Source organism: Lathyrus oleraceus, chromosome 4 (assembly GCF_024323335.1).
Source record: "Lathyrus oleraceus cultivar Zhongwan6 chromosome 4, CAAS_Psat_ZW6_1.0, whole genome shotgun sequence".
Classification (NCBI taxonomy): domain Eukaryota; kingdom Viridiplantae; phylum Streptophyta; class Magnoliopsida; order Fabales; family Fabaceae; genus Lathyrus; species Lathyrus oleraceus.
The window spans coordinates 494,287,794-494,413,539 of NC_066582.1; the positions used below are offsets into that span (position 1 = coordinate 494,287,794).

The 125,746-nt window shown below is 36.3% G+C and overlaps 5 protein-coding genes across 6 annotated transcripts; all 5 read left to right on the top strand.

The window, feature by feature from the left end:
* Nucleotides 1-60,087: 60,087 nt before the first annotated feature.
* LOC127076682 (eukaryotic translation initiation factor 4G) lies at nt 60,088-68,618 on the top strand. 2 transcript variants are annotated; one of them, XM_051018396.1, is made up of 11 exons: nt 60,088-60,340; nt 60,464-60,730; nt 61,323-61,459; nt 61,655-61,789; nt 61,972-62,039; nt 62,133-62,189; nt 62,431-63,813; nt 63,901-64,081; nt 64,377-66,813; nt 67,816-68,010; nt 68,095-68,618. In XM_051018396.1, exons 2-11 carry the CDS (start codon nt 60,564-60,566, stop codon nt 68,426-68,428), a joined length of 5,094 nt encoding a protein of 1,697 aa, XP_050874353.1. In that variant the 5' UTR covers nt 60,088-60,340; nt 60,464-60,563; the 3' UTR covers nt 68,429-68,618. The 2 variants fall into 2 exon arrangements, with proteins under 2 accessions (XP_050874353.1, XP_050874354.1); XM_051018397.1 differs by lacking the exons at nt 60,088-60,340; nt 60,464-60,730 and having other exon boundaries at nt 61,650-61,789.
* Nucleotides 68,619-75,021: 6,403 nt separating this feature from the next.
* Nucleotides 75,022-75,819, top strand: LOC127138188 (uncharacterized). The gene is made up of 2 exons (XM_051064580.1): nt 75,022-75,373; nt 75,422-75,819. Exons 1-2 carry the CDS (start codon nt 75,022-75,024, stop codon nt 75,817-75,819), a joined length of 750 nt encoding a protein of 249 aa, XP_050920537.1.
* A 5,224-nt stretch (nt 75,820-81,043) lies between these two features.
* Nucleotides 81,044-86,529, top strand: LOC127076684 (methyl jasmonate esterase 1). The gene is made up of 3 exons (XM_051018399.1): nt 81,044-81,498; nt 85,918-86,061; nt 86,157-86,529. Exons 1-3 carry the CDS (start codon nt 81,139-81,141, stop codon nt 86,442-86,444), a joined length of 792 nt encoding a protein of 263 aa, XP_050874356.1. The 5' UTR covers nt 81,044-81,138; the 3' UTR covers nt 86,445-86,529.
* A 10,389-nt stretch (nt 86,530-96,918) lies between these two features.
* Nucleotides 96,919-98,287, top strand: LOC127076683 (methyl jasmonate esterase 1). Its single transcript, XM_051018398.1, has 3 exons — nt 96,919-97,464; nt 97,541-97,672; nt 97,751-98,287. Exons 1-3 carry the CDS (start codon nt 97,039-97,041, stop codon nt 98,036-98,038), a joined length of 846 nt encoding a protein of 281 aa, XP_050874355.1. The 5' UTR covers nt 96,919-97,038; the 3' UTR covers nt 98,039-98,287.
* A 21,795-nt stretch (nt 98,288-120,082) lies between these two features.
* Nucleotides 120,083-121,325, top strand: LOC127076685 (methyl jasmonate esterase 1). Its single transcript, XM_051018400.1, has 3 exons — nt 120,083-120,647; nt 120,716-120,847; nt 120,932-121,325. The coding sequence occupies exons 1-3, from the start codon at nt 120,219-120,221 to the stop codon at nt 121,217-121,219; spliced, it is 849 nt and encodes a 282-aa protein (XP_050874357.1). The 5' UTR covers nt 120,083-120,218; the 3' UTR covers nt 121,220-121,325.
* Nucleotides 121,326-125,746: the final 4,421 nt, after the last annotated feature.

The window sequence follows — 125,746 nt, forward strand, 5'->3', positions numbered from 1 at the left end:
AATAACATTTTGTTTGTTACAAGTTGCTTCTATACAAGCATATTTTACACAAATGATAAATAATTACTTAAAGAAAAACCGTGTATAAAGATTGATAGCTTTTTTCAAGTTTAGCATCGCTTCAACATTCTTGTGTGTCTCGTTGTTTTTCTTCAAGTCTCCGAGTCCTACTTATATAGCATACGAAGAAGATCGTTGGAGGGAAAAATGGGAAATCCATATAGATTGTTTATGCACTGTTGAATGGTGAAAGGAGTGATATTGCATGTTGTCATTCTCCCACATATTAAGTGACATGTGTGATGTATATTACTGTCCTTGCCCACGAAATCATGTAGTGGGAAAGATATTTGATTTGCACTATGTACTATTTGATCACGTGCCCATTTGATCTTATCTTCAAGTTCATTAGCTTCTGATGAAAGTTGATGAATCATGAAATGAAGAAACATAAAGCTAGATTCATAAACTTAAGAATCTTCGGTCAAAATCTTGACAGCGTCAGTAGACTGGCTTGAGATCTTCAGTATCTTCAGAATCTTCATAGTCTTAAGAATCTACAGTCAGAACCTTGATAATCTCAACACCTGGCTTGAGATCTTCAAAATCTTCAGCTAAGTAACATAACTTCAGAAGATTGCCATTCTTCAGAAGTTTGGTGATCATTGTCAGGTCCAAAAGCATGAACTGAGAGAATGTTGTAGTAGCAACATAGCGTCTCCTGAGAAGCTTCTCAAGAGTGAATCAACACAGAAGCAGAAAGATCATTGCAACAACAACTTTGAACATCTTTCAGAACTTCATATGACTGACGTAGAAGCGAAATTGGAACTCATCGTTCAAAAACTGATGATGTTGCACGTCATACACTCAGAATCAGAATTGGTTGCTAAAGATACACAATAACAAACCATTAGGGTACCAAAATTATTCTCACACAAATACAACATTGTTATCATCAAAACTCAAGGTTTAGATGCAATACCAAAACTTGTTCTAACAATCCCCCCTTTTCGATGATGACAAAACATGTATTTTGATGAATAGTTTTGTACAGGGTAATCACAAAAGAGTACATCTTACAGAAGCACAAAGTCCCCCCTGAGATGTATAATCCTAAAAATATAAAATTAGAATGAAATAGCACATTCATGATTAACCTTTTTGAAGTACCAGAATGATCTTCCATTAGAATCTAGTTTGTCTTCAGAAGTTGCTTGATGTTGTCTAGAGCACTGGTTTGTTAACATCAACATTCTGATGAGCTTCACTTAAGAAGCTTGTTTGAATTGTTTTGAAGAGGCTCTAGAGCTGGTTATCTTCAGAAGCTTGAATTTAGATTCTCTTTGAAATTCTCTTTTAGAGTTAGATTACCTTTGAAGAACAAGTTTCTTTGAAAATAAATTTCAGAACCTGGTTAAGAATTCTTCTTAAAATCTTGATTGCCAAGTCTGATTACTATGAAAGTTACACTTCTTCATAGCTTGATGCCGAATTTTTCAATTCTTCAAGACTTGATGCTAAGTACCCAATGTTCCAAGTTTAGAGCATGGTTATTAATTCCTAGAAGACTCGCATGCTTATATCTGATTCTTAATCATCAACATGAAAGTTTTTGGACTCAGATAGTAGACTATTTCAGCAGAAACTGGTAACTTACATTCTGATCTTTGAAACTTCACTAGACTTATGATGTTTGAACTTAACCATTATGACCTTTGAACTTAACCCTGCAAAACAGTTAACAAACTATTCTTTGAAGTAGTTGTTAGTAGAAAATATTAAACAATGTTTGGGTTCTTATTCAGGAATATAGGTATGTCAAAATTAATTACGATTCTTCCCATTAGATATGTTTCTCCCCCTTTGTCGTCAATCAAAAAGACATAAACAAAAGAAATAAGATAAAAACAAATGGAACTAAACAAACGTGATCTTCATTAAACATGCCAAAAGCCATAAATGATACAATCAAACAGAAAAGTACTTAAAGAAAAATATATATTTTTTAAAATACTAAGGGTTTTGAGAATGAGGTGGAGGAAGTCTAGATAGTATCAGCTAAAACATCATATCTTGTTTGTCCAACTGCTCTTTGACCATAGCATTATCAACTTTGATTTCCTCAATGGTCTTCCAGAGCGCATCATGAATTTCTCCAGAAGAAGTTTCAGCAGACTCTTGATGAAGAGAAACATCAATTTGTTGGTCTTCAGACTGTTGGTCCTCATAAGCAACTAGATGAGAAACATCTCTTCCATAACATATTTTGAATGCCCATAATCTACCTCAGGTTCTTGAAAAACTTCCTTGATCTCCGAAGCAGGAAGACATAGTGGAGCATTTTTTAACTTCCAGAGTTCCATTAAGGGAACAAACCCAAAATAGAAGTTTATTTCATATAAGTCATGCCCAAAATGCTTTAGCTTGGAGATTTTGGAGTTAATATATCTTCTGTAGGCTTCCCAAGCATAATCACTTTCATCCGGGTTAATTGAAAAACGACTAGTCGTCATAGCTTCTTGGAGACGACTTATAGAATCTGACTCAAACTTCCTCATAATCTTACCAATATTGGGATTGGGTTTTGGTGGTTTGAGGATTCTGATAGAAAGATCTATTATGGTTTTATCATGATCAGGACCATAAAGAGTTGGAAGAGTGGGGAAAATGGTCGGGGATGTTTCTGGATTAGATACTTCTAGTTCAGGTTCAAAGTTGAACATGCCTTCAGAAGTACCCTCAGACATTTGGTTTCCAGAATCTCTTGAGGGAGATGCTATAGGGTTGTTATCTTTGGATTTTCAAATTGGGAAGTGGAAACATATAGAGTTGGAATGGATGAAGAAAATAATTGTGAAGGAGTTGGTGTTGGTGGTATTTGATGTTGTTGTTGTTGTAACTGAATTTCGAAATATTTAGGAGTTTTTGTAATAGGTTATAATATAGGAGTTTTTGTGGGAGGTGAAAGTAGAATAGGTTCAGAGATTGGTTGGGAAGAAATTGGTTGAGAGATAGATGAAATTGGTTGAGAAGTGGGAGGTGGTGGAATTGGTAATATTCTTTCAGAAATAGTAGAATTAGAAACAACAAGATTACTAAATTCAGGAAGCTTACCCAAAATGTAGTGTCATAAGCTTTAGAATAATACTGGACAACACCAGACGTGTCTCTTAGAAGCATTGCTTTCTGGCGCTCACTAAGAGGCACCTTATCTTCATCCAGAAGGGTAACCATCTTCTTCTTCTTCTTTTGAGGTCTTGAAGATCCTTCTTCTCTAAACTCTTTCTTCCTCTTCCCGTGCACATCTGGATAGGTTTCTTACAGGTTGAAAGGATCAACCAGTGGATCAATTTTACCCTTAATACAACTTTCAAGGTAATACTTCATAAATTCTGAAGGATCAATCGTGGTAAAGATTGGAAAGTTTTCAACTGGAATCCTCATTCCACATATACCATCCTTTGAGGGAATGAAATTTGGCCTTACTACCTTAGAGATGAGACCCATGCTCTTGAGATTCTTCCCCAAAAAGATCTTTCCAGCATCCTTCATTAACTCATCGGTTAAACCACTAACCAGAAGGACGTCCACCAGACCATTCTCAACAAGAATATCATAAATTAGTCATCCATTAGGAATGAACCTACTTTTTCTTTTCTTTTAAGAACTACCAATTCTGGATTCTCTGATTGAATCCCTCCGAAATTTGAACAAAATAGAAGGGAGTGCCAGCTTTAGACCCTTTTCCAGAAAGAACAACATAAACTTTTGACGAGTGTTGACGTAATCAGAACTATTGGTGTTAGGTCTATGGTGAAATGTAACCCATAATGATCTTGAACCAAACTCTTAGGTTGTTTGTCAAGTCCTTGGCACTAGGACCTTTATCATCATCAATATTTATCCCAGCCTTGAAGATGACAAAAGTTATTGTTGCTTCTCTTTTAGCATTGATTTTGGCATTGTGGATTCTTTTTCATCTTCCATGGTGCGAGATTAAATCAACAATGGATTTCTCAATGATTACAATCTTCCTGTTCATAACATAGGAGGTTATCGTTTCCTTGTACGTAGTGCGTGCATCCAAAACTTTAACAAGCACTAGATAAACATGACCAATTAACCTTTCAAAGAAACCCTTAATCCTTGGATTTCTAAGGTTTCAGAGATATTAAATACATTATCCTTCAGATTTTTGAAGTCCACGATAGTCTCACAAAGTAACATTAACTAATCAACATGAGTATTGAGAGTTAACTCAGAAATCCCTTCCATAACGAGATGATTTTCATCATCCGTGAGCGATTGGGAGAATGTTGTTGTTGAATCTGTTGTTGAGGGGCAACCATTATTAAAGTTGAAGGAGAGGATGAACAGTTGCAGAGAGGTGTTTTAGGTTTGAAAGAAGAAAGTGTGGGAATAATGTGAGCATAGTGTGAAAATGTGAGCGAAATGCGTTTATATAGATTTTTTTTGCAATTATGATAAGGTAAAAATTACGCAGTCATAGAGGGAAGCGTAAGAGATTCTAACCTAATTCCAAGAATTGTGAAACCCAATGTGTCACGGTATTATCATGCATGCTATGAAAGTGGGACAATTGTCACCACTTAGAACCACATGATATCAAACGATATGACGACCATTTAGTGCAATGATTGTTCAGAATCAGGAAGACAAATTGATAAGATTGCTTATAATCAGAACCTTTCTGATTCATGAAACTTCCTTACTTCAGAAATCTCATGTCTCAGGGTCAACAAATAAATTCTCATAATCTAATCTAGAGTTCTGAAGACTTAAATATTCTGAAATTCATCTTTTCGTTCTGGACATAAATCCATAAATAAGTTTATCAGAATGAAAATGAATCTATCTTCAGCAATGGGTTTTGTAAAGATATCAACCTATTGATGGTTTGTATCAAAAAAATTAGGTGAAAAATACCCTTCTGAACATAGTCACATAAAAAATGATGTTTAATTTCAATATGCTTAGCCCCATAATGCAAGATAGGATTCTTAGATAAACAAATAACATAAGTATTATCATAGAGATTAAGAATGTTACTCTCAGATATATGATAATCTTCTAGCTGACTCTTCATCCATAGTATTTGAATGTTGCATCTAGAAGCTATAATATATTCAGCTTCGGTTGTTGAAAGTGCAATTGTTGATTGTCTCTTGCTGGACCATGAGATCAGATTGTCTCCCAGAAATCGAAAACTTCCAGAAGTACTTTTTATTTTTATTTTGTCTTTAGCATAGTCAGCGTCACAATATCCTACTAATTTGTATTCACTTGATTTTTTATAAAACAAACCAAGGTTAGTAGTACCTTTCAGATACCTAAAGATTCTCTTAACAACAGTTAAATGAGTCTCTATAGGATCTGATTGGAAGCGATCACATAAGTAGGCACTGAATAAAATATCAGGTCTAAAAGAGGTTAGATAAAAGAGAGAGCATATCATACCTCTGAGTAGCTTCTAATTTACCTTACTGCTTACCTCTTCTCTCTCTAGAATACATGTAGAATACATTGGAGTCTTTGCTTGCTTGCATTTTGACAAGTTGAACTTCTACAAAAGTTCCCTTGTATATTTGCTATGATGAATGTACGTTCTTTACGAATGTTGATCAATCTGGATTCCCAAAAAGAACTTGAGTTCTCCCATCAGACTCATTTCAAATTCTGCTTGCATTGACTTAGCAAAACCCTTGCACAACGAAGCATTAGTAGAACTAAAAATAATATCATCAACATATATTGCACAACTAGAATATCATTCTTAAAGGTTTTGTAAAAGATAGTTTTTTGTCCACTTTCCCTTTGGTAAAATTATTTTCCAAAAGGAAGTTACTTAGTCTAACATACCAAGCTCTGGGAGCTTGTTTCAGACCAAGCTATGGGAGCTTGTTTTAGACCATATAACGACTTTTTCAGTTTAAAAACAAAATCAGGATTTTGAGAGCTTTCAAAATAAGAAGGTTGGTGCACATATACTTCTTAAGGAATATATCCATTTAAGAATGCACTATTGACATCCATTTGATAAAAGATGATGTTATAATTGACTGTGAATGAAATTAGAAGACGAATAGACTCTAATTTGGAAACTGGAGCAAAGGTTTATGTATAGTTTATACCTTATTGCTGACTATAACCTTGTGCTTCCACTCGAGCCTTGTTTCTTACAACTTCACCATTCTCATTGAGCTTGTTTCTAAAAACCCATATGGTTCCAATGACATGGAAACCCTTTGGTTTCTGAGCAAGATCTCAAACGTCATTCCTGGTGAATTGATTCAGTTCTTCTTGCATAGCCAGAATCCATTCATTATCCATAAGAGCTTCATCAATAGATGTGGGCTATACTAGAGATACCATACTCAGAAGAGTCTTTTCAGAAGGTTTGAATGAAGATTTAGTTCTGATTGGAGCGTCTTAATCTCCCATAATCAATTCTTCAGAATGATAAGTTCTTGGCTACTCTTCTTATGATGAGTTGGACCAACGAAAACTTCTGTTTGAGTCGCTTCTGAGTCATTTACTTCAGTTTCCTTATCTTTTCCTTCTGAGTCTTTTTCTCAAGAATCATTATCCTTGGATTTTGAAAGATTGATTAAATCTGCAAATTTCTCAACTAGCTTTGACTTTCTAGGGTCAAGCTTATCTTTGAATCTAACATGAATTGATTCTTCAACAATTCGTGTTTCAGTGTTAAAGATTTTGTAGCCTTTAGAGTATTCAGAATATCCTAACAATAAACACTTATGTGCTTTAGAATCAAACTTTCCAAGATTCTCTTTACTGTTAAACATAAAAAACTCACAACCAAAAGGGTGAAAGTACGAAATGTTAGGCTTTATGTTCTTCCATAATTCACAGGGAGTCTTACCCATAATAGGTCTAATTGAAATCATATTCTGAATATAACAAGTTGTGTTAACTGCTTTTGCCCATAAATGCTTATCCATATCAGTTTCTTGGATCATGGTGCAGGCCATTTCTTGCAAAGTCATATTCTTCCTTTCTACAACTCCATTTTGTTGTGGAGTTTTAGGACAGGAGAAATAATGGGAAATACCATTTGAACCAAAAAGATTTTTAAAATGTTGTTTTCAAATTCGCCACCGTGATTACTTCTGACTTTAACTATTTTACAATTCATTTTTGTTTGCACTTGTGAGTAGAAAGTAGAGAACACAGAATGTGACTCATCCTTGTGTTTCAAGAACTTTTCCCATGTTCATTGACTATAGTCATCAAAGATGACCAATCCATACTTCTTTCCATTGATAGAGGCAATTTTCAAGGGTCTAAACAAATCAATGTCGAGAAGTTCTAACGGTCTAGAGGTAGAAACAACAGTTTTCACTTTGAAAGATGTTTTAAAAAACTTGCCTTTCTAACATGCTTCACAAAGAGCATTTGGAGTGAACTTCAGGTTGAGTAAGCCTCTGACTAATCCAAGCTTATTTAGATGAGAAATCCTTCTCATGCTAACATGGCCCAAACGTCTGTGCCATACCCATTTCTCCTCATTAACAAACATTAGACATTTTACATTTTGATCCTTAAGATCAGAAAGTCTGATTTTATAAATGTTGTTCTTTATCTTCCCGTTAAAAAAGACTGTACCATTTTTCTAACTAATAACCTTATAATACTTTTGATTAAAAATGATATCATAACCATTTCCAATAAGTTGACTAATATACAATAAGTTATTCATCAAACCAGTAACTAAAAGAACAATAGTAATAGAAGGAAGTTTACTATTACCAATAGTTCTAGAGCCAATGATCTTTCCTTTCTGGTTTCCTATGAATCCAACGAAGCCTTCAAGCTTAAGTTTCAAATCTTGGAACATAGACCTTCTTCCTATCATATGTCGCAAGCATCCATTGTCCATGTACCATGACTAGTGTTTCAGTTGAGTTGCTAAGGATGTCTGCAACATAAATTATTGTATCCTTAGATACCCACTTTATGGGTCCCCTCTTGTTAGTTTTCCCAGAGTTTCTTACAACTTTGGGTATTTGGGTAGAAGGATAATCATGGGGAATTTGTGCATGATACTTAGGTTCCAGAACTGAGTTCTTACCCTTTATATGTTTATGTGTTTGTGCAAAAATATGAAGCTCAGTGCCAGTAGGCACGAAATGCTCATAGAGTTTTTGCTTTTACCTTTTGACTTTCATCAATTTTTATAGTTTACGTACAACCTAAACCTTTCTTGCCATTTCTGCTAACTCCATAGATCAAAGAAGCCATTTTTCTTATATTTATGCTTTTAGCTAGAAATTACTGGTATGCTCTGTCATATCTAATGACGCAATCAATACCAGAAACTTTTGAGACTATTTCCTCCTCTAGTTTTGAAATTTTGCTTTTCAAGGTAGAGTTGTTACTTTCTAAAGAAAATAATTTTTCATTTATAAAGGAAATATCTTTATCAAGCTCAGTGTGAGTTTCAGAAGCAACTATTTGGACTTGTTTAAGGTCCTTGTATTTACTCTGAAGACTCTAATACTTTTCCATATTTCAGAGAGACATGATTCAAGATCAAAATGGGATAGGTTAGAAAATACCTCTTCAGAATCAAAGTCGGATTCTGATTCTGATAATACCCTATCTTTTGGTTCTTCAGAACCTTCGAGATCATCTATAGTTGCCATCAATGCAACATTGGCTTTTTCTTTGTCAGAATCTTCTTCTTCGGGTTCTAAGTCATCCCATGTAGTCATCGTCCCCTTCTTGCCTTTAGAAAAAAAATTCTTAAGCCTTTTGTCTTTTTTCAACTTAGGACAATCATTTTTGCAGCGTCCCGACTCCTTGCACTCAAAGAAGATAACTTATTTTCCAGAACCTTGCTTCTTTTGTCCAGACGAAGAATCAAAATGAACAGCAGTCCTTCTGGCTCCTATGAACTTCCCTTGACCATTATGCATGTGCTTCTAGAGTCTGTTGACTCTCTTTGAAACTAGAGACAACTCATCATCATCATCTCAGTCTTCATCAGATCCTTCCTCAGTTTGATAAGTTTTTGTCTTCTCAAGCTTAGACTTTAAAGCAACAGATTTAGCTCGCTTCTGAGGTTCATCTTCCTCGAGCTCAATCTTGTGACTTCATAAAGAACTTACAAGTTCTTCAAGACTTATATTTTTAAGATCCTTTGCCATCTTTAAAGCAATTACCATAGGCCTCCAATTTTTAGGAAGACTTCTGATAATCTTCTTGACGTGATCAGTTGTAGAGTATCCTTTGTCCAGAACTTTCAGTCCTGCAACAAGCATCCGAAAACTTGAGAACATAGTCTCAATTGTTTCATCATCTTCCATTTTGAATGCCTCATACTTCTGGATTAAGGCCAAGCTAAGGCCTTTATCTCCTTTACTTGAGCATTCCCCTCATGAGTTATCCTCAGAGAGTCAAATATGGGTTTGTCAGAATCTATGTTTGTTATCTTCTCATACTCAGTATAAGAGATAACATTTAGCAATATAGTTATGGCCTAATGATGATTTTTGAAATCTTTCTTATGTTGATCAGTCATAGCACTTCTTGCTATATTATTTCCTTCAGCATTAACTGGGTAAACGTAGCCATCGACTACAAGATCCCAGAGATCAACATCGTAACCAAGAAAGAAACTTTATATTCTATCTTTTCAATAATCAAATTTCTCACCATTAAATGTTGGTGGTTTTGCACTGTAGTGATCTCTCTAGTTGTTGTTAACAATGTTAGCAGCGTTAACAATAACCATTGTTTCTCACACAAAATTGGATCGGTACTGAACACGATGAAGTGTTGGTAAATCTTTTATCACAATTAGAACTGAAGCTCTAATGCCAATTGAAGGTGTGAAAAAACATAAGAAATAGGGGTTTGAGTTGTGTTTTACAAAACAAAAGCTTTTTACCAACTCAAGAACACCACTTAAATGTTAATAACAAAGAGATAAAAACATAAGTATTTTTATTCGGGTTCGGTTGAAACTCAAAGCTACTTCAGCCCACCCACTAACGTGATTTTACCTTATACATAATGAATTAATCCACTATAACCAACTAATTACAATAATCACAAAAAATAACTTTCTTTATCTTCTCAAGGATCCAACTATACCCTAGTCTCCTTAAGGAATCACAAAGAATACCCTTTTTTGTCTTCTCAAGGATCCAACTATATTCTAGTTTCCTTAAGGAATCAAACAAATAGTTTGAATAATATTTTGTGTGTTACAAGTTGCTCCTATACAATCATATTTTACACAAATGATAAATAATTACTTAAAGAAAAACCGCGTATAAAGAATGATAGTTTTTTTAAAGTTTAGCAGCGCTTCAGCATTCTTGTGTGTCTCGTTGTTTTTCTTCAAGTCTCCAAGTCCTACTTATATAGCATAAGAAGAATACCGTTGGAGGGAAAATGGGAAAGCCAAATAAGGCAGTTGTCGATTGTTGGATGGTGAAAGGAGTGATATTGTGTATTGTTCTTCGCCCATAAATTTAGTGATAGGTGTGATGCATAGTATTATCCTTACCTATGAAATCAAGTAGTGCAAAGGATATTTGATTTGTATTATGTACTATTTGATCACGTGCCCATTTGATCTTATCTTGAAGTTCATTGTCTTATGATGAAAGTTGATAAAGCATGAAATAAAGAAACATAAAGCGGGATTCAGAATCATCGGTCAGAACCTTGACAGTGTCAGTAGTCTGGCTTGAGATCTTCAATATCTTCAAAATCTTCAGAGTCTTTAGAATCTAAAGTTAGAACCTTGATAACTTCAACGTCTGGCTTGAGATCTTCATAATCTTCAACTAAGTAACGTAACTTCAGAAGCTTGCCATTCTTCAAAAGCTTAGTGATCAAAGTCATGTCCAGAAGCACGAACTAAGAGAACGTTGCAGCAGCAACATAACGTGTCCTTAGAAGTTTCTCAGGAGTGAATCAACACAGAAGCAGAAAGATCATTGGAGCAATAACTTTGAACATCTTTAAGAACTTCTTATGATTGGCGCAGAAGCGGAATTAGAACTCATTGTTCAGAAACTGATGACGTTGCACGTCATACACTCAGAATCAAAACTAGTTGTTAAAGCTACACAATTACAAACCATTAGGGTGCCAAAAAATTTCTCACACAAATACAACATTGTTATCATCAAAACTCAAGGTATAAATGCTGAACAAAATCTTATTCTAACACAAGGTTCATGAAGAAGTATGGAGTGGAAAATAACCATCCGTGATGAAGGAAGCTTGATGATAAGAGTGAACCTACGATTCTAGTAGGATATCATAAGATTGGAGCATACAGACTATTTAATCCAATGAATGATAAGATCATGATGAGTCAAGACATTATGATTGAACATAACTTTTCTTGAGATTTGAATTCAGGTTATGCAACTAAAAATCCATTAATGAGTTAAGACATTGATGAAGAAAGTATTGAGCACAAAGAAATTCCATTTGTTGACATTCTAGTCACAGTTAAAGTCAAAGCAGACAACAGAGAGACTGTGGCCAACATAAGCCAAATACCTCAAAGAACTAGAGTTCTCCCAACAAGGCTTCAAGATTGTAAAGTGGTTAGTGATGAAAAAGTCACATCAGATGGAGAATTGGTTCAGTTTGCTTTACTTACAAGTGATTAACCAATCAACTATAGTGATGCCTTAAAGGATAAACAATGGAAGGCATCTATGGTCGAAGAGTTACAAGCAATCGAAAGAAACAATACATGGGAGTTAGTCGAACTGCCAACACACACAAAAGCTATCAAAGTAAAGTGTGTGTTCAAGTTGAAGCATAATCCCGATGGGTCGATTACAAGACATCAGGCAAGGCTAATAGTTCGAGGTTTTCTAGAGAGGGCAAGACTCGACTACTCTGAATTTTATGCACCAGTAGCAAAATTAGAAACTGTCATATTGGTGGTTGCCTTACCATACAAGCAAGGTTGGTCGACATTTCACTTAGATGTGGAATCAACATTTTTGAATGGTCCTTGTAGCACCTCAAATTTGCACCTATCATTGTACATACATTCTCATATTAGGTCATAGCATAACATGGTCCACTGCATAGCATTGCATTGTCCCATTTGCCTCAAGTGCAAGCCAATCAAGAAATTAGGTCAAACTGGTCAGGAGATCAGTCAGTCAAGCAAGCAAGCACAATTCTCAAGGAGCCAAGGCCCTAGGGTTGGTCCAACATGTTCACATGACTTGGAAGTCCATTTGAAGTGTTTAGGTCAAGGATTGGATGTTCAGAAGTCATCAGTCAATGCACAATCAGTCAGAAACCCTAAAAGTCAACTGTTGGTCAACTGTCCATTTAATCAGTGATTTGATAGTGGGATTTGGTTTGAGAGAGCTTATTCATGTCCAAATAGGCCTCATATATCATGTCAAACACCATCATGGAAGAATTTGAAGCCAGATCAGAAATTTCCAAAAATGGAAACTGGACCTGTAACTGAAACCTGCCCAAAATGGAAAGTCTTGATCCTCAAACTTACATCATGATACAAGCTTCAAATGAATTTTTGCCCAACATGAAAGTTGAAGATCTTGTTCTCCCATTTCCAAAAAGTCCAAGAACTCTCAATTCCCATGTATGGTTGGCAAGTTATGATCGAATCGTTTTCAGAAATTCTTGAACTTCAAAAGGCCATATCTCTCAAACCATTTGGCCAATTTGGGTGGGGTTTTTTCCTACAAGTCACATTTGATCCCCTCTTTCCAAAAATGTAACTTTCATGTACCAAAACCTTATGGATCAAAATGGCACTTTTGAACCTATCATGTTTAAATTTCAAGTGAAGTGAAAATTTGAAGTTTTGAATTAAGCAATTTCTAACATTTTGGCCAATTGGAACTTGCTTGGAATGTTATTTGCAGCTTGTTTGAGGACAAATTCGTGCAAGTACATACACCCATGCTAACTTGCTTGAAAATTGGAGAAAAGTACACTTTTTTACCAAATCTATCCCACCATTTCATGGACCATGCTTGGTACTATCAAACAGAGTACTTAGAGATTATTTTCTGCAAGAAGCAACCCTAGTTGCAGCCACACAAACCAACAAAAAAAACTCACTCTCTAAAAATCTCATTTTCTTGCCACTTTCAAAATCTGTCAACATTGGCCAAAGAACTGAACCTTGCCTTGCTTAATACAACATCCATTCATCATTTTGAACCTGTTTTCACCACCATTCCCCACCTGGAAGCTCACTTACACGACTGTTTTTCTTCACACATCATCAATGGCAGAAGTTGTTTGCATCCAAACCAAGCCATTTCAAACCAAACCTTCTTCATCATTCATCATTTGAAGACCTTTGGGACATCTGTTTTAGGCCAAAAACACGAGATAGCAACTGAATCCACACTGCCCTTCCACTTTGGTAAAATTTCGACCTCCTTGTTTCTTAAAATAAATACATGCTTTAGAAAGGTCTATCCATGCTGAGCTTCATGATGTTTTTGTTTTCGAAAATGGTTGAGTATTTGTGAAGTTATGAGGTTTTAAAGTTTGGCATATGAATGTGTTCTTTGCTTGGTTCTCTCTTGTTAGCATAAATTAATGAAAATGGATGTTGTAATGTTGATGTACTCAGTTAGATGAACACGATGATACCTTGTTTGTGGATTTTGGTTACACTTCGTTCTTGCTGGAAAAATCTGGAAAAATAATGAAGAACACGGCCAAACCCTAATTTTTTCATACCAAGATCGTGTTTGATCTTCCAAACCGTGCCCTGCATGTTTTTCCACGTTTCTGGGCCATGTGGCCAATGGTAGCTCGCCACGCATGTAAACGCGACGCAGCGTTTCATTAAAGCTGCCCCATATTTACAAAAATGCCACCGGTCGTGGCACATGACCTATTAAATTCATGTTGTTTTTCATTTTATTCCATTTTTGATCACCAACTTACAAAAATCATTGCGCATCCAATTTTAATCCAAAATTCATGGGATTTTTTGCATCATGTTCATCACAATCTCTAGTTTTTTATCATATTTTTTCCAGATTTTTTTGATGAGTGGATTTTAATTGGTATTAGGGTTTGTGACATGTGCTCATTTTTTGTACACTTTGCCAAAACATTTGTGAAATGGTGATACTTTATCCAATGGCTCCCAATTTTTTTGTGCTTAAACTAGACACACTCATGGTGATTTTGGTGTAGAGTTTGTGAATTTATCATTGCTGGTTTGTGAGATATGATTTTTTGAATTAGGGTGTGACAATTTGTGTCACACCATTGATGTACAACTTGCTGATTTTTGTATCCATGCTTCTTGACCTCCAATTGATTTGATTTTTTGCATGAACCTACTCTTGTATGTCTAGTTTACATGTGAATTTTCTTGGAATTATTTGTGGCATTTCCTAATTGTTTGAGATTTTCTCCCCTGCTTGGTCAAATGTTGACCTCATGTGACACTTGTTCCCATTTCATTTGTGAAATTCTCATACTTTATTAGATGGACATGAAATTTTACATGAGATAACTAGACATCCTCATCTTTGCCATGGTTTTAGTCCCATTCATTTATCATACACCATCCCTGATTTATGATTTTTCTAAGTTGATGCATGTTTGGTTGACTTCATTGAGCATGTTCAAAATTGCTTTGACTTTCTGATTTTCATTGACTGCCTTCCGCTTGTCCAAATGAGATGAAATTTGACATGCTTACCATGCTGTGGGTTGTGATTGGTCATGATTTATTTGGTGATTTTTGGAAATGTTTAAGATTGCTTTTGATTCAAGTCTTGCTGTTGACTTCTTTGAGCTTCTAAATGCCATGTTTTGACCTAAATTGTTCATGAAATGATGATAGTGATTGATATGAATGTGAACCCAATTGGTATTGATTCTTGATTGTTTGAAAATGATTTTGGACACTTGTCATTTGCTGTTTTGACTTTCTCATTCTCTTTTGACCCTAGGCTTGTCCTAGTGGTCCTGTTACTCACCTTTGAGCTCATGTTTTCAGGTTGACCCACAAATGACCAATGAGACCATTTCTTTTGATTGAGTTTGCTGGAATATCTTTGTCTAACTTGTTTGTTTTGTAGGTGGCTTGGCTCACATGCCTTGAGCCTTGTGCCTTGCACATTCACTTGCTTGTGTTGACTGGTTGACATCTGTTTCATTTTGATTTAACTTTGACTTGTATACTAACTGTGCTTGACTGATTTCAGGTACTTTAGTTGCTTTTAGTTCCTTGTGAACTTTGCTTTGCTTTGCTTGATAAGCAATTTGCATTGAGGTATACCTTTCTATCTTCATGTAGTCTGGAAGACCTGGTCTGTTACTCGGCCAGGCAACTGTCTGAAGTCCTCCTTAAGAGGCAATGTTTGTGTATGTTTAATTTGTCCTTGTACAGAGTCAAAGACCTCCTAAGTGAAGAGGCAATTGGCAGAACCCAAGGGATATGCAACCTATCCCCTGCTATTCAGTGTGTCATCTGTTTTGCTCACACCACTGTGTTGATGCATTGCAGATACAAACCCAAGATCTTGTACAATTGTACAGTTGAGTCAGTTTTAAATGTGTAGAAGGGTTCCCACTTTCTGAACCCACACATTCTTGTCTTAAGCTCTCCCAGGCCAGGGATAAGAGCTGTGAGGTCTTATCTTCACTCACCTTTCATCTGTTTCACCTTAGCCCCTCAATGGCAAGGTTAAGAGCTAACACTACCCATTCCAGAGGTTTGTTTGTTGAGGTTGATATGACCCCTCGACTAAAACCTAACCCTTGTTTGAGCCACTTGCTTGTGTATAGTGTGTGCTATCTGTGCTTGTATGTTTGTTTGACTTGCTTCCTGTGCAAGTTAGGGTTAGTTTAGACTTGCTTCCTGTGCAAGATAGGTTGTGCTTGACTTGCTTCCTGTGCAAGTTAAGTGTGTGTGTGGCTTGCTTCCTGTGCAAGTCATGACTAGGATAGGTTGGCTCCCAGTGCCAGTTAGCTAGAAACCTTAACTTAGGGATGATTTTGCATGATAACATCTAGGCTCGAGTCGTAGTCTCCCTAGTTGTGTCTCCCTCTGTTATCTGGTTAGGCTAGTCCTTTTTCCCTCTGTAGGGGAACTACGTCGCCCTGATCCTCATACCAGATGAGGTACGTAGGCAGGAGATGAGCTGATCTCTCCGGGCGCCTGTGTCTTTGTTTTGTCTTGTTGTATGCTTGGAAGCTGATGTAAGTCCATCGAGTGGCATTTGGGTTCCAGTGTGGTTTTGTTGGTTCGAATGCTGATATAAGTCCAGTGATTGGCATTCGGGCTCCACGTTTGCCTTTTCCCGTGTTTGTTTGTGTGCGTGTCAGCCGAGCTACGAATGCTCTGATTCTTCTCTCGTCTGAGAAGATACGTATGCATGGGATGCGATATCCTAGCGAGCATGTGTCGTTTCCCCAGTCCGAACTACTTCGACTCTGATGTCTATGCCTGATAGACTAAGTAGGCCCAGGATGCGACATCCTGCCGAGTCAGTTTCAGTCAGTTTCTTGTGTCTCTTTCAGCCAGTTTGTGTGTGTTTGAGCAGCGTTTTAGCAACCATTTTCCTTTCTATTGTGCGTGGATCCCGTAGAGTACTACGGATGCGTAGGGGTGCTAATACCTTCCCTTCGCATAACCGACTCCCGAACCCATTCTCTTTGGTCGCGAGACCATGTTCTTTCCCAGGTTTACTTCGAGCGTTTCCTTTCCCTCTTTTGGGATAAATAACGCACGGTGGCGGCTCTGTTGTTCTTGTTTTCCCGCCGGTTTTTCGCGTGATGCGACAGCTGGCGACTCTGCTGGGGAACATAGAGAAGTTGACCTGTGCTGGTCCATCTTCCCTAAGCGAGTCTCTCCTAGCGCTCTCTAGGTTAGGGTTTTGGTTGCTGTTTGCTGTTATTTATTGCATTCATTTATTTATTGTTTGCATTTATGTTTGCATTGATGTTTGCATTCATATTCATCTGTTCACCTGGCTGGTTGTCTGTTTCTCTCTGTTGGGGTGGGAGTTACATGAGGTAAAAGGCCCAATACCCAGGCCATGAGTGAAATCTAGGATACTTAGGAATAGAGTGATTCATGGGAAGCGGGTGGTATTGCGCCACTTAGCGGAACATTGATATCACGAGCAGTTCAGACCCTGGTGGGACATTATCGTTACATACTTCGGGTGTGTATATGATGATGTTCTGCGAAAGGTTATTTATGCTGCGTTTCTCTCGACCTTACCCTGGCCTAGATGACACCCGTGAGTGGGGAGGGAATGATCATTATTACAGGTACAGTTGGTGACTTGTTGGTGACTTGTTGGTGACTTGTGATCCTGTTGGTGACTATTGGTTCAGAATTTTGGGGTCTCAGATGACTTTGGGTTTCAGATGAATTTGTGGTTCCGAGTTCAAGCCGAAGCTTTGATCCTGTGTTCTGAGAGACACAGCCAACCAGTCGCGTCTGCATCATTTGCATCATAGCATATTTATTTTTCAAAAGAAACGCAATAAAAAAAAAGATAAAAAAAAAAAAAGAAAAGAAAAGAAAAAGAAAAAAGAAAAAAAACTAATCCCTGCATGCATATCATTTCTCAGGTACATTCCAGAGCTTGTTCACTGATAGAGATGGCAACAGTCCCAGAGTTGAAGCGGAAGACTTGTTCCTACAGCTTTCACCGTGAACCTTTGACGTCTCTGATTGAGTTGAGCAACCTTATGACCAGTGGTAACCAGAAGGGGTTTGTTGACCAGTATGGAGATATTCTGACACTGTTGAAGATGGTAGTCGATCTGGTGCCGTTGCAGACTCTTCTACAGTTCTACGACCCAGAGCTTCATTGTTTCACCTTTCAGGATTATCAGTTGGCACCTACTCTTGAGGAGTACTCCATTCTGCTGAGTGTCCCGGTCCGGTATCAGGTTCCTTTCTTGGATGTGCCCAAGGAGGTTGATTTCAGAGCTGTTGCCAGAGCTCTCCATTTGGGTATCAAGGAAGTCAGTGATAGTTGGAAGTCCAGTGGGGATGTTGTAGGATTGCCTTTGAAGTTTCTGTTAAGGGTAGCTAGAGAAGAAGCAGAGAAGGGAAGTTGGGAAGCCTTTCATGCTCAGTTGGCCGTCATGATCTATGGGATCGTCCTGTTTCCGAGTATGCCCAATTTTGTTGACTATGCTGCAGTTAGTATTTTCATTGGAGGAAATCCAGTTCCTACTCTGTTGGCTGACACTTACTATGCTATTCACAGTAGGCATGGTAAGGGTGGAGCTATCAGGTGTTGTCTCCCGCTTTTGCTCAGATGGTTCTTGTCTCTCTTACCAGTCAGTGGACCTTTTGTGGATGCTCAGAGCACGCGTAAGTGGACTCAGAGGGTTATGTCTCTTACCTCCTATGATATCAGGTGGCAATCTTACCGGATGGATGTGCGTAACGTCATTATGAGCTGTGGAGGATTCCGTAATATGCCACTCGTAGGGACTAGGGGTTGCATCAATTACAACCCGGTTCTTTCTCTTCGCCAGTTGGGGTTTGTGATGAAGGGAAGACCACTTGAGTCTGAGGTAGCTGAAAGTGTGTATTTTGAGAAGCAGAGTGACCCGGCCAGATTGGAGCAGATAGGGAGAGCTTGGAAGTCTATTGGTGTGAAGGATGGATCTGTCTTAGGGAAGAAGTTCGCCGTTGCTATGCCCGATTACACTGATTGGGTCAAGGAGAGAGTAGAAACTTTGTTGTTACCCTATGATAGGATGGAGCCGTTGCACGAGCAACCACCTTTGATCCTTGCTGAGAGTGTGCCTGCGGAGCACTACAAGCAAGCCCTGATGGAGAATCGCCGTTTGAGAGAGAAGGAGCAAGATACCCAGATGGAGCTGTACAAAGCCAAAGCTGATAGTTTGAACTTGGTTCATCAACTCAGAGGAGTGCGAGAAGAAGATGCTAGCAGACTGAGAAGCAAGAAGAGATCCTACGAGGAGGTGGAGAGCATGTTAGATGCAGAACACCGGGAGTGCTTGAGGCTGCAGAGAGCTGAGGCCAGCTATCAGAAGAAGATCAGAGACTTGGAGAAGCAACTCAGAGATAAAGACATCCAGTTGAAGAAGGAAGTAGACTTGAGACAGGCATCAGAGAACCACCTTGGAGGAGAAGTGGTAGAGCTTAGACGACAACTGAAGGAGAAGATCACTCTTTTGCCAGAATGTTCAGAATGTGACCTGTTGATAGACCAGTGTCGGTACTTGAAGACTCTCATTCCGGGAGGCCGTTTGTCTTAGCTTGTATCTTTGATATGTATGTTGAGAATCACCTCCAGGCTTGTTGGATGGGATTCATTGTTGTACTCCGATTGTTTGGATTTTCTTTGTCGACTTTGTTGTATGATCCTGTTACTCATATAGATGAGGTTGTTGGTTTCACCTTGTACTCATCACTCCTGTGTATGTTGTTTCTGTGCTTCTATGTTGTTCTTGCTGCAGGTTGCCATCTTTTGAGGATGACTTAGGCTCTTTGAATGCCTGAGGAATGAACATATCATGTGCATCATACGCATCATTAGCACCATACTCATATCATTTTGCATAACAGGTGTTCTTGGTCGTGACTTCTCACTCTTGGTTCCTGTTCAGGCAGGATAGCTGATCAACGTCCGCACCGCTACTCAACAAGACTGAATCAACAGAGAGGTATGGATCAAGTTCAAGCAGAGTTGGCTGAGATGAAGGCTAACATGGCCCAATTTATGAATATGATGCAAGGGGTTGCGCAAGGTCAAGAAGAGCTTCGAGCCATGGTTCAGAGACAAGAGGCTGCAATTCCACCGGTCAACCATGCTCCGCCAGAGGGAGGCCCGGTCAATGATAACAATGTTGCTGCTGCTGTACCCATCAACAACTATGCTGTAGGTGATGAGTTGGGGGGAATTCGAATCAACGGTCAACCTATTGCTCCAGATGCCGCTAACGACAGAGCAGTCCGTGCCCCGGCCCGTAATCCTGTTCCGATTGTTGACAGACAAGAGGATATGTTTTCTCTGCTCAGTGAAGACGAAGACGTTCTGGGAAGGGTTAATGAGAGGGATCGTAAAGTTGATGCCCTTGCTGAGAAAATTAGAGCTATGGAATGTCAGAATTCTCTCGGTTTTGATGTTACCAATATGGGGTTGGTGGAAGGTTTGAGAATCCCTTACAAGTTCAAAGCGCCGTCCTTCGATAAATACAACGGTACTTCTTGCCCTCGCACCCATGTGCAGGCTTATTATCGAAAAATCTCTGCGTATACAGATGATGAAAAGATGTGGATGTATTTTTTCCAAGATAGTCTATCTGGGGCTTCTTTGGACTGGTACATGGAATTGAAGAGAGATTCGATCCGATGCTGGAGGGATCTGGGTGAGGCCTTCTTGAGGTAATATAAACATAACATGGACATGGCGCCGAGCCGGACTCAGCTGCAGAGTCTTTGTCAGAAATCCAATGAAAGCTTCAAGGAGTACGCCCAGAGGTGGCGTGAACTGGCTGCTAGAGTTCAACCCCCTATGCTGGAGAGGGAGTTGACAGATATGTTTATCGGCACTCTTCAGGGTGTGTTTATGGACCGGATGGGGAGCTGCCCATTCGGTAGTTTTTCTGATGTTGTCATTTGTGGAGAGAGGACTGAGAGCTTGATTAAAACTGGGAAGATCCAAGATGCTGGTTCCTCTTCTTCTAAGAAGCCATTTGCTGGGGCACCTCGTCGAAGAGAGGGTGAAACTAATGTTGTTCAACACCGTAGAGATCAGAACAGAATTGAATACCGTCAAGCTGCTGCAGTAACCATTCTGGCACCTCAACCTCGCCAACAACAACAACAAAGAGTTCAACAACCGCAACAACAACAACAACAACAACGTCCGTATCAGCCCAGACAAAGGATGCCTGATCGACGTTTTGATTCGCTACCCATGTCGTACGCCGAACTGCTGCCTGAACTACTCAGGTTGGGGATGGTTGAGTTGCGTACAATGGCTCCGCCTACAGTATTGCCTCCTGGGTACGACGCCAACGTCCGTTGTGACTTTCACTCTGGGGCACCAGGGCATCATACTGAGAAGTGTCGGGCTCTCCAGCACAAAGTCCAAGATTTGATCGATGCCAAGGCGATCAACTTCGCTCCAGTGCCTAACATCGTAAACAACCCTATGCCTCAGCATGGTGGGCATAGAGTGAACAATATTGAGGGGAAAGAAGCTGAAGATCTGGTTGTTAGTGTTGATGATGTTCAGACTTCTCTGCTAGTTGTGAAGGGCCGTCTGCTGAATGGGGGTGTCTATCTACTGGCTGTGATGAGGATTGTTTGGGCTGTGCAGAATCTGAGAATGGTTGCGACCAGTTAAGGGCCGGTATCCAGGGTATGATGGATGAGGGTTGTTTGCAATTTAGTAGGGCTGTAAAAGATCGTGGAACAGTGTCAACTATCACCATTTACTTTAAACCGTCTGAAGGACGTGGACAAAGGGTCGTTAGTGCACCTGCAACAAATGGTACCCCAGTTACCATTTCCGTGCCTGTAACCATCAGTGCTCCAACTACTATCGCCGCGTCTGGAAGGAGGGCTGTTGAGAATAGTAGAGCTGTGCCGTGGAAGTATGATAATGCTTATCGCAGTAACAGAAGGGCTGAAAGTCAGACGAGACCAGTGAATCAAACTCCAGTGACAATTGGTTTACCGAATAGAGTTCCTGCAACTGTTGGTCCGGCTGTGGATAATGTAGGGGGTCCAGGAGGTTTTACCAGAAGCGGTCGTCTGTTCGCACCGCAACCTTTGAGGGACAATAATGCTGAGGCTCTCGCCAAAGCAAAGGGTAAGCAAGCTGTGGTTGAGGAAGAACCTGTCCAGAAGGAAGCGCCCGAGGGGACATTTGAGAAGGACGTGGAGGAGTTTATGAAGATAATCAAGAAGAGTGACTACAAGATTGTAGATCAGTTGAATTAAACTCCGTCCAAGATCTCTATACTTTCACTGTTGTTGTGCTCTGAGGCACACCGTAATGCCTTGCTGAAGATGTTGAATCTGGCTTACGTGCCTCAGGAGATTTCTGTCAATCAACTGGAGGGTGTGATGGCCAATGTGAGCACCAGGCATGGTGTAGGATTCACCAACCTGGACTTACCGCCTGAAGGGCGGAACCATAACAAAGCCTTGCACATCACCATGGAGTGCAAGGGGGCAGTGTTGTCTCACGTATTGGTAGACACCGGGTCGTCGCTGAATGTGTTGCCTAAGCAGATTCTGAAGAAGATTGATGTGGAAGGGTTTGTGCTTACTCCCAGTGACCTGATCGTTCGTGCTTTCGACGGATCCAAACGTTCTGTGTGTGGGAAGTTACCTTGCCTGTGAAGATAGGTCCTGAGGTATTCGATATCATCTTCTATGTTATGGACATCCAGCCCGCCTATAGTTGTTTATTGGGGCGTCCATGGATTCATGCAGCAGGGGCAGTCTCGTCGACTCTCCATCAAAAGCTCAAGTATGTCTGGAACGGTCAGATTGTGACTGTGTGCGGTGAAGAAGAGATTCTGGTGAGTCATCTATCCTCGTTCAAATATGTTGAGGTGGATGGCGAGATCCACGAAACCTTATGTCAGGCGTTTGAGACTGTGGCTCTTGAGAAAGTAGCGTACGCTGAGCAGAGGAAGCCAGGTGCTTCAATTACTTCTTACAAGCAGACTAAGGAGGTTGTTGATTCTGGCAGGAGCTGAAGGCTGGGGCAAAATGGTGGATTTGCCTATCAAAGAAGACAAATTTGGCGTTGGTTACGAGCCTCTTCAAGCAGAGCAGAATGGTCAAGCGGGTCCGAGTACCTTTACCAGCGCTGGGCTGATGAATCATGGCGACGTCTCTGCAACCGGTAGTGAAGACTGTGACAATGATTGTGATCTGGACAACTGGGTTCGCCCGTGTGCACCAGGGGGGTCTATCAACAACTGGACGGCTGAAGAAGTGGTTCAAGTTACTCTTTTGACAGAGTAATTTTCTGTTGTTTTGTCATTTTGCATGGAAATCCTACGTTCTGCCCAAGGCGTAGTGGTTCATTGTAGGGCCTCATCATGTTTTAATGATTATCATTAATGAAGGACATTTTTTGAAATCAAACTTTGTGATCCTTGTCTTTCTATTTTTTGTTTTCATTTTTTTCAAAACAATAAAAATGGCAATGTTTTTGTTTTTTTGTGACTTTATTGAACTCTTTTTCTAAAACAAAGCATTAAACATGCAGAAGCGATCTTATGGCATTCACTATGAACAGTTCTGTTATGGCTCAGTATGATTTCGACAATCCCATCTACCAAGCTGAAGAGGAGAGTGAGGAAGACTGCGAACTTCCTGCAGAATTGGTCAGATTGCTGAAGCAGGAGGAAAGGGTCATCCAACCTCATCAGGAGGAGTTGGAGGTTGTTAATTGGGTACTGAGGACGCCAAAAGAGAAATCAAGATTGGGGCTGCTTTAGAGGACTCTGTCAAGAGGAGGCTGATTGAGATGCTGAGAGAATATGTGGAGATATTCGCCTGGTCATATCAAGATATGCCTGGGTTAGATACAGACATTGTGGTGCATCGATTACCTCTTAGAGAAGGATGTCCTTCGGTCAAGCAGAAGCTTCGTAGAACGAGTCCTGACATGGCAACTAAGATCAAGGAAGAGGTTCAGAAGCAGTGGGATGCAGGTTTTTTGGCTGTTACCAGTTATCCACCGTGGGTAGCCAACATTGTTCCTGTGCCGAAGAAGGATGGCAAAGTCAGAATGTGTGTCGATTATCGGGATTTGAATAGAGCGAGTCCGAAAGATGATTTCCCATTACCTCACATTGACGTATTGGTGGATAATACGGCTCAATCCTCGGTATTCTCTTTCATGGATGGTTTCTCTGGATATAATCAGATCAAGATGGCGCCAGAGGACATGGAAAAGACGACATTCATTACACCTTGGGGCACGTTCTGCTATAAGGTGATGCCATTTGGGCTAAAGAATGCTGGTGCTACCTATCAGAGGGCAATGACGACTCTCTTTCATGACATGATACACAAAGAAATTGAAGTATACGTAGATGATATGATTGCGAAGTCGCAGACAGAAGAGGAGCACCTGGTTAATTTGCAGAAGCTGTTTGACCGGTTGAGAAAGTTCAAGCTGAGGTTGAATCCGAACAAGTGTACGTTTGGGGTGAGATCAGGGAAGCTTTTAGGCTTCGTTGTCAGTGAGAAAGGGATTGAGGTTGATCCAGCGAAAGTCAAAGCTATTCAAGAGATGCCTGAACCAAAAACGGAGAAGCAAGTCCGTGGGTTTTTAGGGAGATTGAACTACATTGCAAGGTTCATATCTCATCTAACAGCCACGTGTGAACCAATTTTCAAACTGCTCAGAAAGAATCAAGCAATCAGGTGGAATGATGACTGTCAGAAAGCTTTTGACAAGATAAGGGAGTATTTACATAAACCTCCAATCCTTATACCTCCAGTTCCAGGGAGACCTCTGATAATGTATCTGTCAGTGACTGAGAACTCGATGGGGTGTGTATTGGGACAGCATGACGAGTATGGTCGAAAAGAGCATGCCATATACTACCTTAGCAAAAAGTTTACCGACTGTGAAACAAGATATTCACTGCTCGAGAAAACTTGCTGTGCTTTGGCCTGGGCTGCTCGCCGACTGAGGCAGTATATGTTGAACCATACTACCTTATTGATTTCTAAGATGGATCCAGTAAAGTACATCTTTGAGAAACCAGCTCTCACCGGACGCGTTGCTCGTTGGCAGATGATTCTAACAGAATATGATATTCAGTACACGTCACAAAAGGCCATCAAAGGTAGTATTCTGTCAGACTACCTCGCCGAGCAACCGATTGAAGATTATCAGCCTATGATGTTTGAATTCCCTGATGAAGACATCATGTATCTTAAGATGAAAGATTGCGAAGAGCCTCTTGTCGAGGAAGGACCGGATCCGGATGACAAATGGACACTGATGTTTGATGGGGCTGTGAATATGAACGGTAACGGTGTTGGGGCAGTATTGATCAATCCTAAAGGTGCTCATATACCTTTTTCTGCCAGATTGACGTTTGACGTCACCAACAACGAAGCTGAGTATGAGGCTTGTATCATGGGGATAGAAGAAGCCATTGATCTGAGGATCAAAACTCTTGATATATTTGGAGATTCAGCTCTAGTGGTCAATCAAGTCAATGGAGATTGGAATACGAATCAGCCGCATTTGATTCCGTATAGAGATTACACCAGAAGAATACTGACGTTCTTCAAGAAGGTGAAGTTGTATCATGTCCCCCGGGATGAGAATCAAATGGCTGATGCCTTGGCTACTTTGTCGTCTATGATCAAAGTTCATTGGTGGAATCATGTGCCACATGTTGCGGTGAATCGACTTGAGAGGCCTGCGTATGTGTTTGCAGCCGAGTCTGTTGTGATTGATGAGAAGCCGTGGTATTATGACATCAAGAACTTCCTCAAGACTCAGGAGTATCCTGAAGGTGCGTCGAAGAATGACAAGAAAACCCTGAGAAGGCTAGCTGGAAGCTTCTATTTGAATCAGGATGATGTGCTGTATAAGAGAAACTTTGACATGGTCTTGCTCAGATGCGTGGACAGACCCGAGGCGGACATGTTAATGCAGGAAGTTCATGAAGGTTCCTTCGGTACTCATGCCGGCGGACATGCAATGGCTAAGAAATTGTTGAGAGCGGGTTATTACTGGATGACTATGGAATCCGATTGTTTCAAGTATGCTCGGAAGTGCCATAAGTGTCAAATCTATGCTGATAAGGTGCATGTACCACCAAGCCCTCTGAATGTCATGAATTCGCCTTGGCCGTTTGCCATGTGGGGCATTGATATGATTGGGAAGATTGAGCCTACTGCTTCGAATGGACATCGCTTCATCTTGGTTGCGATTGACTATTTCACCAAATGGGTGGAAGCAGCTTCCTATGCTAACGTTACCAAACAAGTGGTTACCCGGTTCATCAAGAAAGAAATCATATGTCGTTATGGAGTTCCTGAGAGAATCATCACTGACAATGGTTCGAATCTCAACAACAAGATGATGAAAGAGCTTTGTAAAGATTTCAAGATTGAACATCACAATTCTTCTCCTTACAGACCGAAGATGAATGGTGCTGTAGAAGCGGCAAACAAGAATATCAAGAAGATTGTGCAGAAGATGGTCGTTACGTACAAGGATTGGCATGAGATGCTGCCTTTCGCTTTGCATGGGTACCGTACCTCAGTACGTACGTCGACCGGGGCAACCCCTTACTCCCTTGTGTATGGTATGGAAGCTGTCCTACCTGTTGAAGTGGAGATTCCTTCTCTGAGAGTTTTATTGGATGTCAAGCTGGACGAAGCCGAGTGGATTCGAACAAGGTTTAACGAGTTGAGCCTTATCGAGGAGAGACGGCTAGCAGCTGTATGTCATGGACAGTTGTATCAGAGAAGGATGAAGCGAGCCTTTGATCAGAAAGTGCGTCCTCGAAGCTATCAGATCGGTGATCTAGTTTTGAAGAGGATCCTCCCTCCCGGTACAGATAACAGGGGCAAGTGGACTCCTAATTATGAAGGTCCGTATGTTGTGAAGAAGGTCTTCTCCGGTGGAGCCTTGATGCTTACAACTATGGATGGTGAAGATTTTCCGTCTCCTGTTAACTCAGATGTAGTCAAAAAATACTTCGCATAAATTGACCCGCTGGACAAAAAGAAAAAAAAGAGTCCAGGCAAAAAAAAAGGCATCCCGGCGAACCAAAAAACAGAAAGAAAAGGTTCGGGCAAAAATTAGGGATAAAATGAAAAGAATTTGTACACCCGGTAAGTCGAAAACCCGCAAGGGCGGCTTAGGCAAAAATGGGTATCCCGGTGGATTGAAAACCCGAAAGGGCGATCCAGCCAAAAGAGGGATTAAAGCGAAGACTACAGTCTGAGTTGTCTGTACTTCATCAAGCTTTGTCGTCTGCCATCTCGAAAGATGTGATCCGTCCAGTCATTCTTCTCAGAAAGCAAGGAGTTGGGAGGAAAACTGATGATCTGTGAGTTATAACAGAATTGGGAAATAGTGGATGCCGTGTTCACATTGCCATTAGGATAGATTTTTCCTTTTGTGCGCAATTACCTCTTTCTAGGAATTGCTTCCCAATGTATTTGCCTTTTCAGGCACATTTTCAATCAATAAAAGTCGTTATTCAGATAAATGGCTCTTGTTTTTATTTTTACTGTTTTGTTTGCAAAAATGTCCGAATTTTTGATAAGCATTGCATATAAGAACATGAAGGCTACACAATAACGTGCAAAAGATGAAACATTTGAAAATCATTTTGAATGTTGAGGACACTTGAGCGTATCTTGTCCATGTATCCCCTGGGGGCATTTTGTTGTGCTGTTTTTCAGGTTGGCATCTGTGAGGACGTTTCCTCAGCAGATATTTTTCCCCAAGCAAGATTGGAAGCTATCAGAGCTAGATTCCCTGCGGAGACGTCTGTGGATAGTGCCTTCTATTCCCCAACAGGTCTAAGGATTGCCTATCCCCAGCAGGCCTGTATTTGCCGATTTCCTCCCCGAGTAAGGCAGGTTCAGTGAAATTTATCTCCAACATTTATCCTATCTGTGGACTGAAGGATATCCCCAGCAGCAGTGCTATTCTCCAACATGAGTGAGAAGTCGTTGCTCTCCTTGCAGAGTCTCCCCGCAGAGTTGGAGTGTCCGATCAGTTTTGGCTCCCCAGCTGGAGTTCTCATCATTTTGCATTTTGCATGTAGTGATCATTGCATCCTCAAACTGCGTAGCATTTCCATTCCATATGGATCGTTACGCCATAGAAAATTCAAACATATGCATTCATGTGTTCGATATCCCATCAGACCGTATCCCCGACAGAGGCGGATCGTTTCATTCAACATCAGCACAGCAAGTCTGCTACAGTTGCTCTTGACAGCATTCAGGATGGATATCCCCACAGAGGTTTATTACCTCACCCGTTGGTGACAGAAAGTTTGTTTCTCCCCAGTGAGACCCCCAGCAAGTGGTCAACCTTGCCTTGACATATCTAAGAAGTCGTTCTTGTGATACCGGTAAGTGTCATACTAGCACTCGCGTGTGTTTGGTGTCGGTAAACACCATTGTTTCGGTGTCTGTAAACATCGGGGATACTCTCCAGTCATCAGTAAATGTCTGGTCATCATTTTTGGTGTCAGTTAACACCATTGTTTCGGTGTCTGTAAACATCGGGTATTCTCTCCAGTCATCGGTAAATGTCTGGTCATCATTGTTTTGATGTCAGTAAACATCGAGTCTCACCCCAGTCATCGGTAAATGTCTGGTCATTTTTTTATGTCGGTAAACATCATCTTTCGATGTCGGTAAACATCGAGTCTTTTCTGCAGTCATCGGTAAATGTCTGATAATCCCCAGCTAGAAATCCCCAGTAGAGTCATCGGTAAATGTCCTATCTGGTTTCCAGTTGCAAATATTTGTTTTTTCCCTTAGTAAAGTGTTCCCCGGTCATCGGTAAATGTCTGGTCGTTTTTGGATGTCGGTAAACATCATCTTTCGATGTCGGTAAACGTCGAGTCTCATCCCAGTCATCGGTAAATGTCTGGTCATGCTTTGTTTCCTTGTTGATAAAATCAAGATCCCCAGAAGTCGTCGGTAAACGTCTTGTCTGATTACACCACAAAGATTTTGTTCCTCCTCGAGTGGAGACGCCATCAGTAAATGGCCCTGTATGCTTCGATATCGGTAAATATTGAATGCCCAGTTTTATCCGCCATCAGTAAATGGCCCCGTTTTCTTCGATATCGGTAAATATCAGATCCCCAGTTGCAGTAGCCATCGGTAAATGGTCGGGTTGAAGTTGATATCGGTAAATGTCAAGTTTCTTTGAAGCCACCATCGGTAAATGGTCTTGCTTCCTTTTACATCAGAGTTGTTTCCCAGCAGCCATCGGTAAATGGTCTTGCTGAAGTTGATGTCGGTAAATATCAAGCTACCAGTTTCTAACCATCGGTAAATGGTTTCGCCTTTCTGAAGTTGTCAATTGCAGGCGTCATCGGTAAATGACGTGGTTCTTTTTGTATTATATCCAGTCGGTGCAAATTTCTACGGTTCTTTGGTATTCAATCCCTGTTTACCCTGAAAGTCTGACAGCAGTCGCTCTCATCCATTCGGGTTCCCAGCTGATTGAATAGGGGCAGCTGTAGCACCTCAAATTTGCACCTATCATTGTACATACATTCTCATATTAGGTCATAGCATAACATGGTCCACTGCATAGCATTGCATTGTCCCATTTGCCTCAAGTGCAAGCCAATCAAGAAATTAGGTCAAACTGGTCAGGAGATCAGTCAGTCAAGCAAGCAAGCACAATTCTCAAGGAGCCAAGGCCCTAGGGTTGGTCCAACATGTTCACATGACTTGGGGTCCATTTGAAGTGTTTTGGTCAAGGATTGGATGTTCAGAAGTCATCAGTCAATGCACAATCAGTCAGAAACCCTAAAAGTCAACTGTTGGTCAACTGTCCATTTAATCAGTGATTTGATAGTGGGATTTGGTTTGAGAGAGCTTATTCATGTCCAAATAGGCCTCATATATCATGTCAAACACCATCATGGAAGAATTTGAAGCCAGATCAGAAATTTCCAAAAATGGAAACTGGACCTGTAACTGAAACCTGCCCAAAATGGAAAGTCTTGATCCTCAAACTTACATCATGATACAAGCTTCAAATGAATTTTTGCCCAACATGAAAGTTGAAGATCTTGTTCTCCCATTTCCAAAAAGTCCAAGAACTCTCAATTCCCATGTATGGTTGGCAAGTTATGATCGAATCGTTTTCAGAAATTCTTGAACTTCAAAAGGCCATATCTCTCAAACCATTTGGCCAATTTGGGTGGGGTTTTTTCCTACAAGTCACATTTGATCCCCTCTTTCCAAAAATGTAACTTTCATGTACCAAAACCTTATGGATCAAAATGGCACTTTTGAACCTATCATGTTTAAATTTCAAGTGAAGTGAAAATTTGAAGTTTTGAATTAAGCAATTTCTAACATTTTGGCCAATTGGAACTTGCTTGGAATGTTATTTGCAGCTTGTTTGAGGCCAAATTCGTGCAAGTACATACACCCATGCTAACTTGCTTGAAAATTGGAGAAAAGTACACTTTTTTACCAAATCTATCCCACCATTTCATGGACCATGCTTGGTACTATCAAACAGAGTACTTAGAGATTATTTTCTGCAAGAAGCAACCCTAGTTGCAGCCACACAAACCAACAAAAAAAAACTCACTCTCTAAAAATCTCATTTTCTTGCCACTTTCAAAATCTGTCAACATTGGCCAAAGAACTGAACCTTGCCTTGCTTAATACAACATCCATTCATCATTTTGAACCTGTTTTCACCACCATTCCCCACCTGGAAGCTCACTTACACGACTGTTTTTCTTCACACATCATCAATGGCAGAAGTTGTTTGCATCCAAACCAAGCCATTTCAAACCAAACCTTCTTCATCATTCATCATTTGAAGACCTTTGGGACATCTGTTTTAGGCCAAAAACACGAGATAGCAACTGAATCCACACTGCCCTTCCACTTTGGTAAAATTTCGACCTCCTTGTTTCTTAAAATAAATACATGCTTTAGAAAGGTCTATCCATGCTGAGCTTCATGATGTTTTTGTTTTCGAAAATGGTTGAGTATTTGTGAAGTTATGAGGTTTTAAAGTTTGGCATATGAATGTGTTCTTTGCTTGGTTCTCTCTTGTTAGCATAAATTAATGAAAATGGATGTTGTAATGTTGATGTACTCAGTTAGATGAACACGATGATACCTTGTTTGTGGATTTTGGTTACACTTCGTTCTTGCTGGAAAAATCTGGAAAAATAATGAAGAACACGGCCAAAACCCTAATTTTTTCATACCAAGATCGTGTTTGATCTTCCAAACCGTGCCCTGCATGTTTTTCCACGTTTCTGGGCCATGTGGCCAATGGTAGCTCGCCACGCATGTAAACGCGACGCAGCGTTTCATTAAAGCTGCCCCATATTTACAAAAATGCCACCGGTCGTGGCACATGACCTATTAAATTCATGTTGTTTTTCATTTTATTCCATTTTTGATCACCAACTTACAAAATCATTGCGCATCCATTTTAATCCAAATTCATGGGATTTTTTGCATCATGTTCATCACAATCTCTAGTTTTTTATCATATTTTTTCCAGATTTTTTTGATGAGTGGATTTTAATTGGTATTAGGGTTTGTGACATGTGCTCATTTTTGTACACTTTGCCAAAACATTTGTGAAATGGTGATACTTTATCCAATGGCTCCCAATTTTTTGTGCTTAAACTAGACACACTCATGGTGATTTTGGTGTAGAGTTTGTGAATTTATCATTGCTGGTTTGTGAGATATGATTTTTTGAATTAGGGTGTGACAATTTGTGTCACACCATTGATGTACAACTTGCTGATTTTTGTATCCATGCTTCTTGACCTCCAATTGATTTGATTTTTTGCATGAACCTACTCTTGTATGTCTAGTTTACATGTGAATTTTCTTGGAATTATTTGTGGCATTTCCTAATTGTTTGAGATTTTCTCCCCTGCTTGGTCAAATGTTGACCTCATGTGACACTTGTTCCCATTTCATTTGTGAAATTCTCATACTTTATTAGATGGACATGAAATTTTACATGAGATAACTAGACATCCTCATCTTTGCCATGGTTTTAGTCCCATTCATTTATCATACACCATCCCTGATTTATGATTTTTCTAAGTTGATGCATGTTTGGTTGACTTCATTGAGCATGTTCAAAATTGCTTTGACTTTCTGATTTTCATTGACTGCCTTCCACTTGTCCAAATGAGATGAAATTTGACATGCTTACCATGCTGTGGGTTGTGATTGGTCATGATTTATTTGGTGATTTTTGGAAATGTTTAAGATTGCTTTTGATTCAAGTCTTGCTGTTGACTTCTTTGAGCTTCTAAATGCCATGTTTTGACCTAAATTGTTCATGAAATGATGATAGTGATTGATATGAATGTGAACCCAATTGGTATTGATTCTTGATTGTTTGAACATGATTTTGGACACTTGTCATTTGCTGTTTTGACTTTCTCATTCTCTTTTGACCCTAGGCTTGTCCTAGTGGTCCTGTTACTCACCTTTGAGCTCATGTTTTCAGGTTGACCCACAAATGACCAATGAGACCATTTCTTTTGATTGAGTTTGCTGGAATATCTTTGTCTAACTTGTTTGTTTTGTAGGTGGCTTGGCTCACATGCCTTGAGCCTTGTGCCTTGCACATTCACTTGCTTGTGTTGACTGGTTGACATCTGTTTCATTTTGATTTAACTTTGACTTGTATACTAACTGTGCTTGACTGATTTCAGGTACTTTAGTTGCTTTTAGTTCCTTGTGAACTTTGCTTTGCTTTGCTTGATAAGCAATTTGCATTGAGGTATACCTTTCTATCTTCATGTAGTCTGGAAGACCTGGCCTGTTACTCGGCCAGGCAACTGTCTGAAGTCCTCCTTAAGAGGCAATGTTTGTGTATGTTTAATTTGTCCTTGTACAGAGTCAAAGACCTCCTAAGTGAAGAGGCAATTGGCAGAACCCAAGGGATATGCAACCTATCCCCTGCTATTCAGTGTGTCATCTGTTTTGCTCACACCACTGTGTTGATGCATTGCAGATACAAACCCAAGATCTTGTACAATTGTACAGTTGAGTCAGTTTTAAATGTGTAGAAGGGTTCCCACTTTCTGAACCCACACATTCTTGTCTTAAGCTCTCCCAGGCCAGGGATAAGAGCTGTGAGGTCTTATCTTCACTCACCTTTCATCTGTTTCACCTTAGCCCCTCAATGGCAAGGTTAAGAGCTAACACTACCCATTCCAGAGGTTTGTTTGTTGAGGTTGATATGACCCCTCGACTAAAACCTAACCCTTGTTTGAGCCACTTGCTTGTGTATAGTGTGTGCTATCTGTGCTTGTATGTTTGTTTGACTTGCTTCCTGTGCAAGTTAGGGTTAGTTTAGACTTGCTTCCTGTGCAAGATAGGTTGTGCTTGACTTGCTTCCTGTGCAAGTTAAGTGTGTGTGTGGCTTGCTTCCTGTGCAAGTCATGACTAGGATAGGTTGGCTCCCAGTGCCAGTTAGCTAGAAACCTTAACTTAGGGATGATTTTGCATGATAACATCTAGGCTCGAGTCGTAGTCTCCCTAGTTGTGTCTCCCTCTGTTATCTGGTTAGGCTAGTCCTTTTTCCCTCTGTAGGGGAACTACGTCGCCCTGATCCTCATACCAGATGAGGTACGTAGGCAGGAGATGAGCTGATCTCTCCGGGCGCCTGTGTCTTTGTTTTGTCTTGTTGTGTGCTTGGAAGCTGATGTAAGTCCATCGAGTGGCATTTGGGTTCCAGTGTGGTTTTGTTGGTTCGGATGCTGATATAAGTCCAGTGATTGGCATTCGGGCTCCACGTTTGCCTTTTCCCGTGTTTGTTTGTGTGCGTGTCAGCCGAGCTACGAATGCTCTGATTCTTCTCTCGTCCGAGAAGATACGTATGCATGGGATGCGATATCCTAGCGAGCATGTGTCGTTTCCCCAGTCCGAACTACTTCGACTCTGATGTCTATGCCTGATAGACTAAGTAGGCCCAGGATGCGACATCCTGCCGAGTCAGTTTCAGTCAGTTTCTTGTGTCTCTTTCAGCCAGTTTGTGTGTGTTTGAGCAGCGTTTTAGCAACCATTTTCCTTTCTATTGTGCGTGGATCCCGTAGAGTACTACGGATGCGTAGGGGTGCTAATACCTTCCCTTCGCATAACCGACTCCCGAACCCATTCTCTTTGGTCGCGAGACCATGTTCTTTCCCAGGTTTACTTCGAGCGTTTCCTTTCCCTCTTTTGGGATAAATAACGCACGGTGGCGGCTCTGTTGTTCTTGTTATCCCGCCGGTTTTTCGCGTGATGCGACAGTCCTCTAGATAAAGTCGTGTATGTCACACAATCTCATGGGTTTGTGATTTAGGAGGAAGCGGGGAAAGTGTACAAGCACTACGCCAAAAACTGGAATAGACAGCGCACCTTAGAGGGCGCTTTATAACAAAAGCGCACTCTAAAGTGAAGAGAAAAAATAAGGAGCAATAGACAGTGCACTTTAGAGGGCGCTTTTGTAATAAAGCGCCCTCTAAGGTGAAGCGAAAAAATAAGGAGGAGATAGAGGGACAACAATACATGGCGCTTTTTAGAAAGCGCCCTCTAAGGTTATCCTTAGAGGGCGCTTTTACTAAAGCGCTGTTATAAGTCCATGTGCATTTCCAGCTTATAAAGCGCTTCTGGAAAGCCTTAGAGAGCGCTTCCACAAGCGCCCTCTTAGGCCCCCTTTAGAGGGCGCTTTTTTTCCACAAGCGCCCTCTAAGGTGAAACGAAAAAATAAGGAGGAGATATAGGGACCACAATACATGGCGCTTTTTAGAAAGCACCCTCTAAGGTTACCCTTAGAGGGCGCTTTTAATAAAGCGCTGTTATAAGTCCATGTGCATTTCCAGCTTATAAAGCGCTTCTGGAAAGCCTTAGAGAGCGCTTTCATAAGCGCCCTCTTAGGCCCCCTTTAGAGGGCGCTTTTTTTCCACAAGCGCCCTCTAATGTCCCCTTTAGTAAACATTAAAATTATAACATACTGCGCGTTTTGTTATTTCACTATCTGTTATTTTCGTTCTTTTTCACGTTAGGGTTCTAAGGCGTTTTCCTTCCACCTCTGTTAGATCTACATTATTACTCGCGCGTTTCCTCCTTCTACCAATCAAAGGTACACGCTTTGCCCAATTTCTGTTTTATGTTATTGCTTTGTTTTAGCTTTGCCCAATTTCTGTTTTATGTTATTGTTGTCTATGCTACGTTTGTTTCGACCATGATAGCGCATGCAATAGGAAATTGACGGTTGGTTTTTAGTGACCATGATAGCGCATGCAATGGGACTACATTACCCAGTAGTTAGGGTTATACGACCTATGAACATATGATTTTGTGTCAACACCAGTATCATTAGAAACCTAGGTCCGAATGTGTTTGAACTCTTCTGAAATTGTTTTTTGTTTATTCTAATTAGTAATGGATAATACATGGATGTCTTCCAATCGATTGTCGAGAGAGTACGAGAATGGGGTATCAGAATTTGTTAAGTTTGCCGTTGCGCACGCCGAAGACCCCAGTAGAATGATATGTCCTTGCTTGGGTTGTTGTTATGGGAAACAGGTTGACGCAGTTCAGTTGACATCGCATCTAATGAGACATGGAATTGATCGAAGTTATACATGTTGGAATTTGCATGGTGAGAAAAGTAACGAGAATGTTGAACCGGGGATAGTACGACCTATGCCTCAAACTATAGTGGCGCAGATACATACGATTGTGATCGAGTTGAAGAGATTGCAGAAGCACTTGAAGGAGATCTTAAGGATTGTCCCGAAATGTTTGAGAGGTTGGTAAGTGATGCAGAGAAACCTTTGTATGATGGTTGCACTAAATTCACAAGATTGTCTGCGGTATTAAAGTTGTACAACTTAAAGGCGGGCAATGGATGGTCGGATAAAAGTTTCACAGAGTTATTAGCCCTTTGAAAGATATGCTTCCTGAGGATAATGTTCTTCCCAATCGAACATATGAGACCAAAAAGATGTTGTGCTCTATTGGCATGAGCTATGATAAGATACATGCATGTCCAAACGATTGCGTTTTGTTTCGAAATGAGTATGCATCGTTAAATGAGTGTCCTAAATGCGGTGTCTCGCGATATAAGAACAAGTTGTCTCCAGCAAAAGTCTTGTGGTATTTTCCTGTTATTCCGAGATTTAGACGCATGTTTCGTAGTGAAACCGATTCAAGACACTTGACTTGGCATGCAGATGAAAGAATTATAGATGGAAAGTATCGACATCCGGCAGATTCACCACAGTGGTTGAAAATTGATAATGATTATCCTGAATTTGGAGAAGAATCAAGAAACCTTCGCTTGGCATTATCTACTGATGGAATGAACCCACACGGTATCCAGAGTATCTCACACAGTACATGGCCTGTGATTATTATGATTTATAACCTACCTCCATGGCTATGTATGAAGCGTAAGTACATGATGTTGTCTATGTTGATTTCTGGACCTAAACAACCAGGGAATGACATAGACGTGTACTTGAAGCCCTTAATCGAAGATTTAAAGATTTTGTGGGAGACCGGTGTGGAGGTTTATGATGGATATAGGAAAGAAAGTTTCAACTTGAGGGCGATGTTGTTTGGCACAAATAATGATTTTCCAGCATACGGAAATCTATCAGGGTATAGCATAAAAGGTCAATGTGCGTGTCCTATTTGTGAAGATAAAACAGATTGGAAGCGCTTGGAGTTTGGTCAGAAGAATGTCTTTCTCGGTCATCGGAGATTCTTAAATTCAAATCATCACTACCGTGGATGGAGAAAGGCGTTCAATGGAGAGACAGAACAAGGCAGAGCTCCACCTATATTGACGGGTGATCAAATTTTTGAAAAGGTGAAAGATTTGGATACTCAGTTTGGCAAGCCTTTTGCCCACACACTTGTCAAAAGTGGGTGGAAGAAGAGGTCAGTTTTTTTTGAATTGCCGTATTGGAAGTCCTTGTATGTGAGACATTTTCTTGATGTTATGCATATTGAAAAAAATGTATTTGAAAGTGTTATTGGCACGTTACTCAATATACAAGGAAAGTCTAAGGATGGCCTTAAGGCAAGAAAGGACTTGATAACGATGGGAATAAGAACTGAATTAGGACCCTTGAAGAAAGGAAAACGAACATATCTACCTCCTGCTGCATATACTCTATCTAGAAAGGAGAAAAAAACATTGTGTAAGTTTCTAAGTGAAGTTAAAGTTCCAGAAGAGTACTCTTCAGATATTAGAAGACTTGTGTCTATGAAAGATCTCAAGTTAAAGAGTTTAAAGACCCATGATTGCCATGTTATAATGGAACATTTTCTCCCAATAGGTATACGTTCTATTCTTCCAGAAAAAGTAAGAAGCTCTATAACTAAGTTGTGTTCTTTCTTCAAGTCAATTTGCAGTAAGGTGATCAATCCTGCGATCTTACCAATGTTGCAAAAAGAAATCGTTATTACTTTGTGTGAGCTTGAAATGTTTTTTCCTCCATCATTTTTTGACATAATGGTACATCTAGTTGTTCATCTTGTGAAAGAGACACAATTGTGTGGACCAGCTTATATGAGATGGATGTACCCTGTTGAACGTTTTATGAAAATATTAAAAGGGTACGTGAAGAACCGAAGTCGACCAGAAGGTTGTATGGTTGAAAGATACATTGTTGAAGAAGCGATTGAGTTTTGTACTGAATATTTGTCTAATGTTCAGTCAATCGGACTCCCCAAGTCTCAGCTTGTCGAAAAGAAAGAAGGAAAAAATCTAATTGGAAATAAAATTGTGGCAGTATCAAGGGTCGAACGGGATCAAGTGCATTTGTATGTTCTGCACAATGAGAATGAGGTTGAGCCGTATGTTGAAATTCACAAGGATGTTCTCCGAGGTTTAAATCCCAATAGAAATGAAAATTGGATAGTACGAGAGCACAATCGATGTTTTATACCTTGGTTTAAGGATCATATTTATTCAAAGTATTATTCAGATCCCGCTTCAATAACAGAAAGGTTGAGATGCTTAGCATATGGTCCAAGTTTCCATGTTTTTTCTTATAGCGCATACGCGATTAATGGATACACATTTTATACCAAAGAACAAGATGATAAAAGTACTATGCAGAATAGTGGTGTCACCGTGGTAGCTGAAGCAATGCACATATCAAGTGTGAAGGACTTAAACCCCAAATTTGCAAATCTGTCGTATTTTGGTGTTATCGAGCGCATTTGGGTGTTTGATTATGAGAAGTTTCAGATTCCTATATTTGGTTGTAAGTGGGTTGAAAATAATAACGGCATTCGAATGGATAAGTCAGGATTTTTGCAAGTGGATCTTAATAGGGTGGGATACAAAGATGAGTCTTTTATTCTAGCCTCTCAAGCTAGACAAGTGTTCTATGTCAATGATCCGAAAAGTACGAAATGGTCTATAGTTCTTTTTTCCAACAAAGTAATTGATGAAAACACTGGAGATCAAGGTGATATTGATGTTGAGATTGAATCGTTTACCAGAAATGATCAAGATGAGAATATTATATCAAATGATTCATATATTAGAAATGATCATAATGAGGGTATTTGGATCAATCCAACCGTCCGTGTTGTTAAGAGACATGTAGAACATATTCCAACCAAGAAAAGAAAGAGAACTTAGTGAAAAAGGTACAGGTCAAATGATTTTAATTGTTTTCTTTATTACAGGTAATATGACTTTTATGATTTTAATTGTTTTTACATTTGTCATCTGATTTTAATTGTTTTCTTTATTACAGGTAAAATGGCTATTATGAAGTCAATCATTCGTGCAAGGGGCAAGGGATACTCGAAAGTATCAATTGATATTTGTTTAGATGGAGATGTTCCATTATCGTCAAGCCTCATTCGCGTAGATGATGATGCTGGATATTTGAAAGTATCCCTCTACGACAATGGAACATGTCCATCTAAATAAATATCAATTCTATCTTCAAAAGATAAGAGACCAAAAACATAAGGGGATTACGCAGCAAATCGAGTCAGTTGCATCAAAAAAAAAAGGTATAAACACAATTATATGATATTTATGCATAGAAAATGTTAATTCTTGATCTTATACATCACCTAACTAATTTTATAATATTTTAGGTTCATGCTATTGATATTGAACAAAAAGAGGTTGTTGCTAAGAAGACTGTTGCTAACAAAAAAAACATACATCTCAGAGATGCTTTTGCTACTTAGTTTTATTTCTTTTTAAGTTATGAATTGGTTGTATATTTAGAATCTTTAGAAGTTAAACAATTATATATCAGTGGATTGTTGTATATGTATGGATTGTTGTATATATATAAGGCTTATTGAATGCAATGTGTGAAAAAGGGCTTCAAATTATACAGTTTTGGGTGTACTGCTTCAATATACAGGTTGTCTAAAATAAATAAAAAAATATAGCGCTTTTTTAAAAAAAATATTTAAATAACCACCCACTTTAGAGGGCGCTTCCCAAAATAAACGCCCTCTAAACCCTTTAAATTTCCACTTTAGAGGGCGCTTTCCAGTAAAAGCGCCCTCTAAACCCTTAAAAGTTTCCACTTTAGAGGGTGTTTTCCAGTAAAAGCGCCCTCTAAACCCTTAAATGTTTCCACTTTAGAGGGCGCTTTCTTTAAAAAGCGCCCTCTAAAGTGGCCCTTAAAGGGCTTAAAGAGCCACTTTAGACAGCGCTTTCTCCAGGAAAACAAAGCGCTGTCTTTACCTATGCCAGCGCCAGAGTAGAGGGCGCTTTAAAGCGCTGTTATAGGCCAAAAAAAGCGCCCTCTTTTCCCTCTTTTGGCGTAGTGAAGTTTCATAAATCTTTTTATGGTCTCAAACAGGCGTCTAAGGCATGGAATAAGAATATTGACTTATACTTAGTCGAATTGGATTTCATCAAATCCAGGTATAAGTATGGTGTCTATGTACATTTCATGTCATAAGACATAACCATCATCTGCTTATATGTCGATGACTTCTTAATAACTAGAAATAGCATGGAGAACTTGTCAAAGTCAAGGAGTTGATGAAAAGGGAATTTGAAATGCCAAATCTGGGAAAATTATCTTATTTCCTAGGCATGGAATTTCAAATGTCGAAGCAAGGTATGATGCAACATCAAATAAATTATATCAAAGAAATACTCAAGAGATTCAAAATGGAAGACTCGAATCTTACATCCTCACATGTCGAACCAAATCTAAAACTGGAAAAACATGGAGAGGAGGACAAGGTCGACGCTACTTTGTTCAAACAAATTGTAGAATCTGTGAGGTGTATGCAACATATACCTGATATAGGTTTCTCATTCAGTTTGGTAAGCAAATACATGGATGAACTACAAGTGTCACACATGAAGGTTGTAAAAAGATTCTTGAGATACCTAAAAGGATCAATAAATTGTGGAATTTCGTTTCCATGGGATTCTGAAAGCAAAAAAGTTGTGATTAATTGTTATTTAGATGTTAATTGATGTGGAGATAAGGAAGATTGAATGAGCATAACTGGTTATTTATTTCAAGTTTTTGGTGCCCCAATCTCATGGTGCTCGAGAAAGCAAACCGTGGTGGCATTATCATCCAGTGAGGTTGAGTATATAGCAGGATCTTATGTTGCTTGTTAAGCAATCTGGATCATATTTATGCTGGATGAGATGAAGGTCAAAGTGAAAAAACGTCATATGCTACATACCGACAATAAGTCAGCCATTAATCTTGCAAAGAATCAAATTCTGCACAAAAAGAGTAGGCACATTGAAACAAGATTTCATTTCCTAGTGGAAAAGGTAAAATCAATATGAACTTAAAGTGAGGCATTGCTCAAGTGAAACACAGTTGGCCGACATTTTCACCAAAGGATTCAAGATCAACATGTTCTTGACTTTGAGAAAGAAATTAAGAATAGTTTAGATCGATTATGATTAGCTTGTGTTTAGTGACTTGGATTATAAGGGGGTATGTTCTGATATAATACAAGCTAAAGCCCAAGCCCAAGTTAGTGACTTGGGTTTGAAGTTTGTTACTTGTAATTTAGATTTAACCAGCAATAATAACATTTACTTTTCATTCTCTATGAATCTTTCTCTCTCATTCCTTCCCCACCCAAAAACGCTTCCGCACTAACATGCAATGTTAATGTATTACAAACTAACAAAATGGTATATTTGTTAAAGCCTTTAACCTAATAAGCATTTCCTCTTCTTCCATGTATAGCCAAATGACAAACCCAAATCTACCAAATCAAAATATTCTCACTTTATCACTTTCACCATCACCACCACCAGTTCTTTGTATCAAAACTTTGTTCCTGAAATTAAAAATGAATTTAGTATTTATTATAAAATACTTATACTATGAAAGATGTATATTAATATATTTTGTTGTTATTACATTTATGTTTAATATTTTTTTTATAAACTCCAAAATTTCATTTATTTATATTAAAAATATGTATTTTAATAAATTTTATTCTCACCTCATCATTATTGTAACACCCTTCTAAACTCACGTATAATTAACAGAATTAATTAAACAATCACCAACACAAGGGTGTCACACTTCACAAAAGATAAGCTATTTTATTCCGTAACATGGGTTACAACAAACATATTAACATGTCATCGCATGCTCACCTTCACTTAGGTATAATTGCAGAGGAATTCAACATCAACATTCAAAGAAGGTAGAAGAGCATACATCGTCTAGTCTTAAACTTCTATTTTAATAACATCATAAAGAGTCGTAAACAGTTCAACTCAACAACTTAAAATATTTAACATATTATGATTCATCATCAAACATTATAATTTAATCCAAATATTCAACCTCAACCCGATGTTACATGATCAGAGAAGAATTCACTACATAACTACAACTAATGGAAGTCACTATAAAGCTGCCTTCCACTAACTTCAACGAGGTCTACTCCTGGGTATCTGCATGATGCCCACATAGAGGCAACATTCAAGTAGAAGGGGTGAGAAATCACAACTAATTATAAAAGGCATAACATGAAAGATAGATTGCACTTAACATAATCATTCATAACAATATATCGTAATTCTCACACCCAAATCATCATCAATATCATACACAACAACATCTAAATTATCATCAATATCATACACAACCAATATAAATGCACAACTTATGAAATTTACTAAACATCGACTCGACATGCATGTGTTACCAAATATGAATACTCAGGTTCATTTCACTTCAATATCCCCATCATAGGCTTGTTTCCCTCTTGGAATTGGAGCACACCAAAATCGCTACCATCACCATAAGTAACTCTTCAATAATCCCCCATAATAGTAATTAACTACTCACACTCGATCCATCACCATAGGATCGAGGCTCACTAAATAAATAGAATTGAAGTTCCAACAACATGGATGCATGACTCCCAACATGCAACAATAATAATATCGTAAACACATACACGTCGGTCGATTCTTGATTGTGTATTCCAACATCAACACCACATCATCAACATAATCTCATCATGTTCATACCGTCATCATAAAAACACCAACACAATCATTTTAATAACATCATTATAGCAACACCGATATAACAACACTATTGTCACACAACAATTATTCATGGTTAATCAATCATTTATCATTGGCATATATTCATAATTCATCAATCACTACATCATACCGATTAAAATCATGATAAATCAGCAACTGACATCAAAACATCATCACATAACAGCTAATAGTAGCCAACAACCAACAAAATGCGGGAAATCGACAATTGAAACTTTCACATAAACAACTTCCATATAACAACTAAGGCATCTACAACAACAATGCACTACCAATTTATTCAATGTTAAATACATCATATTCAACCTCTTAAGGCATCACCATGAGATATTACTATGTGTTAGCTTTCCAACGCTTTGAACCATGCGTCAAACGGAGTTACGGAGCTCAAGTTACATCATTTTCAATTTCCCAAATTTTTCACGTAACAGTGCTAACCGGTTACGCTCAAACCCGTAACTAGTTACGAGCTCGAAAACAGCCCAGAAACCTATTTTTCAAGTGGTAACCAGTTACAATCAGTTCGGTAATCAGTTACAGGTTCAAAGAATATCCTATAAACTTATTTTTCGTTGTTGAAGGCCTTTCAAACCTCCGATTTTGATTCTCTAAAAAGTTTTAATCTCAGAATTCGAAACCCAATACTTATACAATGATTAAAACATAAAATTTATGATTTATCACATATTAGCATCAATTAAATCATATAATTCATAACCTTATAAATTTCATAAACCTTTTAAACTCTCAACAATGGTGAAATCATCCCAACACTTAAAACAGAAAATACAGCCACACATAGTGCACGAAAATCATTAATAATCACAACATATAACATCAAGATATCATAAAAATTCAGAATTTAGTAAAATCCCAAATGCTCTATTGGAGTTTAAGGACTCTTCTATCCTATCCTTCATGTATATACCCTCATTATTGAAGCAATTCTCCACCCTTACCTGAATTCCTAGCAAGTGATGCAATTCTCTCTTGAATTCTTCTTCTTCTACCTCTAGCCAACCTTGCATTTTCCTATTTTGCTCTCCAATTCTACTTAATGTCAAATGGTTTTTCTAAAAACCTAATTTTCCTAATTTTTAGAATATATAGTAACATCCATACATTTCCCTAATTATTATTATTGCCCAAATTAATTATAGCTCTTCTCCTCTTACCACAAAATTTCCTCAATTCACACAATTGACTCAATTCTTATTTTTATCGATTTCTCTATTTATTTCTAATAATAATTAAAATGCTAACTTTTCTAATATATATTCACCTGATTAAATAAATACCCTTGTTATTTAATCAATAAAAAAACTCTAAATACTTCCACTAATTTATACACCACTTAACTATTTTAATTGACCCAATCCATCAATACATCAAAACACACAATACACACATAATTCACAAATAATTCAATAAAAATGAATAACTAAAAATGAGGTGTTACAACTCTTCCCTACTTGAAAAATTTCCACCCTAAAAAATTACTTGAGGAAAACAGAGTCAGACACGACTCCCTCATCTGCTTCTCACGCTCATAATTCATGCTCCCACCAGCTGATCCACCCCAAACTACATTCACTAAGGAAATCTTTACCATACAATTGCTTCACTTCCCGGTCCTATATCTGCATGCATGATGCCTTAACATTCAGGTTATCTCTCACGTGCACATTATCCACCTGAATCACATGAGACGGATCCGGATTGTATCTCATCAACTGAGAAACATGAAACACATCATAAAGATTAGCAAGCGACGATGGCAAAGAAATCCAATAGGTCACATCTCCTATCCTCTGTAAAATCTAGTACAGACCAACAAAATGCTGAAGGAGAATTTGCGGTCCAAAACGCAGCGGAAATAAAATTTTCTCCTTTAGAGATCCTTACGAATGATCATGATCAGTGATAGAATATTTACCTCTTATGACGATTGAAACCTTTGGTGCAGATCTCTTGTGACAATCAAAACCTTTGATGCAGATCCACGGAGCGATCACGAACGTTGAACGATGACAACGTCTCTACTCAGTCCACACGAACGAATTCCTTCAATCTCAGTGCTAGCTGGTACGAATGAAGGCGTTGAGTGAGAGAGAGAGAGAGAGAGAGAGAGAGAGAGAGAGAGAGAGAGAGAGAGAGAGAGAGAGAGAACGAAAATAATGCAACCGCCATCAATGCTTCTGCACAAGGGTTCTATTTATAGAACCACTTGTGTGGGCTTCAAGCTAAAAAACCCACTTAAGTGTATTTTGGCCCATATCTTATAATATGCCCAAAATCACTTAAGCCCATGGTACCTTACCATATTTCGTATTCTACTCAAGTACACCGTACCTTACGATGTTCTATAATTCACTTAAGGGCACCGTACCTTACGGTATTCCTTAGTTACTCTATCTCTCATCAATCCGTCCTTTGTGTGTGACCCTGTAGGTTTTCGTGACGTTGACAATTATATTAAATCACGCATTTAACATAATAAACAGTGAGCGGTATCTAGCAACACATCACTGCTACCCAAGACACGAAAAGGTCATGTGATCTGACAATTCCTTCTGTGATAATACTTATGTGTATAATTACCCTTTTGCCCTTATGTCTATATTGAACACAAGGCATAGACCGTGTCATCCTTGTCCAGTTCAATATTGGGCCCATAGACATTTATCCTATTATGCAGGATGGGCAAATTCCATCTAGGTCACTCATGTCCCTCAGCATGCTTCGTGGAGTACCCATCAACTGTCTTTATGGTTATCCAGTTACGGACAACGTTGGATCAGCAATAAAGCACTCGACTCTACATCTAGGGTCCATAGTGGTTTCAGGTCGAAGAGTGGTATACACCATTATCACCATGAGAATAACTTATGACACTTTGCATAACTTTCTATATAGTATTCTCATAGCGGGTCAATCCGGTATAAATATTACTCCTAATATTCATACCTATGTTTAAGACTTGATAACTCTTTATCCATGATCCATGAGATGTGATCATCAGTCTACAAACATAATAGTCTTAATGCTTTAATGTTATCCCACTTCACACTAAAGCTCGACTACGGATACTTTAAGAATAATGTCCTTGTGTTTAATGTGTTCTCATGATTAAGTCACACTTAATACATTAAACGGACTATTTACTCCAGGGACTTTATTAATCAACCATAATAAAGAAAATGCCTTTTATTATTAATAAATAATTCGATACAAGTACCAAAAGTATTGGCCTCTAAGGCTTACACCAACAAATGCAACGTGAGATTTCGAGACTTTAAAGCTCGACCAAGACTAGTTACCGACGTAACTCTCAAAAACATGTGGTTTCCCTCCTAGAACTCAAGTGCATTCCTCCTCTTGTCTAGGTAAATTTTCTGATGACTATGTAATGCTTTCATCTTTTATTGTATCATCTTGATCTTTTGAGTCGTATAGTGAACAATCTCAGGTCCGAGCACAACACTCTCGCCTGACTTATACCAACACAAAGGTGTTTTACACCTCATACTGTACAACATTCATATGGTGTCATTCTGATACTAGAATGGAAATTATTATTGTAGGTAAACTCAATTAATGTCAAATAGTTATCCCAAACACCTCCTTGTTATAACACACAATCCCTTAACAAATCCTCAAAAGACTGGATAGTCCTCTCTGTTTGACCGTTTGTCTGTGAATGATAAATAGAACTCAACTTCAGCTTAGTACCCAAAGCAGCCTGCAAAGTCTCTCATAACCTCTATGTAAATCTAATATCTCTATCTGACACAGTACTTGAAGGAATACTATGCAACTTCATAATCTCATCAATATGCAATCCAGCCAGCTTCTGCAAAGGATGATTGATCCTCATTGGTATAAAATGAGTGACTTGGTCAATCTATCAATAATCACCCAAATAAAATTGCACCCCTTTGAAGTCTTCGACAAACTTGTTACAAAATCCATGGAGCTACTATCCCATTTCCATTTAGGAATATTCAATGGCGTCATCATACCCAACGACTTTTGATGTTCAATCTTTTACTTTTGGCAAGTCAAACAAGCATATACGAATTCAACGATCTCTTTCTTCATCCCTGGCCACCAAAACATATTCTTCAAGTCTTGATACATTTTGGTCACACCTGGATGGATACTCAGCTTACCACGGTGTCCTTCATCGAGAATAGTCTTCTTAAGTTCAAACACATCTAGAACACAAATTATGTCTCTGAATCTCATCACACAATTCTCGTCAATCTTGAAGTTACCGCCTTCACCTCGATTGATCAACGCTAACCGATCAATTAATCCCAAGTTGATCTTCTATCCTTCTTTGATCTCGTCAAGAATACTACTGGTTAGTTTCAACATACCCAACTTCACACTATTAGGAGTTTCTTCACATACTAATCTCATGTCTCTAAATTGCTCAATCAATCCCAACTCTCAAACCATAAGCATTTACATGTGCAAAGACTTTATAATTAATGCATCAACTATGACATTAGCCTTACCAGGATGGTAACTTAAACCAAAATCATAATCCTTCAGAAGTTCAAGCCATCTTCTCTGCCTCATGTTCAATTCTTTCTGATCAAATAGGTACTTCAGGCTCTTGTGATCACTGAACACCTCAAATCTAGAACCAAAAAGATAATGTCTCCAAATTTGCTACACAAAAACCACAACTGCTAACTCTAGACCATGCATAGGATAATTCCTCGCATGAACTTTCAACTACCTCAAAGCATAAGCAACAACCTGACCATTTTGCATCAACACCCCCCCAAACCCATCTTCGAAGCATCACAATATACAACAAAGGACTCACTTGGATTTAGCAAAACCAAATCAGGAGAAAATGTCAACTTTTTCTTGAGTTCAACAAAACTTTTTTCACATGCAAGATACAACACATAAGCTTGATCCTTTCAAGTCAATTGAGTCAAAGGCAGTGCTAACTCTGAGAAGCCTTCTATAAACCTACGAACCAGCTAGGCCAAGGAAACTTCGAATCTTAATAGCAAACTTCAGAGTCTCCCACAATAAGACAACATCAATTTTTCGTCGGATCAACTGCAATAGCTCCACTAGAAATCACGTGGCCAATAAAGCTCACTTCTTTTAACCAAAATTCGCACTTTGACCACTTGGCATAAAGCTTTTTCTCTCCCAACACCTGCAATACCACTTTCGAATGCTCTGCATGTTCTTCATCGGACTTAGAGTATATCAAGATGTTGTCGATGAACACAACCACAAATTGATATAGATAAGGATGGAAAATCCTATTCATATACTTCATGAACACACCTGGGGAATTAGACACTCCAAACAACATTATGTATACTCATGATGACCATACCTTGTCATGAATGCCGTCTTCAAAATGTCTTATGGTTTAACACGAATCTGATGATAACTAGACCTTAAATCTATCTTGTTGAACACACATGCTCCAACTAACTGATCCATCAGATCATTGATTCTCGGAAGAGGATATTTATTCTTGATAGTTACTTTATTCAGCTGTCTATAATCAATACACAACCTCATGCTTCCATCATTCTTCTTCACTAGTAATATTCAGCGCACCCCATAGAGAAACACTTGGTCGAACAAACCTCTTCTCAAGTAATTCTTCCAACTGTTTCTTCAATTCACTCAACTCTGAAGCAAACATCTTATACGAAGCCATTGACACCGGACTTGTACCTGGTACCGAGTCTATAGAAAACTCCACTTCGCGCTCTGGCGGCAACTTACTGATGTCTTTAGAAAACACTTTCGAAAATTCACACATTACATGAAGATCACAAATTACTCCCTTGCCTCTGGCTTCCAACGAAGCTAACATAAAAATACTTGCGCCTTATCCTTCACAGACTCTTTCACTTGCTTAGCTGATACAAATGTCAACTTTTCACTTCCATCAAACTCAGATTCACGCTCTAGAGGCAAGTCACATCTATCTTTAGGAAAACATCAGGAATTACACACCACTGGCATAACATTAGCCGTCACATTGCTCTATACTCTTCGAGAAGAAAATATCAACAATACCTGATCATTTTACCTAAAGACACCCAACTTAACCGGCAGACAAGAATCTTGAATCTACAACATCTTTAGTGTCGAGAACAACACAACTTCAACATCTCCCGAGCTCTTGCAATCAGCAACACACTACACCAACTTATCAAAACAACTAGTAAACACCTGGTTTAACTCCAACCAATTCACTCTAAGAATAACATCAACTTGTTCCAACGAAATACAAATTGTACACATCCTTAAGGAACACGTCAGGATACTCAACACACCACTAGCTCATCTTTATCCAAAATATAGCCTCCCTCTCATAAGAAAACGAACAACAAGAACACCTGATTGTCTTCCTTCAAGGATCACACCATTTGCTAACCGAAACCATCCTCGAATCTGTCATCTCCTCATGTTCTAGAAAAGCACAAAATTCCCAAAATAGTTGAACTATCCAACACTGCATTCTCGCATGCAGCAACGTGATATCCAAGCCCAATACAGTTGGAACATCCAAGAGAAGCAAACGCTTCTCCCCCACTTGTTTTATTCCCAACCTACAGATGGAAAACAAAACAAGCATTGATAGTATTCTCACACATATGTCGCATAATAGGGAATAAACATAATAAAACAGCCTGGTTGGATGGACTGACATGCTCTGATACCACTAGCATAACACCATTCTAAACCCCACGTATAATTAACGAAATTAATTAAACAATCACCAACACAAGGGTGTCACACTTCAAAAAAGATAAATTATCCTACCCCGTAACACGGGTTACAACAAACATATTAATCTGTCATCGCATGCTCACCTTCATTTAGGTATCATCATAGCGGAATTCAACATCAACATTCAAAGATGGTAGAAGAACATACACCATTTAGTCTTAAACTTCAATTTTAATAACATCATAAAGAGTCGTAAATAATTCAACTCAACAATTAAAATATTCAAGATAATACGACTCATCATAAAACATTATAATTTAATCCAAACATTCGACCCCAACCTGATGTTACATGATCAGAGCAAAATTCCACTACATAACGACAACTAATGAAAGTCACTACAAAGATGCCTTCCACTTACTTCAACAAGGGCTACTCCTGGGTATTTGCACGATGCCCACATAGAGGTAACATTCAAACAAAAAGGGTGTGAAATCATAATTAATTATAAAAGGCATAACATGAAACATAGATTGCACTCAACATAATCATTCACAACAACATATCGTAATTCTCACACTCAAATCATCATCAACGTCATACAAATAACATCTCAATTATCATCAACACCATAAAATACCAATATAAATGCAACACTTATGCAATGAACTCAACACCGACTCGACATGCATGTGCTACCAAATATGAACACTCAGGTTCATTTCACTCCATTATCCCCATCATATGATTGATTCCCTCTTGGAACTGGAGCATACCAAAATCACTATCATCACCATAGATAACGCTTCACTAATCCCCTGTAATAAGGATTAGCTACTCGCACCCGATGCATCACCATAGGATCGAGGCTCACCAAATAAATAAAATTGAAGTTCCGACAACATGGATGCATGACTCCTAACATGCAACAATAACAATATCATCAACACATACATATCATTACACTATTGAGCGTGTATGCCAACATCAACACCACATCATCAACATAATTTCATCATGTTTACTATATCATCATAAAAACACCAACACAACAACATCAACACAATCATCTTAATAACATTATTATAGCAACACTGACATAACAACATTATTGTCACACAACAACTATTCATGTTTAATCAATCATTTATCATTGGCATATAGTCATAATTCATCAATGACTACATCATACCGACTAAAATCATGATAAATCATCATATGACATCAAAATAACATCATACAACAGCTAATTGTAGCAAACAACCAACAAAACACGGAAAATAGACAATTGCAACTTTCACATAAGCAACTTTCATATAACAACTAAGACATCTACAACAATAATACATTACCAATCAATTAACTGTTAAATACATCATATTCAGCCTCTTAAGGCATCACCATGAGATATTACTATGTGTTAGCTTTCCAACATTTCAAGCTGCGCGTCGAACGGAGTTACGGAGCTCAAGTTACGCCATTTTCAATTTCCCAAATTTTCACGTAATAGTGGTAACTGGTTACGCTCAAACCCGTAACTAGTTACGAGCTCAAAAACAGCCCAGAAACCTATTTTTCAAGTGGTAACGAGTTACAATCAGTTCGGTAACCAATTACAAGTTCGAAGAACAGCCTAAAAACTTTTTTTTCACTATTTGAGGCCTTCCGGACCTCCGATTTTGATTCTGTAAAAAGTTATAATCTCAAAATTCGAAACCCAACACTTATCATTTGATTAAAACATCACACTAAAGATTTATCACATATTGGAATAAATTAAATCATATAATTCATAACCTTATAAATTCCATAAAACTTCGAAACTTTCAACATTGGTGAAATTATCCCAACACTAGAAACAGAAAATACAGCCACACATAGTGCACGAAAATCATTAATAATCACAACATATAACATCAAGATATCATAAAAATTCAGAATTTAGTAAAATTCCAAATGCCCTATTGGAGTTTAAGGACTCTTCTACCCTACCCTTCACGCATATACCCTCATTATTGAAGCAATTTCCCACCCTTACCTGAATTCCTAGCAAGTGATGCAATTCTCTCTTGAATTCCTCTTCTTCTACCTCTAGCCAACCTTGCATTTTCCTATTTTGCTCTCCAATTCTACTTACTGTCAAATGGTTTCTCTAAAAACCTAATTTTCTCAACTTTTAGAATATATAGTAACCTCCTTACATTTGCCTAATTATCATTGCCCAAATTAATTATACCTCCTCTCCTCTTACCACAAACTTTCCTCAATTCACATAATTGACCAAATTCTTATTTTTATCATTTTTTTTATTTATTTCTAATAATAATTAAAATGCTAACTATTCGAATATATACTCACCTAATTAAATAAATATTCTTATTATTTAATCACTAAAAGAACTCTAAATAATTCCACTAATTTATACACCACTTAACTATTTTAATTGACCCAATCCATCAATACATCAAAACACACAATACACACATAATATAAAATAATTAAAAAAAATGAATAATTGAAAATGGGGTATTATAATTATCACCATCACCACTACCATTTCCCTGTATCAAAACCTTTTCCCACCTCTGTCTCCTCTCTTCAATAGAAATCTTCGCCATTTGATATGTAAAACAATGTGAAATGGTCATAAATACCATCTAGAAATGACTATGAAGGAAAATAAAACATAACTCATCTAAACAAGAGGCGAGATGTTTGCCACCTTCCAACCAAAGCCTAATTACTTCACGATAATCCATGACCTTGAATTTCCATAGAAGACGAACAATTTTCCTCTCTTTGAGGGTAAGGAATGCCTAATCATATCCCATGATCGTCACAAGATTGTTCGTCTTGTAGGGGGAAATAGGGGAGCGCCATCAACCCCTAACACCATGAGGGAGTCATCTTGCCCCTTTATACGGGTGAACTTATCATTCCAATGCTTGTAGTGATTAGAATGGGATACAAAAAGAGCTTTCCCGATTTAAAACTTAAAGATACCCATCTACTCTTTGTTGATCTAGTGGTGTAAAAAGAGAAAAAGACTCCCACAGCTGGGGTAACGTATAATTCTTCATATACCATCTCGAACGCCCTCATATTACCCCAGTCATTAGGAAACAATTCAGAGGGTTCAATGTTGAGAACCCTTAAAACCTCCATGTAAAAAGGAGAAGGGGGAAAGAGAATCCACATATATTTGACGAAAGGTAGGTAGAAGTAAAAATATGGAGAAAGAGGTTCAAAGGAGACATGCATAGTCTCCTTATCCGATAGCCAAAAAGCCTAAAAAAACAACCCATTCTTCATCTTCTAAAGAGGAAACTTCCATTTATGATCAGAAATGAAAGATTTGTTTATCAGAGGTGTAATTAGATCCAATTTCTAGGTGTCCTTGGATAAAACAGAGGCGATATACATTGTTTATTTGTTCTTGGAAAAACATAACTACGAAAAGGAATTACCTTCACCGTCGAAATCGTCAAAAAGGGAATCTACTACCCTCGATAGCTAAAATCCTATGCTAACTCGAGCCCTAATTTGAATGCGTTTTTTAAAATGCCTATTCACTAGAGGAATTGATAGAAAGAGAAATTCATACATGTAAGAAGGTTGTGATCAAAGAAGCAGGGGAAATGAGAAACGGAGTAGTTCAAACGATCTTGTAGCGAAATGGAACAAATAAGATAAAGGAGCAAAGCTTTTATATGGGGTGAGAATCACAAGGGATCCTTTAGACTCCCCATAATTTTGAAAAACTCAACATGTTTCTAACACATTTCACTAATGTTTAAGGCCTCGAAAGACAAACCATCATTACCTACACTAAATGGAAGTAAGCATGACCAACTGAATGACTAATTGACATTCCCTACTGACATTTCCTAGCTAAACAGAAGACATCTAATAGATGACTCATCCTCTAATTAAGGGCGTACATAATTAAGAAAGATCACCTTTAACTGAGGGACTCACCCCTTAATAGGTAGTCGTCATCAGCTAAAATACTCACTAAAGAGCGAGGGGTGTACCTCATAAGACACTTTGAAAATACTCTGCACTTAACAAAACCCTCGTGCTTGAGTGACTATGTAATATTATATTTGGAAGTGTCCTCAATAAAGGCGCCCTTGCTCGAATCTAATGTCTCTTTTGCGATGTCCTCACCAGAATAAAGGCATCACCCTCATCACTCAAGACGTGTGTAAAGTCGTTAGTCAAAAGAGAGGGAGTTCGCCATTACCTCCAAAATATTAGGTGGTCAACATTTCCCCTGAGGATAAGGAAGCAGTTTCCACCTCAAAGGGTTACCCAAATCCTAGGCCCAAGAGCCTCTCTAAATATCTCTACCCAAGGGGAGAAGGATGGAAGATCTTAAGCAATACATATCATACCACACATATACTTACACCTAAGCACACCATTCACTAACAATGTCTCTCACCTTACATGAGCAGGTCCACAAAACCATCAAAAAACACCACCGTATAAGGCTTCTCGCCGCCATGGATAAGCCATAACCACCATACAACATAATATACCTATTAAGGCCTCTGTGTCCCCCTGTAGTTGTAGTAGGAATATGCACACTTATACTTTTGGACAATTATAACACACACACACATACACACTCACTCACGCACGCGCACACACATACACACACACACACACTCACTCACATACACACCCACTCACGCACGCGCACACATATACACACACACACACACACTCACTCACGCACGCGCGCACACACACACACACACGCGCACATACACATACTCACGCGCACACACACACGCACATGCTCGTGCCCCCCACCCACCCACACACACATTCACACTCACACACACACGCACATACATACCCACCCACATACATACAGACGCACATGCATGCGCACACATGCACACACACATGGCCATACACCCCCACACACGCATGCACACATCCCCTAACACATATGCACATACTCATACACAGGTGCACACCCACATACACGCACACTCACCCACACATATAAGCACACACAATCTCCCCCCAGAGATAACCTATGTCCCATTAGTGAAATTCTAATTTAAAACTTAGAAACCTTTATTAAAAAAGGAAAAATTTGAAGCTTTTAAGTAATAAGACCGAACTAATTAAAACATATAACTTCACATATATATGCTTCCAATATATTTTACATAGAGCTTGACACACCTAAGACTAGTGGCACCACCACGTAGATAACATTTAAAAGAAAAATACAAGGTTATGGAAAATAAATCAATTGAAGTAACTCAATAAGCAATTAAGTCTCATAACATAAAACATGGTGATGGAAAATGCCTTCAACATTAACAACCTCACTGATAATATCAAATGATAAAACAAATCATTCACCCTCCGAATGTTATAGATTATAGAAACTAAATCTAAATATCGCATAAATGGGAAAAGAAGAATAGTCTCAACGCCACCCTTCAGCCTCTATGCAGCTACTTAGTTACCTGTTCATCTGTACCCCAAGAAGGAGCACATAACCACACAAACAACAAAGGGGTGAGAATACACTCGAAATGTGTAATGGTGCAAAAGTATGCGAGGGTATCCTAAACAAACATCAATAGTTATTCAACACGATTCTTTTGCATACCCAGAAAAGTATTCTCAATCACCAATATCAACATAACCATTCAATACATATGCAATAATGAATGAAATGTAATAAACACCATGACTCTATAATGCATGGGCACCATCGTGGACAACACATGTCCATCTCGCTCCTGAATTCACACCTTAGAACTATAACATACAAAATCACTACTATTAACATAAGTAACCCTTCACTGATTCCCAACTGGAACCAACAACTCGCTCCTGAATCCACACCACTAAACTAGAGTACACCAAAACTGGACCGAAGTCTGTACACCATGATACATGATTCTTAATAACATGCAATATCACAAGTTATCACTATAATTATGCATAACATCATATCAGTTGTTTAATTCAATAATAACCAACACCAAAATATCTCCAAATTATGCCTAAACAGCAGCCTATTGGCAGAAAAACTACAAACGTTGAAACCAACATTCAATTCCAAGCGAAAGAGAAAATGACACTCATTTTGGAAGCGTGATAGGTTACATGTCACCAAAGTGACGCCCGTCACATCTCACTCCACCTCATACATCATCACTATAACGCTTGTCCCATAAAATTGTACTTGGGGACCTTGACGGTTTACCCGTCAGACAACAGACTCCCGTCAACGCCTCAAAGGCCATGATGACGACCTGGTCGTCATTAGGTGACGCCCATCACCCTTAAGTAGAAGATAAAACTGCGTTTTTGGCAATGGAGTTCAACTCATAACTCCGATTTTCCCTTCCCAGACCCCTAATCAAACATCAAAATCAGGGAAATTAACATCTAACATCAATATATCATACAACTATCGATTAACATGCATTTTATCGATTTAATCATGGATTTAACATACTTTGTTCATCAAAATCACCACACGCATAGAAACACCAATGAATACCAATATCAACAACAATAACACACAATTTCAATGGCAAAATAATACACAAAATTCACACAATGAATCATATAATCCATGTTATCACGTAATTTAAATGATGCCCATCAATCATTCACCAAGAAGGGAAATTTAGGGAAAATCTAATGGGATTAAGGATTTCTATATACCCAATCACGCATTCTACACCATATTAGGAGTAATCCCACATTACCTTAGATTTTCCAGCAAAAACACCTTCAAGCTCTATCGATGGAGGTTCTCCTAAGCCATAGCCTTGTCCCAATTTTATTTTACGTACTCATTTCTCCTAAAAAACTCTACTAACCATTATTTATTAGTAACCTAATTCTTCTTAAAATTATGCTTCCCACTATGCCATCACTTATTCCTCTATTCACCTTGATACCGTTCTTAATTCTAATTTTATTTTAATATTACTAATAATATATTCCTCATTATTTTTCTAATTTTATGTCTACCACTCAAAACCTCATAAATGAATACTACCCATCCAAACACCACCCAATGTACCTAGAAATTGATCTAAGTAATTAAATACACACAAGTTTAATCAAATAAATAAATTAGAAAACCTGGGTGTTAAAAGCTATGCCTCAGATGAGAAGTCATGTGAGGTATGCGTTTAAGTCGTATTAGAATCGCATAAATGCATTAAGGTTGTTTTGGATACACATTCACATATTTCATCTTTGTTACCCTTGTCTTGAGCATTATATATATTTAATAAACAACCTATATAATAAATATTTAATGTATTTTTAATATTTGAGGCCCCCAAATTTTTGAGGCCCTGTGCGGTGGCACACCTCGCACATCCACAGGGTCGGCCTTATATATATATATATATATATATAATATATATATATATATATATATATATATATATATATATATATATATATATATATATATATATATATATATATATATATATATATATATATATATATATATATATATAACTTGCTACAAAGAAACAATGAAAATGTTAGGTAAATAAACCTTTAATGGAGACTCTGTTATGGTCAATCGTCACCTTGAGTCTTTGGCTGTTTTCATTCTCCGTAGCTTCATGATGGGTGCACTTTCCTTTTACAAGGCATCTTATTTGGTTGGATGGGGTGTCGAGGTACACCGCTTTGTATCTAATCGCCGGTGTGTCATTGAATGGTTTGCTTCACCGGGGTCGTAGCTTGAGGACGATTGTTGAAACTTTAGGCTCCTCGAATTTCTTTGTCTAATGCTTGGACGAGGCACATTTCCAATCACAGGTACTGAGTGTTCCAAACCTAATATTTCTCCAAAGCGGGTATCTGCCTCAAGTGGTCGGTAAGAGGTTGACAATTTTCTCACGAGTGATCCGACATTGTGGTCGGCTTTACCAGGTCTCAGAGGATGGTCAGGTGAAAGCGAAACTCATTGGGATGAGAACTCTTCGATCTTTATGAATGAAGCTTGGTCTGCTCTTACGATCTGATGGTTTTCTCTCACGCTGGTGATGTTGGATGATGTCGGGCAATGGATCAAAGGTGAGTGCCAACCCAAAACGCTTATGGAAGGGAATTCCTCCCTTTGTTATCATAACCCTAGACCACTCTCAAACTATTCATGGGGATTCATGTCTCGGTGGAAAGTGTCGTGTTCAGTGGGTAATTCGTGTCTGTGGTCTCCTTGCAACCAGAGTTCATGATATCTTTCTACCAACTCACTTGGCGATCCTCTACTCTTTAATCCAGTCCGAACCCAGTGCATCAAATGGAAATGTTGTGGTGCCTATGAGTGACACCCTTATACTGGATTGGTGCTCGACATTACTATGAACTTGTGGTATCTGGGTGTGATTAACTATGAAGTTGTTGTATCTTTGATGTCTCCATGGTAAGTACCCAGGTAGCGGTGAGAAGTATGAGCAATGTTAGATTCAAAGGTGGATTGTGGATATCTAGCTTGGCCTTTTTGGAAATTGCCTCCAGACCCCGACATAAACCTAATATGGATTTGAGATTCTTCCTTCTGTTATTTTTGCGGAGTTCTTGAGAGAATCAGATACCTGGATTATAGGAATTGAAGCGGAAGCGATGACTAGTTGAATCGACTACGACATATCTCTGCGTTCTCTTTTGAACGACCTCGATTGTGAGATTTAAGGAAGTTGCTAACCATGGAGTTGGAGAACGATCGTGAATTTGCGGATAACGTAGAAATCAAAAGTTGTTTCGTTATTGATTTGGTGACCTAAAGAGGTTGCGAATTAGTAAATTGGAGATTAAATATGAAATTGTTGAAATCGTAGGAATAAAAAGTCGTTACTGTTCTGTTCGGAAATAAAAAATGGATTAAGTTGAAAAACTGATGATCTTGAATAGTGGCTCCGATCTCCTTTACGATGGCGCATAAATAGACTTGCATGGTTAACACTCCAGCGTCCAAGTTTGTTTAACATTTAAGATGAATGTAATAAAAAATGGAGATTAGAAATTATATGTTGCTATTAGTGTGTGAACTAATTTTATAGTTTAGATAAAGTGAAATGGATTTTAAATAGATTGAACTTTTGACCGATCCAAAATAATATATATACCTTTACACCCGTCATGAGAGTAATAATATAAATATAAAAAGTATTTTAAAAATTAAGTGATTGTTATGCAATCAATAAATTAAGTAAATATTGAATTCATCAATAATATTAAATTTAAATCCTTTTTCAATAATTTTTGGTCGGGTATTAACCTCTTTATTTTTATATAAGCGATTTTTGAAATAACCAATGTAATTTTTTTTTTTGATTCTCTCACAGTTTTATGATTTCCCTATTTTGATCGCTTAAGAAATCCAATCATAAAAAATATGATATGATCGATTTTTTTTTATAATTTTTTTAGTAACGTGAATTGTCAAATTAATATATTTTTTTAAAATTTATTATTTTTTATTAAATTTATAGTTTTTTCTTTAAATCAGAAAATTTAATAATTAAAAATTCAAAATTTTGCAAAAAAAAATTGAACTCAAGACCCCTCCTTCCCATCCCTAACACCTACTAGTGGATCATATAACTTTCATTATATTTTTATTCCACTTAAATATAATATTGCATACTTAATTTCTTTGATTAAAATAAATATATTTTTAATATTTTGATTAATCTTTTATTTTAATTAAATTGAATATATTTACTCAGTTAACTAATATTTAAATATTTTAATTATTAATTAATTTTATTAAATAATAATTATATTTTAAAGATTTAATTTTAAATGATTAAATAGTAATTAATAAAATGGAATTAATTAATTAATAAATAGTAATTAATTCTCATTTAATAACATGTAATTGTTAAATATTTAAAATAGTAATTATTTAAACTAATAAATATTAATAAATATATTAAATTAATATTAATTAAAAATAATTAATTTAAATATTTAAATATAAATATATTATTTAAATTAAGTTATTAATCGAATTATGATTAATTTAAATTAATTTAAGATATTTATTGAATATATTTTAATGGATTTAATTGGAATACATTCACAATGTAATAAGATTTTACATCGTGAGTTAATCATAAATATTGGATATTAAAATAAATTTAATTTTTATTTTAAAAATTTATAAAGTAATACAAACGGGTGATTATGATGAATTGACCATGTAAATCTTTTTATATTGATAGTGTATAGTAATTAATATTTATATTTATTTATATTTTAATTAAATATATTTATAAGACACGAGAGAATCTTCAATAGGGACGTAAAAATTTAATTTTTTAAAATTTTTTTGAGGTTTAAAATAGGGAATTCTTCGTATGAAAAAATTTAAATTCTTTTACAATTTTTTGTAAAAATAAAAAGTGCCCTTATGACTCATGATAAATAAATATTAACTATTTTTGATTGAATTTCAATGGTGAAAATCCATTTTTAAGTATTAAGATAAGAAAAATCTAAGATTTTTTTTTACTAAAACTAAAATCTTCAAATAAAAAAGACATGATAAATTTGGTAAGCAAAATATTAGCACAAAGACAGTATAACTTGACGACTTATCCAAACATGAATACTTTGGTGAACTGAATATAAAAGGCAAAAAAATTACTTATAAATTTAACTTATGTAAAAAATTTGAATTTATCCAAACAGATATATTTAGAATATTAATTTAATAATTATAAATGACTTTTATTTATATTTAAGATTATTGTAATTTTTTATATATTTGAGATCGGAAGAAGTAATTATTTTTTCCAATTAATTCATATCAGTTAGTAAACGTGATTTTCAGTCATTAATTTTTATTTAAATCTTTAAAATATATTTTTTAATAAATAGAAAATAAAATAATAATATTAAAAAATTGAATATGGTAAAAGATAAAAAAAATTGGAGTATGTGTTGAGTGTGAAGTGAATAGGTGTCACAAAAACCGCAAGTTCTCCACAAAAACCTACTCCTTCTTTTCTGTTTTGACCAACCTTAACCTTAACCTTTCACATTAACCTCTCTCTTCTCTCATCTCACTCTCTTCAATTTTCTCTCTCCTCAATTTTCTCTCTCCTCCACATTCTCCCTATTCTGGTCTCTCTTTCACTCTCGCTCCCATTCTTCTCTTCTTCTCTTCTTCTCCCTCCCCCTTCTTCTTCTTCTCCTCTCTATTCCTTTACATCACACTACTTCCCATCACCATTCGTCAAAACCCTAATTTCACTCTTCAGGTACTTACTTCACTCTCTCTTCTCTAATTCATCTTTTTCAATTAATCATGTTATTCTTGTTATTTTTGTCTTTGATTTTATCTTTTTTAACGCTTTCGTGGATCTGTGTCTTTGGATTTGCAGGAAGGTTTGAAGAAGAAGAATTTTTATAATTTTTCTTCTTTTGAGTTGTTTTAATTGTTTCTGAAAAATACTGTTTTGAGGGATTACAAGATTGGTATATATGTCCTTCAATCAATCAAAAACGGAAAAGAACGACGCCGCGTATCGAAAGTCCGGGCGATCGTCTAGCTTCAATCAGCAGAGAGGTCCTTCAGCCGCATATGGAAGGGGCAGCGGCGGGCCCGCGCCGTCCAACAACTCTGCTAATCCACTCTCCTCTAATAGGAGGTGAGTTAGGGTTTACTAATTTACCATTATTTGTGTGTTAGCTTGTTTTTAATTAATTTTCCATTATTTGGCTAGTTTTTATTTATGGAATAGTGTTGGTTGGTGTGGATTGGGAAACTGGGTTGCTTTGTAGAATTTGTCTGATTTTTAGGGTAAAAAAATCACTTTTACGGTCTTTCTTTTATTTATGGAATCAATGGATGAAGTTCTCACTCCATTTTAAGATAAAATGCTTCAACATAGGACACATAGGGTCATGCTAACAGGTTACATGTTAAGGAATCAACAAAATATAAAATTTGGCTTGAAAAAACAATTTTTTGTTTACTTTTCAATAAAGTGAATAAGCAATTTTCAATACTTTTCTATATTTAGCTCACTAGAAACTATCAAAGCCTAGGACACATGTTAGCATTTCCCTAAGAAAAATTGCTGTAACAATATGAATTTGTGAAAACTTACTATTTTGCTATTTTAGCAAAGTAATAAAAATCCTTGTTTTGTTCCATGTAATTTGATGATTTTTTATTTTGTTTAACAGTTATCTTCGCTCTGTTCCTATTTTATTGATTATTTGTGTTGTGTGTGTCAGTTTTAACAAGAAGTCTAATAATGCACAAGGTGGGCAATATAGGGTGAACCCTTCCCAAGTGAATTCAACAGAGTCAAACAGTGCTTCTGCTGCTCGAACCCTACATAATGGTACTCATGTACAACCACATTTGCATGGTAAGCTTTACCATGAGTTTTTATTAAATTTTAAAAAATGTCTCATTCTTCTTTTCATTGGTTTTTGGTGTCTGGTTATGGTGTTCGGTAAAAGGTTACTCCGGCGGTAGAATATGCAAATAATGTTTTTGTTTGTGTTTGGTAAATTATGGTTGTGTTTGTATATGTAATTCATTAGTTTACGTGGTAGGATAGGAGCATCTGATGGGCCGGTTGCAAAGGCATCTGAATCAACTGTTGCACAGAGGAGCCCTAGAGTTGTTCCAAATCCAACTTCTCAACCACCTCCCGTGAGCTCTGATAAAACCGCTCCTACAGGCCCTGCTAAGGGTATGTTAGTCTTGTAGGTTTATCTTGTGGTACATTAGATGTGGATTAACTCTTATTTTTTTGTGCTAATTGTAGATTGGGTCACATGAATGCGTGCTGACAATTTGATTTGTTTGTCATTAGTTGTTTTATGTTTGCTTTGGCTGTGATAGTTGAGTAATCTAAATATTTGTCTTTCTCAGGAGATGCATCAAAGGCATTCCCTTTTCAGTTTGGATCGATTGTTCCTGGCTTTATGAATGGAGTGGCTGTAAGTTCTGCTATATTATTGTTAAATGTTTGGTTTATATGTGTTCAATTGAATTGTAGGGTGAATGAATGATGCTGTTATTGTAACATGCAGATTCCCGCTCGTACAAGCTCAGCTCCTCCTAATTTAGATGAGCAGAAGCGTGATCAGGTATACACTTTTATTCTTTTTGTCACTTTCTCCCTGATATCCATACTTCTGTATAGTTTTGGATGGAGTTAGTGCCACTTCCCAATGCTTCCAAAGGAATGATATGAATGGATATTGTTTTTGGAAATGAATCTAAAAGAGAAGGTCATAGCAAGTTTTCTCTACACGAAGTTAGCTCGCTTAATGTGTTTTCACTTTTCATAGCAAGTTTTTGCCTGATTATATTCTCTAAAACTTTCAGGCTCATCATGACTCTGTTAGATCTGTGCCTTCAGTGCCAATACCTCCTGTTCCAAAGCAGCAGCAGCAACAGCAACAACCACCTAGGAATGATTCAGGTGTAACTGAGAAATCTAATGCCAGGGAGACTAATCTGGGGACTAAGGCTAAGAAGGACCCTCAAGTTCCAGCTTTGATCCCGGCAAGCCAGATGCTGAAGCCTTCTGTTGTTCCTGCACCTGGGATTTCAATGTCTACATCATTTCAGCAGTCACATGCATCTTTACAGTTTGGTGGTCCTAATCCACAGATTCAATCTCAGGGGATGTCCTCGACACCCCTCCATCTTCCTATACCAATGCCTATACCAATGGGGAACGTTGCACAAGTGCAACCGCCGGTTTTTGTTCCTGGTCTGCAGCCTCATCCAATGCACCCTCACGGGATCATGCATTCAGGCCATAACTTAAATTTCGCTCATCAAATGGGCCATCAGATGCCCCATCAAATGAGCAACATGGGCATTGGCATCAGCCCTCAATATCCCCAGCATCAGGCTGGAAAATATACTCGGAAAACTACTACAGTCAAAATAACTCATCCTGAAACGCACGAAGAGCTCAGGCTTGATAAAAGGGCAGGTGGATATTCAGATGGTGGGTCATCTGGTGCAAGGTCACATCCTAATGTACCTTCCCAATCCCAACCTGTTAAATCCGTTGCCGTTTCTCAGCCTACAAATTATCATCCTTATAGTTCCAGTCCTCCCTATTACCAACCTTCTAGTTCTCTTCCATTAACAAGTAGCCAGATAACTCCCAACGCTCAGCCACCAATATTTAATTATCCTGTGCACAATGGTCCACAAAATGTGGCTTTCGTTAATTCACCGTCTCTTAGTTCTCTGCCAGTTAATCAAATAAGCCCTCCTATTCCTAGCATCGCTGAACCCCCCATTGCAGAACGTTCTCGTCAGGTGCCTAATGTGACGGCATCAGCTTCAACAGGGGTTGCTTCCGTGACTATTAAACCAAATGGCGTGTCTGCTGTTAAGGACTCGTCGTTGACTAATTCTAGTGTTTGCAGTGTCCAAAATACCGAGGCTCGTAGTTCAGCATCTTGTGATGCCAGTTCCCCTTTACCCCAAAAAGGGAATGAAGCTTTCTCAGAAATCTCTACGCAACAGTCTAAATCTTCTGAGGAAATTTTGCCAAAACAATCTGCTGAATCTCTTGTTGTCACTGCTGATAAGGTTACAGTGCTACCTACGTCAGCTGTGACCGAGGATTCTGTTTCTGTTGTGACAAATAATGAAGCCAGCACGAGGGAACCCATTAGTCGGTCCAACTCTTTGAAGGATAACCAGAAGAAACCTGGGAAAAAAGGCCAATCATCTAAAGATCAGGTATACATTTGAATTATTTTTAACTCATTATTTGGGTGTCGGTATAATTGAATATATAGTGCATGTACTTTTCAACTTTTCCCGCAGGTTTCTTTGCAATCTCCTACTGTGGCTATTATGCCGTCTCGAGCTGTTGACAGTGATATATCTGAATCTGGGGTTTCCACACCTGTAGGAAGTGAAACAGACCATTCTCCTTCAGTTATTGCTCAAGTGGCTGATAGTTTGAGTAATCATAAGCATGATCTGATAGATGAATCTTCCGAAGGTTAGAATCATTATAAAATGATGAACTTCCTCTTGATAAATTCCAAAAATATATTAAGTGTGACTATAAAATTTAAACAAACTGAAAATATGCTGCAAATTTAAGCACCGAGGTCTTAACCTTTAAAACAATACAGAAAGGACAGGAAGCATATGCTAGTTAAGTCAGAAGGTGACAGGATAGGCAATAATTTGGGTGCATCTTACATCTACTGCATTGAGTTCTAGTCATGTCTCTTTAGGTAGAAATGATAGTATAGTTTCTAATGGATATTTTTGTTGAAATTTTGAAGCAGATCTTCAGTCTGCTGATTTACCAGAAACAACAGCAAAGGAAATCAATGATAGTGCAGAGAATGCATGCAGCGACTCAATGTCAGTTTCAGGTACCAAGGATACACCAAATTTAGAACCAAATAAGGTGAAAACTACATCTAAAGGGAAGAAGAAACTAAAAGTGATTCTCCAGAAAGCAGATGCTGCCGGGTCAACTTCTGATCTTTATAATGCATACAAAGGACCTGAGGAAAAGAAAGAAACTGTTTCAATTTCAGAGAGCATAGAAAGTGAATCTACATCTGAAGGGTTAAAGCAGTTATCTGCAGATTCTGCTCAGTTAGATGCTACCGTAAGGGAGAAATGTGGTCACTCTAAAGTTGAACCTGATGACTGGGAGGATGCAGCTGACATGTCTACAAAAATTGAAGTTGATGATAAATCTCAACAGGTTATTGATGGAAGTGGAAGTACAGCAAAAAAGTATTCACGTGATTTTCTTTTGAAATTCGCAGAGCAATGCATTAGTCTTCCTGAAGGTTTTGAAATTACGGCAGACATAGCTGATGTTTTGGTTAGTGCTAATATTAGTAACTCTCGTGATTCACATCCTAGTCCTGGAAGAACTGGAGACAGGTCAAGGATGGAACGCCGTGGTAATGTTGTGGCTGAGGAAGACAGATGGAATAAAGGTTCTAATTCTTTTCATTCTGGGCGTGGTATGGATGTCACTGGTAGTAATGGTGGACCTCGACATGGCCAAGGAGGAGGTAGTTATGGTGTTTTAAGAAATCCTCGTGGACCGGCACCCCTCCAATATACCGGGGGAATCCTTGGTGGGCCAATGCAAACTGTGGGAAATCAGGGTGGAATGCAAAGAAGTAGCCCTGATGGGGAGAGGTGGCAGCGTTCTCCTAGCTTCCAGCAGAGGGGCTTAATTCCTTCTCCCCAGTCTCCCTTACAGATGATGCACAGGGCCGAGAAGAAGTATGAAGTAGGTAAAGTCTCGGATGCGGAAGAGGCAAAGCAGAGGCAACTGAAGGCTATCTTGAACAAACTAACTCCTCAGAATTTCGATAGACTTTTTGAACAAGTAAAAGCAGTTAATATTGACAATGCAGTCACTCTCACTGGTGTCATCTCACAAATCTTCGAGAAGGCTCTGATGGAACCTACCTTCTGTGAAATGTATGCCAACTTCTGCTCACATCTGGCTTCTGAATTACCCGATTTGAGTGAGGACAATGAAAAGATAACTTTTAAAAGGTTATTATTAAATAAATGCCAGGAGGAATTTGAGAGGGGTGAAAGAGAACAAGAAGAGGCAAATAAGGTTGACGAGGGAGAGGTCAAGCTGTCAAATGAAGAAAGGGAGCAAAGAAGAACAAAGGCAAGAAGACGCATGTTAGGAAATATCAGATTGATTGGAGAACTATATAAGAAGAAAATGTTGACAGAAAGGATAATGCACGAGTGTATCAAAAAGTTACTTGGTCAGTGTCAGGATCCTGATGAGGAAGATGTTGAAGCTTTGTGCAAGCTGATGAGTACTATTGGGGAGATGATTGACCATCCCAAAGCCAAGGAACATATGGATGTATATTTTGAAAGGTTGAAAATCTTATCAAACAACATGAATTTATCTTCTAGGGTGAGGTTTATGTTGAAGGATGTAATTGATTTGAGAAGGAATAGGTGGCAACAAAGGAGGAAAGTTGATGGTCCAAAGAAGATTGAAGAAGTGCACAGAGATGCTGTGCAAGAGAGGCAGGCTCAAGCTCAAGCTGGTAGGATGGGTCGTGGTATGGGTAACAATCAATCTGCAAGAAGGAACCCTATGGATTTTGGTCCTAGAGGATCATCTATGTTGTCTCCGCCTTCTCAGATGGGTGGACCGCGTGGGATGTCTTCTCCAGCCCGTGGATATGGTGTTTTACAAGATGCTCGTTTTGAAGAAAGGCAATCTTACGAGCCTCGGACTTTGTCAGTTAATTTACCTCAAAGACCGTTGGGTAATGATTCTATAACATTGGGACCCCAAGGTGGTCTTGCTAGGGGAATGTCCATCAGAGGATCAACAACAAATTCAAATATCTCAACACCAGATGTGCATTCTGGCCCTGGAGACTCTCACAGAATGCAGAGCGGTATTAATGGTTATAACAATTCATCTGAGCGCATGCCGCATGGCTCAAGGGAGGATCCTGCATCAAGATATATTTCAGACAGATCTTCAAGTCTAGCTGGATATGATCATTCAAATGCTCCAGACCATAATATAAACTATGGTAACAGAGACTTGAGGAATGATGATCGGAATCTTGGCAGACCTGTTGCAACTTCACCTCACCCTCAGTTGCAGGGGCCAGTTGTCTCCCAAAATGCTTCCTCAGAGAAGGTTTGGTCAGAGGAACGACTACGGGACATGTCCTTGTCAGCAATCAGAGAGTACTACAGGTACTGTTTTGTCTTTGTGGTGTTTCTATCTTTTTGGTTACAGCTTTTGTTTATCACAGTTTATCTCATGAAATTTGAGACCTACAAATGTTTATTACAGTTTAGCTGTTCATTTTATTTCATTTTGGATTAGGTTTCTATCACTATTTGGATATAGCTTTGTACCGTCTCATCAGTAAATGTGCTGGGGCAAATTATAATGTTTCATACCTTTATCAATCTTTTCGTTTATTTGCTTGTGTTTTTGGAATACAAGTGTTAATTAGTTGTTTGGTTTAGGGGGAAAACGAATTTACTACCTTAGTATTTCTTTTTGTAACTCTATAGTTTAAAAATAGGTCATGATTAGATTAAGTTAATTATTTCATAGCTTTCAATAATATGATTAATTCCCAAATGATTTTTTTAGAAAATGGTAAGCAAATTTTATGGAGTTAAATGCAGTTTCCCCCTAGTCTTTTTTTTGTCTTCCCTGTTCCTCGGAGGACTAAATTTCCCTTGATTGTTAATATCACAGTAATGGTTGGTTGGATGCCGCAAAGTGGCCTACCCACATTTTGAAAAGAGAAAGGAGATATACTTGAAATTGTTTGCTTTGCTAGATTGAATTCAGTTGTGTTGTGTACTTTAGATGCTTGTGATTTGTCACAAAATAAGTGCCCAAACCTGTCTAGTGCATGTCCATGCCAATGGAAATAGTTGTAGTAGAACTCCTGATGAAGAGTGTCTAAGAATGTCTAACACAAGTCTAATGCTGATGGTATTGGAAAACTGTTTGACACTCTGATACCTCAAGAAATAGACTTACGTGTCTGTGCTTCATGACACTGGTTATTGATGAGAACTGAGTTAAGTTTCATAGTATGCTGATTCTTACAGAAGGGCCTGTTTCTTTGTTAAATTTTAAGGTTCTTTTGTTTTTTATGTAGTGTTGCATGGGGAACTTATTTCCCATTTTTCTTGTGTATCAAAAGATTTGACTGAAATTTATGCAATTTTCAGTGCTAGAGATGTAAATGAGGTTGCTCAATGTATCAAAGATTTGAACTCTCCAAACTTTCATCCTTCCATGGTTTCTATCTGGGTGATAGACTCGTTTGAGAGAAAGAACACTGAAAGAGATCTTTTGGCCAAACTGCTTGTCAAACTTGGAAAATCTCAGGATGGCCTTTTGACTCAAACTCAGTTTATTGAAGGGTAAGCTTTATTTCACCATATATTGAGTAGTAGAGAGAATATTACACTTGTCATGATATTTTTTCCATGCTATGTTTTGGCCAGGTTCGAGATGGTTCTCAGTAATTTGGAGGATGATGTTAATGATGCCCCCAAGGCGCCAGAGTTTCTTGGCAATATTTTTGCAGAACTTATAACAGAGAGTTTAGTCGGTTTGAATGAGATTGGGCAGTTAATACACGATGGTGGAGTGGAGCCAGGCAGTCTCTTAAAATTTGGACTTGCAGCTGATGTTCTTGGAAGCACATTGGAGGCTATAAAACATGAGAAAGGGGACGTCGTTCTAAACGAGATCCAGACAAGCTCAAATTTGAAGTTGGAGTCTTTCCGACCACCTAATGATTCTAGTACATCAAGGAAGTTGGAGAAATTTATTTAGATAATAGTGATGCTCAATGTATGTTTTTTACATACATAAAGGGGGGAGATGAAAATGATTTTGTCATTGAGATATGAGTGGGGTGGAATGTTATAATATTATATGGGATTTCTTGTTTTAATCTTATTTCTCCTACATCTTCATTGCAATTGTAAAAGGCTCAATTAATCATCTGAATTTTTAGGCTGAAGCTACTATATCCATTTGGTATAGCCTTTTATTTATTTTTCTATTTTATGAATATCTTGCCATGCTTTTCAATGAAAACGGGTTGGGACAGACATTATGCCTTTCTTGATAACTTTTATACAACAAGTATTTATACGTTTACTTGTATTTTGTCCATTTTCTCCGAAACTAGTAAAAAAAGAGGAAGATAAAATCACAAGATTTGAACTTTTTGGTCAAAAATATGGTGAAGAATCAGTTTGTGTTGATTCATGGAGCTAGCTATGGTGCATGGTGTTGGTATAAAGTTTCAACCCTTCTAAAATCTGCTGGTCATGATGTTACAGCTTTGGACATGGCTTCTTGTGGTATCAACACAAAACAAGTCCAAGATATTTCTTCAATATCTTTGTTAACCTTCATGGAGTCATCAATGATTCCATTATCAGCATAGGGAGATGATTGAGAGAAGTGGTCCATATGCTGAAGTGAATGTCATCAATGATTCTGATCATATGGTCATATTCTCTAAACCTAAAGAACTTGGCTCTCTCTTACAACTGATTGCAAACAAATATTAATTTTTTTCTATTTGTGTGTACTTCTAACTTTTTTATTCTAAAATGAAAAAAGTATTGGCCATTTGGAGTTCATAAATCTTAATTAAATATTATTATAAGTAGGATTTGAATCCCACATTATTTTATCATTGATGTGTTAAATATAATTAGAAATTTATGTAATAAAAAATTGGTTATTTTGTAGTCATTGCAAAATCATTGCACACCATATTGATTATTATAAAATAATCAAAAAGGAAAATCTCAACACTGATGCAATTGATCCTACAAGACAAATTCAGTAGCATGAGCACATGGGAGTGCTCGGTAAGAATAAGGGTGTTACCAATGATGCTAAGGTCATTAACTTTGAAGGTTGGCATCTAAAGTAATTATAATATGAGGAAAAATAATCATCCTATAAATCAAGACGAGAGAATAGATAGAAATAAAACTCTTGATTTGTAATTTCTTGTGTCGAAGCAGGTTATTTGACAGAGATAAGAAAATGTCAAAATATTTATGTCGAAGTATGTTATTTGATAAGAGTTTGACTTAGGCTGATTTAGTAATTTTAGTTGAATTAGGTTAGTTAGAGTTTTGCTTAGTGAACAAGCAAATACGACCTATAAATAGAAAGTAACTCCTATTATTGATTGTAACACACAAGAGAGAGTGTAGTTACATATTTGAATAAAAACTTCCATTCATCTTTCCCTTTTCTCAAAAACCCAAATTCTCTTTCTTTCCCAATTCATCTTTTCTTTCTTCTTTCATTATCAATTGTGCAATGAAATTCTCCATAAATTTTAGTGAATTTCCAATATTTGGTATCTAGAGCACCGACTAGGCGATTCCTAGGGAGCAAAACACGATGACAATGAATCATCCGAATGAACATTTTCTGACGTGTCTCCTAATCATGAAGGGTCAAAATTACAAGAATTGGTGTAAGCAGATGAAATTTGTTTTCTGTTGTCAAGATCTTTGAGATCTTGTGAAAGAGGGAGTGACACTATTGTCAAGATCTCTGAGATCTTGTGAAGGAGGGAGTGACGCCGCTTCCAGAAAATGCGACAGATGAAGAAAGACTGCACACAAAGAATTGAAGAAGAAAAATTATAAAACTCTCCTTATATTTCATCAATGCGTTGATCCAGATAATTTCGAAAAGGTCAGCGTAGAATCATCAAAAGAAGCATGAGAAATCTTGACGATTCTATTCATCTTGGTAAGAATCCGACTTTTTATAATAGGTCCAAACACATTGACGTGAGATACCATTAATACATGATGTTTTAGATGCTAAGTTGTTGGAGTTAGTTAAAGTTCATACAGATGATAATAGTTCTAATATGATGACTAAAGCATTACCAAGAGGAAAATTTGAAGCTTGTTGTGATATCGTCGGTTCGACGATTTCCTCCACATAGTTGCGAGGGGGAGGTTTATAGGGGTTTGACTCCTTTCCTATGTGGAGAAATGCCTAAATATGATTAGTTCATTTGTCTCACTTATTTAAGCGGAGAGAATCAATTTAGGATTGAAAGAGATAGAGAGAAAATAAGGATTCAAAAGAGAGAAAAGAGGAGAGAAACTCATTCTCATTTTTCTACAACCAGTCTCACTAAATCGATGATTTTCGATTCGTTAACCGTTAGAGGACAAGTTCGTAACACATGTATATAATTTTAGACCATTCAGAATTTTAAAACAACGTCTGAGGTGATAGTTATCTTCTTCGCACTTAAGCTGCATATTTGAGAAATTTTTCTGCTTTTTGATTCTTATTTGTAAGCTAGTTGCTTTGTGGTTTGCGGTTGTTAGCACTAGTTTATGAATCAATTTAAGACTCTCTTGCACCCTTAATTGATTATAGTGGAGTTATTTCTTTGGTTTGAATGACTCGTGATTTTAAGTTTTTACTGTCATATTGAGGGATTTTCCACGTTAAAAATATCAGTGTTCTTTTGTGTTTTTATTTGTTCGATTTGTCGTCTTATATTTGTTGTTGATCCTCAAGATTCCAACAAATCTGAGAAATTTTATATCCGCTGCGTATTGGTCTGTTATTGTATCTTAATTTCCCATCAAAAAATCAGGTTGAAACATTATGCAACTTCCTTGTTGGCAGGAAGCTCTTCAAGCACCGACGTAATCTTGCACCTTGTGCAATCTTGATTCTATCAACACATCTTTCACTTGAACTTTTCACAAGTCAAATTTTTTTTCCATCTATTTTCTCTAGCCTAAACTACACGGTAGAATTTATGACTGTAGTTCAACAACTATTTCACAACACTACCTTTCTTTTATGATGTGGAAGATTAGACAAAATTGCAACCATAAATCATACTAATAACACTTATATCCGGATCGAATCAAAAGCTCTAATACCAGTTGTTGGTGAGTCCTAGAGAGTCAGAAGCCCCAATGAGACTAATGCTCCAGGACCATAAGAGAGGGAGACATCACATCTCATTCCAAAATCTTAAGTTGTTAGGTAAATGTGTATTCTCTCTTATAAATCCAATATTCCACCAATTCATAGATAATGTGGAACTTTAATCACTTACACTTGCACCAAACTGTGTGTATGACCTTCTCTTAATGATTTTTTTAAAATCATGTTATTCTTTAGAAGAATATATATATATATATATATATATATATATATATATATATATATATATATATATATATATATATATATATATATATATATATATATATATATATATAGGTTAAAGGTAGTGCACTGTCTGTGTAAAGAAGTATTACATTGATATTCAATCAAAATATTTATATTATCAAATCTTAATAGTATTTTAAAAATAAAAGTGTGACGGGATACACGAGTCTCATTAATTGACAATGTAAAAATATTTTACATTTTTAGTGCATATTCTTTTTTTTTTCATATATATATATATATATATATATATATATATATATATATATATATATATATATATATATATATATATATATATATATATATATATATATATATATATATATAAAATACTGTGCGTAGATATGGCTGTTTGAGATAAACAATCTATTTAATTTATAAACTATAACTCTCTTTTCAAAATCCACTTGCAAAAGATTGTATGGATATTTATAAATGATGGATTTTATAGCATTTTAAGACAGCACTGAGTATAAGTCTCTTTTCATAGAAAGATTGCACCACTATCGATGTGAAAGCTTTAGAAAGTTATGTATTGGAGCAATAAGCTATAATCTATGTGTGTTTATATATGTCCATATGTGTTTTAATTTTTTCAAATGGTTGTTTGAATAGAATGGTTAGTTTCTCATGTGATAAGTGTGTATGTTTAAATGTGTGTATTTTTTTTTTTTTAATTTACCAATATTTTTTCAGTGATGGAGCAACTTATTTCCCCTTCTCCACAAATACAACAGTAGCAGTTGATGCTGCTCTCCCTTCCATTCCCACTGGTAGAAAGAGTAGGAAATTTAATGCTAGTGGTACTAAGAAAATTTCTCCTGTTTGAACTGACTAACATTTTTAGTTCCAACAAGCTAAAGGTTCAATGATTAAGCATGTAGGAAGGTCATTACTAGACTTATTATCCTTGATGAAGAATCCTTTAGAGTGAGGGTGATGGTTTTAAGCAACTATATAAACAATTCCAATCACAAATGACTATCCCTTTAGGGAGGATTATTGCTAGATATTGTTTTCACCTGTATCTAGCTGAAAAGTTACGAATTAAAACCCTTATTAATTTTGATTGTGTTAGGGTTGCATTAATCATAGACAGTTGAACTTCAATTCAAAACCTTAGTTATATGGCAACTACTATACACTTCATTTACAACATATGGAATTATAAAACAAACTATTAGCTTCACTTTAGTTCCAAATCACAAAGGTGAGACCATTGGTAAGAAAGTCAAGGAGTTTTTGAAGGAATTTGGGCTTAGGAAAGTGTCAACAATGACCATTGACAATGCAACATGTAATGATGCAATTGTGTCTTATTTGGAACAAAAATTAAGAACAATAATGCTTTAATGGGTGAATGTGTTTTTTTTCATATGAGGTGTGTTGCCAATATTTTAAACTTGGTAGTGAGAGATGGGCAAAGAAATCATGAATTGGTTATTCAAAGTGTTCGCGATGCTATTAGGTTTGTAAGGTCTTCACCACAAAGATATTTAAAGTTTAAGGAATGTATAGAAATTGCAGGTATAACATATAAAAAAAACTTTGTCTTGATGTTGTTACAAGGAGGAATTTCACTTACTTGATGTTGGATGGTGTTGAAAAGTTTCAAGCAACATTGTAAAAGTTAGAGGAAAATGATCATGGATACATGGTTTTTTTTGGCTTTTGTGGTCCACCTTGTTTTGTTGATAGGGAACATTTAGGGCTTTTTTGATTTTCTTAAAAAATTCTATGAAACAACCAAACTGTTTTCATCTTCACAAGAAGTGTCATTGCATTCATCCTTTCATAACTTGTCTTCTATTTTGTGTGAGCTTCAAAAAGCGTCTTTGAACATGAATATTTTTGTGCCTCAAATGATTTTAAATATGAAGTATAAATATGATAAATATTGGGGGAATGTGGAAAAATTGAATCATTTTCTTTACAATGGAGTGATATTTGACCTTAGGTTTAAGTTTGACTATATTGAGTAGTCTTTTAATGACATGTATGAGGTTGGTACTGAATTTGCTAAGAAAAGAGTTGAGCATGTAAGAACCAGTCTCTTTAAACTGTACAATTAGATTTAATATGATCATTATAAGGATATCGGGGTTGGTCTCATAAATGCACCATTGGGGAGCACTTCCCTTGGAGAAACATCTTCCTAACCTAAAAATCCATCACTTTTTACCAGAGCTGATGCTTTTTAAAAAACACTTGAAGGAGAAAGACACAATGGAAAATCAAAATGATCTAGAGAAATACTTAGATGACACTTGTTGTGGGGAGGTAATTTTTTTTAACATTCTTAACTAGTAGAAGGAGAATTGCACATATTATCCTATATTAGCAACAATGATTCGAGATGTGTTGGTAACGCCTATTTTCTGTGTAGCTTCAGAGAGTGCTTTTATCACAGGGGAGGATTTTAAACATGTATAGAAGCTCTTTGAGTCCAAAAATGACTGAGACACTTATTTGTTCTCAAAATTGGTTGAAGCCTTCTAATAACGACCAAACGACCATATGTCCATCTGACACCTTGTCACATCCGAACAACCCCTCACTGGTTGACACCGGTGTCGACTCTGGGTTCGAGGGCATGGGTGTAGAGACGCTAGCGACTTGTAGGTGACACTTGAGCACGACGCATCAGAGCAATTAAGCTATTTGTGACGTTAATGAGGCAGAGTCGTTGCTAAAATATACAACTCTTCATGAAGTGGTGCATTGTATTATTATAGGTGAACCAATGCAAACATATGCTGATAAGGTCTTCATTCATCAAGAGTTACAAACCTATGAAAATGATGAAAAGGTCTTCTTTCATCAAGAGTTACAAACCTATGAAACAACACATGCATGACCTATAAATACTCGATTATGAATTCGAAAAACATTCACTTAAAAATTGTACATCCTCAATTCGAAAATCATTCACTAAAAAATTGTACATCCTCTTCAATATTCCAGACACACTTCCTTGCATTCGAGTTCTTCACCAGTCTTGTGCAGACTCAATTAAGAGGCCGAATTATCCCGAGTATTCTTGCTTTCCAACTCTAAGACAACAAAGAGAGTTCTTGAAATATTTTTAGGAAAGTGACTTCATTCACGATTCAGACTTTGATCTGTTTAATCTTACCGAAATATCTAACAGTTTTAAAAGTATTTACACAATGGCTTCCGACGCTGCAGTTTCAAGTATCAAAGTTATGAACCAGAATCTTATCAAGTTGGATCGCTTTGAGGGAACCAACTACACCAGATGGCAAGATAAGATGGCGTTCCTACTGACTGCCCTCAAGGTTCACTATGTCTTAGATCCTAACGTAACACCGATTCCTGAACCAACCAAAAATGACTCTGAAGAAGTCAAGAAGGAGCGCAAGAGACGTAAGGAGGATGAACTACTATGTCATGGACATATTCTAAATACACTGTCTGATCCTCTCTACGACCTCTATACCAATCCGTCTGCAACAAAAATATGGAAAGTACTCGAGTTCAAATTCAAGGCCGAAGAGGAAGGTACGAAGAAGTTTTTAATTTCTAAATATTTTGATTTTAAATTTATAGACTCCAATCCCATTCTTTCCCAAGTGCATGAGTTACAAGTCCTCATGAATAAAATAAAAGCGGTGAAAATAGACACCCTTGAGACTTTTCAAGTCGGTGCAATCATTGCAAAATTACCACCTTCGTGGAAAGGCTACAGAAAGAAATTATTGCACAGTTCTGGGGACTTCTCTTTGGAGAAAATCCAGAAATATCTTCGAATTGAGGAGGAATCGAAAGAGAAGGAGAAATCAAAATCTGCGGGTCTTTCTAAAGCTAATGCTGTGACCACCAAAGGAAATAAGAAACATGATGGCATGAAGAGTCATCTTGGACCAAAAAAGGAACATAATAAGTTTAAGAATTCCGGCAGTCAGAAGGGTCCAAAAAGAGGATGTTTTGTTTGTGGAAAACCTTGATAATATGCTCGAGATTGCAGGCATAACAAGTCAAAAAACGAGATCAATGCAGTTCATATAAATGATGATATAATTGTTACAATGAGCGGAATTATGGCAATCAAAGGCAAAGTTCAAGGTTGGTGGTATGACACATGTGCTACGGTGCATGTCTCTTATGACAAGGATGCATTCAAAACCTATTCTAAGACAAATGATGGACAAGAAGTACATATGGGAAATGAAGTACGATCTAAATTTTTTGGAACCAGATCGGTCGAACTCAACTTCACTTCCGGAAAGAAAGTCACTCTTGTCAATGTGCTTCATGTCCCCGACATTAATAGGAATATTGTTAGTGGGTATTTATTGAAAAAACTGGGTATTAAATTTGTTTATGAATCGGGCAAACTTATATTGATCCGTAATGGTGTATTTGTTGGAAAAGGATATTCCGTTGAGGGAATGCTCAAACTATGTACTACCAACAATATTATTAATGAAATTTCTAATTCCGCTTACATGATTGAATCTGTTTCTTTATGGCACAATAAATTAGCATATTTTGGTATTAGTTCTATGAAGAGACTAATTAAACCTGGATTGATTTCACAAAATGTGAATTATGTGTTAAATCAAAGATGATTAAGAAACCTTTCAAAAGTGTTTAAAGAAATACAAATCTACTTGATCTTGTACATTCAAATTTGTGCGAATTTAATGACATGTTAACCCGTTGGGAAAATATATATTTTATTACATTCATCGACGATTCTTCGAGATACACACATGTATATCTTTTAAAGCATAAAAATGATGCTTTCAATGCCTTTAAGATTTATAAAGCAGAAGTGGAAAATCAATTAAGTAGAAGTATAAAAGTCCTTAGGAGTGATAGGGGCGGTGAATACTTTTCTACTGAATTTAATGCATTTTGTGAAGAACACGACATGATACATGAATGTTCGACGCCTCGCACACCGCAACAAAATGGCATGGTCGAAAGAAAGAATCGAACATATCAAGAGATGATGAATACCATGTTGATGCATTCTGAATTATCTCTCAATTTGTGGGGTGAGGCCTTACTATCCGCTTGCCACATAGTTAATAGAATTCCTTTAAAGAAAACCAGTATTTCTCCACATGAGGCATGGAAATGCAAAACACCAAATATCGGATACTTTAAAGTGTGAGGGTGTGTGGCTTACTACAAAAACATGGATCCTAAAAGAACCAAGTTGGGTCCTCGAGGGATAAGATGTACCTTTGTAAGATATGCACAAAACAATAAAGCATATAGACTCTTAAATTTAGAGTCTAATGTAATTGTAGAATTCAAGGATGTAGAATTCTTTGAAAATATTATCACCAAGGATAAAGAATCAGAATCGGCCGCAAATAAAGAATCTTGTGAAAAAGATTCTTCTCGGATTATAGAAATACAAACTAAAGGCACTTCTAGAATCATTGAATCACAACCCAAGCCTAGGATAAGCAAGAGAGTATGGAAAACAAAGAATCTAAGACCATACGAAATTGATCCTCAATTTATTTCCTTTTATCTAGTTGAGGAAATTGTAAGAATTTCGTTCAAAGTATTCCGATCATTCTTCAATTAGAGGATGATCCTAAAACTTACAAGGAAGCAATAACTTCAAGGGACTCCTCTTTTTGGAAGGATACTATCCAATATGAAATGGATTCAATTGTGTCAAACCACACTTGGGAACTTGTTGAGTTACCAAAGGGATCAAGGCCCATTGGATACAAGTGTATGTTTAAAAGGAAATAGTATAGTGATGGTACCTTATACACTTATAAGGCCAGATTAGTGGCAAAAGGATTTAGACAAAAGAAAGGTATATATTACTTTGACACATATTCACCAGTAGCAAGGACAACCATAATTAGATTGTTGTTTTCCTTAGCCTATTTGAATGACCTTATAGTTCATATGGATGTTAAAACAACATTCATAAATGGAGATATCGATGAGGAAATTTACATGGAACAACCATAAGGCTACGTGCTTCCTGAAAATGAACTAGAGGTGTGTAAGCTTGTTAAATCCTTATATGGCTTAAAACAAGCACCAAGATAATGACATCAAAAATTTGATTCTGTGATACTCTCAAATGGATTTATTTCTAATTCTTGTGACAAGTGTTTATACACAAAGGAGTGCATAAATACTTTAATATTTCTTTGTCTCTATGTTGATGACATGCTAATAATTAGCAAAGATTTGAATGGAATTTTAGAGACAAAGACGTTTCTAACTTCCACTTTCAAGATGAAAGATCTTGAACTTGTTGACACAATTTTAGGGATCAAACTTAAGCAAAATAGTGGGGGTTATGAACTTAGTCAAACACACTATATTGATAAAATGCTTTTTAAATTCAAACGCCTAAAATTGAAGGAAGTAACCACTCCATTTGATCATGTCGTCAAACTTCAAAAGAACAATGGAAGAGCAGTGACTCAATTAGAATACGCAAGTGCAATAAGGTGTCTTATGTACTTAATGCAATGTATCAGACCCGATATATCATTTGCAGTTAGTAAAATTAGTAGATTTACTAGTAATCCAAGTAAAGAACGTTGGAAGGCAATCACGAGGATTTTTGGCTATCTATTGAAAACCAAAGATCTTGGCCTTCATTATGGTAGGTTCCCTGCCATACTATAAGGATATATCGATACAAGTTGGATATCTAATGTTGGAGATCGTAAATTGACAACTAGGTGAATATTTACACTAGCTGGAGGAGAAATTTCTTGGAAGAGCAAGAAACAAACATGCATTACTCTTTCGACCATGGAATCAGAGTTCGTGGCTCTCGCTTCCGCTGGTCAAGAAGAAGAATGGTTGAAGGATCTTATGTTGGAAGTTCCATTGGCTAAAGACAATGTTTCAAAGGTGATGATACACTGTGATATCCAAGCCACTTTAGCAAGAGCATTCGACGAAGTGTATAATGAAAAGTCTAAGCATATAGGACTTAGACATTCGTTCGTGTGAAAATTTGTTAAGGATGGAATCATTTCACTCACCTATATACGAACAAGCTATAGTTTGACCGATCCATTTATTAATCCACTAGCCAGAGACTTAGTAAAAACAACCTCGAGAGGCATGAGGTTGAAACTTCTTGAATCAGAGTTCCAACAACGAGGACAACCCAATCTTATGTTAACAAAATATTAAATTCAAGATTCAATGGGTAATAGCAAGTCGTTCATATTGATGTAAGTCATACATTGAGTAATAATGTTGACTATTTTAAATGGAGAGTTGCGGCTTTCAAAACCTCTTAATGAAGTTCATAACCGAGGAAAAATATCTCATGGAAAAGGATACAACATGAACTTCACATATGTGAATTTCAAGATGGTGTCGTCTCAAAGTGAGAGTTGGAGTTTCTCTCATGAAAAATTTATGAAACCGGATAACATATGACCATATATAAGTAATAAGGGCGATATGTAGAGGAAGAACCTTTAAAGAGTATGTGTAAGGTAACACCGGTCTAATCATATCGATTAATGGTTTAAAAGCATTGCTACCTAATATTCCGATTAAACTCCGCGTCATCCTCAGTAAGATTAAGTTTTAAATCGAAATATACCTAACTGTATTAAGACTCTTTATATCTCATTTTCTGGAATTAATTTTGTCATTATTAGAACAAGTGAGAGATTGTTGGAAATAATGAACAATAATTGCCATGGGCGTGTTCCAATATGACAAAAATGGGCAATTAAGTTAATGACAATAAATGCATTGCAAATAGTCTCACATAGAAAGTGGAGCTAACTTTAAAAGCATTTATAAAGAACTTGAAACATTAAACTCACCAAAGGAGGCAAAAAGTATAAGGCGCCACATGGACATATGTTATGGTCCCAAACACTATGCCACTTGTCACATCCAAACAAGCGACACCGGCTCCGACTCCAGAACCGGGTCCGAGGGCGTGGGCGTGGACGTAGAGGCGCTAGTGGCAGCTTGTAGGCGACACTTGCGCACTTAGGCACGACGTATCAGAGCAATCTGGTTATTCACGACGTTAATGAGGCGGCGCACCGACGACTGACCTTCGACCGACATGCAGCAAATTAATTTTAATCATTGCTCCAGCTTCGACCGACATGCAGCGAATTAATTTTAATCATTGCTCCAGGGTTTTGGTCTTTGCTTACAGTTTGAATTTCGAATTCAAAATATACACTTCATGAAGTGGTGCATTGTATTATTATAGGTGAACCATTGCAAATATATGCTGAAAATGTGTTGTTTCATCAAGAGTTGCAAACTTATGAAACAACACATGCATGACTTATAAATAGATGATTATGAATTCGAAAATCATTCACTCAAAAATTATACACCCTCTTCAATATTCCATACACACTTCCTTGCATTCGAGTTCTTCACCAGTCTTGTGCAGACTCGATTAAGAGGCTGAATTATCCTGTGTATTCTTTCTTTCCAACTCTAAGACAACAAAAATGTGCTTGAAATACTTTTAAAGAAAGTGACTTCATTCACGATTCAGACCTGAATCCATTTAATCTTACCGAAATATCTAAGAGATCGTGTTCTTATTTGTTTGCTACAACATATACTATTGGATAACTTACCATGAATGCTTGAATGGTCTATTTACAATTTGATGAAAGTTGAACTATTTTAAAATTTGATGTGAATGACTTATTAAGTTCATGTAAATGATTCTTTGTAGGCTTAATTTTATTTGTCAGATAGAAAAGTGTTAAATTGGACCATTTGTTATATTTAAAGATTCAAAGATTTTATTTAATAGTGTTTTATTTAAAAAATTATAATGTAGCTAAATTTTTTATGACAAAATAAAAGATCATTTAACCTAACATACGAGTCTATATAATCGATTAACCGATTAAACTAAATCCGATTAAACCAATTAAAAATTCAATCGAAATCATCCATTCATGATTTCGGTCGGTTCGACATATTAGACCCAAGCCTAATCCAAACCGACCGAGTGTCCAACCCTACCTATATTTTATATTGTGTTGGAAGATATTTGTGCCGTTCAATAGATTGTTTTCTATATCTTTTAATTAAAGTATGACTTTTCATAAGAATATTGCACAGTTGTAATTTAGCCACGCGGTTTCATGAAAAGAGAAGTCAAATGGGTTTCTTTTTATATCATAGAATAATGAAAAGTACTACTAGTATTATATTATACAGTGCATAATTTTTCCGATCTCAAATATTATACATAAATTTATGATATAGTTTAATCATCACCACACAAGGAAGAGAAAAAACTCCAAAATTTAGATATGGAGAAGAGTCACTTTGTGTTGATTCATGGAGTAAGTTATGGTGCATGGTGTTGGTATAAGGTTGCAACTATGCTTAAATCAGATGGTCATAATGTTACAACGGTTGAATTAGCTGCTTCTGGTATCAATCCAATACAGGTTCAAGATATTCATTCAATTTCAACATATTATGAACCTTTGATGACATTCATGGAGTCTCTTCCTTCAAATGAAAAAGTGATTCTCGTTGGTCACAGTTTTGGTGGAATCTCCATATCTCTGGCTATGGAGAGGTTTCCTCACAAAATCTCTGTTGCAGTTTTTGTTACTGCTTTTGTTCTAAGTCAAAATCTCACTCACCCCGATATTATTCAAGAGGTAATTTATTTCTCTTATATCATATTTTCTTATTCTTCTCTTTTATTATATATTGTTTGTTGAGATTCAATCCATCTTCTTTGTTCTGATTGATTCGGGGGATTGTTTGATAAGTACATGTCATGTTGGTGTTTTAGTTTCTCCTTCTAGTTTTGTGTAATACTCTTCTAGATATGTAGTAGTCTTATATAAGGTTAAAACTTAAAATGTATTATATTAGTTATTTTCGTTTATTTGTATCGAATTTAATAATTAATTTTTGAATTTTTTCTCGTTAATTAGATGAAAATAACTAACATGATACATTTTAAATAATTGATAGATTAATATAAATTTTTTAAAAGTTAATATACCAAAATAAATTTCAAAATTAAGTTATGGGATAAAAATGATATTAAGTCTAAAAAAAAATATAAGAGTTGAACAAACAACATAAAAGAATCATTGTAATCGGAAATATTGTTGAGTCAATAGAACATCAATTCTTGAGTCAATAGAACATCAACAAAAACTACATAAAAGCAAAGAATCCAAAACACCAAATACTAGACAAAAAAAAAAGGTAAGGCCCAAACTAATACAAAAGTTGTTAGTCCAAAAAAATAGAGAACCACAAACATGATTCTCTGTCAAAGAAAATTTTATCCCATACTCTACATTTATTTCCATATCACTATATTATATTTTTTTTTGACTAAAATAGCCTCATATAAATAATTTATTAAAAATTAAAAAATGTTAAAAAATTGACTATAAGATTTCTTTTACAAAGTCTTGCGATACACAAAATAAAAGTTAAAAATATTAAAAAATTGACTATAAAAACTCTTTTCTAAAATCTCTCGGTACACAAAATAAAAGTAAAAAAATGTTAAAAAATTAACTATCAAAACTCTTTTGAAAAGTCTTTCGAAATATAAAATAAAAGTTAACGTTAAAACTAACTACCAAAATTCTTTTATAAAGTCTTTCGATATACACAATAAAAATTAAAAAATATTAAAAAATTAACTACCGGAATTATTTTACAAAGTCTTTCGGAACATAAAATAAAAGTTAAATTATTATTATTTTTAAAATGGTAAATTAGTTAAAAATATAGAAGAGCAAAATTGATATTTTTTTTATAAAATATAGAGTATTAGATAAAATTTCTACTATCAAAATTAAGCACAAGCACAAGTATAGTAATGCTAGAGAGACCACTTGCTAAAACAAAGAGGTCATTTGGCCACTGAGAACACTTATATATGCATTACTACAAGATTGAGTTCTGCTCCCAATCCATAAAAGAGACAAATATGTTCAAAAAAAATGAGAATGAACCCACTTTTAAGAAAGACAAACAATAGTAGTCACCACCTAACCCCTAAAAACCATCGAACAAATCTAAAACCAACTAAGGAATAGGAACATGCCTACACATCCACCTAAAACCCTTACCAAATAGTACACGCAAAGAATGGTCCACCAACCCAACTTGTGCCAAATACAAAGCGCAACTATCATGCTAGTAACAACAAAAATTCTACTTGTGGGAAGATTTTGTGTTGCGAGATCCTATCCTACAACATCTTCATCTTCTTGGAGAAAGAAACAACTTTGAATGGTGCCTAAGTCCTCCGACCCATTGATATAACTCACTAAGAATCAGGGACGGAGTCAGAAATTTTGATCTGTGTAGCAAAATATTAATATATAAATTTATTTTCATTTATTTTTAAAACATAAATATATTTCATAATTATCTTTTAATAAAATTTATCTTTAAAAAAAATATTTAATAATTTTCTAAATTTTATTATCAATATATATATATATATATATATATATATATATATATATATATATATATATATATATATATATAAGTAAATAATAATGATATGAAATTCTATAAATCAATTATTTTTAAAGGTTTAGGGAAATTTCATTTTGAAATTATAAAAAAAAAATAATTCAACTATATTTTAGTCTGACGTATTTTGATTTGATTATAGAAATTAAAAATTAAAAGATATATATATATATATATATATATATATATATATATATATATATATATATATATATATATATATATATATATATATATATATATATATATATATATATATATATATATATATATATATATATATATATATAATGGTATTAGAGTATTTTTTTGAAAAATATAGTGGGGGCACATGCCCCCATAACACTACACTTGCCTCCTTCCCTGCTAAGAATCCACATCTTTGATCGAGGTTCAAACCTATGCATCATATTGATCCGGTTTGACGAAACTAGCAAGAGAATCTACCAGACAATCCAGAAGTTCTCCCTACCAGACAAACATGATGTGCCTTCACCTAAAAATCCAAACCCATTTGTTCTCAATCAATGACCCTATATGCCTAACCACCTGAGTTTTGTTTACTCAGAAATGAGAAACAACCTCTCAAAAGACACACTAAACGGGCAAAAATCTTTCCATACATCTTGCGAAAAACAAGTTTCCAAACCATTTCTCACCACCCTACTAATGCTAGTGGCAAACTAATCATCCGACTTAGTGACCTTGGAGTTGAGAAGAGAAACATTCTACCATGGAGAAATCCTCCAAAGGTCGCCTTCTCGACCACCTAGATGGGTCCTAACCACTACGAAACCATACCTAGATAAAATAATATCACCCCATTAGGAAAGGCCTCCAATAAAAAGCTTCCAGCTACACTTACTCAGAAGAAAAAATTAAATTACTCCAAATCACAAACCCCTAGACCAACCAATTTTTTCCCTTACACATATTTGTCCATATAACCCAAGCTATCTTGACCCCTCATATGATACCTATTAGAGAAAGAAGATCATAATAATATTTAAAACCAAGTTGATAAAGACTTCTCTTTCACCAAGGCTGACAAATCTATGACTTCGAAAGTTAGTATATTAGGAAAAAACTTAACTTAAGGTTCCTAAGTAGCGACCTTCCTTATATTCGAACCCATTGATATGCCTAATTACTTAAAAAGAAGATAATGCCTATAGCAATGCAAAAAAATTCTCAGGAAATTAAAAAAAAAAACACCGACATTCATACCAAAAATACAACTCTTGAAAAAAATTCACACTTAAACTTGACACCAACTCAAAGCTTCTAAGAATAAACTTTATTGTCTAATGATTCTCAACTAACGCCTCACCCAAAGAAACTGTATCATTAACGTATTTAAGGTGAGACACTACTAACCCATCATATCCCCTCTTGAAACAAAGAAGTCCCTAATTGACACCACCTTCTTTAGAGTTGCATTTAGCGCATCCCTAGAAGAATAAAAAGAAAAAAATGTAAACAGATCCCCTTGCTTGAGTCCATGTTGAATATTAATATCCTAGGTTAGGTAGCCATAAACCACCATAAAAGGCTCCTTAAAAAAATATAAGTTCTAATTTATGCCCTTCACCTCCTATCAAACCATAATTTCTTCAACATATAATCTAAGAATGATCAATTAACCAAGTCACACGCCTTCTCAAAATCCACTTTGAAGATATGACATTTCCATTTTAAACTTCTAAATAGATTGATGACTTTATTCAGAGGCACAACTCTATCAACCAATTGTCTACCCCTAAGAAAAATTGTTTGCTCATGGGAGATTGACTTTCCTATAACTTGAGCTAATCTAGCTATCAAAATTTAGCTACTAACTTATACATCAACCAAGGAACGAAATAAGCCTAAAATTTCTAACTCCAAAAGGGAATCCATATTCAAGATGAAGAATAAAGAACAACGTCAAACTCTTCGATAAAACCTCATTATCAAAAAAGTGACCAAACATAACATACCCCTCATCCTTAAGTAAGTCCCAAAATCTCTAAAATTTTACACGTTGATTATTCATTGATCTGAAAAAGAAAATATTTGATTATAATATAATCTAAAGAAAAATATGCAAACAATGTATAATTGACCATTTTTGAATTGTAATTAGTGTTAAAAGAGGTGAAACTATATTTCAAAGAGACTTAAGAAATACTATCTTCGTTTTTTATAAGTTGTTTTTGACTTTTTACACGTATTAAAAAAAATAATTATTGTTGCATGAGAAAAATAAATTAAATAATTAAAAGAAGAGATGATAATAAATACTCAAAGATATAATAAAAAAAATAACATTAATAATTTTTTAATATTATAAAAAGATTGTAAAAAGATTTATATGTTCGTATAACTTTTTCTCTCTAAAACGACTTATAAAAAAAACGAAGAGAATATAACCTAAGAAGCTAGCTTCGTTTTTTTTAACCTTTTATGTATTGGCTCTAGTAATGAACTTAGCTTTTAGAACATTAAAATTTTTCTTCCTATTTTAAGTTTTTTTTTTAAAGTAGGATTCTACTTAAAATGTATTTATTTCCTCTATGAAGTTTAGAAAAAGAAGAGAGGGAGAAGAGAATTGGTCAATGGACACAAAAAGATTCTTCTTTGATGGCCACAATAGCCCTCCAACAGCTTTATTATTTGGACCTAAATTTATGGAATCCAAAATGCATCAATTATCACCACCTGAGGTAAATACAATTTCAATTGAATTTTGGTCGTTTGAAAAATATTATCATCCATTATATTTTACAAAACATAGTTAAAAAATTCAACTAACATGTAGGATTTGACGCTTGCATTATCGTTGGTAAGACCCTTTCCTCTCTTCAACGATGAAGAATTATTTCTAAAAGAGACAAAAGTTAGCATGGACAAAAATGGAAAGGTACCTAAAATCTTCATTATTTGTAAAGAAGACAATTTGATAATAGAGGATTCACAAAGATGGATAATTGAGAAAAGTGGTCCTTTTGTTGAGGTGAATGAGATAAATGATTCTGATCATATGGTCATGTTTTCCAAACCAAAAGAACTTAGCTCTCTCTTACAACAAATTGCAGACAAATATTAATTTTTATATGTAAAATCTAATTAAATATGATTGTAAACAGATTTGAAATTCTACTTTAAAATATGTAAGATTTGATTGAATATTATTGTATACACTTATTTTTTATTGTTTTTGTGTTATGTGTAGTTTAAAATTGATGTTTATTAAAAAAATAGTAAAAGAAAACTAGGCAATTACTACTATGGTTAACAAATAAGAGTTGTTTAATAAACAAAGTAAACGTTAAGTAGACTAGTGACACATATACAATTGCCACTAGATTTCCACTCGTCTGTCCACTTTTTATAGGTTGGAAATTTTGACTTTTAACGAGAATTATATAATTGCAATGTTGTTGGCATGTCACATGCCTTTCAAATCACAACCACTAATGAAATTTTGACATGAACTTTCCATAGTCATAAAATCTATACTTTAAACATTTTCAAAAACTTCAATATATGATGTGTTTTTCATTAAATTGTATGTATATCCCTAAGCAATACTTTTCCCATATCATGAACGGTTTCTCTACCACGGTAAAAAAAAATAAATCACAATTGTTCATATTATTTAGAAATACATCTTTGATCGCATTATTTCTAACACAATATTAATGTAAATTGGCGAGTCGTCCTTATTTTGCCAACATTTTATTTGAAGACAAATCTTCATATCAACAATAAGATGAGTCAAGAGATACATCTCCGTAAAAACCTTTAATTCAAAATTTAGTAGTTTTTTCGGAGATGTATCTCTGGACACGTTTGTTTCATATACTCACACCAGATCCTTCCCTCTTCCTCCTTCATTTTCTGCAATCACTAAAAAAACTTCATTTGAGTTTTTTTGCTGCAAAGTCATTTACAAATCCCATTTGAGCAAGTTTCATCAAGATTCTTCATGTTCACTCACTCCATTCTACTTCATTTGCTGCAAAGTCACTCACTGCATTCAAGTTTCTCATCTACAACTCTAATTTGATAATTTTTTCATTTCATATTTTTTTAAAGATTTGAATGATGTTTTAGGTATCATAGGTTATTTAAGATGCATTAGATAGTAGTACACTCATAATATGTAATTGGTATAGACATGCATTCCTATTTGGTTGGAGTTTAGGGTACCATTGGGGTTTCTTCCATTGCTTAAAATCGCGAGTTCATCCGGAGATGCATCTCCAAATTTTTGTTGGACTGTTTCAGAGATGTATCTCCAGAATTGGCCTGACTGCATTTTGGTTGCAATTTGATATGTTTTTGTTTTAGTTTATTATAGATGCAATAGCTGAAAACAACCAGGACATAATTTGGCTCAATTGTGTGTCCCAACATGCGTTGTACGGCGTGAGAGGGCCATGCGCAGGGCCACGAGGCCATCATTCGATGATGCCTCATTTGATGGTTCACAAGGTCGAGGTTCACAACCACTTGGTTCTACTTCCCAGAGTCATTTATCTCAGGCATCTACTTCATGGGAAGTCCCCAAAGCCCAAAAGGAACCCACTGCTAATGCCCATGTGATAGTTATCCAGGAGACCCATTTGACACCTCCTTACTTTATCTCTTTGGAGACCATGCTTCTAGGCATGTCTGGGAAAGAGAGGTATATTATTTAATTTTGCATTACATCTATTTTTAACTAATTAATTCACGACTGGTGGTGATATTTTTTTTCTCAAGATTGTCCATGTTTAAAATCCGTAAATCATAGAAGGACGATTTTAGAACTGGAACAACCCGACACTAACTGGTTCAAGGATGTTATCTGCTACTATGGGCTTGCCGGTTTATGTGTTGCTATGTACACTACCATAAACCATGATTTGTAGGTGGCATTTGCATAGAGATGACATTCAAAGATGTCATTTTTCAACCTTCTTATTGGCTAGATGGCCATCACCCTGGATGACGTCTTATGCCTCTTGAATCTTCCCATCAGGGGAAATTACTGAACCATAGAAGGATCAATCGAGATGAAGTCGTCGAGATGATGATCATCCATTTGCGAGCCGACCCAACTGAGGCTACAAATGAGGTAGCTCATACTAGATGTGCTCATGCTAGATTTAATTCTTGGAAGAACAATATTAAAACCATCTGCATATGGCAGTGTACGCAGGCATTGATGATATGCAAGTTGACTACCATCGACAATGTGCATTGAGGTGTTACCTATTGTTCCTGATTGACACATCCATGTTTGTGGACAAAAATGTAACTTATATCGATGTGGTCTACCTGAAATGCTTCACCGACTTAATAATGATTCATAAGTACCACTGAGGGCCGTCTGTTTGGTCTATCTGTAGTCGAAGCTGAGCGAGGGTTGTCTTTGGAAGACAAAGCAAATGACATGAAGTTTTATGTTGCATAAGATAATTTAATGTTACCAATATCTCTGTAACTCTTTTGTTACACTTGTTACAAATATTTTAATTGAACCATTATTAAGGATGGATCATCTCTCAATTTCCTTGCATTTTTGGGTGGTAACATGTGCCTGACTACATTAAATATTGGCCACATGATTGCGCCTTTTCCCTTCTCAGAGGGAGTCAGAAGATAGATCCATTACAGGTGTATCTTGACAGTCATGTAACATATGACATTGCATTCTGCCCGTACTGTTGTCACCACGAGATGCATAAGATGGCATAATTTCATTATACTCCAGATGGATGGCTTGCAGGTTAGCTTTAATGTATTTGTTTCTTCCTGAGCGAGTGATGCACCTGTTTGGGTATTTGGATGTTATTCCGAGACACCCCTAAGATTTTTCACCTCCCACCAACCTTCGCAAAGATCTTGATGCCATACTTGAGGATTTCAAAGTAATTTGGTACCAAAGGCATATCGCAGAGTGCCAGCTCCTATACATTGGGCTTATGCAGAGGGCTACATGACATGGTTATATACGATGTCACATCCTATCATGACACCAGGCGCTTCTAGATATGATCACACACAAGACGTAAGCATCACCTGTCAGCCTATTATGGATATGGAGAAATTGGGCATAGAGGCATGACTTTTTGAGGAAGTCAACCCCCAGTTGGCCCTCGTAGAAGGTATTATTGCTGAGGCATGAAATGCCTTGCAATACAGGCAAAGAAGTCGGAGGGTTAGACATGCCTAATAATTTATGTTTGGTTGTATTATTTTTTGTATACTCAAATCAAGTTATATATGGTTAGTACCTTGTGAATTTACTTTGATTAATGAATGGCTTTTTAAATGTATGTGTAACATGTTTGAATAAATTAATGTATGCATTTTCTAATTTATGGTTTAAAATGACCTAAAATATAAGTTAGACTAAAAAAATGGCAAATTTTAGACAATGTTGTTGCCTAGAATGCATTCAGAGGGTTTCCGGAGATGCATCTCTGAAATATCCATGTGATGTACAATAAACTCGCTTCCAATAACTTAAAATGAATTCAGGGGGTTTACGGAGATGCATCTTCGGATTCACCCCAAAAAACCTATGAGATGCATCTCCTTACCAAAATTTGGGAAAAATAGGGTGTGTGGCAGAATTACGAGGGCTGATTTGATTTTAGATGCGTTTGGAGATGCATCTCCGGACACATGAAGGGTATTTTCGGGTTTTCAAAGGTGTTGGACACACCCCATAGGGCAGGAAAAGTATTACTCACAACTCTTCTATGAAATTAGAAACCTCTTGGGCAAGACTTCTATCAAGCCATCTAACAAGATCTATCACTAAGTCTCTTAGGGTTGACTTTGGTCGCGCCTATTGGGAAAGATTTCTATGTTTGATCCCTCCCGTGGAAACTCTTAGTCCAACTAAGAAATTGTTTATGCTTAAAAATATATATGTATTTTCTTGATTTGTGTATTATGTGATGAATCATATGTTTATGATCAAGTAGCTATAAAAAATTAGGATTTTAATATTAATATGAAATATTGATGTTAACGACTTAATTAATGTTTGATTTGTGTATTTCATAATGAGATATCTCACTAAGCAACTGTTTATGCTTAAAAATGTATATGTGTTTTCTTGATTTATGTATTATGTGATCAATCATATATGTAGGATCAAGTAACTATAAAAAAATTAGGATTCTAATATTAATATGAAAAACTTATGTTAATGGCTTAATTGATGTTTGATGTTATCTCTTGTCTTGTGTGACTATAGAAAAATGATTGATGAATAACAAAGGTATATGTGTTGTAGATTATCACAACAAGCCTTAATACCTAGAGATAAAGGTAAATATTTGAGGACCCAAAGCATTTAGTTTGAAGCAGGGAAAGCATCTAGCATTGTCGATGGATCGTCATTGCATAGTCAAATTTCTCATCCTCACCAAGTCAACCAAACCAATGATCTTATTTATCCTAAAACACCAAGCAAAACTAAACTTTGGAGAGAACTAGCTGAAGAAATCAGTTTACCTTGACTTAGACCCTGAAATATCTCAAAAACTACTAAGATCGAGTGCGGTAGAGGCCCAGGCCAGTCCACCCATCTGAAAACTCTATACCAGATGGCTGAATCAAAATCACACAAGAAAAAAACATTATCAATTGAATCCACATGCCTAACATATAACACACAACCTGCAATACTAAAACCAAACACAATTTGACGCCTCAAAACTTTTTTCCTCACTATGCCAAATAAGGGAAAAGAGGGCGCTTTTTTTGGCCTATAACAGCGCTTTAAAGCGCCCTCTAATCTGGCGCTGGCATAGGTAAAGACAGCGCTTTTTTTCCTAGTGAAAGCGCTGTCTAAAGTGGCTCTTTAAGACCTTTAAGGGCCACTTTAGAGGGCGCTTTTTCAAAAAAGCGCCCTCTAAAGTGGAAACATTTAAGGGGTTTAGAGGGCGCTTTTACTGGAAAGCGCCCTCTAAAGTGGAAACTTTTAAGGGTTTAGAGGGCGCTTTCTAGTAAAAGCGCCCTCTAAACCCTTAAATGTTTCCACTTTAGAGGGCGCTTTCCAGTAAAAGCGCCCTCTAAAGTGGGTGGTTATTTAAATTTTTTTTTTAAAAAGCGCTATATTTATTTATTTATTTTAGACAACCTGTATATTGAAGCAGTACACCCAAAACTATATAATTTGAAGCCCTTTTTCACACATTGCATTCAACAAGCCTTATATACAACAATCCATACATATACAACAATCCACTGATATATAATCGTTTAACTTCTAAAGATTCTATATACAACCAATTCATAACTTAAAAAGAAATAAAACTAAGTAGCAAAAGCATCTCTGAGATGTATGTTTTTTTTGGTAGCAGCAGTCTTCTTAGCAACAACCTCTTTTTGTTCAATATCAATAGCATGAACCTAAAATATCATAAAATTAGTTAGGTGATGTATAAGATCAAGAATTAACATTTTCTATGCATAAATATCATATAATTGTGTTTATACCTTTTTCTTTTTATGCAACTGACTCGATTTGCTGCGTAATCCCCTTATATTTTTGGTCCCTTATCTTTTGAAGATAGAATTGATATATGTTTAGATGGACATGTTCCATTGTCGTAGAGGGATACTTTCAAATATCCAGCATCATCATCTACGCGAATGAGGCTTGACGACAATAGAGCATCTCCATCTAAACAAATATCAATTGATACTTTCGAGCATCCCTTGCCCCTTGCACGAATGATTGACTTCATAATAGCCATTTTACCTGTAAAAAAGAAAACAATTAAAATCAGATGACAAATGTAAAAACAATTAAAATCATAAATATCATATAATTGTGTTTATACCTTTTTCTTTTTATGCAACTGACTCGATTTGCTGCGTAATCCCCTTATATTTTTGGTCCCTTATCTTTTGAAGATAGAATTGATATATGTTTAGATGGACATGTTCCATTGTCGTAGAGGGATACTTTCAAATATCCAGCATCATCATCTACGCGAATGAGGCTTGACGACAATAGAGCATCTCCATCTAAACAAATATCAATTGATACTTTCGAGCATCCCTTGCCCCTTGCACGAATGATTGACTTCATAATAGCCATTTTACCTGTAAAAAAGAAAACAATTAAAATCAGATGACAAATGTAAAAACAATTAAAATCATAAAAGTCATTTTACCTGTAATAAAGAAAACAATTAAAATAAACAAAAAACAATTTCAGAAGAGTTCAAACACATTCGGACCTAGGTTTCTAATGATACTGGTGTTGACACAAAATCATATGTTCATAGGTCGTATAACCCTAACTACTGGGTAATGTAGTCCCATTGCATGCGCTACAATGGTCACTAAAAACCAACCGTCAATTTCCTAATAAACCCAAACTATTTAAATGACTATGAATATTGAAACTTTACAGGTCGAAACAAACGTAGCATAGACAACAATAACATAAAACAGAAATTGGGCAAAGCTAAAACAAAGCAATAACATAAAACAGAAATTGGGCAAAGCGTGTACCTTTGATTGGTAGAAGGAGGAAACGCGCAGTAATAATGTAGATCTAACAGAGGTGGAAGGAAAACGCCTTAGAACCCTAACGTGAAAAAGAACGAAAATAACAGATAGTGAAATAACAAAACGCGCAGTATTTTATAATTTTAATGTTTACTAAAGGGGACATTAGAGGGCGCTTGTGGAAAAAAAGCACCCTCTAAAGGGGGCCTAAGAGGGCGCTTATGGAAGCGCTCTCTAAGACTTTCCAGAAGCGCTTTATAAGCTGGAAATGCACATGGACTTATAACAGCGCTTTATTCAAAGCGCCCTCTAAGGGTAACCTTAGAGGGCGCTTTATAAAAAGCGCCATGTATTGTTGTCCCTCTATCTCCTCCTTATTTTTTCGCTTCACCTTAGAGGGCGCTTTATTACAAAAGCGCCCTCTAAAGTGCGCTGTCTATTGCTCCTTATTTTTCGCTTCACTTTAGAGAGCGCTTTTGTAATAAAGCGCCCTCTAAGGTGCGCTGTCTATTCCAGTTTTTGGCGTAGTGCCTAGTTGGAAACCTATTCTAAAGCATGTGCAAAGCGAACCCTACCAATTTGGAAGACGCCCTACTCTTCCAAACCCTGGAAAACCCTCTCATACCTACCTTCCAAATAGCCAGCCCTGACCAAAACGATATCATAAGTTGACCGAACCGAGAACCCCCTTGCTGGATTCGGTTCCTAAACCCATGAGTCTTATCTTCTGATCCTAACCACTTCAATAATGAGACCAACCATCCTTTCTAATAGTTAATCCTCCCAAAAAAAGAAAAGGTCTTTTCAATCGAAAGTCCTAGACCTAAACCCTTACCTTCTTTGAGTTTCCATCCATCAGAATCCCTAAATACTTAAAGGGAGGGGAACCCACCTTGCAATGTAAGTACTCATATATCCGATCTAGAAAAGGTCTCCCAACATTAACTCCATACAAACAACTCTTAGCAAAGTTGACTCTAAGGCCCGATGTGAGCTTAAAATATCTAACAATTGCCTTGACAATCAAGAGATTCTCCACTAACGGAATCCCAACAAGCACCATATCATTAACATAGTAAAAACAAGACACTTCTAACCCATCAAAACCCACCTTAAAACATTCAAAATCATGAACCAAGAATGCATTTTTCAAGTAACCATTAATACCCTCTACTCATAGGAGAAGAAAGAAAAGGGCTAATGGGTCTCCTTGCTTCAGGCCCTTTTGGATACTTTTATCCTCTATTGGGAAACCGCTCACCAAAATCGAGAGACTCTACGAAAAGATAAAAGTTGTAATCCACTCTCTCCACTTACCATAGAACTCGATCCTCCAAAGCATATAATCTAGGAAAGACAAACTAATAGAGTCATAATCCTCCTTGAAATCAACTTTAAACATAAAACATTCTCTCTTAGAAACCTTTACAAGATATAAAACCCCATTAAGTGTAACCACACTATCCACCAACAACCTCCATTTAAGAAAGGTCGATTGATCAAGGGAGATAAACCTCCCTATAACCTATGTTATCCTAGGAGCCAAGACCTTTGCCATTAGCTTATACAAATATTTCAGAAGAGAAATGCCTTTAAAATCCCCAACTTTAGAGGAGACTCAACCTTCAGGATAAGAACGAAAAAAATGTACATTAAACATCACATATATCTCCACCTTGATGGACTCATAAAACTTCTTATATATTGAAAAATTAAAACCTAATACCCAAAGTGTTGGATTCATCCATACCAACTACAACCTCATCCACTTATGAAGGCAAAAACCCTGCAGAAAGGGACTCACCTTCAACTGGCGAAAGACTCGTGGAAGAAACCAATCTAAGGTATGCATAAACACCTCAAAATTAGAGAAAGTTCTCCTTAAGTACCTAGAAATATCCCCGTGAACCTCAGGAACCTCTTCAAACTACTAGTTACATGCTCGAAGTGCAATCAAATTATTCCTTCTACTCCTTTGCTTGAAATAGTCATGGAAAACCCTGAATTTTCATCACCCCCTTTCTACTAAGCCAATCTAGACCCTGGAAAGGATGAGAATCCCCACACCTAATTAGATGCAACAACTCCTGACAAACGAATGCTCAACTTCCTAACTACTTTTGAGACAAAACCTATGACTCCACTCTTAACTCCTGACACTCATGCTTATTCGAGCAAATCTTAATCTTAGATTTCAAATTATCAAACACCATCTTGTTCCAAATCTTAAGAGAGCCTTTCATATCTTTCAACCTATTATAAATATTACAAGTTATCCAACCCTCTCCAATCTCCATCCTTAAGGATTCTAGAACCAATGACTAAAAGCTTGGGACTCTCCAACCATGAATTATTGAACCGGAACAATTTAGGCCCCTAAAGCTGATCAAGATACTTTAGCACAACATGGCAAGTATAAGAGATGTCACATACCAAGGCCCATAGACTACCCTGACCCCACTTCTCCTCCCACCCTGTCGTCATTAGAACTCGATCCAGCCTACTCATATAAACACAATTAGCATGAAACCAAGTAAATCTCCTTGCTAGAAGGGATAAATCCAATAAACATATCTCATGAATAAAAGCTTCAACTTAAGAGATTTAACAAGGAGCGACCCATGAACCTCCATTTTCACGCCATTCTTTTCGATTGGGAAAAATACAACATTGAAATCTCCTATAACACGCCAAACATCCCCCTAAAACCTCTTACGTGCTCAAATATAAAAATCCCACATGACCAATTTCTCTTCAAACGGACACTTAACATACACGTTCAGAACAAAGCAAGGACGAACATTCACATTCCACTCAAGACAAACCCCTAAGATAACCCAACCTAGAGAAAGAAAAAACCACCTTCCCTTTTGTACCACACCAAATATAAAGCAACCCACCACTAGCACCCTCTACACAGGAAAAACTCAAAGCACAAGCAGAATTCCCCAAAAATAACTACACAAGACCTCATCCACCTCCCTAAGCTTAATCTCTTGAATTTCTAAAAAATATAAATAAATATGTTTGACCAACTTCCTCACCTTCCTCTACTTTATACTATCCCCTAACCCTCTAACATTAAAGGAACCAATAATCCTTGAAACCTTCTCCTTCCCTAACTCTCTTAAACAAGACATCTCTTTCTTCCAACTGAACCAACTGACTAATCACAAAGATTCACTAAGAGAAAAGGAAAACCCAACCTCTTTAGACTTGACTAAGACCTGAAAAGCTTTTTGATGGACAAAAATAGATCCCAAAAGATCATCACTGGATAAAAAGATAGGATGAATCACTAGATGATACAAAGAAAAAGTTGATAAATTGTGTACCAATACTACAAGGGCTCTCAAACCTGCGTCAAGGTAACTACCAGACTCCCATCATAAATAAATTGTGTACCAATACTACAAGGGCTCTCAAACCTGCGTCAAGGTAACTACCAGACTCCCATCATAAAAAGTTGATAAATTGTGTACCAATACTACAAGGGCTCTCAAACCTGCGTCAAGGTAACTACCAGACTCCCATCATAAGGTAAAAAGCAAAAAGGAGAAATATAAATATGCTTATTTGAACTTCTTCCCTGAAAAGTAGGGATAGTTGAAAATCACTTTCATATGGAAAAAACTTGAAGGAGATACCCTCCCCAATCTTCAACATATATATTCACAAGAGATGAGGCTAACATATGACTTCTCAAGTTCCTTTGTAAAAATATAGGCAACCATGGAAGAGAAATCAACGACGAAGCTCTAAAGACGGGCGAACACTATAAAGAAGAAAACTGATCAACTGGACAACCTGGTGAATAAGGAACAACCACCACTACCAAATCACCCTCCCGATCAATCAGCAAAAGCCTAATCGGCTTGTCAAGAACCAAAGGAGACAAAAAAATCCAAAGAACCGACAGCCCACTTGTAATGTACTCTAAAATTTTAATATAAAAAGACTTTCATCTAACTGAAATGAAAGTCTCAAAATGATTGTATTAAAATGGCATTGACTTTTTTGGGCATGTTGTACACTTGCAAAAAATTAATCCACTGAAAAATGAGACCAGAATATAAAATAAGACCAGAATTATTTAGCAAGCATATAGAAACTTTTGTATCTATGTATATATAAAGGATGACGGTTACAATAGGAATAGCAAAATTTACAAGATGATGAAAACGGAGATGCACTTTGTGCACATACTTTTCTTATTAATTATTTCTCCATTAGTTTGTGTTAATAGTGAGCACTTTGTGTTGATTCATGGCGGAAGCCATGGTGCATGGTGTTGGTATAAGGTTGCAACTATGCTTAAATCAGCTGGTCATAATGTTACAACGGTTGAATTGTCTGCTTCTGGTATCAATCCAATACAGGTTCAAGATATTCATTCAATTTCAACATATTATGAACCTTTGATGACATTCATGGAGTCTCTTCCTTCAAATGAAAAAGTGATTCTCGTTGGTCACAGTCTTGGTGGGGTGTCTACATCTGTTGCAATGGAAAAATTTCCACACAAAATTTCAGTTGCAGTTTTTGTTACTGCTTATGTGCTTAGTCAAAATCTCACATACCCTGCTATTCTTCAAGAGGTACTCTATTAAATTCATATTTTTAGGATTAAATTTTGAATTACAATTTGAGTAATTGTCAGTGACTATTTTGCAGCAAGCCAAGAGGAACATTTCTTTAATGGACACACAATTTTTCTTTTTTGATGGACCCAACAAACCTGCTACTGCTAGAATGGTTGGACCAAAATTCATGGCATCAAGGATGTATCAGTTATCACCACCTGAGGTATATATAAACTTTTTCAGATGAATTTTAGTAACATTTTGAGTTTTAATGAATGTAACTCCAAGTTAAAATTTGTAGGATTTGACCCTTGCATTGTCCCTGGTGAGACCTGTGCCAATTTATAAAGATGTTGAATTATTGAAGACTGAAACTGCAGTTACCAATGATAGAAATGGAAGAGTACCTAAAATTTTTATTATCAGCAAAAGTGACAATTTAGTAACTGAAGATCTACAAAAGTGGATGATTGAGAGAAGTGGCCCATTTGCTGAGGTGAAAGTGATTAAGGATTCTGATCACATGGTCGTGTTCTCCAAACCAAACAAGCTTACTTCTATCCTTCTAAAGATTGCCCAAAAATTCTAATCCTTTAATTAATAATGATATATGGTATTCGTGCCTACCATGTCCCAAAACACTTGTGTGTATGGATGGCATTATATTTCTATTTTCAATTATGATTGTGAATTCCATTGAATAAGAAAAATTAGAGTCGCATCTTGTTTGTTACTTCATTATATTTAGTTCATTAATCTCAAGATTTCTATTACTAATTTTTTCAAATCTACCTCTATCTCTAATCATTCGACTACGCAATGTTGAATCTACTTTCCTTACATCAAAATTAAGTGGTTTTTTTCTACATGCTCAAACTAAGTCTAGTTTCTACTATTTTTCTATTATATATATGACCCGACTCTCTTTAGTATTGTCATTTATAATCTTAATAAATATATATATATATATATATATATATATATATATATATATATATATATATATATATATATATATATATATATATATATATATATATATATATATATATATATATATATATATATATATATAACTAACTTGAAAAATATGTTGTATTCTTATTGTTGTTGATGACACATGACATACCTTTATATATAGGCTGAAAATCTATCTTTCAGAACTTGAAAACAAGATCAACTCTAACAAATTAATAACAATCATAATAAACCCTAACAAACTCTTAAATTTATCTATAATACTCTCCCTCAAGTTGGAGGGTGAGGATTATGAACATTCAACTTGAACATGAGGTCTTGAAAAACTTTCACACCTAAGGACTTAGTAAAAATGTTAGTATTTTGTCCTTTGATGGGAGTGTAAGTTGTGCTTATGCCACCTGACTATACGTGTTCTTTGATAAAACTATAATCAATTTCAACGTGCTTTGTTCTTTCATGGAAGAATGTGTTTGCGGCTAAATGGAAAGCTGCTTTATTGTCAGAATGCAGAAACGTGAGTTTGATGCGTCGAACTTGCAGAGTCTCTAACAAATTACGTGGTCATAGAATTTCACTTGTGACATGTTCCATTGCACGATATTCAGTCTCACTTGAGGATCAAGAAACTGTGGCTTCTTTCTTTGTTTTCCATGATATTGGAACATTGTCAAGTTTCATTAGATAACATGAGATGAACTTTTTGGTAATGTGATACGATGCCCAATATGAGTCATAGTAGCCAACTAGTTGTAGATCATTATGTTGTGGAAGAATGATATCTTGACCAGGAGAAGATTTGAGATATCGTAATACTCGCATAGCAGCATCCCAATGGTCTTGGAATGAAGTTTGCATGAATTGACTCAGAATATGAATTAAGTAGGTTAGTTCAGACCTAGTGATAATTAAGTAAATCATACATCCAACAAATCTCCTATACCTTGACGGTTCTAAGAGTGGAGGTTGCTTGACCAAAGCAAATTTGTGATTTTGTTCCATTGGAAACAAAGAAGGCTTACAACCAAGCATTCCACATTCTTGTAGAGTGTCTACGGTGTATTTTCTTTGACAAAGGAATATTCATTTTGACCGTTGTGCTAATTCCAGGCCTAAGAAGTATTTAAGAAAACCAAGATCATTCCTATGGAAACATTGACTGAGAGATTTCTTGAACTGGTCACAGGCCTCAAGATCATTACTAGCAATGTTCAAGTCATTAACATAGATAAAAAAACAAAAAAACTTGATCCATGTGAATAAGTAAATAGACTATGATCAGACTAGTTGTCTTGGAAACTATATTTTATCAAAGATTTAGATAGCTTGCTATACCAATTTCTAGATGCTTGTTTTAAGCCATATAATGACTTCTTTAATCTGCATACCAAATCTTTGTTTGGAACTTTATATCTTTGTGAAGGACTCATGTATACTTCTTCTGTCAATTCTTCATGCATGAAGGCATTGCTAACATTCATTTGATGTAATTTCCATCTTTTCGCCACTATAACTGTTAACAAGCATATGAATGTGATCATTTTGCCCACTGGTGAAAAAGTTTCATTGAAGCCATCACCTTATACTTGTGTGTAAACTTTATCAACTAATCTGGACTTGTACCTTTCAATGTCACCTTTAGCTTTATGTTTGATTTTGTACGCCCAAGGCTTGGTACTTCCAATTCTGCATCATTATAGAGTGAAGACTAATCATTGAGGTTATCACTTGATGAGTTATTTCTAAATTTAGTAGACCAATTATTATCTTGCACATGGTAAGGAAAGATATGCTCATAAAACACTACATCTCTCGATATGCACCATTCACGAGTCTTTGGATTGTAAACTTCCAATCCTTTTTAACCTTGTGGATAACCAATAAATATACACCTTTCAGCCCTGGGATCAAATTTACTGATTCCCTTTGAGTCATTCTTCTTATAGAACAAGCATCCAAAATTTCTCAAGTGCTTATAGTTTGGTGCTCTCTTAAAAAGTAAATCGTATGAGTGATTCTCTTATTTTCCACTGTAAGGGTTCTATTGATTAGATCCACTGTTGTCAATACACAATCTCCCCAAAAATGCAATAGGAGTTTTTCTTGAAAATTCAAGGCTCGTGCTATGTTCAAAATTTGTATATGCCTATGTTACACATGTCCATTATATTGAGGTGTGACAAAACAAGAAGTTTCATGCATGATCCCTTATTTTGATGAATCACTTGCAATTCAAGTTAGTGAACTCTATCCCATTGCCACTCCTAATCCTCTTTATATGCATATGAAATCGCCTTTTGATTAGATTGCTAAAACTAATCAAATGTTGTAAAGTCTCTATCTTGTGTTTCATTAAATATATCCATGTGCCACGAGTGTAGTCATCTACAATGGTTATAAATTAATTTAATCCATTGTTTGTGGCAGTATGGTATTTTCCCTATAAATCACATTGAATCAATTCAAAAGGTGCTTTAGCTTTATTAATACTTAAAAGGAAAATGTTTCTACATTGTTTTGCCTTGTGGCATACATCACAACGGTTTTCTCTATCAAAATTGCATTAAACTAAATATGAAATATGCCGAAGAACTTGATTTGAGGAATGTCTCATTCTAATGTGCCATAAGGTTGCCATGTCCTTCTTAGGTGCACCCATGAAGCCTTGTTGATGTTGCTTTATGAACACATAAATCCCTCATACAGGTCACCTGGTCCAATCTTCCTCTTCGAGGTTTGGTCCTGTATTGTGCAAGAATTTTGATCATAAATCACATAACAATTTAGATCATATGTTAGTTTATGAATTGAAATCAGATTGCATTTAAAATCAGGAACCAATAACACATCTTTTAATGTAAGGGAACTTGATAAATTCACATCTTCCATATTTTCAACGAAGGTTGAAATCCCTGTTGGTGTAGTTATGTAGAAAGATTTATCTAATTTTCTGTTTTTCTTCAATATTGAGGTCAAAAGAGTCATGTGGTGTGAAACACCACTATCAAGTATCCAATTGAAACAATATTCAAATTTACTAGTAATGTTTTCATGTATGTTTGTATGATTTTTTGCACGAACTCCATGCATGGCGTGTCCTGATGTTGCTGCTTCTGGATATTCTTTTCTCTTAGTGGCTTGAGAAATTTTTTCTACTTGTTTCCCTCCAGATTTGTTATGTTCTCGCCTTTGAGTTCTTCATGATTCCCAACTTGCTGGATATCCAACAATCTCAAAGCATTTTGCCTTGACATGTCCAGTTTTCTCTTAGTGATTACATTTTAATCTTTAGTGATATTTGTTTCCTCTTTTCCTATCTGCACCTGAGTAAAATGCATATGCATTTTCTACCTTAGAATCTTTTTCCTTATCTGCTGCAAAACGAGATTCTTCTCTTTGCATTTGATTAAAGACCTGCCTAAGAAAGGGTAGTGGATCAATATTAAGTATGGTTTCCTTGATATGAGAGTATTATTCACTATCAAAGCCTCCAAGAAAAATATGGACTCATTGTTCTTCTTACCTTTGTGTTGATACTTAAGCAGCTTCGCAACTACATTTAGGTAGGATTTGCAATTCACTCAATTCATCAACAAGAATTTTGAATTGAGTGTAGTAATCTGTAACACTTGTTTTTGGTTGTTTACGCATTAAACACAAGTTTCTCCACATCTGATGGATTAATGGTGCATTGGTCTGAACAAAGCATTCTTCAAGATCCACCCCACATATCTCGTGTCGTTGAAGCATGTGGGATGCTACTGTGTAGATTTGATTCTGTCGCGTTGATCAACCAAGTTGTCCCTATTAAATTCGCCTTCTCCCAGTCATGGTACACTTCAGATTGACTTGATGGTTTCTTGATGCTCTCATCAATGAAACTAACTTTCGTCTTCATACACAAAGCCGTCTTGATCAATCTTACCCATATGAGGTAATTTTCTCCATTCAACAATTCTGCCACGAGTGTAGTTCCAAGATTACCAGAGTTGTTTAGATGATATGCTTGTGTATTCTTTGTTGTGTTCTTTGTTTCAGGTTTGGATGTATTTTTCTTCTCCAATATCTCTTCCGAATTGGAACCGTGCACAAATTCTATAATAGAAATTTAACTTGAAAAATATGTTGTATTCTTATTGTTGTTGATGACACATGACATACCTTTATATATAGGCTGATGATCTATCTTTCAGAGCTTGAAAATAGGATCAACCCTAACGAACCCTAACAAACTAATAACAATGCTAACAAACTATTAAATTTATCTCTGATATATACAACATATCATTATCATCTCTACTATAATTAATTTATTTTCTCGTATCGTTTATCAGGGACGATACTTCACAAGAGCAACATGTTCCACTGCGATGGGACCCAAATATTGGGAGGCCAATTTGTTTATTACTACTAGACATAAGAAAAATGCTATAAAAAATCCAACGCATCAAAAAATGGGAGGGACCAAAAGACAAAAGGATTATAATTGGGTCCATTTTTTGTTACTATATAATTGTATTTGTGGGTTACTGATCTCACCCCATGTGTTACTCATGCACCCTATGCGCTACTCATGCACCCTATGGAAATTCCAAAAATAATACTCAATTTCATATTCCCTTAAAACACCAACCATTTTTGGAGATTAGAAATAACCCTTAAAGAAAGATCTTAAAAAAATCTAGAGATTGGAATTTGGACGCACCTAAAAGATCACATCCAGATTAGAGTGAGAACCACACAATGTTCAAACTACTCCGAATTCCAAAGTTCGAATTTAATATGGATATTAGAATCTGGACGCTGTTGTTTAGGTAAACCCGTTCCTTTTCCTCTCCCTTCACATTTCAATTTCTACAAAAGAGAAAAAATAGAGAATACAAAGAGAGGGTACTAAGAGCTTATATAAATTACATTAAAGCTTTTTATATCTCTACTTCATTATATTGCAGTTATTTGAATGTCCTCTCCATTAGAGCTTATATAAATTACGTTAACGCTTTTTATATCTCTTTCCTTTTTTTTTCCACATGCATTCATTACCTAAATAGATTATATGTATGATAGTTTAGGCTTAAATGCAATAGAAATGTTTTTTGTGCTTATCATGAACTGATTCGCATTGTGTTTTTATGCACTATAGTTTATAGGGGTCATATGCTTTATTTAGTGTTCCATGGTTCTCGTTCGCATACAATCTAGATTGTACAATTCGGTCCCCTTATTTAGTGTTTTGGTTCTCGTTGGCATATTGTTTATATTTCACATTATGACATCTACCTAATATGTTTGTTTGATTGCATAAAAATATATGATAATTAGGAAATATTGAGACTTGGTAGAGTGTCCCAATATGCTTCCGTTTGCAGGGTGAAAGCTAGACCTTTACAACCTGTTGTTAGAAAGTTTCTTTTAATGATGATGGATATTTTCACGAGTTCACGGATCTTTGGCATTGAGTTTTCAGATTCACGTGTCTGATGCTGTCCCAAAAGCCCCTATTGGCCCAGAAGCGGTTGCTTCCCCAGATGCTGCCAGAGGGTTTCCCAAGAGGCTCATCAACTTTCAATTTTCCCTATGTATATAGACCATGTGGCTAGACATATATGGGATGCAGAGATAGTATAAATATTTTAATGACTCTTTTAAAAATTTGTTTTATAATATTTTGACTGTCTAACAATGTAGCACAAGAAAGGTTTCAAGGATGACCCATCTTGATGAGTCATTGTTCTAAGATGTCATAAAGCTAACATGGTTGCAGGATTTATGCAGGATTGGACATTGTTATATTAACTATGACTTATTGTCTACTTTTGTGGAGAGATGGGACGTTGAGACATCGTCATTTTATCTTCTGATAGGTGAGATGTCCATCACATTTAATGATGTCTCATGCCTTATTCATCTTTCCATATATGGAAAATTATTAAACTACCCCGGAACCACCATACTTAAGGCACTAGGCATGATGGTGAATTATTTGGGAGTTGATCCGAGAAAAGCTCAATAAAATTTAGATGACACCAGAGGATGTCATGATAGGTTTTCATTCTTGGTTGATCTGTATGAGCACCATATGGATGTAGTTGTTGAGGTTAATGTTGATGATGCACATGTTGCATACCACAGAACATGTGCATTGAGGTCATATCTCTTAGTTTTGACTTGGAGAGGGTCCGAGAGTATAACTATGTGGCTTCTTGTTTCATGTACCTCTACTATAAACTAGCCGAGGGTAATGTTTGGAAGACTCAACAGTTGACTCTAAACAACATTCTATTTACAATAATTTTTTCCACCTTTAATGATATTAACGTCATAATTTCTATGCTACACTGTTTTGTTACTAATATTTCATCAGAACCATTTTTTACACCTTTAATGATATGTGGATAACTACTTTGAGGCCTTGCCACATGCGTGCTCGATCATCCCGCTCATAAGAAACTAGGCGAATAAGGCATTCTGAGTTGCTCTTGACTGCATCGTGTCAGATGATATTAATTGGATGTCATACAATTATCACCATGACACATAACCCTTAGAGATGACAGAATTGTACTCTTGATGGATGGCCTATGGGTCTCGACTTATGTACCCCCATCTACTTGAGGGAGTTTTATGCCAGTTTAGATATATCTAGGGTATACCCAAAGACCTCGTTGTTGTTGCTCCTGCCACTGTCCTCCGTAGGGATGTTGATGAGATCTTTGCAACGCTTTTTAATCATCTGGTGCAAGAAGATGTATGTTGTGTACCAACTCCTTGTCCATAGAGTATGGTATACAACTATATATAATGGTTTTATAGAGTGTCACATCCGTTCATGACACTAGATACAGAGGGCGATCCCTAAGGCTATCTCATTAGGGTATCTTAGAGGAGGAATAGATGAAGGTAAACCATTTCGTTGATGTGTTACCTTTATGTTACCGCATTGTGGCTATTAGGAGAAAGGCCATAGCTAGGGGCGAGTTTGTGGAGGGTACCCTTCAAATGGACACTCTACAAGCTAACTTAGTAGAGGCACGACATGCGTTGCTGTACCGACAGTAGAGGAAGAACAAGGGTGTCTAATATATTATTTATTGGGATTTATATTTTTGTATTATGGTTTGTACTTGGATTGATTATGACATGGTGAAATTTGTATTTGACATTTTGGAATTTATATATACACATTAGTTATTCTATTTTAATCTTTTTATTGAATGCCAAATATGTATGATTTATTGTGAAATTGATTTATAAATGACTTATAATTCAAGTTTATTAAATAAATTTCAAACTTCAACTATCTTACGGTCAAATGGTGAAAAAAATTGTCAAGGATAAATCGGGGGATTATAATCTGGATGTATGATATGGAGATTGGAACTCAGAGCTATGATACGAAGATTGAAATCTAAACCAAGATTGTGACAAAAACTGATTGCCTCAATCATGAGGTGATTTTGTTGAAGAATGGGCACATCTAGAGATCGGAATCTAGAGTATAATAAGGGAAAATTGGGATTTTCATAGGGTGGTTGATCACTATATAAAGTGTAGTGGATGACACCGTATTTTTGGTGCGTCATTTTTAATTATTATTATTTTATTTTTTTAATTTAGGCCCATTTTTTAAATTCGAACGTGATCCACGAGTTTGCATCTCCTTTTATTTATCTATCACTTTATATGATATACTCAAGATATTCAATCCACGTAACTTGTGATAATACATGATTTAATTTAGTTGATTAGAGATTAGATTGTAAGAGTATTGTAAAGAAAGTATAGGAAGAATCAATTGACTGTAGAATATGCTTCGGCGATGATGATTGCGTAATCGAAGTCATTCTTGGTGGGGCATTGACTTTTTTTTAGAAAATAGGATGAAAGTCAAAGTAAACAACTTAAATATGGTGTTCATATATTTCATTATTAAAAAACATTGATATTAACTGAGGTGAAGAAACAAGAAAGTGATATATGTCGAATTACGTTACAATTCAATTTAACTAAGTAGTCATGCAGTTGAGATGGAACTTTGTACATTTGTTTTCGTTCAGGTACATAATGATGATGGAAAATACAAATTATCTTTTGCTAGCAATACAAACTATACTCAAATGGTTGATAAATGCCTTGTGCATAGGAAGGGCTACCACATAAAAAAAGTACACATTTTAGACTGACAACTGCGACTAAACACATCACGACTTTCTAGGAAAATTTAAATGTGTTAAGATAGAGTAAACAAATAAGCATAATGTTAAAATAAAAGAGTTGTACCTGCCTGATCCGCTGTCGCGCGCGGATCAAAACGAGTAATTTTGTAAAAACGTAATACATCGACAATTAAACTCGGATATCGTCTCAAGCATTCTTGTTTGTAATAATTAAACGTAATCGAATGGGGGGGGGGGGGTTGATTTGGTGTTCAATTACAAAAATGCAGAAAATAAGTCATTATGAAAAGTGATTATTTGAATAAGCTGAAACGAATCAACCCACTATATCATCTTCCAACTTATCATTGATCCCTATAAAATTCCAATTCCCTAAACGAGTCTGATCCTATTCGATTACAAAAGCTACTGACAAGCGCAATAACAATTATACGAAGTCTGTCCCTGAATTCTGAGTAAAGCAAACGGATTAAAACTATTGCGAATTAAGCAAACACAATATGATCGAACGCGATAATGCAAAAGCTACACTAATCAAGAAATTGATTCAAAGCAGACAACAATCAAATTAAAGAATTCTATCATGTAAAAACAATTAAATTAAGCAAGTAATTGTGATTATAGATATAATTCAAAGGAACAGATTAATGGAAAATTATAAAAGAACCTCAAAGTGGCATCCGATTACAGTGAATTGATTCTTGGGAAATTAGTTCTCCATAGTCATTCTTTGCAAGCTCTCAAATTCGTACCTGAACAATGATTTTTTTCCATTCAATTCCCAATGGTGTACGGCTGCTAGACCTAGGGGAAAACAAAGACCCGTTTTACAACTCAACTGGGTCGACCCAGCCCACTACAAATGACCCAACAAAAATACAAATAAAATTCTGCAACTTCAACAGATTTTCTGGCCCTGCTACAGTCCGATTCAGCTCTCGACTTCTGAACAAAAGTTGTAGGTCTTTTCCTTAGCTTTCCAACGCATACTCACAAGCCTCAATCTGATACTCGTAGCTAAAGATATGATTTTTCTCGTGAAAGCTGCTAATGCTGAAAATATAATGCGAAAAACAAATAAGTGCAAAAATAAAATAAATTGTAAAAACACATTAAAACATAAAAATAAGTAAAGCAAACCAAAGAAATGCTTAAGTACAAACATGGAAGAACGTGCATCAAAATGCACTGATCAAATTCTCCCACACTTGAACTTTTGCACTCCGAGCAAAACGAAAAACAAAACAAAGAAATCACAAATACATCATCAGTTACTCATCCTAGGCTACAAGTCATCTTCGGTTAACTTTGCATTGATAGGTACTAATCTTGCACACTAAGGATATTGTAAGAACACTAATCCACAGTTATGCAGACATAAACCTCCTGAATACACAAATCAACTCGAATCATATTATTATACTAAAGCCTAACTTACTCATCCTTCTTTTGCTCTTTTTCATTCAGGCGCAATCACATTAAGCCCGTTATCTCCACACACTCATAGCAAGGCGATCGGTTAGTGACTCTGATCCTTTTCTGCATGAGGTTCTGGTACTTAAGTGGCATAACCCTTTGCTTACTCAATTGTAGTTGTGGGGGATCGGACCGTAATCCTCCCTACCAAGTTCAGCACAAGAACCCGCTGAACCAACTACAAAAGAGTCTTATTTTCAATTTTTTTTGAAGGTTCTATATCCGTTGGGTTAAGTGACCGGGTGAAGGTCACCAAAATTAGAAGGTGCATTCCCTTTTCTTTCTCTTTTTTTTCTTTTTCTTTTTCGGAACACTCACTTATATTCATCGGCTTCCCTACGTAGAGTGTGTGTGAGGTGGTGCTGACTGCTGAAATAAACTACTCAAGAGCTGTCAGAGGATGAGAATGTAAGGCTAAAACATAATAAAAATTCAACTCAGTTTCCATATGCAGGAGACTTACGGTGTTAAAACAATACCGATCTTGTGAATTTTTCTCAAGTCTCCGCAAACTCGACTCAAAGTAATCTATAGCCTAAAACTTTCAAGAAGATGCAAATTTTTTTATAAAGAAAATAAAAACAAAACAAAACAAAGAACAAAAACAAAGAAAATAAAGTATCCCCCCCCCCCCCCACACTTAAAATATGCATTGTCCTCAATGAAAGAAACAAACATAAAATAAGAGAGAGAAGAGAGAGGAAAGAACACACCCGAGTAGTCAAGGAGGATAGGTGATCACATAAGTAGTCTTTCCCAAAGAGATATATTCTACATTTTCTTCTTCCAAAGTGGGGTTGTCATGGAATAGCTTTGGGTAATGTCCATTGAACTTGAAATTTTTATTAGTATCTTCGCCTTTTATTCCAGGATCAAAGAATCTTCTAAAAGTAAAAGTGTCAAATGGACACGTGAAGGTGATATGACTTGGAATGTTAGCCAATGTCCAACCAAATGCCTTTTTATGCTTCCTTAAAATCTGCAAAAGCTTATTTTCTTGATCGAAATCAAGGTTAGAAGAGATAATAACAGGGAGTTTCTCATTACTCTCCAAGTAAGCATATTTCAGGTTCTCAGGGAGCTCTTTTAGCTCTAAGGACGGGGGCTGCTCGGTGGATGGAGTGCTTGGGGCAGCCGGGAATGCAAGAGCATCAACTGCAAAAACAAGTTTATTGGTAACAACTTCACCTGTAGGAAATGTATCAGCCTGTAAGGTAGCATCAATCTCAGCATAGACAACACAAACGTTAGTGTCAGTACAATCAGAACATGAATAAATATCATCAAAACCAGAGAGAGATGGAAAATCAAGCGCAAATAGTTCAGAACTAGAGTCATCAACTAATTCAGAAATCAGCTCAATATGAAAAACGGAATGCTCCTCCACAGGGTGTTTCATGGCATCAAAAATGTTAAATTTTGCGACAATGTCACCAAATTCCATGGACATGGTTCCATCGTCAACATCAATTTTTGTCTTCGCCGTTTTCATGAACGGTCTGCCTAAAATGATGGGAGCTCCGCTTGCCTTGGTTTCTCCTTCCATGTCTAGAATATAGAAATCTGCAGGAAAAATCAAATCGTTAACTTGAACAAGAACATCTTTGACTACCCCGGCGGATCGAGCGTTGCTCCTGTTTTCCAATTGAATGATTAAACCTGTATGTTGCAAAGGACCAAGACAAAGGTTATTATAAACAGAAGTAGGCATAACACTAATGCCCGCTCCCAAATCAAGCATGCAATTCTCAAATTTACTATCCCCGATGGTACAAGGAATAACAAATGTTCCCGGATCCTTCTGCTTTTGTGGCAGAACCTGAGTAGTGAGGGCTGAAACATTTTGCTCGCCTACAATCTGTTTGGATGATTGTTTGGGCTGAATAAAGGCAGAAATATTCCGTCCTAAGTTTACTCTTTCACTTCCCTTAATCCTCCTCTTGTTGGTACACAAATCTTTCAGAAACTTTGCATACTTAGGAACCTACCTAATAATATCAAGTAGCGGAATGTTTACCGCAACCTTTCGGAAAACATCCAGTATCTCTCTTTCTTTGTCTCCCTCCTCAATTCTTTTATTTTTCAGAACTCTATGTGGGAAGGGGACTGGTGGCCCATACTCCTTTTCTTTAATTTTTTCAGTTTCGACCACAACAGAAGAAGGAGAAGAAAGTTCAGCTGGGTGAGGCTTAGAAGGAGAAAGTTCAGAAGTTACCTCAATGATTTTTTTATTTTTTTCAGGGGCTGGTTCTGTAACTTTTTCGGATCTCAAAGACATTGCGCTCACATTAGCATTAGGACCATTAAGATTGACAACTGTCTGGGTTGGAAGTTGGTTCGAACCTTGAGCTTGCATGTTATTTATTTGAGTAGCAAGCTGTCCCATCTGTGTGTTCAAGGTCTGAATGCTAGCATCGGTCCTTTGTTGGAATTGGAGGTCGTTCACGGCCAATTGCTTAACAAGATCCTCCAAGGATGGTCCGGGAGGTGCAGGGACAGCCACTTGAGGTGAGTTCTGTTGTTGGCTGGTTTGCGGGTTTCCATATCGAAGGTTGGGATGGTTCCTCCAATTGGGATGGTATTCGTTGGTGGACAGGTCAGGAGTGTTGTTGTACCTGTTTTGATTGTAAAGGTTGGCTGCATAAGCTTGTGGAAGCTCAGTAATGGACTCGTCTCTTAGAATAGGACAAGTATCAGTCGGGTGCTCAGGAGAAGTACAAAAGCCACACAAAGTTGTTGTTTGAGGTTTTGCTACTGCCAGCTGTTTGACTAAGGCAGTGAGTTCGTCAATTCTGGTCTCTAAGACTTTGTTAGAAGAAACTTGAATTTGACTCACGCCTTTGCTTTGCACAGAATTGTCCCTAGTGGTGAACTGTTGAGAATTGAGAGACATATTTTCAATAAGGGCTTTGGCAGCAGCTGGAGTTTTATCGACTAATGCTCCACCACTAGCAGCATCAAGAATGTTCCTGTCCATCGGTAGCAACCCCTCATAAAAGTATTGGATGAGGAGTTGCTCAGTGATATGGTGTTGAGGGCAGCTAGATACCAAGTGCTTGAATCTCTCCCAATACTCGGTCAGCGACTCATTGCCTTGTCTAATACCACAAATCTCCTTTCTTATTGAGGCAGCTTTGGAGGCAGGAAAATATCTTTCCAAGAACACTTTTTTCAGGGTTGTCCAACTTGCAATTGAGTTTGGCTCGAGATAATAAATCCAATCCTTTGCTGCACCCTGCAATGAAAAAGGAAAAACTCGAAGTTTGATATGGTCTTCAGTTATTCCTTCAGGCCTCAACGGTGTAGAGCACACAACCTGGAATTCTTTGAGATGTCTATGTGGATCTTCACCTGCAAGACCACTAAACTTTGGCAACAAGTGTATTAAACCCGATTTTAATTCAAAAGGAACATCATCAGCATCATATTCAATACACAAACCATTGTAATTCACATCAGGAGCAACTAACTGCCTTAAGGTTCTATTATCAGCCATTGTCAAAAACAAACACAATGAAGGAAAACGATTAAAATAAATTTAGAAAAATAAACTAACACCGAAATTAATCTAATAACGTCATTTAAAATGTTTGAGAATTTTTTCGGAATTTTCTAAAACTATCAAAACAGAAAAAAGATCATAAAAAATAGAAAAATAAGGAATTTTGATTTTTTAGGGTGTCGTCCATTATTTAGTTCCTAAATAGAGGCTTTTGATCCTTGATTTTTTCCTAATAAATCGACAAAAATTCAGAATAATCTGACACGATTTTCCTAAAAACAGATTTTTTTCCTAAACCGCAAAAACACCCGAACGCAAGTTGGACGAAACTGCGAGGAAACTAGGACCTATACGCTTAGACACTAAACCTATGACTCTAAAAACGATTAAAAGAAACAAGAATCCCCGGCAACGGCGCCAATTTGATCCGCTGTCGCTCGCGGATCAAAACGAGTAATTTTGTAAAAACGTAATACAGCGACAATTAAACTCGGATATCGTCTCAAGGATTTTTGTTTGTAATAATTAAACGTAATCGAATGGGGGGGGGGGGGGGGTTGATTTGGTGTTCAATTACAAAAATGCAGAAAATAAGTGATTATGAAAAGTGATTATTTGAATAAGCTGAAACGAATCAACCCACTATATCATCTTCCAACTTATCATTGATCCCTATAAAATTCCAATTCCCTAACGAGTCTGATCCTATTCGATTACAAAAGCTACTGACAAGCGCAATAACAATTATACGAAGTCTGTCCCTGAATTCCGAGTAAAGCAAACGGATTAAAACTATTGTGAATTAAGCAAACACAATATGATCGAACGCGATAATGCAAAAGCTACACTAATCACGAAATTGATTCAAAGCAGACAACAATCAAATTAAAAAATTCTATCATGTAAAAACAATTAAATTAAGCAAGTAATTGTGATTATAGATATAATTCAAAGGAACATATTAATGGAAAATTATAAAAGAACCTCAAAGTGGCATCCGATTACAGTGAATTGATTCTTGGGAAATTAGTTCTCCATAGTCATTCTTTGCAAGCTCTCAAATTCGTACCTGAACAATGATTTTTTTTCCGTTCAATTCCCAATGGTGTACGGCTGCTAGACCTAGGGGAAAACAAAGACCCGTTTTACAACTCAACTAGGTCGACCCAGCCCACTACAAATGACCCAACAAAAATACAAATAAAATTCTGCAACTTCAACAGATTTTCTGGCCCTGCTACAGTCCGATTCAGCTCTCGACTTCTGAACAAAAGTTGTAGATCTTTTCCTTAGCTTTCCAACGCATACTCACAAGCCTCAATCTGATACTCGTAGCTCAAGATATGATTTTTCTCGTGAAAGCTGCTAATGCTAAAAATATAATGCGAAAAACAAATAAGTGCAAAAATAAAATAAATTGTAAAAACACATTAAAACATAAAAATAAGTAAAGCAAACCAAAGAAATGCTTAAGTACAAACATGGAAGAACGTGCATCAAAATGCACTGATCACTACCCCAAATACAGCAGTCCAAAACTGTCAGTGTCATTAGGTTTCTTACATGTTGCATACCTATTAACTTTTATAGCAGGCTGGACTGGGTTATACGACCGAATAGATAGAGTTGCATCATGTTCAGAAATGCAACGACACGGTAATCCATTGCGAAAGTAACATGATGTATAATGTGAATTCGCAATGTGAGGATAATATTGTAGTTATAATTATCATTTATTTCAAGACAAAATCCCGCACTACCTCCAGTAGGAACATGTAAGGAGATTGTTATTTCCGTCCGAGTATGGAACATAAATTAGAAATCAACAATGCACTTCATGATATGTGTTATTCCTACATAATGGGCATCTCATTACAAAATAAGGTGTAAACATTAAGAGTAGTTTTCAATGGTCGGACATGAATGTTTACCAAGACAAGTGGCCGAGACTAAATCCTTACACAAAAGAAGCTGAATTGCCAAAAAATGAAGATGTAATTCATTAATTAGTAGAATAAATGTGCCGATCATTTTGCTTTGGTTCATAAGAGAATGGTTTGAATTGACCAAAATACTTCTCAAAAACTCATTTTTGATAGTTTAAGAACTTTGAGTTGACTCATGCCTTGAAGCGGTCGATTCATTCATGCATATCCCATTTTGTGTAACTCTCGGGTCTGAACAGGTCGAGTGATAGGTCGAGTCAATCTTAGAAAAACAAAATGAATCGACTCATCCACCTGTTGTGTCGACTCATTACCTGTTTCATTTTGAACCATGTTGCCACGGGTCTGAACAGGTCGAGTCATAGGTCGACTCATCCCCTATTTGAGTCGACTCATCGCCTATTTGAAAAAGCTTGAAAATGGAAACTGAGAAAAGTCTAATGAGATAGAGAAAATGTTATGAAAATTAGATACAAATTGCTTACATATTATAAAAGACAATATTTTTGAAGAATCCTTAGAAAATATTCCCTAATCATAACATAACCCCACAAAGAATAAAAGACAAGAAGTTCTATTTTTTTGATTTTTTAACACCTTTTAAAACATAAAATCACCATAGAAACAAAATTCAATGTAACAAAAGAAGATAAACCAAGAAAAATATTATGACTTTTCTTACAAAGTTTTCTAAGGCATACAAATGAAAACCCCTTCTCCTACATGGAACATAATAAGGTATAATTAGTGAAAGTGTTGTCCGTGCCTCAACCGTTAGCAACCGTTATCGTAAAGTCATTTCTCTTTCCAAAATAACATTTTATTACAAAGGTTTAGTTGCGTTAGAAACGATACAGTAACTGAATTCATATGCATGCACAACATAATCACTTATTTTTCAACAACAAAACTCATTAGAATGCATCTTGCAGGTAGTTACGTGCACATGTCAATTCAGAGGTACAATCTCATATGGTTGAACAATATGAATCAAATCCACTACAATTCTAGACAAGTTTTTCAATACCCCCATTACTGACACAGTAATTTAACACAATTCGAAATCCATGCTACTTAAAATTGTAAGCAAATAAAATTATTTAGAACATTAATACTCTCTTACATGCTTTCATCATAAAATCAGATTAAGTTTTTTAAACATTACTAAATTGTAGATTCGAATATACCTCGATAAACTCATCTAAAGCTATATATCCTATATCTTCTTCAAGCATCATCTGCAACCAAAACATCATTAGGTGTCAGCAAACATATTAAACTCAAGAACTGTCACCGTATTTGACTTTTTAGCAAACGTTTTATATTAGTGATGCAAGAAATTGAGTGAAGCACTACAAACAACGTACAAACAACATTGAGTGAAGCAGAGATTGTTGAGAAACATTGAGTGAAGCAGATGTCGACAAAAAACAAAATGAAACCGAGTAACCAAAAGATTCACACCCAAAACAGAAGATAAAACGAAGCATTAGGGCATAGAAATCTGCAAAATACACATGAATATGCACAAGAACCAGATGAACATGAAAATGAAATTTCACCACGACAAGAACACAACCATTTAATAGATGTAGTTACCTCAAACAAAATGGTACAATTTAGTGCAATTAGTATTTGATAAGAAGGGTATTTTAGGGAGTTCATTAGCATCTTCTAACCTTAGTTAGATAGTTGAAGTCTACACGCTAGGAAAGTAAAGGGACACAGAAAGTTGTTATGATGGTGTTGGAAATAAATCTTTTTTTGTGTTTAAGAAAAATGTGTGGGAATATTTGAGGCTTGAATAGAAATTTGATAGGTAGGATAATTATTTATGGAAGAGAGAACTTTATATTTTTGCTTGAATCAAAAGTGTTGGATTACATCTGTATTTATAGTACTCTAAGGAGAACTCTAGACACACTAATTCTAGAGAGTTCTCAACTCTAAATATTCAAAGAGTATTCTAGAAAATATTACAATCTTAAGAAATATCTAGATACTCTAAATACTACAAGACTTTTCTTGAAACATTACCCAATATAAACTAAGCCCAAATAACTAAGTACAAAATCAAATAATAAAATTAGGCCCAAATCAAGTTTAATATTTCAACATCTCCCCTTAAACTTGATTTGTGACTCCAAGCATATTCCTTAGCTTCACGAAAGTTTCCAATTTTAGTGGCTTGGTGAAAATGTCGGCAGCTTGATCTCTAGACATCACATACTTCAACTTCACCTTCTTCTTCTTGATGCATTCTCTTATGAAGTGGTAACGAGTGTCGATGTGCTTACTTCTTTCATGAAATACAGGATTCTTTGCCAATTTTAATTCTTTCAACAAATTCCTTAGCCAAACTGCATGACAAACACATGATGTGACAGCAACATACTCAGTTTCACAAGTTTATAGTGTGACGATAGGTTGCTTCTTTGACATCCAAGTGAAAGCAATATCTCCCATGAAGAACACAAAACCAATAGTGTTTCTTCTATCATCCAAGTCTCCACTCCAATCACTATTACTATAGCCAATAATCTCATAATTATTAGAAGAGTAATAGTGCAAGCCAAAGTTTGTTGTACCTTTGATGTATCGAATGATTCTTTTTGCCGCCTTGAAGTGAGTTGTTGTTGGAGCTTCCAGTTACGACTCCTACAACATAGAGAATATCCGGCCTTGTACTTGTCAAGTAACACAGATTTCCAACCGAACTTTTGTAAAGAGTTAGATCAACAAACTCTTCATTTTCATGCTTACTCAACTTGCTTCCACATTCCATCGGGGTGCCAACTGGATTGGCATCATCCATCTTGAACTTCTTAAGGACTTCTTTGGCATAACCTTCTTGAGTGATAAAAATTCTTTTGTCTTCTTACTTTACTTTGATGCCGAGATAATATGCCATGAGCCCCATATCTGTCATCTCAAATTCATTTGACATGTCTTTCTTGAACTCTTCGATCATGCTTAAATTGTTCCCTGTGAAGATCAAGTCATCAACATATAAGCACACAATCAAAATATCTCCACTTTGCGCTTTAATATAGAGTGCATGCTCATATGGGCACTTGATGAAGTTCTTGTCTTGAAAGTACTTGTCGATTCGAATATTCCAAGCTCTCGGTGCTTGCTTGAGTCCGTACAATGCCTTCTTCAACTTAAAGACCCTTTCTTCTTGCCCTTTTACTTCATAGCCTTGTGGTTGCTCGATATAAACTTCTTTTTCGAGAAAATCATTCAAGAAGGCCGACTTCACATCCATTTGATAGATCTTCCATTCATTTTGGGCTGCCAAAGAAATGACCAGTGTAATAGTTTCAAGACGAGCAACGGGGGCAAGTACCTCATCATAGTCAATTACTTGTCTTTGACTATATCCTTTCGCCACCAATCTTGCTTTGTATCTCTCCACGTCTCCTTTTGCATTCTTCTTCTCCTTGTACACCCATCTTACTCTGATTGCTTCGTGTCCTTGTGGAAGTGTAGTAAGTTCTCATGTATCATTCTTCGTGATTGACTTGATTTCTTCTTCCATGGCGTCTCTCCACTTTACGTTTTCAACTGCTTCTTGATAGCTTAGAGGCTCGCAATTACCCAAAAGGCAAAAAACCATTTATGTTTTCGGTTACCTCATAAAGCTCTTAAATACTCCTTAGTCGTGGTGTCCTCTCACTTGAGCTTGTTTGATCCAACCTTGCTGTCGGTGAGGCCGATGGTGTAATATTTTCTTCTATCATTGGTTGTTCCATTTCGTCTTCTTCTTCAAAGTAAGGAAGAAAATCGTACCTGTCTTCTTGAAGACTCCAATCCTAACAATCTTCTTCTTCGAACTCCACGTCACGACTTATGATAATCTTTCCACTATTTGGATTATAGAGTTTGTACCCTTTGGAGCTTGAGTCGTAACCCACAAATACATACTTCTCACTTTTATCATCGAGCTTTGTTCTCCTTTCATCAGGAATGTGAGTATAGGCAATGCTTCCAACCACTTTGAGGTGAGAGATCCCAAGCTTCCTTCCACTCCATGCTTCTTGTGGTGTCTTCTCATGCACGCTTCTTGTTGGGGAACGATTTGTCAGATAAACCGCACATGCCACTGCTTCGGCCCAAAACTCTCTCAGCATCTTCTTGCTCTTAAGCATGTTTCTCACCATGTTAAGTATGGTCCGATTCTTTCTCTCTGCTACTCCATTTTGTTGTGGTGATCTTGGCACTGTTAGTGGGCGGCGGATTCCATGGTCTTCACAATATTTTTGGAACTCATTTGAAATGAACTCTCCTCCTCGGTCAGATCTCATAGCCTTAATGGAAATACCACTTTCTTTCTCCACAAGGGCTTTGAAATTCTTAAAGTTTTCAAACACTTCTGACTTCTCCTTCAAGAAATAAACCCATGTTTTTCTAGAATAATCATCAATAAAGAGGAGAAAGTATTTACTCTTACCAAAAGAGTTTGGATTGATTGGTCCACAAACATCAGTGTGTATGAGCTCTAGCAGTTTTGTCGCTCTTGACGTTGATTCCTTTGGAAAGCTTTTCCGGAATTGCTTCCCAACTAGACATCTTTCACATAGTTGGTCTGGGTGGTTTATATTAGGCAAGCCTCTCACCATTTCCTTCTTTGACAAACATTTTAGACTATCGAAGTTGAGATGTCCGAATCGTAGATGCCATAGCCACGAAGAGTCGGTATAGCAAGTCTTGAGACACTTTGCAACATCATTTTGAATGTTTAAGAGGAACATTCTATTATTTGACATAGGCACCTTAGCAATCAAGTTATGTCTACAATCTCTTAAGAAAAAACTATGTTCTTTCAAGTGGATGTCATAGCCTTTCTCTAATAATTGTCCCAAGCTCAAAATATTATTCTTCATGTTAGGAACATAATAGACATTGGATATGAATTGATGACTCCCATTCTTTAAGCGTATAAGAATTTTACCTTTGCCTTTGACCGGTATCTTTGAGTCATCTCCAAATGAGACATTGCCAGTTGTCGCTTCATTGATCTCTACGAACATGCTTCGATCGCCACACATGTGATTGCTTGCGCCGGTGTCGAGGTACCATTTGTTTCTTTTCTCTTCAACTTGGTTTTGGCACGCGAGCAACAAAGTTTCTTCTTCTCTGCCTTTTTCTTCTACAAAGTTAGCTTTCTCCATAACTTTCTTCGAGAATCTACACTCAGATGCATAGTGACCGATCTTGTTGCAGTTGAAGCACTTGATTTGTGATTTGTCACACCTCGGGCACGAATTTCCTCTTCCACAACCTCTTGTTGCTTGTGGATTCCAACTTCTTTCTCCATTGTTAGAGTAGTTGTTGTAACTGCCTCTTCCTTCTCCTCCATGTCCTCGTCCACGCCCACGATCTTGGCCACGACCTCGTCCTCTTTGGCTCTTGTGATTCGCATAATTTGCTTCCTTTATGTTGAGTTGTAGTAGTTGCTCCATAGCCTCCTTTTGTTTAATTTTTCTCTTTTGTTTTTCTTCGTATGCTTGTAAGGAACCCATGGGTTGCTCAATAGTCATGGTCTTTAAATCCTTGTTTTCTTCAATGTTGGTAACAATGAAGTCAAAACTTGAATTTAAAGTGCGAAGTATTTTCTCCCTGACTTTTACCTCATCAACATCTTCGCCATTTCTTTTAAGTTGATTGACTACGGCCAATACTCGAGAAAAATAATCAGAAATTGACTCGGACTCTTCCATAAACAAAAGTTCAAAATCACCTCTAAGAGTTTGAAGACGAATCTTTTTCACCTGTTCCACTCCTTTGTTGCAAGTTTGAAGTTTGTCCCATGCTTCTTTGGCCGTCGTTGCGTTGGAGATCTTCTCAAATGTATCTTTATCCACCGATTGATAAATGAGGAAGATAGCTTTCTTGTCTCTCTTTCTTGACTCCCTCAATGTCTCCTTTACACCTTGGCTTAACGAGGCTTCATCTTGCTCATTGAAGCCTTTCTCAACGATATCCCACACATCTTGAGCTCCTAGTAGCGCCTTCATCTTGATACTTCAATTGTTATAGTTGTTCTTTGTGAGCATCGACATTTGAAAATGGAAGCCTCCATTCGCCATTTTTTTAGGACCTTGAAGCTCTGATACCATTTTGTTGGAAATAAACCTTTTTTGTGTTTAAGAAAAATGTGTGGGAATATTTGAGGCTTGAATAGAAACTTGGTAGGTAGGAGAATTATTTATGGAAGAGAGAACTTTATATTTTTGCTTGATTCAAAAGTGTTGGATTACATCTCTATTTATAGTACTCTAAGGAGAACTCCAGGCACACTAATTCTAGAGAGTTCTGAACTCTAGATATTCAAAGAGTATTCTAGAAAATATTACAATCTTAAGAAATATCTAGATATTCTAAATACTACAAGACTTTTCTAGAAACATTACCCAATATAAACTAAGCCCAAATAACTAAGTCCAAAATCAAATAATAAAATTAGACTCAAATTAAATTTAATATTTCAATAGATGGTTGGTTGGTTATACTAGAAATATAGACACAAGAAAAGGTGAGGCGTAGGGGATAATGGAAAGTTTTTATGAAGGTGGGTCTTCGTCTCTCACAGATTTGACAAGTGGAAGGGTGACAAGAGAGCGTGATCAAGATATCATCTTTGTTTGAGTTTAAAGAAAATATGAGTTGCGGCCAAGAAGTAACAAGATGAAGAAAAGGGAAATGCACTCTATTCAGATTCTTTTCTTGTTAACTCTTTCGCCTTTAATTTGTGTTAGTAGTAGTCATCATTTTGTGCTTGTTCATGGAGCATACCATGGTGCATGGTGTTGGTATAAGGTTGCAACTATGCTTCAATCAGCTGGTCATAATGTTACAACCGTTGAATTGGCTGCTTCTGGTATCAATCCAATACAGGTTCAAGATTTTCATTCAATTTCAACATATTATGAACCTTTGATCATATTTATGGAATCTCTTCCTCCAAAAGAGAAGGTGATAATCGTTGGTCATAGTATTGGAGGAGTGTCTGAATCTGTTGCTATGGAAAAATTTCCACACAAAATTTCAGTTGCAGTTTTTGTTACTGCTTATGTGCTAAGTCAAAATCTGACATACCCTACTATTATTCAAGAGGTACTCTACAAAACTCACATTTTATTTTTCCCACTCAAAACTATATTAAATCAGTTAGTATCTTGCAGGAAGCTAGAAGGATCACTAATTTAATGGACCTAAAGTTTTTCTTTTTTGATGGACCTGACAAACCTGCAACTGCTAGATTTGTTGGACCCAAATTCCTTGCAACCAAGATGTATCAATTATCACCACCTGAGGTATATATATATAAACATTTTCAGATGAATTTCAGTAACATTATTTAGTTTTTAATGAATGTAACTCCAAGTTAAAATGTGTAGGATTTGACCCTTGCATTGTCCCTGGTGAGACCTGATAGAATTTATAATGATGTTGAATTATTGAAGAAGGAAACAGCAGTTACCAATCATAGAAATGGAAGAGTACCTAAGATATTTATCATCAGTAAAAGTGATAATTTAATAAGAGAGGATTTTCAAAAGTGGATAATTGAGAGAAGTGGTCCATATGCTGAGGTGAAAGTGATTAAGGATTCTGATCACATGGTCATGTTCTCTAAACCAAAGGAGCTTAGTTCTATCCTTCTAAAGATTGCACAGAAATACTAATCTTTAAACAATTATGTGTATGGTTTGGGATTATATTTCTATTATGAATTATGATTGTGAATTCCATTGAATAAGAAAAATTGGAGTGTCCTCCTCTTGTATGCTATATTAAGAATTATGTTTTTTTTTCTACTAGACTATATGGATTGAATCATATTATGATATTATATTAAGTATTATATTTTTCTTCAATTTGCTTAATCCTATAATTTGTTCAAAATTTGGTGAGCCATCCAATGCATATATCTATAAGACTTTTCAAATTTCAACTCAGACATTGTATGACCCAACTTCCTTACTATTATTCATCATTTTCAAAACTTTATTTTACTCAATGTTCTTGAATCCAATGATAATAGTTATAGTTTCAATTATTTTCTATAGTGTCTACTATGCTATACTCTGGTATGATCTCTTCATTAAATAAATTACATAAATACGGATTTCATATATTATTTTTTTCTGAACCAAAACATTACAATCTTTATATCTAATGCACTTGATCTAAATCTCTCGTCTTTCTTTTTATTTTCTTAGCAAGTTTATATATATTATTTTCTTTCTCATTGGTTCCTTAGAATCTGTATAAATCGTCAAAAATTTGAGTTTTTACTTCATTCACCGCATTCTTGATCTTTTTATATATTTTCTTTTTATGATTTTCCTTTATGGTTTTTTACTTTACCCTTAGCCCTTTCATTCAACCGCCAAGATTTATTACTGTTGAGCTAAGAATGGTTTGAAGTCAATGCTCATTAATTTGATTTTGATACAGCATAATATACGAGAATAATTTTATGATCTAATGTTTGTTATATGTGTAGAATATATTTCTTACAGATTCATGGTAACCTATATTCTCTAGAAAGAGTAAAGAAGTTCTACAAGGATCTTATAGTCCAGATGAATTGGCAAGATTCCATCTAATATAGTGATCATTAAATATCCACTCTTGTACCTGCTTTTACATGCCATCAAAGCTATCACATGGTCATAAATACTCAAATAGACATTAAGTTATGGTGGTTAACTCTAAACTTAAAGTCAACTATTTGATCCTCTAGAAAAAGATCAAGTTGTTATCTTTTGAGAGTTTGTTCCTCTGGAAACCTTCAACAATGCTTATTCTTATTCGTGAATATAATAATTTGATTGTTTTTTCTCTCAACATTAAAATTTGAGACAACTAAGCAATAATACACACTTTACGTGATCAAAAGGTACATTGTCTTATAAACACTATTACAAAAAAAACTCATTTGACCTCGGTTTGAAAAGGGGTTTTACCTCGGATTCATATGCGAGGTAGCGAAGAGCGTCATGAAACTTACCACGTTATCCCTTGGGTTTTGTTCCACCGAGTGGTATGTTGCAATGGTCATTGGTTCAATCATCAATAACATATTTTTTTTTAAAATTTTAAAACTATAAAGTGTGTGCCACATACCGCTCGGTTTCTGTTAATGTCCAAGGAAAAATATAGTATTTACGTCTCTTAGAAATTAAAATCGAAGGGTAAAAATTATTTTTTTGTCATTTATAATTTGTTTTGGAACTAATTTGACTGGCCATTAATTTTTTTTACCTACATAATCTACATATAAATTTTGTGACATAATTAAGACATTTTATGTTATACAAAAACATAAATAAATATACACATATTGTTTATAAAATCAAATTACACATATCCAAAATGGTACATCAAGAGAACCTATACATATTTGAAAACAGAACCTATGATATTGGCAAAACCAAATATATGTGTAACAGAAAATCTACACACAATATTTACAACAACCAAGAAAAAATATTATTGTTGAGATTTATAAATAGATATGAAGCAATCAGCCTAACATGATCGGATGTCATCTATATCTTATTGTGGGAATGGTATTTCATCTCTAAACACCTATAATTTGTACAAAATTTTAATTATGATAAGCTAACAATGAAATAACAACATTAACTTAACGAATATAAATAAATTACATGTATATGGATAGAGTTAATACCATAACCCATGAATTACTAATGTCTCGGGAGACAATATCAAACATATGTTTCATAACATAGTATCCACATGAACGGTTGTCGGGTTGTCTTCAGGTCTACAAATAATTTTCATATAGTTACTAATACACATAAAACATAACAAGTACATTAGACAAAATAAAGTAATGTCAAAAAACACAAGTACTACTTACTTTTGAGAAAAGGAACCTTGACTTTTTACCTCTTATTTTATGATTCACAAAACTATTTAAAACTAAAGGTAAAATTTGAGTATTACAAATAATAAAACCTACCCGCTCAAAACTTCATGCATCAATTCATCAAGATCATAGTGTAACGAACATAACATAATTATAACATTTTGCTTTTGACATATAATAACTAGTTGGCAATGTGAAATGCATAAACATTTCGAATAATTAATAATGTGTATAAAATTTATTTATAAAAAACACAAATTAATATATATTTACGCATGGTAAAAGAGTCTCATGTAACATTTTTCATTCTCATCAATCAAATTATTTTGTATGTACGTCTGGATATCGTTTGCTGTCCATTGTTTAAATTGAATTTTTTATGGTGCTAAGAAACAATGCTTTCTAAAGTTCTTTTCAACACGCATCTCATGCATGGACCTAAAAGATAATGAAAAAGTCAAATCTTGTGTTAAAGTATGAGAATAATTAATATAAATTAAAATAATGGTAAAATTGTACTTACGAGTATCAAAATTGTAGTACGGTTATGTCTAACCAATCATTTCCCTTAAAAAAATTTCTACGACACAACTCTTGTGAAATATCTAAACTTGTTTTGATTCATGTTTTAATGTAATATCGAAGATGTATGACATCTCCTCTATAACTCTTGATATTGTTTGCATGTTACTACAACATTTTTCCTTAGACAACAACTGAAAAGTGTTGTCATAAGTGAGAAGAATGTTTCCTATAAGATAGGGGACAATTTCCAGCCGTCCTCTGTGCGAGCGTTGCCTATTATTTAAGGGAACATTTATTTTTGCTTTTTGGGAACACTTTCCTAAAACGTCCCCTAAACTATAGGAAAAAGGAACATTTTTCCGTGGCATCTTAGGCAACACTTTTAAGGTGTTGTTAACAATTGCAACGACTGAAAAATGTTTTCTACGTTGAAGTGTGTGGATTCTCCTATTTATAAGCAGTTTTTTTCCTGTGCAAGTTGTGCAGTAGCACAAGGCCTCACTTTTTGTGGGGTCTCAAATTAACTATTATTAGTGAATATAAAAAAAATAATAAATAAAAATATTTTTGTATCACATATAATAAATAAAATATTAAATATTGAAAAATAGGATATTTGGAAACCAAACGTTTTTTTTCTCATTTCTCACCGTTCTCACTTCTCTCTCCTCTCAAACATTATTCTCTTTTCTCTTTCTCTGTTAGAGCTATTTGAAACCAGAAAAAAAAATCTTATTTTTCCTTTTCAATCCTCTCTTTTATCAGGTTAGTTTATTCAATTAGTTACTTTCCATTTATTTTTATTGTGATTATTTGATTTTGAAGGTAGAAAAAATAGTAATTTTAGATTTATTTTAAATTTTATGGTGAAATCCTATTTTAGTTCCTGTATCAATATTGATTTTAGATTTTAGATTTTAGATTTTAGATTTTAGGGTGGAAATGAGGGTAACTTGTGTTCTTTATAAAATTATAATATATAAATAAATAAAATTTTAGGGTGAAATGGGATACTAGTATACTGTATATACTACTCAGTAGGATCAAAATTCAAAACAAGAATACCGTTGGTGTTGGTGACGATTTTTATACCTACTTTTTCTCATAAGACCAAATTGCAATTTGGAATCTTTCAAAGCAAAATTAGTATGTATTAGTATTGATATTTTTTATGATTAATTTATAATTTATTTAATTAAATGTAATTTATTTTCTTACTATTAATTTATAATTTGCTTTTAATTTATAATTATTAATTTTTTATGGTACTATATTAGAGAAGAACACAACATAATAAAATATAATTGAATATTAATTAAAGTCTTTTCTCCATGATTTAATTATTAATATTTTTTGATGATTAATTTATAATTTCTTTTATTTAATGTAATTGATTTTTTTTTGTTATTGATGTAGGAACACAATTTCACAACAGGATAATTAGTAGATCATCGACGGACACAAAAGACATTGTGAGAAATTTCAGGTTTTTCTTATTATGTCTCCTAAGATGCCTCCTAAGAATAGAAAATTTGAATGTGAAAATAATAAACGTAAGAAAAAGAAAAAAATTGAAGAGTTAATTCAATCTCAAGTAGGAGCTCTTGATAAATTTTTAATCAAAGAACCACAAGTTTCAAATGAAAGTCATTATGTTGATAATATTGATAGTTTGCCTATTGAAAATGATAATCTTGATAGTGTGCCAATTGTTGATGAAGTTAATAATGATGATGATGCCGATGATGATGATAATGTTGATTATGATATATTTGATCCAAGAAAT

What these genes read in the sequence shown, in the direction of transcription:
- LOC127076682 (XM_051018396.1), top strand. Translation starts at nt 60,564, where the DNA reads ATGTCCTTCAATCAATCAAAAACGGAAAAGAACGACGCCGCGTATCGA. An exon ending in TGTACAACCACATTTGCATG is followed by an intron (nt 61,460 to 61,654) that starts GTAAGCTTTACC and finishes GTGGTAGGATAG; the next exon opens with GAGCATCTGATGGGCCGGTT. An exon ending in GCCAATCATCTAAAGATCAG is followed by an intron (nt 63,814 to 63,900) that starts GTATACATTTGA and finishes CTTTTCCCGCAG; the next exon opens with GTTTCTTTGCAATCTCCTAC.
- LOC127138188 (XM_051064580.1), top strand. Translation starts at nt 75,022, where the DNA reads ATGGCTTCCGACGCTGCAGTTTCAAGTATCAAAGTTATGAACCAGAAT. An exon ending in ATTCAAGGCCGAAGAGGAAG is followed by an intron (nt 75,374 to 75,421) that starts GTACGAAGAAGT and finishes TTAAATTTATAG; the next exon opens with ACTCCAATCCCATTCTTTCC.
- LOC127076684 (XM_051018399.1), top strand. Translation starts at nt 81,139, where the DNA reads ATGGAGAAGAGTCACTTTGTGTTGATTCATGGAGTAAGTTATGGTGCA. An exon ending in ACCCCGATATTATTCAAGAG is followed by an intron (nt 81,499 to 85,917) that starts GTAATTTATTTC and finishes TCCTCTATGAAG; the next exon opens with TTTAGAAAAAGAAGAGAGGG. An exon ending in ATCAATTATCACCACCTGAG is followed by an intron (nt 86,062 to 86,156) that starts GTAAATACAATT and finishes ACTAACATGTAG; the next exon opens with GATTTGACGCTTGCATTATC.
- LOC127076683 (XM_051018398.1), top strand. Translation starts at nt 97,039, where the DNA reads ATGATGAAAACGGAGATGCACTTTGTGCACATACTTTTCTTATTAATT. An exon ending in ACCCTGCTATTCTTCAAGAG is followed by an intron (nt 97,465 to 97,540) that starts GTACTCTATTAA and finishes ACTATTTTGCAG; the next exon opens with CAAGCCAAGAGGAACATTTC. An exon ending in ATCAGTTATCACCACCTGAG is followed by an intron (nt 97,673 to 97,750) that starts GTATATATAAAC and finishes TAAAATTTGTAG; the next exon opens with GATTTGACCCTTGCATTGTC.
- LOC127076685 (XM_051018400.1), top strand. Translation starts at nt 120,219, where the DNA reads ATGAAGAAAAGGGAAATGCACTCTATTCAGATTCTTTTCTTGTTAACT. An exon ending in ACCCTACTATTATTCAAGAG is followed by an intron (nt 120,648 to 120,715) that starts GTACTCTACAAA and finishes AGTATCTTGCAG; the next exon opens with GAAGCTAGAAGGATCACTAA. An exon ending in ATCAATTATCACCACCTGAG is followed by an intron (nt 120,848 to 120,931) that starts GTATATATATAT and finishes TAAAATGTGTAG; the next exon opens with GATTTGACCCTTGCATTGTC.